Here is a 144,179-nt window from a genome sequence, read left to right as displayed (position 1 = left end):
ACTGATAATTCGAAGAGACTTGCAAAGATAACCAATCATACATAAAAGAATTCAGAGAAGATTCAAATATTATTCATAGATAGACTTGATCATAAACCCACAATTCATCGATCTCAACAAACACACCGCAAAAAGAAGATTACATCGAATAGATCTCCACGAGAGAGGAGGAGAACATTGTATTGAGATCCAAAAAGAAAGAAGAAGCCATCTAGCTACTATCTATGGACCCGTAGGTCTGAAGTAAACTACTCACAATTCATCGGAGGGGCTTGGATGATGATGTAGAAGCCCTCCGTGATCGATGCCCCTCCGGCGGAGCTCTAGAACAGGCCCCAAGATGGGATCTCATGGATACAGAAAGTTGTGGCGGTGGAATTAGGTTTTTGGCTCCGTCCCCGATCGTTTGGGGGTACGTGGATATATATACGAGGAAGTAGTACGTCGGTGGAGCTTCGTGGGGCCCACGAGGCAGGGGGCGCGCCATAGGGGGGGCGCGCCCTCCACCCTTGTGGCCGCCTCGTGGCTTTCTTGACGGAGAGTCCAAGTCTCCTGGATCTTATCTAATGAGAAAATCACGTTTTTGAAGGTTTCATTCCGTTTGGACTCCGTTTGATATTCCTTTTCTTCGAAACCCTAAAACAAGCACAAAACAGCAATTCTGGGCTAGGCCTCCGGTTAATAGGTTAGTCCCAAAAATAATATAAAGTGGAAAATAAAGCCCAATAATGTCTAAAACAGTAGATAATATAGCATGGAGCAATCAAAAATTATAGATACGTTGGAGACGTATCAAGCATCCCCAAGCTTAATTACTGCTCGTCCTCGAGTAGGTAAATGATAAAAACAGAATTTTTGATGTGGAGTGCTACTTGGCATAATTTTAATGTAATTCTTCTTAATTGTGGTATGAATATTCAGATCCGAAAGATTAAAGACAAAAGTTCATATTGACATAAAAATGATAATACTTCAATCATACTAACTAAGCAATTATGTCTTCTCAAAATAACATGGCCAAAGAAAGTTCATCCCTACAAAATCATATAGTTTAGTCATGTTTCATTTTCGTCACACAAGAATGCTCTCATCATGCACAACCCCGATGACAAGCCAAGCAATTGTTTCATACTTTAGTAATCTCAAAATTATAAACTTTCACACAATATATGAGCGCGAGCCATGGACATAGCACTATGGGTGGAATAGAATATAATGAGGGGGGTTATGTGGAGAAGACAAAAAAGGAGAAAGTCTCACATCAACGAGGCTAATCAATGGGCTATGGAGATGCCCACCGATTGATGTTAATGCAAGGAGTAGGGATTGCCATGCAACGGATGCACTAGAGCTACAAATGTATGAAAGCTCAACAAAAGAAACTAGTGGGTGTGCATCCAACTTGCTTGCTCATGAAGACCTAGGGCACTTGAGCAGGCCCATTGTTGGAATATACAAGCCAAGTTCTATAATGAAAAAATCCCACTAGTATATGAAAGTGATAACATGAGAGACTCTCTACTATGAAGATCATGGTGCTACTTTGAAGCACAAGTGTGGTAAAAAGGATAGTAACATTGTCCCTTCTCTCTTTTTCTCTCATTTTTTTATTTTTTTGGGCCTTCTCTTTTTTATGGCCTTTCTTTTTTGGGGGGCCTTCTTTTTCTTATGGCCTTTCTCTTTTTTTTATACCTCACTTGGGACAATGCTCTAATAATGATGATCATCACACTTCTATTTATTTACAACTCAATGATTACAACTCGATACTAGAACAAAGATGACTCTATATGAATGCCTCCGGCGGTGTACCGGGATATGCAATGAACCAAGAGTGACATGTATGAAAGAATTATGAACGGTGGCTTTGCCACAAATACTATGTCAACTACATGATCATGCTAAGCAATATGACAATGATGAATGTGTCATGATGAACGGAATGATGGAAAGTTGCATGGCAATATATCTCGGAATGGCTATGGAAATGCCATAATAGGTAGGTATGGTGGCAGTTTTGAGGAAGATATAAGGAGGATTATGTGTGAAAGAGCGTATCATATCACGGGGTTTGGATGCACCGGTGAAGTTTGCGCCAACTCTCAATGTGAGAAAGGGCAATGCACGGTACCGAAGAGGCTAGCAAGGATGGAAGGGTGAGAGTGCATATAATCCATGGACTCAACATTAGTCATAAAGAACTCACATACTTATTTCAAAAATCTACAAGTCATCAAAAACCTCGGCACTACGCGCATGTTCCTAGGGGGGTAGATTGGTAGGAAAAGACCATCGCTCGTCCCCGACCGCCACTCATAAGGAAGACAATCAAATAACACCTCATGTTTCAAATTTGTTGCATAACGTTTACCATACGTGCTTGCTACGGGACTTGCAAACTTCAACACAAGTATTTCTCAATTTCACAACTACTCAACTAGCATGACTTTGATATTATTACCTCCATATCTCAAAACAATCATCAAGCATCAAACTTTTCTTAGTATTCAACATACTCATACGAAAGTTTTATTATTAATCTTGCATACCAAGCATATTAGGATTTTAAGCAAATTACCATTCTATTAAGACTCTCAAAATAATCTAAGTGAAGCATGAGAGATCAATAGTTTCTATAAAACAAATCCACCACCGTGCTCTAAAAGATATAACTAAAGCACTAGAGCAAAACTATAAAGCTCAAAAGATATAAGTGAAGCACATAGAGTATTCTATCAAATTCCAAATCATGTATGGCTCTCTCAAAAGGTGTGTACAGCAAGGATGATTGTGGTAGACTAACAAGCAATGACTCAAATCATAAAAGACGCTCCAAGCAAAACACATATCATGTGGTGAATAAAAATATAGCTCCAAGTAAAGTTACCGATAGAAGTAGACGAAAGAGGGGATGCCTTCCAGGGCATCCCCAAGCTTTGGCTTTTAGGTGTCCTTAGATTATCTGGGGGTGCCATGGGCATACCCAATCTTAGGCTCTTTCCACTCCTTTTTCCATAGTCCATCAAATCTTTACCCAAAACTTGAAAACTTCACAACACAAAACTTAAAGTAGAAAACTTGTGAGCTCCGTTAGCAAAAGAAAACAAAATACCACTTCAAGGTACTGTAACGAACTCATTCTTTATTTATATTGGTGTTATACCTACTGTATTCCAACTTCTCTATGGATTATAAACTATTTTACTAGCCATAGATTCATCAAAATAAGCAAACAACACACGAAAAACAGAATCTGTCAAAAACAGAACAGTCTGTAGTAATATGTAGCTAGCGCAAGATCTGGAACCCCAAAAATTCTAAAATAAATTGATGGACGTGAGGAATTTATCTATTAATCATCTTCAAAAAGAATTAACTAAATATCACTTTCCAAATAAAAATGACAGCAGTTCTCGTGAGCGCTAAAGTTTCTGTTTTTTACAGCAAGTTCAACAAGACTTTCCCCAAGTCTTCCCAACGGTTCTACTTGGAACAAACACTAATTAAACACAAAAAACACAACCAAAACAGAGGATAAATAATTTATTTATTAATAAACAGGAGCAAAAAGCAAGTAATAAAAATAAAATTGGGTTGCCTCCCAACAAGCGCTATCGTTTAACACCCCTAGCTAGGCATAACAAGCAAGAATAGATCTAGCTATTGCCATCTTTGGTAGGCAATTCTTCAATGAGGCATCTATCTCCCTTAGGAATTTATTTCTTTCTAGTGATTATCAAACTCTTAGGCACAAGATCAAAAAATTCATTTGTAACAATTGGTTCCTTAATGATAGCAAGAAGATTGGGATGAATACTTATAGATTTAAGAACCGCAGTTTCCTTACTAGATGATTCACCCTTATTTTTAGGAACATACATAAGCTTGGCAATTTTAGTAGGAAGACTTGGAGTATTCCTTACGGAAGAAAAAGCGGTTCCCAAGTTCGTAATGATACGCTCAAGTTTATCGATTCTAGTGGAATCTAGATTTATTTTCTCATTAACTATGGGTTCTTTTTCCTTAATATTTTTCAAAGTCATTCCTACCTTAGATCCATATTGCGTAATTTGATTGTGGATCTTTTTATCTAGATTTTCAATTAATTCAATGGTAGCAACTTTATTTTTAATAATTTCAAGTCTTTGCATAACATGCTCCAAAGTTAACATAGTTCCATCAACCAAAAGAGGTGGTGAGCCAAATAAATCTAACATAGCATTATAAGAATCAAAAGTATGGCTACCCAAGAAATTCCCTACGGTAATGGTATCAAGGATATATCTATACCAAGGACTAGCACCTACATAAAAATTGCGGAGAAGAACTGAAGTAGATTGCTTCCTGGTAGATCTATTTTGAGCATTGCAAATTCTATACCAAGCATCTTTTAGATTTTCTCCCTCCCTTTGTTTAAAATTTAGAACTTCATTCTCGGGAGACAATGGAGAAGATAAGAGACTAGCCATAACGACAAGCAAGCAAACTAACACACGAGCAAACAAAAGGAAAACGGGAAAAAGAGGCAAATAGAGAGGGAGAGGGAGGATATATAGAGAGAGAGCGAATAAAACAGCAAGGGTGAAGTGGGGGAGAGGAAGAGGCAAATGGCAAATAATGTAATGCGGGAGATAGGGATTGTGATGGGTACTTGGTATGTTGACTTTTTCCCAGACTCCCCGGCAACGGCGCCAGAAATTCTTCTTGCTACCTCCTGAGCACTACGTTGGATTTCCCCGAAGAGGAAGGGATGATGTAGCAAAGTAGCGTAAGTATTTCCCTCAGTTTTTGAGAACCAAGGTATCAATCTAGTAGGAGGCTACGCTCGAGTCCCTCGTACCTACACAAAAACAATAGCTCAACGCAACCAACGCGCTTAGGGGTTGTCAATCCCTTCACGGTCACTTACGAAAGTGAGATCTGAGGGAAATGATAAATAATATTTTTGGTATTTTTGGTATAGAGGTGCAAAGTAAAAAGTAAAAGCAAAGCAATAATAAAGTGATGGAGATTGATATAATGAGAAAGAGACCCGGGGGCCATAGGTTTCACTAGTGGCTTCTCTCAAGAGCATAAGTATTCTATGGTGGGTGAACAAATTACTGTTGAGCAATTGACAGAATTGAGCATAGTTATGAGAATATCTAGGTATGATCATGTATATAGGCATCATGTCCGAGACAAGTAGACCGGAATGATTCTGCATCTACTACTATTACTCCACTCATCGACCGCTATCCAGCATGCATCTAGAGTATTAAGTTAAAAACAGAGTAACGCCTTAAGCAAGATGACATGATGTAGAGGGATAGTTTCATGCAATATGATAAAAAACCATCTTGTTATCCTCGATGGCAACGATACAATGCGTGCCTTGTTGCCCCTTCTGTCACTGGGAAAGGACACCGCAAGATCGAACCCAAAGCTAAGCACTTCTCCCATGGCAAGAACAACCAATCTAGTAGGCCAAACCAAACTGATAATTCGAAGAGACTTGCAAAGATAACCAATCATACATAAAAGAATTCAGAGAAGATTCAAATATTATTCATAGATAGACTTGATCATAAACCCACAATTCATCGTTCTCAACAAACACACCGCAAAAATAAGATTACATCGAATAGATCTCCACGAGAGAGGGGGAGAACATTGTATTGAGATCCAAAAAGAAAGAAGAAGCCATCTAGCTACTAGCTATGGACCCGTAGGTCTGAAGTAAACTACTCACAATTCATCGGAGGGGCTTGGATGATGATGTAGAAGCCCTCCGTGATCGATGCCCCCTCCGGCGGAGCTCCGGAACAGGCCCCAAGATGGGATCTCGTGGATACAGAAAGTTGCGGTGGTGGAATTAGGTTTTTGGCTCCGTCCCCGATCGTTTGGGGGTACGTGGATATATATAGGAGGAAGGAGTATGTCGGTGGAGTTTGAGGGGCCCACGAGACAGGGGGGCGCGCCCTCCACCCTCGTGGCCGCCTCGTGGCTTTCTTGACGGAGGGTCCAAGTCTCCTGGATCTTATCTGATGAGAAAATCACGTTTCCGAAGGTTTCATTCCATTTGGACTCCGTTTGATATTCCTTTTCTTCGAAACCCTAAAACAGGCAAAAACAGCAATTCTGGGCTGGGCCTCCGGTTAATAGGTTAGTCCCAAAAATAATATAAAAGTGGAAAATAAAGCCCAATAACATCTAAAACAGTAGATAATATAGCATGGAGCAATCAAAAATTATAGATACGTTGGAGACGTATCAGTAAGTCTTCAGGTGACTTCGAAACCTTCACAGACTCGGTCACTCGACGATCCACAATTCTTCTTGGATGCTCTAGACCATGACGCCTAACCATCTGGAGGATGCACAGTCCTCAAAGGTAACAAGCGTCAGTTCCACACAGGAACAATCTCTTCAGTGATGCTCGATCACTTTGGGTCTGTGGGTGTTTGGGTTTGGGTTTTCCTCACTAATGATTTTCACTCAATGTCCTCGGAGGATGGAATGCTCTCAATGACAAGTGTTAGTTTCTCTCGGAGCACCCAACCAGCTAGTGGTTGTAGGGGGCGTGTATTTATAGCCTAGGGAGCGGCCCGACATGATAAGACATAAATGCCCTTCAATAATATGACCGTTAGGTGGGTAGGATATTTTGGACAGCTGGCGCATAGCACAGCAACGGTCGGAAATTTGAGCTCTCAAATTCCTCAAGGCTATCATGTTCGTCACTTGTAGGAAATCCGCGCTAGTGAATTCCTAATTCCTCGGTCAGAACAAATTCCTCAAAGAACATAAGATCTTCATCTCTGTCACTGAAGAAATTGACTGAACTGTATGAGATTTTCAATGGCTTCACTCGAAAGGATTGGGTATGTGTAGGATTTTGAGATGAGCATCACTTGAAAAATTTTCCTTAGTTTTACCTCAACCCCCTTTAACAGTACGGTGTTTCCTATGACTCAAGAAAGAGAAAATGAAACTACAAAAACAAAAGTCTTCACGCTTCATAATCCTCGCATCATTATCGAAGTCCTCAAGGTCACACCAATTTCCACACTTTCAAAGTCTTCAAGAAAACCAAAGTCTTCAACGGAAGACATTCATTTTTAGGAGTCGACTTTCATCGTAGATATCAAACTCCTCATAGACTTATATAACATGTGTACACTCACAAACACATTAGTCCCTTAACATATATGTCTTCAATACACCAAAATCACTAAGGGGCACTAGATGCACTTATAGTTAAACCTCCCTCACCGATTTTTTCTATCCCGCCAATTTATTTAAACTGGTTTTTAGCCCAATGATCTATCTAATCCGATTTTTATCTACCAAATTTAGTAATGTTGTTATGGAAAGTTTTCATCCACTGTGATCCTTAATCAATCTTTAAAGACCAAATCTATGGAGAAAAATTAATGTTTCATAACACAAGGCACATTTATGGAAAGGAATCAATGTCAAATGCATCATGGATACATTCTTAAATTCTTCGATTAAAGAGTTTTTAGCTCTTTATATTTTATTATGGTTGTCGATATATCCATTCACATATCACTCTGAGAAACCTATTTTGTTGGGAGAAAAAAAGTAATAAAAGGAGAGCGATCTACTGGTAAAAAGGAAGTCGCCAAGGTAGTCTGGTGTACAAGAAGATTTTGAATATGTATGCAAGATACAGTTAATGTTGAATTATTAAAATATATATGCCCTCGTTGCAATGCACGAGAAATTAACTAGCATCAGTGGTAGGATACTTGAAGTGTCATTATTATGTTTTGGTACAACAGTTTTAACTGAATCTATCATTGATGTGAGATTATGTGGGATGCCCACTTGTCCCGTTAAATTATGTGGAAATATGTGGGCCTCCTACTTATATTATGCGACAGATGTGGATCTGGATCTGGATGGGGGTTGGTGTTGTTCTTCTCAATTATGGCTATCTGAGCTGAATAGTTTTCCTACTTTAGAAAATGCGACAAATTGCATTTCACTATAGATAGATTTGCAGCAAATTGCATGAGCGAGCAATTCATATTTTTCATCAAGTTAGACAATTTTTTAGTTGTGATCGAAGGCTAAATGCATTGCTTGGACACAGTGCCATGCGTGCCCAACAATGGACATCATATTTTTGTGGAATGTACGACATCCAACAGTATGTTACAACATGGCAATGGCTCGGGAGACATTGGATCTGCCTTCTTTTCTAGGGTGTATCACGGGCGACACACGCCTTCTACCCCTTGATGGGGGGTGGCAGACCGGCACGAACACGGGGGGACAGATCAAGGCGGAGAGTGGGGGGGTTGGCAGGGGACTCCTCCTTGGTTGTCCGTGGAGAAGTACGGTGTGAAGGAGAGAGGGCACCATGGTGAAGGTGAGGTGGGCATCATCCGGCTTTAAAGGAGATGGATCTAGCGAGAAATGTCCAGCTATGGCGGGAAACCGAGCGGGAAAAGGAAAGGGTGCATCATGGGATGAGGTTTTTGGGTTGGGCCCACGTGTTGGAGATAACATGATGGATAGTTTGGACAACCACATTTCCTGCAATGGGAGGGGATCAAAGTGGAGAGTGGGGCGGTGGTGACCGACACAAACACGAGGGGAGGGGATCAGGGCGGAGAGTGGGATGGTTGGTGGGGGACCCCTCCTTGGCGGTCCGTGGAGAAGTATGGTGTGAAGGAGAGAGGGCGCCATTGCAAAGACGAGGTGTGACCAACAATGGACATCATATTTTTTTGGAATACACGACATTCAACTCTATGTTACAATGTGGAAATGGCTCAACAAACATTGGGTCTGCCTTCTTGACTCGAGGGGGCGGCGTCACGGGCGGTGCACGCCTCTTACCCCCTGATGGGGGTGGCAGATAAGCATGAACACGGGGTAGGGGATCAGGGCGGAGAGCGGGGCGGTTGGTGGGGGACTCCTCCTTGGCGGTCAGTGGAGAAGTACGGTGTGAAGGAGAGAGGGTGCCATAGCGAAGGTGTGGTGGGCATCATCCGGTTATAAAGGAGAGGGCTCCAGCGAGAAATGTCCCTCTACGGCGGGAAACTGAGCGGGAAGGGGAGTGTCGGTGTCAAAACCGGCGGATCTCGGGTAGGGGGTCCCGAACTGTGCGTCTAGGCGGATGGTAACAGGAGACAAGGGACACAATGGTTTTACCCAGGTTCGGGCCCTCTCGATGGAGGTAAAACCCTACTCTTGCTTGATTAATATTGATGATATGGGTAGTACAAGAGTAGATCTACCACGAGATCAAAGAGGCTAAACCCTAGAAGCTAGCCTATGGTATGATTCTTGTTCGTCCTATGGACTAAAACCCTCCGGTTTATATAGACACCGGAGAGGGCTAGGGTTACACAGAGTCGGTTACAATGGGAGGAGATCTACATATCCGTATTGCCAAGCTTGCCTTCCACGCCAAGGAAAGTCCCATCCGGACACGGGACAAAGTCTTCAATCTTGTATCTTCATAGTCCGAGAGTCCGACCAAAGGTTATAGTCCGTAACTGAATCTATCGTTGATGTGAGATTATATGGGATGCCCACTTGTCTCGTTAAATTATGTGGAAATATGTGGGCCTCCTACTTATATTATGCGACAAATGTGGATCTGGATCTGGATGGGGGTTGGTGTTGTTCTTCTCAATTATGGCTATCTGAGCTGAATAGTTTTCCTACTTTAGAAAATGCGACAAATTGCATTTCACTATAGATAGATTTGCAGCAAATTGCATGAGCGAGCAATTCATATTTTTTTTCATCAAGTTAGACAATTTTTTAGTTGTGATCGAAGGCTAAATGCATTGCTTGGACACAGTGCCATGCGTGCCCAACAATGGACATCATATTTTTGTTGAATGTACGACATCCAACAGTATGTTACAACATGGCAATGGCTCGGGAGACATTGGATTTGCCTTCTTTGCTAGGGTGTATCATGAGCGACGCACGCCTTCTACCCCTTGATGGGGGGTGGCAGACCGGCACGAACACGGGGGGACAGATCAAGGCGGAGAGTGGGGGGGTTGGCAGGGGACTCCTCCTTGGCGGTCCGTGGAGAAGTACGGTGTGAAGGAGAGAGGGCACCATGGTGAAGGTGAGGTGGGCATCATCCGGCTTTAAAGGAGATGGATCTAGCGAGAAATGTCCAGCTATGGCGGGAAACCGAGCGGGAAAAGGAAAGGGTGCATCATGGGATGAGGTTTTTGGGTTGGGCCCACGTGTTGGAGATAACATGATGGATAGTCTAGACAACCACATTTCCTGCAATGGGAGGGGATCAAAGTGGAGAGTGGGGCGGTGGTGACCGACACAAACACGAGGGGAGGGGATCAGGGCGGAGAGTGGGTGGTTGGTGGGGGACCCCTCCTTGGCGGTCCGTGGAGAAGTATGGTGTGAAGGAGAGAGGGCGCCATTGCAAAGACGAGGTGTGCCCAATAATGGACATCATATTTTTTTGGAATACACGACATTCAACTCTATGTTACAACGTGGAAATGGCTCAACAAACATTGGGTCTGCCTTCTTGACTCGAGGGGGCGGCGTCACGGGCGGTGCACGCCTCTTACCCCCTGATGGGGGTGGCAGATAAGCATGAACATGGGGTAGGGGATCAGGGCGGAGAGCGGGGCAGTTGGTGGGGGACTCCTCCTTGGTGGTCAATGGAGAAGTACGATGTGAAGGAGAGAGGGTGCCATAGCGAAGGTGTGGTGGGCATCATCCGGTTATAAAGGAGAGGGCTCCAGCGAGAAATGTCCCTCTACGGCGGGAAACTGAGCGGGAAGGGGAGTGTCGGTGTCAAAACCGGCGGATCTCGGGTAGGGGGTCCCGAACTGTGCGTCTAGGCGGATGGTAACAGGAGACAAGGGACACAATGTTTTTACCCAGGTTCGGGCCCTCTCGATGGAGGTAAAACCCTACTCCTGCTTGATTAATATTGATGATATGGGTAGTACAAGAGTAGATCTACCACGAGATCAAAGAGGCTAAACCCTAGAAGCTAGCCTATGGTATGATTGTTGTTCGTCCTATGGACTAAAACCCTCCGGTTTATATAGACACCGGAGAGGGCTAGGGTTACACAGAGTCGGTTACAATGGGAGGAGATCTACATATCCGTATTGCCAAGCTTGCCTTCCACGCCAAGGAAAGTCCCATCCGGACACGGGACAAAGTCTTCAATCTTGTATCTTCATAGTCCGAGAGTCCGACCAAAGGTTATAGTCCGGCTATCCGGACACCCCCTAATCCAGGACTCCCTCAGGGAGGGTCCGGCAGGAAAAGGAAAGGGTGTGTCATGGGGCGGCGTTTTGTGTTGGGCCCACATGTTGGAGATAACATGACGAATTGTCTGGACAACAACATTTCCCGCGAGGGAAGGGAATCAGAGTGGAGAGCGGGAAGGGTGGCAGATCAGCGCGAACACTAGAGGAGGGGATCAGGGGGAGCGAGGCGGTTGGTGGGGGACTCCTCCTTGGCGGTCCGAGGATAAGTATGGTGTGAAGGAGAGAGAGCACCATGACGAAGATGAGGTGTGCCCAACAACGAACATAATATTTTTGTGGAATACACGGCATTCAACTGTATGTTACAATGTGGCAATGGCTCGGGGGACATTGGATCTACCCTTTTGGCTCGGATTGGGGGGGGGGGGTGTCACGGGCGGCGCACAGCTCTTACCCCTTGCTAGAGGTGGTGGATCGGCACAAACATGGGGGAGGGGATCAGGGCAGAGAGGAGGGCAATCGATGGGAGACTCCTCCTTAGCGGTCCAAGGAGAAATACGGTGTGAAGGAGAGAGGGCGTCATGACGAAGGTGAGGCGGACGTCATCCAGTTTTAAAGGAGAGGGCTCCGGCGAAAAATGTCCCTCTATGATGGGAAACCAAGCGGGGAGAGGAGGGTTCGGCAAAGAAAAGGAAAGGGTGCGTCGTGGAGTGAGGTTTTTGTGTTGATCCCACATGTTGGAGATAACATGATGAATAGTTCGGACAACCTCATTTCTCCTCCATATATGGTCTGGATATGGGAGAGCCCGTACCGTTCAGACGATTGGATTTTGGAGAGCCTGCTAGGCTCCATTTGATCCGAACACGTTCGGATGTACGAGAAACAAATTGTTTGATTCATTTGTATGCATTGTATCCTGTAGCAATACACGGGCGTTCTACTAGTTTATATCAGTTGCAATGCACAAGCAATTATCTATCTAATCAACTTAAAAGGCTAACACAAACCAACCGTCCCTCAGTCACGACCATAGGCGGCTATAAACCTCATAACTCCCCAAAAGATTTTTTTTTACGAAACAAGAAGAACAATGAAACAGAGGCGCTAAATGAGCAACTCGATAACTAAGCATTCATGGGTAGATGTTTGAAGACGGCATGACAATCTCAAATTGCGAGATCAAATAGCCCATGTGTCCTCTGCGGCCATAGAAGCCTCCACTGTTGAAGAATGAAGATCATATGATGTGAACAAGCCAAAAGAAAAAAATCATTCAGATGTCTAAATGTTACGTGTATGTATTCCAAAGTGCCTACCAAGTCGCCGTCATCCTTTTCCAAATATAATAAGTAACCCTCTCTCTCATTGCACCTAATCCACTCTAGGAACTTGCTAGGATTCCATCGCAGTACATAAAGGGCACAAGCTATATGAGGGGCCCTGGCTGGTCAAATTTTGTGGGCCCGTAGCAATCATGCAATGCTTGCCACACAAAAACACTTAACTTCAAAAGTGGACTTTTTTTTTCAGAGTTTAGCCAAATGAAGGGTTAAGGCACTATACATGGAACTTGTGGAGTACTCCCCATTCTTATTGCACGCGCACAATCATCATCTGGCTTATCAGAGAGATATCACAGAGTATCTGTATAAATTTCCCAAATAATTTGTATCCTCGCTACCAGATGATCTCTTGACTAGACATCCAACATTGCGAATTCAAATCATTACCCTTAAGGATGGCATCAGGATTAGTAAAAATAAATAAAAAGTCCAAGGAAATGAATCTTGAGATGAGTGTGACCCAAGTGTCATGCCAAAATATAACCCTCCTCCCATTGCACATATTAAACGCGACGCCCCACCTGAACATGTTTGATTTCCTGCAGAGCTAGCCTAGTGGATCTCAGTAGGACAATTAACTTTTTTCATGTTGATCTATCTCGTGCAAATGGAAGGGTACATTCTTGTTAGTACAAGAAACCAACCAGGGTAAGTTAAACGTGCATCTCCTCGGCTATGTGCGTCTAGTTTGGTCCTTGCGACGGAATACAACAGTACATTATAAGATGCATTTGTCCTAGACAATCACAGTCCGTCGTAGTCTAGGTGGTTAGGATACTCGGCTCTCACCCGAGAGACCCGGGTTCAAGTCCCGGCGACGGAAATGTTTTGCATTCTTTTACTACTTATTTTTTAGCATTTCATTGATCCATACACTCCTTTGTCAGAAAGTATGGTAGCTTTCGCCAGTTCTCTTCCAAAACCGTGGCTTTGTTTTAAACCTTTGGACAGTTGAAGCTCTCCTACATTCTCTATAGGTTCTTCAAAAGAAACTGTGGAAACAATGTATTAGTTTCCCGGCAAAAAAAAGCATTAATTTCATTCCCTTTCAGGATCAGAAACACACAAAAAAAAAATACAATTACGCAGCATACATTTTACCCAAGGACAGTTCTGAGTCTTCCAAGTCCTTTCCAGGGTTTGTCTGGGATCACAACTCAAATCTCGTTGCAGGTATGTGTTAAACATTGTCACGTATGGATATGGGCCACCGTCGGTTGGGATAGTTAGAAGAGATCTCTTTGTTTTATTTTCATATTTATCTCTTGATGTAATCCTCTCTATCTCCATGTATCTCTCTGGTGGTTTCAACTACCTCGATGTATGCCTCCTGCGAAAGCTGGCCTCGCCATATCAATATATATACGCGGGCTCCCATATTACGGGGGTTGAGACGCTTCTACAAAACCTAACATGGTAATCAGAGCCTCCCTCTTCCCTCTCGTCTAGCCTCCATCATCGATCTCCACCAACGCATCAAAACTCGTCTCGCCATGTCTTCCTCCAGCTCAACTCTCTCCTCCGCTGGCCTAAACAACACTATCTCAGAACCCCTGACTCGCACGAACTATGTTCTGTGGCGAGCTCAAGCCCGATCTCAGATTATAGGAGCGGGCCTCCTAGGATACCTAGATCAAACAATTCCAGAACCACCAGCCACCATCACCTCAAAGAACGCTGAAGGCAAAGATCAGATCGTTCCAAACCCAGCCTACTCCGCCTGGTTGATCCAGGATCAACAGCTTGTAGCCTATCTCCTTCGCAATCTCTCGAAAGAAGTTCTGGTGCAAGTCGCCTCCTTAGAAAAATCCCACGCCATCTGGACTGCTCTCGCAAATATGTGTGCTGCCCAGTCCAGGTCGCGAACCAACAACTGCCGCGCCGCCCTCTCCAATGCCCAGAAGGGTTCTCAATCCGCTGCTGCGTACTTTGGTCAGATGCGTGCACTCGCAGATGAACTTGCCATGGCTGGAAAGCCTCTTCTCGAAGGAGAGCTAATTTCCTTTCTTATTGCTGGCCTTGACATGGACTATCAACCCCTCATATCCGCTCTTGATGTTCGCACTGAGCCTCTCTCCGCCGACGATCTGTTCGGCATGGTGTCGAACTTCGATCAGAGAGTGGAGATGTTCCACGAATCTGGATCGGGCGCCTTCAAGTCCTCCGCAAACGCCACCGCTCGCGGACGCGGTGGCCCTCCCAAGGGCAACCGTGGTTTCCCCAAGAGTGGTGGCAACAATGGCAGCAGCAACGGCGGCTTCAACAACGGCGGCAACAATGGTGGCTACCGCGGCGGCGGCGGCCATGGAAACAGCGGTGGCAATGGCTACCGCGGCGGCGGTGGCGGCAACTACAACAACTACAACAACAACCATGGTGGCGGCGGCGGCTTCTACAACAACAACGGACAGCCGCGTCACTACTACAACAACAACCAAGGTCGCCACTTTGCCAGGTATGAGGAATATGAGAACAAGTGTCAGATTTGCAAAAAAAAACTAACCACATCGCAAAAGAGTGCAAATGGCGTTATGCAGAGGATAACTCCCAGAGGAAACGAGTTGCGGCGGCAGCAGATACCTCCTACGGAGTTGACTCCAACTAGTACCTTGACTCCGGCGCCAACGAGAACATTACCTCTGATCTTGAGAAGCTGACCATGCATGAAAGATATCACGGCAAGGAGCAAATCAACAAAGCAGAAAACGCTGCAGGTATGATGATAAGTCATGTTGGTCAGTCTATTGTTAAAACCCCACATTGTGATATTCATCTCAAAGATGTCTTACATGTTCCAAGTGCATCAAAAAATCTCCTTTCCGTTCATCGTATCACACTTGATAATGGAGTTTTTATTGAATTTCACCCATTTTTCTTTTTTATCAAGGACCAGGTCACGAGGAGGGTCCTCTATCGCGGTAGATGTGTGCACGACCTCTATCCGTTGATTCCCAAGTTTTCCAAGTTTAATAAGCAAGCTCATGGAGCCTTCAAAGTCTCTTCAGAATGATGGCACAATCGTTTAGGCCACCCATCTTTTTCTATTGTTTATCAAATTCTTAGTAAACATAAGCTACCTTTTGTTGGTGAGCATGATCGTGAAACTATTTGTGATGCTTGTCGGAGGGCAAAAAGTCATCAATTGCCCTATTCTATTTCTACCAGTGTGTCCACAAAACCCTTGCAACTTATTTTCTCTGATGTATGGGGCCCAGCCCCCTCCTCTGTTGGTAGACACACATATTACGTGAGCTTCATTGATGATTATAGCAAGTACACGTGGATCTATTTTCTTAAGAAACGCTCCGATGTTTTCCAAGTTTTTCACAACTTCCAATCCCTAGTTGAGAGAAAATTTGATAGCAAAATTATTGCCATGCAATCAGACTGGGGTGGTGAGTATGAAAAACTCAACTCCTTTTTTCAGAAAATAGGAATTTCTCATCATGTTTCCTGTCCTCATGCTCACCAGCAAAATGGCTCCGCAGAACGTAAACACAGACACATTGTTGATGTGGGGTTTTCACTCCTTGCCGCTGCCTCCATGCCCTTGAAGTTTTGGGATGAGGCCTTCCTCACTGCAGTTCACCTTATAAATCTACTCCCTAGTCGAGTTAACAATGAAACCCTAACTGAGCGCCTCTTTCACACCAAGCCAGATTATACTTCTCTCCGTGTTTTTGGGTGTGCGTGTTGGCCTAATCTTCGTCCTTATAACACTCACAAACTTAGCTTTAGATCAAAACAGTGTGTTTTTCTTGGCTATAGTGCCCAACACAAGGGAGTCAAATCTCTAGATGTGGCCACGGGACGTGTTTACATCTCCCGCGATGTTGTTTTCGATGAAACAAAATCCCCCTTTGCATCCCTTCATCCAAATGCTGGTGTCCTTCTTAAACAAGAAATACTTCTACTTCCACCTTCCCTATCCGGCGTTGATCACGGGGGTGAACACAATAGTACTGATCAACCTTTGACTACTCATCATGTTTTGCCTGAGTTTATTGCCACAGATTCGTCATCAGGAGAAAATTTGGATCCAAGCGGGCATCATTTTATGTGCCCCCCAGTAGGAGACACCGAACCATGAGGTGGATCCGCCTCGGGATCGCCCCTGCAGGCGGCAGACAGATCCGCTTCGGGATCCGGCGCTGCAGCGCCTGATTCTGCCTCGGTGCCCATGCTCCCCGTAGTGGACAGCGGCAGCGTCACAGGTGGGTGCATGCAACCCACCATCCAGCGCCAACCGGAGGAGGGCACATGGAGGGGACCAACCGCAGACTCGCCTGGCCCCAGCGCCAGGGCGGATCGGTCGCCCAGCCCACGGTCTCCTGTGCCAGCGACAGGATCTCCCTCGGGATTGGGATCGCCAGCATCTGACGCTGACGCAGGAGGATCTCCACCTCCTGGATCGCCTGTGCAGCAACAACTTGTGGTCTCTCCTGTGGCACAGCGCACCAGATTACAAAGGGGAGTTACTACTCGTATGAATTACAAAAACTTCTCCAAATTTGGCATGTTATGTACTACTGGTGAACCTAATAGTTTGAAAGCAGCTCTTGATGATCCCAGGTGGGAACAGGCAATGGAAGAAGAGTTCAAGGCCTTGATGAAAAACAAGACATGGCATCTTGTTCCCCCTCGGCAAGGCAGGAACGTGATTGACTGTAAATGGGTGTATCGAATCAAGAAGAAATCTGATGGCACAGTAGATCGTTATAAAGCAAGACTTGTGGCAAAGGGCTTCAAGCAAAGGTATGGCATAAACTACGAGGACACGTTTAGTCCAGCGTTAAAGCTGCAACGGTACGTCTTGTACTGTTAATTGCTGTGTCTAGGGGATGGAGTCTTCGACAGCTAGACGTACAGAACGCGTTTCTCCATGGTGTTCTGGAAGAGGGAGTGTACAGGAAACAACCTCCTGGGTTTGAAGATAAAGATGCACCTTTTCATGTGTGTAAGCTTGATAAGGCTATATATGGATTAAAACAAGCACCTAGATCATGGTACTCACGGTTAAGTATGAAACTGCAAGCACTTGGTTTTATTCCATCAAAGTCTGACACCTCCTTGTTCATCTACCATAAGCATCAAACCTTCATATTTGTCCTCATATATGTTGATGATATTATTGTCACCAGTTCTTCAAATGGAGCAGTGTCAGCTTTACTCAGAGACCTAGGGTCAAAATTTGCCCTCAAGGATTTGGGAGACTTGCATTTCTTTCTGGGTATTGAGGTAAACAAAATTAATAATGGCATTCACTTGTCACAAGCAAAATATGCAACAGAGCTGTTGAGCAGAATTGGCATGGCAAATTGCAAATCCTCACCGACACCCTTGTCTAGTTCAGAAACTTTGTCTTTAACAGAAGGAGAACCTTTGACTCAAGAGGACATTACTGGGTACAGAAGCTTGGTGGGTGGTCTTCAGTACTTAACTCTTACCAGACCAGATATCTCTTTTGCAGTTAACAAGGTGTGTCAGTTTCTCCATGCACCTACCACAGCTCACTGGACAGCAGCCAAAAGAATTTTGAGGTACATAAAGAATACTTTAGCCACAGGTCTTACGTTTCAGCAGTCATCTTCCACACTTGTAAGTGCCTTCTCAGATGCAGACTAGGCTGATTGTTTGGATGACAGAAGGTCTACAGGAGGTTTTGCTATATTTTATGGTCCTAACCTAATTTCATGGTGTGCCAGAAAACAAGCTACTGTGTCCAGGTCAAGTACAGAAGCAGAATATAAAGCATTAGCAAATGCCACAGCAAAGGTCATTTGGATTCAATCTATGCTTAAAGAACTTGGAGTACCTCAAGTTCAACCTCCCTGTTTGTGGTGTGACAATCTTGGTGCCACTTATTTGTCTGCTAACCCAGTTTTTCATGCCAGAACCAAGCACATTGAGATAGACTTTCATTTTGTGAGAGAACGAGTTGCCAATAAACAACTTGATGTTCGGTTTATTCCTTCCAAAGACCAGCTTGCAGATGGTTTCACAAAGGCCTTACCAACCAGAAGCTTTGAAGAATTCAGGCGTAATCTCAACTTAAGACAATTGTGATTAAGGGGCGTGTTAAACATTGTCACGTATGGATATGGGCCACCGTCGGTTGGGATAGTTAGAGGAGATCACTTTGTTTTATTTTCATGTTTATCTCTTGATGTAATCCTCTCTATCTCCATGTATCTCTCTGGTGGTTTCAACTACCTCGATGTATGCCTCCTGCGAGAGCTGGCCTCGCCATATCAATATATATACGCGGGCTCCCATATTACGGGGGTTGAGACGCTTCTACAAAACCTAACAGTATGAAGGACAGATTACTTCTGTCTAACGTTTCACAAAATTCAGTACACAAGTAGGTAACAGAATAGGCAATACCACAATAAAGAACGAGTGTTAGCTTTAAGTTGTTCCAGGCTTGATTAGTGGACTAACCCTAAACTCTACAACCAAGTCGGTTCTTTAAAACATCCACAAGCATTCGGTAAAATAAGACAGTCCGGAGATTAGACACACAAGGGAAAACTCAGTTGACCTGATACGAGGTGGCCTATTGTACATGTTCCTTTGACTAACCCACTCCAGCAGCACACTGAAATTTTTGAAGAAAAGCAACAGGTTGAAGAAGATTGTCACGATACCATATGGTGCGATTCTGAATATAGTAATTCATGGTACCAGCAAAATCAGACAGCCATTGAGCAATGCTGCCATGGCGTTACCTGCACACCCCTTCAACAAAATGGCCAACCAGCTCAAATGCAAAGACAGAACATGGGCTAACCACAGCTTAGTTCACTAGAAAAACAGCGCTTAGCTCAATTAAAAAAACAGTGTATGAAGTCTTGCGTTTCACTAGGACACAAGAGCAAAAGTTTTCACGGTGAATGCCATTAGATTGATGTAACAAACTGTCGCGCTGTGTGTCGCGTGTCCAGAATATTCGTGAACTTCTTCAGGAAAGAGATGTCTCGATCGTCAAAATCAGTCGCGAAGCCAACTCTGTGAGCCATGGCTTAGCACAGCTAGGTAGAGAGCAGGTGAAAACTGCAGTTTGGCTAAGAAATTTCCCTCAGGAAATTGCCATAGCTATGAACACCGATTGTATCTCTATTGCTAGCTAATATATTCACTCTTTCCTCGCAAAAAAAAAAAGACTGATGTAACAAACTAATAGCCATCATTATGATGATCATACATAAGGAAACACGTTCAATGATATTATAATTAATGGTTGTCATACCATCAACAAACCAGGTTAATGGCAATTAAGATGCTCCGTTTGTCGCCAAATTCCTACCCATTAATGTCCTCCATCTGCCTTGGGTCTTCTGCCTTTCTGCATCCAAAGACAGCGAGCCATCGACGACAAGGTTCGTGATCGCGAGGCAGGACAGCCAATCTATCTCATATGGGCAGAGGAAGTACTTCTTGGTCACATGCGCACTGTCGATCCTCCTCATCGACCTATCGCTGAGGCTGAACACAAAGAGGCCTTCCTCATCGATCCAGAGCACCACCGTCCCACTTTTGCCTCGGAACATCTCCAACCTGACCTTTGCCCTGATCCCCAATGTGGCCACCCGCTGCGGCAAGGAACTTCTCATGTCAATTCTTTCAGAAAGCACCCAGCTGCTCGAGTCAGTGCCAAGTGCATTGCTGTGCTTCCAAAGTAACATCTGAAGCCCTTGCACGATGAGCAACAAAATCCCCCCGTCTGCTGAACTCCCCAACACTGGAGCCTTGTTGCGCTTTGCTTCGGATGGGAGCTCCAGGTATGACAATTCCATATTGCCAATGTGCAGCGTGGCAACGTGAGTGAGCGACATTTGTTTCCAGCTACCACAGAGCCAATGGATGACACCACCAGAAGCAGTGGCTGAGGATGATACCAAGTAAAGGCCATGCATTAGATGAGGAACTCCTTGAGATCTCGTCCATGTTCCAGTCTTCGAGCTGTAGCATTCACAGATGAAACGATCTCCCTTTTTTATCCAAATGCCGGTCAGTTGGAAGGACTGGGACATGCATCCATAAATGTTGACATCATTGGTGACAAACAAGGCATAATGGTCAGGAGGTACATATCTGTGGCTAGGAATCTCAAAGGTTTCGCCAGTGAGAGGATTGCAGACACATAATAAATCATTCAGGGCCTGACCGTTGGGCGTGGCAACTTCTGATTGGCGGCGGAGGACCAGGAAGTTGTCCTGGGATGCAATGGGCTTATAGAAGTTAAGGCTTGCACCAAGACCTGGAATAAAGGTCTCAAGGGATAGTGGCTTGATAGCATTGCGAGCAGATTTGCTGCCAACAAAGTGCGACAATTCAGACATCCGCATGAAGCTTGGTGCCAAACAGCGGGTTTTGTCAATGTAATACTTCCAGAGGTCAGAGGAAGACCTTTTCTTGTCCTGGTAAAAGAAGCCAAGAAGGAGGGACGGGGTGAAACCGTGGTCGCGATGCCGCCTCCTAAGGCGCTCAAGGAAGGCCGGGTCCTTGATGAGATTGCGCCAGAACTTGCAGGACGAAGCGAGGCGGGCAAGGGAGGCTGGATCAGAGATGTGTGTCGGGATCTTGTATAAGATGTCCATAGGAAGATGCGGTGCTGCATCGTCGTCCTCCATTGGTCTTTCCCTGCAAAGAAAAGTGATGCCCCATGTGCGTGTTCATGTCAAGACTTAAAAAAAATGCCCCGGGGAAAATATCACAATTTTTCTTAGGACGACTTAACAGAAGAATCTGATTGCAATATCGAAACGATGCATTTCAACAAACCCCCACAAGAAGACTGCAAGTTCAGTTTAAACTTGAAAATATCCAACAGAGCTAAGGTTATTTTGGTAGAACCATGATAAAAGATGCGACGGCGGGCGATTCGTGAAGCTACAAGGTAGAAACACATCCCCCACTTTTTTCAGCAGCATTAGGGATAGTTTCTGACGAAAAATAAAAATATACAACTGTTTGAATTAGCACACGCTGTTCTGTTCATCGACGTTAGGGTTAGGCCTCCAGAAAATATCCCCAACTGTTTGAGCCTCCATTAGCCTACCACGGTCAAAATAGAACTCTACGCAGCAACCCCCGCGCACGGGATCCCTGGGGTGGGACTAGCAATCGATCGATTTTGCTGGGTCGGGAGCTGACAGTGTATGGCGGAGGCGGGGGGAGCAGACAGATGGAACTAAGACGAACTAGACTCTAAGAACAGCCGTCAAGCTTCGAAGTGGAGAGACCTACCCAGGAGTAAGAGAGATACCTGGCCGCCGACGCCGCCGCCGCCGCCTTCTCGCCACGAGCTGAGCTGCCTGTCTACTGGTGTGCCGTCGTGTGCGGGGAGAGGACGAGAGAAAGGTGACTCCGCCGTGAACAGGCACCACGTCCACGTGTACCGCTCGGTCAATACAAAAGGCCGCTGAGAGTGTTGTATGGGCTGAGCAAAAAGCCAAGAAAGGCTTTGCCCAACTCAAACAGGCCATATTGTGTGATTCATGCTCCCATTTACGGCCACGCCACGGCCCATTTATGTCCTCGATTTTTTATTAACAAAAAGGTATATTGATTAGCAGATTATAAAAAACTGTGCTGTACAAAATAATTCACGTATTCTCAAAAAACATATCATGTATAGAAGATAAAGAAAAATTCACGTATGTACAATAGAAATCATATGTCTGTAATAAAAAATGTTCATGTATGAACAACTATTCTCAAATGAATGAATGTAAATGTTTTTCTCATGCATGAACATTTTTTCATATGAGATGAATATTTATTTCCAAGAAAATAAACAATTTTATTTTTCATATGCAAAGTTTCTCCATTTTAAGATTTTCTTTTCACAATATGTCTTATTAAATAACAAAAATGGGTGGTCGAGGAGGCGGTCGCTGGTGTGCGGCGTAGAGAGGATGAGCATGAAGATGTTGGTGAAGGTGGCGAAGTAGAGGTCGAATACGGTCATGGCATGTATGATCACTAGGTGGGTGTCGTCGGTATAGGAGTGCGGATCCACCAACATGAAATCAGAAGGTTTTTGCGGTGGAGAGAAATAGGGAGGGTTTGGCCTTTCCTGGTCAACACAGCGAAATCCTTGGTGCTTTTGCAGCGAAATCGGAAGGCTTTTTCCCTCGCTTCCGATCAAAAACTCCTCAGTCACTCCCACGATCACATTTGAGAGATGCGGCGCAACTTGCAGAGGAGCCTGTCAAAACTAAGAATGGAATGGTTAGTGATATCATGATGGTGCAACTTGCGGGTGAGAAACTGTAAGTTGCTTAACAAGAGTAAATAGCATAAAACTACTAGTTTACAGGTTAGGGTTCCAAAAAACTACCAGTTTTTAATTTTTCTCAGAAAGCTACCAAACGCGCGGTCCGTTGTTTCAAAAAACCCAAACCCACGGTGACTAGCGATTTAACCGTTTTTCTGACGGATTGGGCCCATCTGTCAGCCCACGTGGCCACGCGCACTCACGCCGCGGCAGTTAACGGTCGTTAGCCGACGCGGTCCGGTCGGAACCAAAGTAGGCGGTTGGGCCACACACTCTCTCACTCCCCCTCCTCCCCCCTTCTCTCCCCCGCAATGACCTAGGTGGGCGATGGCGGCGGCGCAGCCAAATGTCGTCGGCGGCGAGCTATTGAGCCAAGGCGGCACCGGCCAGGAGGGCGGTGGACAGTCAGAGGTGGACAAATGGCTAGGCAGCTCGAGCTTCCCGGCGCAGCGGTCGCAGCAGCCATCACCGCCCGCGGCTCCTGTGGATCCGGCGAGCTCAGATCCGGAAGTCCGTGCGGCCAGGCAGTGGCGAAGCGCATCCACGCTGATCCAGCAGGCGGCCACCATTGGGCGTCGTCCTTTGGTGGAGTGAGGTAAACACTGGTCAATGTTTCTGGTCTGGGTCCTTTAGTTAAAATTTTTGGGTGCTTTAGTTCAAATTAGAACTAGAGATACTCCCTCCGTCACGGTTTAGAAGGCATACATCAGAAATCTCTGGGACAAAGGCGTTTCACGATTGGCTCTAGTTTCCTTTGCATGCGACTGAAAAATATCAGCGTAGTTAATAGCACAGCGCCTAATTGCTTGAAAAGTCAATGCGCAGTAACCCATGGCCACTAAATGAGCAGCCCTCACGCATGCATTGGTGGAGACCGATTCCAGCGGGTATTTTTCCCTTGCATGCAGAACTAGCTTTTACACACACGTTCATACCATGCATGCATCAATTACACCCCGCCGTGAGCAGCGTAAGATTCACACGGTCGCATCTCGCATGCATACAGTACTAGTAGGAGTAATTGTATTGGCGCCTTAAATCTTGTCTATTTTGGAAACATGCGTAAATCTAACTGTGCCTTCTAAACCGTGACGGAGGGAGTAGTAATTGTTTGTTCTTGGCATGCTACTGTATTTTATTGGTTAAGTGAAAGTGCGTTATATCGACTAGAGGGGGGGTGAATAGGCGATTTTTATGAAAATCTTCAAAACGTGAGAGTTATGAAGACAAACAGTGAAGATTATGCCTATTACTGTGCAGCGGAAGTTAGATTACACTAGGCCAGCCATGGTCATGTATTCAATAGAGTGAAAGCGCAATGACAAACAGCTTCAGTGTAATAAGGATCAGGTAGGAAGAAGTTATGAAGCCAAACAGATCATACATTCATGTTGTGAAGACAAAAGATAAAGCAAGCATGCAATGGCTTCACAATGAATAACTGTAAGTAAAAGGAAGTGAAGATGAAACCAGTGACACGTTGAAGACAATGATTTGTTGGACCAGTTCCAGTTGCTGTGACAACTGTACGTCTGGTTGGAGCGGCTAGGTATTTAAACCAAAGGACACACAGTCCCGGACACCCAGTCAAGGACACTTAGTCCAAGACACCCAGTCCTCACCGTTTTCTCCTTGAGCTAAGGTCACACAGACCTCGCGCAATCACTCAGGTAAGTCTTCAAGGTAGACTCCCAAACCTTCACAGACTTCGTTCACTGGCAATCCACAATTTCTCTTGGATGCTCAGAACGCGACGCCTAACCGTCTGGAGGATGCACAGTCCTCAAGTGTAATAAGTCTTCAGATCACACAGACAAGAAGACTTAAGTGATGCCCAATTTACTCTGGCTCTGGGTGGTTAGGGCTTTTCTCCTCACTAGGAATTTTTCTTTCAAAGGCTTCGAGGTGGGTTGCTCTCAAACGACAAAAGTCGTGCGCTGAAATCTGAGCAGCCAACCGTTTATGGTTGTGGGGGGTGGACTATTTATAGCCACTTGGCAACCCGACCTGATCTGTCCGAAATGACCCTGGGTCACTAAGGAACTGACACGTGTACCAACGGTCGAATTTTGAACTCACACGGCAACTTTACTTGGGCTACAAGTGAAACTGACTTGTCTGACTCTGGACAAGATTTTCTCTCAAAGTCTTCGCTTGAAGACATAGGATTTGAATTAGGCATCACTTTAGTCATTCTGACTGGTTCTCTTGGACCCCACTTAACAGTACGGTGATTCCTATGACACAACATAAATGAAATAAAACTACGAAGGATCTAAGTCTTCGAGTTCCATAAGCTTCATAGGGAGTCTTCTCATGTCATTGTCTTCAATATGAATATCTTCATAAACCACCATTGTCTTCAATGTCTTCGTACATTTTTAGGGGTCATCTCTGGTAATAAAACCGAATCAATGAGGGACTTCTACCTGTGTTTTCCTGCAATTCTCACAAACACGTTAGTCCCTCAACTAGGTTTGTCGTCAATACTCCAAAACCAACTAGGGGTGGCACTAGATGCACTTACAATCTCCCCCTTTTTGGTGATTGATGACAAACTAGTTGAAGTTTTCAACGGGGAACATAATTTGTGAGATAGTAAAGGAATTTGTCTTCATAAGTTGCAAGGGCTCCCCCTGAAGATGTGCATATAAGTAATTTGCCTTTTGAATGCAAATGCACATGGCAGGTTGTACTTGTGGAGATCCACTTCAACTTATGATGACAATCCACTATGCATGTGAAAGTATATGAAGATAATGACATGCATAATGGAAAATGGACGTCTGCAGTAAGAGATGAGTGCGGAATTTATCGTCGCACATGCGGAATTTATCTTCGCATAACGGAGTGACAAACAGGTAGCAGACGGCCATCAAGGCTAAGTGTTACAACTCAAGGAAGCAAATGTAGCAAAAACGGGAGTTGTAAGCACGAAGCAAAAATGTAGCAAAATATTAAGGCACCCGCCCAAGTGACCCGCTTGAAGACTATAAACATCATGCTTCTCCCCCTTTTGTCAGTGATGACCAAAAAGGTTTGAAGACATAGAGTTTTCTACGCGTTCCCAGGCGCAGCAGGATCGGTGGAGTTGTTTGGTGGCGGTGCAGATTCGACGTGTGTTGAAGCAGGTGGAGATGATGTCGCGTCGTCGTCTTCTTCAATAATCCGGGCAGACACGGTGGCAGCAGAAGAAGAGAATTCTGACTCTTCAAGGGATGGTGTGCTTCGCATCACAGCTCTTCTTGGAGGCGTGGAGTCAAATTGGAATCTCTCTCTGAAGCCATCCTCTTGCAGTTCAGCTTCATTGCTCATCATGGTGAGGCCTTTCCAAGTGCGGCAACAGGTCTCGTGTGCGACAAACGCATTCTTGGTTGCCAGATTTCTGATGCGATTGACGTCTTGCATGATGCGTCTCATCTGCCGTTTGAGCCAGTCGTGATGCCTATCTTGCTTTTGGTGAAGAGCCACAAGAAGCTCTCGGTCATTGAGTGCTCGAACGCGCTTCTTGGGTCTCTTGGCAGCTGTGCTGTCAGTGGCTTCAGTTGATGCAGGGGCACGTGTGGTGCCAGCCATTGGATACACTCGGGAGAGAGCTTCAACACCTTCAATATTTTGAGTGAAGCTCTGGTGTTCTGCATTTTGAAGACTTAATGGTTGCTTGCCAGGCTCTGGATATATTGCTTCAGCAGATGTGTCCACATCTGGCAAAAATATCCTATGGTTGCGGGCTGAGGGTTGATAGGAGATTGCAGAGTGAAGCTTGATCAGCCTCATAACCCAAGGAGCATAGAACTTTAATCCAAACAGTTCTGAGGCAGATGCTGCAAAGTGACGGATGAAGAGATCATGTGCATTGAAGCATTTGCCATGAAGAATGCAGAAGATGAGAGTCTTCATTGCACCATCAATTGTTGCATATCGAGAGTGTCCCTTTACAGGCCATAGAGTCCGCCTTATGATGTGATATATTGTTCTGGGCAGGTACTCTAAGTCTTCAACGAAGAACCTAGTTGGATAGGGTGCATTAGGAGGCAGTGGCTTCATTATTGAGAGCATCTGACTCATATCTGGCTCAGGACGCTGAAATATGCTCTCAATTGCTTCAGCATGGAGTTGGCACCCTTCTTCAAAGAATTCGCCAGGAGTGGGAAGGCCGGTAAGCTCAATTAGGTCGAAAGCATTGGCTTCATGATGGATATTGCCTGTCATCCACTCCAGAATCCATGTCTTCAGATCTCTGTTATAGCCTTTGATATGCAAAGTGGCATAGAACTGGAGCAGAAGCTCTTCGTTCCAGTGCTCTTCATCAGTGATAAATGGCAGCAAACCCACTTGCTTGAAGCAATCCAGTGCTTCTTCCAGACCAGGCAGACCAGCAACAGCTTCAACCTCAAGGCGCTTGTGAGGAAAGATGCGGCCTTGGTTGTATAGGATGCATGAATAATAGCTGCGCTGTTGATGGCTCCAGAACCTATCTGATACAATCCGTTCCCTTGAATAAGGGTTCTTGGAGCGGTCGAAAAACGTGTTATCTGCCCTGAAGCCGTTGATGTTGAAGGAACCAGGAGCTGATGCAGGACCTGGGAACCTTGGCAGTCGTGGGATCGGCTTCTGGACCTGGGGTCTGTACGCAATATGATAGTTGAATTGTGGTCCGGCAGCAGACTCAGGCACAGAATGTTCAGGAGCAGTAGCTTCATTGTCTTCTGAAGCTATTGTTGGGTTGGGCTCCACATTTGCTTCGGCGTTGTTTGTGGCAGCCTTAACATTTGCAGACTCAGGCACGTTCTCCTGGAGAACTGCTTCTTGTTGGTGTGGAGGAGTTGGAGCTTGTGGTATCTCTGCATGCTCTTCGGCTGATGCAGCCGGAATGTCGTCAGCAGCCTGAGCCCTTGGCCCTTTGCGAAGCCTACGAAATGTAGGCGCCGGTGGAGTTGTAGTGGGTTGGGGCTCATCTTCCTCCTGTGGGCGATCTGCCCACGATGCATCTTGTGTGATTGGCGTCAATGGACGACCAATACTGATCAGTTCGCTTGTCTCAAGCTGAGGAAGGGCTGCATCACCTTGCACATTGTCTTGGAGACCAATGTCTTCAGCAGCGTTGGGTTCGTCTGCTGGAATGTCTTCAGCGTTGGGTTCATGCACAGTCAGCTGACGATCTGCGTCAGGATAGCGGACGGAGAGGGGTTCAACTGTCAAGGGCTCTGTGGGAGCAGCCCGAGATTTCTTGGTCTTGCGCTTCTTGATGATGGGTTCAGAAGGAGAGGCTTCAGAATGTTTTCTCTTCTTAGCTTCAGCCTCTGCAGTCCGTGTCTTCTTGTGCTGTGAGGCGGTTGATCGACTCTTTGGCTTCGAGCCAGTCGTTGCAGCGGGGAAGACAATCGGAGCAGTTTCTGACCTTGGCGCTTCAGGTTCAGGCACAGCATCCTTCTTTTTTCTTCTTCGCGGCCATCCTGGGGTCAATGCCGGGACGCCCAAGTGCCTTGCGTTTCTCTGCCTCATTGTAGGCCTGCACGCAGTGATCAGCCAAAGTCTTCATGCGCTCTCGCGAGCCTTGAGCTTCAGCACGCGTCTTCAGAAAGTTCTCTTTCAGCTCGTGCAACATGATCTTGAAGTTTTTCACTTCTTGCACGCTGAGCTTGGCCACGTGCTTCTTGAACTGAGCCTTTTCATAATCAATTTTCTGCTTCAGTTCTACAATTCGCTGGGCTATTGCAAGTTCTGAAGCAATTGCACCTTGAAAGGCAAAGCTGAGGCCTATTGGTAGCTGCAGATCATCGAAGCTTATGTCTGGTGTGTCAAACCATTCATCAATGAAGCTGTGGATGACGGCGACATCAAACAGAGGCAGATTGTTGAAGATTTCAGCCTCCTCCTTGCTCTTGATGAGCTGCTCAAGTGCGTCATCTCCAAGATCCTCATCGCTTGAGAGATCAATGTTTTCACAGCGCAGAACGGCAGCAGCTGTGAGCTCTTTGCCTGTGTGTGGCTGAGGCTTCTTGGCTTCTTGGGGCTTGGACACTCGTGATAAGCCTTCTGACTGCATACTGGCTTCAGGAGGTGCAGTTGCTAAAGGCTTCACTCTTGCGATCTTGGGAGAAGCGGCTGGCTTTGAAGCTTTTGGCTTCTTCTGCTTCGGCTTTGGCGCAGCAGGGGCGTCATCTGACTCGGTATCTGCTGGAGGGTCATTCACAGCAGTCCCTTGGACTAGGATGCGAGTGATGAGGCCTGCAAGATTGGCATACGGCCCGATGGTATTGGGATCGGCGTCGCGTGTGCCATCTGCCCTTGGTGAGGAGGGACCAGGGTTGAAGTCAAGCCCAAATTTCTTCTTATTTATCTTCGCTGATTGTTATGCAAACTGAAAGTTGCGCTTGAAGAGATTATCATCGCGGCACCAGAGAAGTGATGACGGATGTGCTTCAGCTAGCTTTGGTCCTCTCACCATGCATGGATAGAAGCCTTGAGCAATAGCTTCGACTCTGGACCTGGGTACGAGATTTTTGTATAGTACGTCTCCCCACGGTCTCTTGATGGCGCACTTCTCCGCATATTCCTGAGTGATGAAGCGGTAGTGGAACCATTGCTCTGCCCAATATCTTCGAATCCATTGGATTCGTGTCTTGCGCTGACCATAGCTTTCTTCAGGATCAGTTTTGTACATCTCTGCCAATTCATCAGGTAGATCTTTGGACGTTTCACCACGTCGCTGTCTGCCTCCCTTCCTTGCTGCTGTTTCTGAAGCCATGAATAACTTGGAAGGCTTCAAGATGTTCAAAGGCTTCAAAGGCTTCCTTTTGCAAGAACTGGCTTCAGGAGAGTTGATGTGATGCTGCAAGTACTCTGCAAATGAATGCAGACTATGAGAACCAAAGGATTCTCCCACGGACATGTACCTGTGACAGCATTAAGGTGCGAGGGAAGGGGAAGAGGTCATATGCATTCTCAGAAGATTTTGAAGATAAATTGGTTTAGAAGACATAGACCTCATTGTGCGAAGACATTCACTCACAGATAAGAAGTTGGTTCCAGATTTGTACGAACCCACAGATCAGTACAAGTGAGGAATCTAACTACCTTATGAAGCACAAGTGAATATACTAGGCATGTCATGAGATGTAGCGAGATAACTAACTGATGTGAAGAGAAACTCCTTATGGCAGAAAGTGACTGAACTATGGGATCAAAAGAGGCTGTAAAAAGAGGTTTTATTTACCACACTTGGAACTACTAGACGAAGTGAGAGTTGAGGTCGAGCAGTTCGATCCTCCGTGCCCTAACTTGGCGACGGAAGACACCTACGGCGACGGCGGAGAGAGCGATGTCCGCTGTCGGCGTGAAAACGGCGTCGGAGAGGTTGCGGCAGTGAAGCGCTTCGTCGCCGGCGTCGTCGAGTGCTAGCAGTGGCGCTAGGGTTTGTGCGAGGGTGGAAGAAGGAGATAATGACCGCAGTGAATCGTGTATTTATAGGGATAGAGGCGGCACTGCGCTATTACGTAGGTACCCCTGGCGGTTCGCATTTGAGGCACGCGTGGCCAGTTAGAGGAAGATTGGGATTTGTTCCACGTCCCACGCACGCCTAAATTGTCGGGCGGTCGTTCCTGCTTCTCCGGATATTATGTGGAGGACTGAGCATTAAAAACGGACTTTTATGGTTGTCACTATGTCTTCAGCTGACAAGGACACAGTGAAGACATTTGACAGTTTCAACAGAATGCATATGACTTGGAGAGATAGAGTTTGAGATAGAAAGCATAGAGAGGTTAGGGTCCGATCACATTCACTTAGTTCAAAAGATTCAACCCAGAAGACATAGCTATAAGTGAATGCTGTAGAGGACAGAACATCAGTACATATATATCCATTTAATCAACGCAGTGAAGATAATTATGAAGACATATTGAGAATGAAGCCAAACCAAATGTGAAGACATTGAGAGGTAACGCCATGAGAGAAACACTTCAAAATGGAACGTTTGGTGGTGGCGTTACCCACCGTATAGGAAGTATTAGACCCAGACACGGCGCACAATTATCGTGGCGCTCCGAAGTCAAATTCCACATTAATGTATTCACACTTAGAATGTATGTCTTCATTGTTTGAAGATATACGCTACTTCGTGTGTTGCACATCTAAGTCATCAATATGCTTAAGTGTTAGGATGTGTGCCTGATCACAGGACATTTGAGGATTCCAAGATATTTAGCTCACACCGTAACTTGCAAAATCTCTTCTCATCCAAGGGCTTGGTGAAGATATCTGCCAATTGCTCTTCAGTGTTGACGTGTATGATATCAATGTCTTCCTTCACAACATGATCTCTGAGAAAGTGATGACGAATTTCAATGTGCTTTGTCTTCGAGTGCTGAACTGGGTTGTTGGCAATTTTGATGGCGCTTTCGTTGTCGTAGTAAAGTGGCACTTGCTTCAGATGAATGCCATAATCCTTGAGTGTTTGCTTCATCCACAGAAGCTGAGCGCAGCAAGATCCAGCAGCAATGTATTCAGATTCAGCAGTGGAGAGTGATACACAGTTCTGCTTCTTTGAAGACCAACATACAAGTGATCGTCCCAGAAAGTGACATGTGCCTGATGTAGACTTGCGATCAACCTTGTCACCAGCATAATCAGCATCCGAAAATCCAACCAAATCAAACTCTGAGCCCTTTGGATACCATAATCCTAGAGTTGGGGTGTGAGCCAAATATCGAAGAATTCGCTTCACAGCTAAGTGATGCGACTCCTTTGGTGTCGCTTGAAATCGAGCACACATGCAAACACTAAGCATGATATCTGGCCTAGATGCACATAAATAAAGCAAAGACCCAATCATGGAGCGGTATACCTTTTGATCGAACTCTTTACCATTGTCGTCGGGACCCAGATGATGCTTGGCTGGCATTGGTGTTGTGAAGCCTTTGCAGTCTTGCATACCGAACTTCTTCAGGCACTCTTTAAGATATTTCTCTTGAGATATGAAGATGCCGTTGCGTTGTTGCCGTATTTGAAGACCGAGGAAGAACTTCAGCTCCCCCATCATGGACATCTGATATTGCTCTTGCATCATGTATCCAAACTCTTCACTATACTTTTGATTGGTGCAGCCGAAGATAATGTCATCCACATATATTTGGCACACAAACAGTTCACCATCATATGTCTTCGTGAAAAGAGTGGGATCCAGGGAACCAGGTATGAAGCCTTTGCTTTTCAGAAAGTACTTGAGTGTATCATACCAGGCCCTAGGGGCTTGTTTGAGGCCATACAGTGCCTTGTTGAGCTTATATACCATATCAGGATGTTTTGGATTTTCAAAGCCAGGTGGTTGTGCAACATACACTTCTTCTTCAATCTTGCCATTGAGAAAGGCACTTTTCACATCCATCTGATAGAGAAGTATGTTATGATGATTTGCATAGGCCAGCAGTATGCGTATGGCTTCAAGCCTAGCCACAGGAGCAAATGTTTCATCGAAGTCAATGCCCTCCACTTGAGTATATCCTTGAGCAACGAGACGAGCTTTGTTTCTGACAACTTGACCATGCTCATCTTGCTTGTTGCGGTATATCCATTTGGTGCCTATTATGTTGTGCTTCCGTGGATCAGGACGCTTAACCAGTTCCCATACATTATTCAGCTCAAACTGTTGAAGCTCTTCTTGCATAGCTTGAATCCATTCAGGTTCCATGAAGGCTTCTTCAACTTTCTTGGGTTCTGATATTGAGACGAATGCGAAATGCCCACAGAAGTTTGTTAGCTGAGTTGCCCTTGCACGAGTGAGTGGACCAGGTGCATTGATGCTGTCAAGTATTTTGTCAATTTGTACTTCATTTGCAACACGAGGATGTATAGGGCGAAGACTTTGCTCTTGTTGATCTATGTTGTCATTTGGAGGTATATCTTCAGGCTGAGCATTGTCTTCATGTGGATCAGGTGCTGAGATGATAAGTTCTTCTTCAGGATGAGCTTCAGAAGGTACAATTTCTCCAGTTCCCATAAGCTTGATTGATTCATTTGCTGGAACTTCATCTAGCACATTTGGCAATTGCTCTCTTTGTGATCCATTGGTTTCATCAAATCGCACATCCACTGTTTCAACCACTTTGTAGTGAAAGAGATTGAAGACTCTATAGGAGTGCGAATCCTTTCCATATCCAAGCATGAAGCCTTCATGTGCTTTTGGTGCAAACTTTGAGGTGTGGTGTGGGTCCTTGATCCAGCATTTTGCGCCAAATACTCTGAAGTAACTGACATTTGGCTTCTTGCCAGTTAGGAGCTCATAAGATGTCTTGTTCAGAAGCTTGTGAAGATAAACACGATTGATTGTATGGCATGCAGTATCAATGGCTTCAGTCCAGAATTTTCTTGGAGTCTTGTATTCATCTAGCATTGTTCTGGCCATCTCAATGAGTGTTCTGTTCTTGCGTTCGACGACGCCATTCTGCTGTGGCGTGTATGGAGCTGAGAATTCATGTGTGATCCCCAAGGTATCCAGATATGTATCAAGGCCAGTGTTCTTGAATTCAGTGCCATTGTCACTTCTGATGTGCTTTATCTTGGCGCCAAAATTGTTCATAGCTCGATTTGCGAAGCGTCTGAAGACATCCTGCAGTTCAGTCTTGTAAAGGATTATGTGCACCCAAGTATATCTAGAATAATCATCAACAATTACGAAGCCATAGAGGCAAGCAGAAGTAGTAAAAGTTGAGTAGTGAGTGGGACCGAAAAGATCCATGTGAAGCAGTTCGAAAGGTTGAGTAGTGGTCATGATTGTCTTCGAAGGATGTTTTGCCCTTGTCATCTTCCCTGCTTCACAGGCACCGCATAAGTGATCTTTCTTGAACTTGACGCCCTCGATGCCTATGACGTGCTTTTTCTTCGCAAGGGTGTGGAGGTTCCTCATGCCAGCATGCCCAAGCCTTCGATGCCAAAGCCAGCATTCTGAAGCTTTTGCAAGAAGACATACTGCAAGTTGTGGTCCTGCTGAGAAATCTACCACATACAAATCACCTTTCCTATACCCTTCAAACACTAGAGATTTGTCAGATTCCATTAGCACCAGGCAGCGATATTTGCCAAACATTACAATCATATTCAAATCGCAAAGCATTGAGACAGACATTAAGTTGAAGCCAAGGGATTCAACAAGCATGACTTTATCCATGTGTTGATCCCTTGAGATTGCAACTCTACCTAGACCCAATACCTTACTTTTATCAGTGTCAGCAAATGTAATGTGGCTCTTGTCGGATGGACGTAAAGTTGAGTCCATGAGAAGGCTTCTTTTGCCAGTCATGTGATTTGTACACCCACTGTCAATAATCCATTCTGAAGACTTTGAAGTCACTGGTGTCGTACCCTACAGTGCAGTTAGGGGGATAGGCTTCACGAAGGGTATTGTGAAGCATAAACATTTGACGAACCAGTGGATTATGAAAACTTAGATCCAGATTAGGACTAATAGGGAGAGTAGCATGCGATTCAGGAACGAAGTGCATAATGATGCCATTTGGGCAGTTTACCTTGCGTCCCACAAGATTTTTATGGTCCCCAACAATATCATCAGAAGATTTTGTTTTTGTGCTGGAGACCTTTCCCTGCAAAAGAGAGTTAAGCTTTCTTAACCACCCACATCTTCAAGGGTGGCTTAGAAGCTATAAGTCTAAGTGCAGCATCTGAGAATTTTGGCTTTGAAGCCTTAGCAAACAGTCTAGCAGGGGGACAATAATACTCATAGGCATAGGCAGAATAATTTTTGGTCATATGAACATGACGGTTCGATGAACCGCTCTCATATTCATATGCCTGAGTATGGTTTCCCTGCAAAACATTTGCGTTAGTGTGACTCAGGTGAGTCCTCTATCTGTATGAAGCCTTTGGACCGAGGTTTGTCTTCTTCAAGTGAGGTGTCATGAAGACATTCACAGGAAGATTTTCCAGACATGTTTTCGGAACCCAGATCTTCTTTATAGGCGGTCCATTCCTGCAGTTAGTACCAATGTACCTGGCAAACACTTCACCATTCTGATTCTTAAACAGTTTATAGTTTGCATCAAAGGATTCATCAATGATAATAGGGATAGCACAAGTGAAGCCAGATAAATTGGATGGATCTGCTGAAAGTTCCTTTGCAGCAACCCATGTGGTTTTGGGGTACTGCTCAGGTTTCCAGTAAGAGCCATCTGCATTAATTTTCCTCACGAACCCAACACCCTCTTTCCTAGGGTTTCGGTTCAGAATCTGCTTCTTAAGGACATCACATAGTGTCTGATGCCCTTTCAGACTTTTGTACATTCCTGTTTCAAGCAATGTCTTCAACCTAGCATTCTCATCAGCAATAGCAGTGGTATCCTCAGGAGAGGGGTTAGTTACCACGTTAACAGTTGAAGATATTGCAACAGTAGTAGCAGTGGAACATTCAGCAACAGAATTAGCATTATCACGCTCAATGCATTTAAGACATGGTGGTTCAAATCCTTCCTGAGCGGGGCTGATCTGTTCGGAGCGAAGTGATTCATTTTCCTTTTGAAGATCTTCATGATCCGCTCTCAACTTCTCAAGATCTTGCTTCTTTTGAAGATAATCATAGGAGAGCTTTTCATGAGTAGTTGAGAGAGTCTCAAGATGATCTTCAAGTTCCTGATACTTAACGTGAAGATTTTTTATGTCTTCAATTAAGGATTCAGAACGAGTCATTTCGGCACCCAACAGATTATCGCTTCTGTCTAACAGTTTTTGAATATGTTCCATGGCTTTCTGTTGTTCAGTTGCAATTTTAGCAAGTGTTCTGTAGCTAGGTTTTGAATCACATTCAGAGTCATTGTCACTAGATGTTTCATAGTGAGTAGTGCGTGTGTTTACCTTGGCACCGCGTGCCATGAAGCAGTAGGTAGGAGTGGAGTCGTTCTTGTCATTTGCGTCGGTGTCGGTGTTGCAGTCATTGTCTTCAGTGTTGAAGATGGACTTGGCGACGTATGCTTTAGCCAGACTCGCAATGCCAGAATCAGACTCCTCCTCAGACTCCACCTCTGCCTCCTCAGATGCGGACTTCTCCTCTGAATCCATCTCCTTGCCAACAAACGCACGTGCCTTGCCAGATGAGCTCTTCTTGTGTGATGAAGACTTTGATGAAGACTTGGAAGAAGACTTTGAGTATTTCTTCTTTTTCTTGTCGTCAGAATCATATTCTTTGCTCTTCTTCCTTCTGTTCTCATTGTCCCACTGTGGACACTCAGAAATGAAGTGTCCAGTTTTCTTGCACTTGTGACATGTTTTCTTCTTGTAGTCATGAGCAGAAACTTCATCATTCCTTGAGCTTGATCGTGAAGATTTTCTGAAGCCTTTCTTCTTGGTGAATTTTTGGAACTTCTTCACTAGCATTGCAAGTTCTCTTCCAATGTCTTCAGGATTATCAGAACTGCAGTCAGATTCTTCTTCAGATGAGGAGACAGCTTTTGCCTTCAAAGCACGAGTTCGCCCATAGTTTGGACCGTAGATATCTCTTTTCTCAGAAAGCTGAAACTCATGTGTGTTGAGCCTCTCAAGTATGTCAGACGGATCGAGTGTCTTGAAATCAGGACGTTCTTGAATCATCAGGGCTAGGATGTCAAACGAACTATCAAGTGATCTCAGCAGCGTCTTGACGATTTCATGTTTGGTGATCTCAGTGGCGCCGAGGGCTTGAAGCTCATTTGTGATGTCAGTGAGCCGGTCAAATGTGTGCTGGACATTCTCATTGTCATTTCGCTTGAAGCGGTTGAAGAGGTTGCGAAGAACACTGATTCTTTGATCTCTCTGGGTTGAGATGCCTTCATTGACCTTGGAGAGCCAGTCCCAGACTAGCTTTGATGTCTTCAAGGCACTCACACGGCCATACTGTCCTTTGGTCAGATGACCAGGGATGATATTCTTGGCAGTAGAATCCAGTTGAATGAACTTCTTGACATCAGCAGCAGTGACACCTTCTCCAGCCTTGGGAACGCCGTTTTCGACGACATACCATAGGTCGACGTCAATGGCTTCAAGATGCATGCGCATCTTATTCTTCCAGTAGGGATATTCAGTTCCATCGAAGACGGGGCAAGCAGCGGAGACTTTGATTATCCCTGCAGTCGACATAGCTAAAACTCCAGGTGGTTAAACCGAATCACACAGAACAAGGGAGCACCTTGCTCTGATACCAATTGAAAGTGCGTTATATCAACTAGAGGGGGGTGAATAGGCGATTTTTATGAAAATCTTCAAAACGTGAGAGTTATGAAGACAAACAGTGAAGATTATGCCTATTACTGTGCAGCGGAAGTTAGATTACACTAGGCCAGCCATGGTCATGTATTCAATAGAGTGAAAGCGTAATGACAAACAGCTTCAGTGTAATAAGGATCAGGTAGGAAGAAGTTATGAAGCCAAACAGATCATACATTCATGTTGTGAAGACAAAAGATAAAGCAAGCATGCAATGGCTTCACAATGAATAACTGTAAGTAAAAGGAAGTGAAGATGAAACCAGTGACACGTTGAAGACAATGATTTATTGGACCAGTTCCAGTTGCTGTGACAACTGTACGTCTGGTTGGAGCGGCTAGGTATTTAAACCAAAGGACACACAGTCCCGGACACCCAGTCAAGGACACTTAGTCCAAGACACCCAGTCCTCACCGTTTTCTCCTTGAGCTAAGGTCACACAGACCTCGCGCAATCACTCAGGTAAGTCTTCAAGGTAGACTCCCAAACCTTCACAGACTTCGTTCACTGGCAATCCACAATTTCTCTTGGATGCTCAGAACGCGACGCCTAACCGTCTGGAGGATGCACAGTCCTCAAGTGTAATAAGTCTTCAGATCACACAGACAAGAAGACTTAAGTGATGCCCAATTTACTCTGGCTCTGGGTGGTTAGGGCTTTTCTCCTCACTAGGAATTTTTCTTTCAAAGGCTTCGAGGTGGGTTGCTCTCAAACGACAAAAGTCGTGCGCTGAAATCTGAGCAGCCAACCGTTTATGGTTGTGGGGGGTGGACTATTTATAGCCACTTGGCAACCCGACCTGATCTGTCCGAAATGACCCTGGGTCACTAAGGAACTGACACGTGTACCAACGGTCGAATTTTGAACTCACACGGCAACTTTACTTGGGCTACAAGTGAAGCTGACTTGTCTGACTCTGGACAAGATTTTCTCTCAAAGTCTTCGCTTGAAGACATAGGATTTGAATTAGGCATCACTTTAGTCATTCTGACTGGTTCTCTTGGACCCCACTTAACAGTACGGTGATTCCTATGACACAACATAAATGAAATAAAACTACGAAGGATCTAAGTCTTCGAGTTCCATAAGCTTCATAGGGAGTCTTCTCATGTCATTGTCTTCAATATGAATATCTTCATAAACCACCATTGTCTTCAATGTCTTCGTACATTTTTAGGGGTCATCTCTGGTAATAAAACCGAATCAATGAGGGACTTCTACATGTGTTTTCCTGCAATTCTCACAAACACGTTAGTCCCTCAACTAGGTTTGTCGTCAATACTCCAAAACCAACTAGGGGTGGCACTAGATGCACTTACATTAAGTCAGTGTAGAAGAAAGTGCATTTGGTTAGTTCATTTGGTCAGTGCATTCACTGTAATTAGAAGAAAGTTCAGTAATGTTCAGTGACTTGAAAAATGGTTGTTTGTCAATTTAATCTTACAGCTTAGATGAAGAGATTTGGGACTTGAAGCTACATTTCCAAGGAATAGATAATATGGAGAAAAAGTATTCAGTTTCCTCAGATATCAGTTATCTGACCATATTAGCATTGGTTGAGTTGGAGGGCTATGGCATGAATGCATTTCTGACATATGTAAAGGAAGAGGGAAAGGGGCTGGAGGGTGTGGAGGCCCTGGATAGTGAGGAGGCATTAGAGGAAATGCTTGACTTATTTGTTGATAATAAGGTACTGAACATCAGTGTCAGAAAAGCTACTGATCCAAGCCCAGCAGATGAGGAACAGATCCCCATTGATCATGTTGGTGATCCTGTTGTTTACAGAGTTTCACAAGAAGGTGTTCTGTACCCTGACTCTAATGCTAGTTTGCCAGCTTTAACCCCTGATGAGCCCTACATGAACACACAGCAAAGCAGCAATTTTAACAAAGGGAAAAAAGTTGTGGAAGAAGAAGATGTAGAAGAAGAAGCAGATAAAGAAGAAGAAGAAGATGTACCAGAGGAAGAAGATGAAGTTGAAGATGACAAATCATCTTCAGATTTTGAGTTCTTTAGGGGTGATTACAGAGGGGAGAAAATTTCTTACAAAGCTTGGTGTATGGGTGAAGATGAGGCTGGCACTGATACTGCAGAGCACTTTTGTGCAGCTAACTCAGAACCTTCTGAGTTTTGGGAGGAAGAACCAGTTGTTTCTGAAGATGAAGTAGTAGAGGATCCTGCTGTAACTACAAAAGCAGCCAAAAAGCTTAAGCCAGTTAGAAAACCTGGCCCAGCTAGCAAGTCTCACAGTGAGCCTGAGCACATCAAGTTTGAAGATTATGTCCCTGAAGCTGATGAGTAATGTTTTCCAGGTGATTTTGGCATAAGTGATGAAGATGATGCACCAAGGCTTCCATCTGGAAGGAAGAGTAGGAAGAAGCAGAAGAAGGAGAGGATATGGTATGATCCATCAAGGCCTGATGCACATGAGCAGTTTGCAATGCATTTATGCTTTGAAAATGTAGTTGAGTTCAGAGAAGCACTTAGAAATTTTCATGTGAGGACTCTTAGGAATTTTGAGTATCACAGAAATGAACCAACTAGGGTTATTGCTTGGTGCTCTGACAGAAAACATGGTTGTGAGTTTTACATAGTTGCCTCCAAGATAGCTCATGAGGCAACTTTCAGTATCAAGAAGATGAACCTGGATCACACTTGTGGAGCAAGTGGAGAGAACACAAAGGTGACAGTCAATTGGATTGCTAAGGTTTGTGAGGATACAGTCAGATCCAACCCTGGAGCTGGTGTTGACACAATTATGTCATACACAAAGAAGAAATTTGGTGTGCATGTGCCTAAAAGCTTGGCATATAGGGCAAGGAAGCAAGCAGTTGAGGTTGTGCAAGGAGATCACAAACTCCAGTATCACAGAATAAGGGACTACCTGCAGTGTGTGCTAGATACTAACCCTGGCAGTAGGTGCATAGTAACAACACATGAGGACCCACTTAACCCAACTCCTACCCCAAGGTTTCACTATATGTTTTACTGCTTGTTTGCATGCAAGGAGGGTTTTCTGAATGGATGCAGGCCATTTATAGGTAAGTATTCAGAAATTTATATGCTTTTTAAACATTGATGTACTTAGGCACTCATGTTATCATGTTAGCAGGTCTGGATGGTTGCTTCATCAAGCTAAGCACTGGTCAGCAGATATTGGGAGCTACAGGGAGGGATGGCAACAATAACATCTTCCCAATAGCTTTTGGTGTTGTTGATAAGGAAGAGACAGGCAGTTGGACATGGTTTCTCACACAGTTGAGAACAGTCATTGGAACTGACAATAAGTTTGGCAAATACACAATTATGTCTGACAGGCAGAAGGTATTGTTCTAAACCTAGTCTTTACATTTGCCTTTACATTTGCCATGAGTAAATTGTTATTCAGTAGATGAGTAACACTTAAGATTACCTTACATTGAACAGGGATTGTTGAATGCAATAGATGATGTATTCCCTGACTCTCCACAAAGGTTTTGTCTTAGACATATTTATGCCAATTTCCAATCTGCTGGTTTCAGAGGAGAGGAACTTAAGAAACATTTAGATCAGGCTGCCTATTCCTTTACCAAACATGAACATGATTTAGGCATGGAGAATTTGAAAAAAAGAAAGTTTAGAAGCTTGGCAGTGGTTGTCACAGATACCAGAGCATAACTGGGCTAGGTATAAAATGGACACTGTGTGCAAAACAGACCTGGTAGTAAACAACCTTAGTGAGGTTTTCAATAGAATGATATTGGATGTTAGGAACAAGCCAATCAGGACTATGTTAGAGGGCATAAGAATAAAGCTGATGATTAAGTTTTAGAAGATTAGAGAGAAGATAGAGACATGCAGATGGGAAATCACACCTACTTATTCAGAGATTTTAGAAGAGGGGAAGAAGTGGGCTAAATATTGTGAAGCATACATGGCAGGGCTAGGGATATGGCAGGTCACAAGTAGCTCTGAAAACACATATTGTGTTAATTTGAACAATGAGACCTGTGACTGTAGGAGGTGGGACATGACAGCTATCCCCTGCAGTCATGCCATTGCTGCAATGCAGAAAGTGAAGATACACCCTGAAGACTATGTTTCTGCTTTTTTCAAGAAACCCATGTATTGTGAAACATATAAGCACATAATATTCCCTGTGCCAGGTCCTGACCATTGGCCTCATACACCTGGTGATGATATTTCTCCCCTTGTGTTTAGAGAAAAGAAAGGTAAAAAACAAACTACCAGGAGGAAAGGCATGTTTGAGGTGCCAGCTAAAAAGGATACTTCTAGGATTGGTACAGTGACATGCAGCAACTGCAAGAAGCAAGGCCACAGGATCAACAATTGTGGTGTCCCTTTGAAACCTAAGTTCCAGATGAGGCTGAACAAGCACCAAGTATGTCCATTCATTCCATTGTTACATTCATTGCATTGTTACATTCATTTCATTTGTAGAAAAATAGTTCTAACTAATATTGTTGTGTAGGAAAATAGAGCAAACTACTCTGAGGCTGGTTCTTCAATGGCTGCAACTGCACAAAGGCCACCAAGGGTACCTGCTGCCTCTGCACCTGCACCAACTCCTCCTCCAACAACAACTGAGTCAACACAGACAGCTTCTAGGTCAAGGAAGAGGGCAGCACCAGCTACAACAGCACCACCACCACCTCTCAAGAAGAGCAGGACCAACACCTCTTCTGCAACACTAGTACCACATCCCAAGAAGAAGAACACAACTATTTCTGGCAATGGATCAAGGTCTTCTCCAGCAAAGAACACCAGGTCATCAAGGTCTTCTCCAGCAAAGAACACCAGGTCAGCTGCTGCCAATAGAGCTGGCACTGGATCTTTCATTGCTCCTAGACAATCTGGTACAAGTGATGTGCAGGATGGGTCAAAGAGGGTCAGGAAGCCATCTAATAGGCTGAAAGATTACTCTTATGCAAGTGGTAACTAGCTGAAGTTGTTGAACTCCAAGTGCTTGATACTGTTTGATTTGGTTTGTAATAACATTGCCTCACTAAGTACTTGATACTGCACTGTTTGATTTGGTTTGTAATATGGTACTGTATGTGGATTCTGCACTTGTTTGCAACTTCATTTCATCTGCAACTTTTATCTATATGTGGATTCAACACTTGATATACACCTTACAGATAGAAACATAGATAGAAAGATAGTCTCATAGATAGTCTCATAGATAGTCTCATAGATAGAAAGATATCTATCTGACCAAGTGCACTATATGGTACTGAGAGCACTGACCAAATGCATACATTTATTCAGAAACATCCACATGTTACATAGATAGATCTCTAGATAGATAGATAGTCTCATAGATTACATAGATAGATAGTCTCATAGATTACATCCAAATCTCACAAAAACTACCAAAACTCTCTCTTAAATTGACTTATAGATAGAAAGATAGATAGCTAGATCAGTCATAGCGCTCAAAGAAACGGACCCACTTGGCCCTAGTTGCTGGATGAGGAGCCATGACTGCCCTAATCCTTGCCCACCTAATGATCTCCATGAATGATCTTCCCCTGCCTCCAGTGAAAACCAGCTCTAGTTCTTCATCATTGCACTTCTCCAGTACCTTGTTGGAGAGTCGGCGGTTGAACTCCTCTTGCTGCTCATCCTGGGCCGCCTCTAGGGCCCTCTGCCTGCGCCTCCTCCTCCTCCTCTGTGCAGCTGCTGCTGTCCTAACCTCCACAGCCTCCCCCTCTTCCTCTGTGACATCTCCCATGTCAGGATCCATCTGTAGGGTTTCTTTTGGGTGGCGGCTGGTGGAGTCACTGGGAAAGGGTGGGGGTGGGGAGGGGTTTATATTGAGAGATGGATGGGGGGTTGGGTTTAGTAGGCCTAGGGTTGCATTTGGTCAGAGAGTAGTGGGCCACTAAGCCCAGTTACCCACAGAAATAATATATGTATGCTAACAAATAATATATAAAAGATATAAGATCAAGTTGAACACTTAATAGCATAAAAGATCCACAACTTAGTAGCATAAGAGATCCATTTCCACTACTTAATAGCATAGGTGATCCATTACAACACTTAATACCATAGGTGATCCATTACAACTTAACAACATAGCAAATAAGGTTCTTACACTAGGTTAAACTTCACATTCCCCCAAAATGTACACCCATAATCACTTGAAGTCATGCCAGGCCACATCCTTATATAAAGGCCTTTGGATGTACTTACTTCACCAACATATCACAGCAAGTTCAAGACTCAAGGATGGCCTTGATTTGCTCTAACTTCTCCTTGCTGCCATACCCTTCTTTCAGCAGCTCAGCAACAACAAGCTCAAGCTTTGCCTTCTCCTTCTTAAGAACATCTCTGTCAACTTCAACATTCTTCATAGCCTTCCTGGTGTTCCTGATGATATCAGCTTGGCTCTGCAAAATGCACCTCTGCTCTTTTGCAAGTTTGAGCTTTTCCATCTGCACCTCCAACATGGCTTTCTCCTCTAGCTCCTTCTTCTTCTTCTCAAGTTCTTCCTCCTCCACTTGTTTCTGGTACACCTGCTTGTCCACCCTACCATCCTGCCAATCAAACATCTTGGATACATCATCAACAAGCTTGGTGTACTCAATGCAAAGCTTGTCATTTTCAGTCCTAAGCTTGGCCAACTCCCTTTCATGCTCACTCTTAAGCCTGGCCAACTCCTTCTCAAACTTTTCCTTGTCATGTACCCTTCCAAAGTTCTTCTCATGGAACATCTCCCATAGCTTGCACAAACATCTCTGAAGAACAGTTGGCCAAGGCCCATCAACCCACTCTACAACACCACAATTCACACCATTTTCCTACATTTGTAAATGTGATAAGTTATTACAAAAGGACTAGTACCTTATTTCAATTCCATGATTAACTTGATAAACTTAAGATTTTCTAACTATTAATAACATAAATGAGATATGATAAGTTATTACAATGCCATGATTAAGTTTCCAAAGTGACAAAAAATACATGTGTCTGTCATATCAAACAAACTACTGCATCATATCAAACATCACTGAACATCCATAGCAGAAAACTTAATTGGCATCTAACCTGGACTGGGCAGCCATAGAAACGCCTCCCTGTTATAGGCCCTTCAAAAGCAACACGCTTAATAGGCCTCAGTTGGTGCAGAATGCACTTGGGATGAGCAAGCTCAAGTTGGCCACAGAAAAGGGGCTCCACAGTGGTGTCTGGTTCCTCCTACAACCATAATAACCAACAAACACTGGTTTCAATCTGCACTCAATACCAGAATCAACTTGCACTGTTCATTAAATCTCCAAATCAGCATGAACCCTAACACTGTACAGAGATGAACCCTAGGTTACCTCAATCCTACAATCAAACCCCACCCTCACTAATCAGAACAGTATCACACACACAACAACAACACTACACTAAGCAACATCCATGGCTGAAGCCTAAGCTACTAGCACCTAACCCTAACCCTAACCCTAGGTGGCAAAGAACTTACCATAAGTCCCATGTCCATGCTGACAACCTCGCACTCCTCCTCCGAGCTGGTTTCCTCGTCGTTACAGGAAGGCATTGCGGCAAGGAGGTCGACGGCCACCGGCCTCGAAGACGGCGCGCAGCGGCGAGCTCGTACTGGAGCAGGGGACTGGGAGCAGGGGAGTGAGCGAGCACGAGAGAGTGAGCGAGCGTGTGATCCCGACCGACCGAGCGGGTATATTTACCCCAGTTCCGACCGGGCCGGTCGGCTAACGGCCGTCAACTGCCGCGCCGTGAGCGCGCGTGGCCACGTGGGCTGACAGATGGGCCCAGGCCGTCAGAAAAACGGTTAAATCGCTAGTCACCGCGGGTTTGGGTTTTTTGAAACAGCGGACCGCGCGTTTGGTAGCTTTCTGAGAAAAATTAAAAACTAGTAGTTTTTTGAAACCTTAGCCTGTAAACTAGTAGTTTTATGTTATTTACTCGCTTAACAATGGGTACATGTCGAGCACTAGTATTCTTAAAACAAAGTGTGGCAACCAAGAACTTGGTCGCAACTTGCTTAAGATAGGTAACTTTTGTGGGTTTTGGAGCAATTAAGCAACAAACAATGGCACCAAGCGGCAAACCTGACGAGCCTCAAACAACGATATAAAAAGAAAAAGACAGTGTGTGTCGAAGGTTTTTGTCGTGTGACCGTTTTTCCTGCGCAATCAGGAGGGTATTTCCTGTGTGCATTGCCTCAACCATATGACACATCCTTTCATGCCTGAAAAACTACACCTTAGAATTTCCCTCTCCAAGGCGTGCAGTGTCAATATTGTCGAGGGCTACTTGTTGTGCTCTCAATGTTGCTCGTGGCGAAGCCTTTGGTGAGGTTGTGCTTGCTTCGACTACTCAAGTGTCATCCAAAAGCTCAAGTGCCAAAAGTGAGTGACATCAAGACTAAGGTTACATCATACCTCGTGTTAATTGTTGGGTTAATGTAACGGTTAACGATACACGCTCCTGTCAGGTCGAGCGAACACTCCATGATCTAGATTTTCCATTATCTCATTCCAGGTTGTATCTGGGACCTACTCCTTACACTGATGTTTCTTGTTGAATAGAGCGCATCATATTTTGTTTAAGAACGAGTCAAACCCATTTGTGTACACGGTGATTGTAGTCACTTTCTCTTGCTTTTATCTCTCCTCCCTTTCATACATGAAGTTTTGGCAGCGTGGATAGTGCCTGACCCTGACGCACTCACACCGTAAGACATCATTTATTCTTCCTTCACAATGGCATCATGAGCCTAGTCACGTGGGAGCGCTGAATGTACCCCAACGGATCAGTTTTTGATTCGATCGGAGTTTTCTCTTGAGAAATATCGGGTAGAAATTTGATCCTGCCTGAGGGACGAAGCCATAAGTTTCTCTGAACCCGGTAACTATGCAAGCACGGGGCCATAAATTTTCCGCTCCATTAGCGAAATATTACAAATGAAAATTAGTTGAACCACCAAAAATCCGTCGTAGTCTAGGTGGTTAGGATATTCGGCTCTCACCCGAGAGACCCGGGTTCAAGTCCCGGCGACGGGATTCATTTTTCGTGTTCCTTAGATTTTTAATGATTCATTCACATGTTCAACACTTCTTCCCAGATTTTAATGATTCATTCACATTCATCATTCTGCCTGTTTATCTTTATAAAACAGTTTCAGTTTTATCTTAACAAATTTCTGACTAGTTGCAAGCATGATGAAGACTTCTATCTAATGTCCTAGGAGATTAAATGTTCTGTGTTCTTCAGTGCCTCTTTGGGAACATTCAGTGGAGCTGCAACAAGCTGACCAACTGTACATGTTTCTTTGACTAACGAAGCAGAACCCTGAACCTTTTGAAGAAGAACAACGGGTCGAAGAAGACCGCCACAAATGCATGTTGTGATTCTGAATATATTTTTGGCATTGTACAACGGACTGGTGTCTTGAGCAAAAGCTTCCCTGATCTGGGAGAAATGTGGAAAAGGTAAGACAAGACAACCATGCTACGATGGCGTCAGTTGCACATCCCTTCAGCAGAACGGTCAACCAGCTCAGATGCAAAGAACATGGGTTAAACAGCGCCTATTTGATTAGTAATAAAATACGTAATAATGAACAGATAAGAAAGTCTTGGGTTTCACTAGGACGCAAGAGCGAAAAGCTTTCACAGTCAATGCCATCAAACTGAAGTAACAAATTGATGGTAATCATTAGGATGATCATACAAAAGGAAGCATGTTCAACGTTATAAGAAATCATGGTTGCCAACCCACCAAAAAACCAGATTCACGCTCTTTAATTTGTAGCCACTGGCGGAGGCCCCCGGTGGGCAAGATATGGCAGTCGCCATACCTTGATTTTGGGCAAAAAAATTATATGTACGCATCTATCGTCGCTATCTCGTTCCTTCGTTCGAGTGCAGCCACAAAACAGGTAAAGAGGCCGCTGGCCTGATGGGCCGACACATACATGCAAGAGTTGGCCCAGGAAGCGGTCGAGCTCGATTCCATCAAGCGCTCAGGCACATGACGCACACGCAAGTGACGAACCCTAAGAAGCTAGCGCAGCGACAGCGGCCGTTCAGGTCGCGAGGACCAGGCGGGCGACTGGCGACGGGGTAGGCTACGCTGGCGGTGAGCTGGGGGCTTAGAGCATTTCCAGCCGCGCCCCCAACAGGCCCCCAAGGCCGTTTTTAGCGCCGGCACCGAAAAATCGGCCCAGTCGCGCCCCCATGAGCCTGTTTTTCACCGGATTGGGCCGAAATTGTCGCCGGCGCACTCAACCCGAACCCGGTGCGCTGGGGGGCGACCGGGGGCGCCGACTCGAACGTTTTGGCGCGAAAGAGTGGCGGGACCGGCGCGTCAGCGAGACGAAGGCTGGTCGTTCTCATCGTCTCGGTTTTCCCGCGGGGAATCAATGCCAAGGCTGCCGCCGGTCAGCCTGCCATTGATTCACGGGCGGCGAAGTGCGGCGACGCCGCCCCGCCTTCCGCCACGTGTTCACACGCAGCCGCCCCCGAGCCGCTATAAAAGCCGCCCCTGGCCGCGCCGGTGAGGCACCAATCCTCCCCCTCCTCGCCGCCGCACTTCCTCCCTTCTCTCCGCCGTTCGAGCCCCTCTCTCTCCCCCCGGCAACCATGAGCGCGAGGTACCCCGGCGACGCGGCGGCGGCCAACGGTTTCGGCCGCCGCTCGCTGCATTAGTGGGAGGCCCACCTCCTCCACGAGGCCAACTACCCCGTGCCGCCCGACGTACGCGCTCCGTCGCGGTGGAGGCTCAGCGCCGGCGGGGTCCCTGTCCCCCTCTGCCCGTCCCCGAGGCGCCCACATATTTCCACGCCGAGATCGAGCATGCGCGGGCGTCCCTGACGGCCGCGGAGCGGGCGCTCCCGGAGTACGCCGCCGACAACCATGCGGCGTGGGCGGCGTACTTTGAACGCCGGCAGGAGGTGCGGCTCGCCTCCACCAACAACGCGCCGGTGCCGCACGGCCAGAACAACAATGAGGGCCGCCGCCTGTGGTGGGGCGTCCCGTGCCGCACGCTCAGCGGCGTCCTCGCGCACCTCGAGGGCGGCAACGACCCGCCGTTTGAGTATCCGACCACTCGGAGCGGTGGCGCGTGGCTGCCGAGGAGGATGATGGGATGGTCATCCTCCTCTTCCTCCTCCTCCTCCTCCTCCCGATCCTCCTCTCACTCCTCCGGCGCGCCGGCGTTTGTCAGCGTCAAGCCAGAGCCGTCCGAGACGCCGCTCGGTAGGCGCACCCGCGGCGCCGGCCTCGTCATCAACGATGGCGGCCGTGGCTCCTCCTCCCGGCCCCTCCTCGCCTGGTCAAGCCGAAGAGGGAGCCAGGGCTGGCGACGGTGAAGCCGGAGCTGGGACTTGCCGCCGTGAAGCCGGAGCCTGCTCTCACCGAGGAGGCCGACAAAGAAGAGGCCACCTTGCAGTGGGCGCGCGAGGACTACGCGCGCATGGAGCTGGACCGCCAGCGCCGCGCCCTGGAGGAGATCGCCGAACGCCGCCGCCGTGAAGCAGTGCGCCGGGGCGAGGGGTCGAGCAGCGGCGCTGGCCGTGTCAAGGAGGAGAAGCAGGAGGACGACGCCGGCGACGACTACGCCCTGCTCAGCACCTACTTCGGCCCGTAGTTTAGGGTTTTTTCCCGTGCATTTTATTCATGTAAAAAATTCTAAATTTCGCCGAAATATGTCGTGTTTGTTGAAATTTGGCCTAAATATGTCGTGTTTGCTGAAATTTGGCCGAAGTGTGGGAACGTCTGGGGCCCGACGGCCGGGGACGTACTCGCCCCCATGCCGAAAAACCCGCCGGCTCGCCCCCAAGAGGCGATTTTCGGCGCGTCTTGGAGGCGCAACGGCTAGAGATGCTCTTAGAGGGCGGCGGCAGCAAGCTCCAGCGACTGCAGCAAGCGTTAGTGGCGGCGGCAGCAAGCACCAGCAGCGACTCCAGGGCTCCAGTGGCGGTGGCAGAAAGCTCCAATAGTTTGGACCGTAAGATGGAAAAGGAGGGGACGGGTCAGCAACTTCAAAGGAAAGGGAGGAAGAGGTGCATTTCTCATGTCTCTGAAATTTTATAGTAATTGTTAACAGCAACTTGAATCCAATCAGATTTTAGTGACAGATTGACGCTGTGGATTGCATATTTGACAAAGTATTTTAAAGTAATTGGTAGTGGAAGCAGCTCAAAAACAAATTCAAGCACCCATGAAAGTGTTAATGTTCCGGGACATGTCACTCATCAAGATCAAGTGACTTCCATCGAAACATGTCTACATTATGGGCATGTTTTAGGTTAATGTTTCAGGACATGCCATTAACAGCTTCATTATGGGTATGTTTTAGGTTGTTTTTCTATTGAAACATGTCCACATTTTCATTGCATTTGATATTTCGTTTGTAGTGTGTATTCACTCTTTCAATTTGCATCCAAAAAATTCTTTCCTTAAGACTTCGTCACACCTTAATTTTTTTTCGTCCTCCGTCTCTGTTTGTAGCCATTAAGATGCTCCGTCCGCCGCCAAATTCATTCGCATTAATGTCCTCCATCTGTCTTGAGCCTTTTCCTTTCGACGTCCAGCGACAACGAGCCATCGACAACGAGGTTTGTGATTGCGAGGCAGGACAACCAATCAATTTCAAATGGGCAGAGGAAGTACTCCTTGGTCACACGCGCACTGTCAATCTCCCTCGTCGACTCATCACTGATAGGCTGAACAGAAAGAGGCCTTCTCCAACAACCCTGAGCACCACCACCCCACTCTTGCCTCCAAACATCTCCAACCTGACCTTTGCCCGGCTACCCAGCGTAGCCACCCGCTGAGGCAAGGAACTTCTCATGTCAATCCTTTCAGAAAGAACCCAACTGTTGCTGTCACTGCCAAGTACATTGATGTGTTTCCAGAGTGACATCTCAAGGCCTTGCATGAAGAGCAGGAGAATTCCCCCATCTGCTGAATTCGCCAACACTGTTATCTTGATGTGCTTTGCTTCGGGTGGGAGCTCCAGGTATGACAGCCCCATATTTTCAATATGCAATGTGGCAACGTGGGTGAGCGACATTTGTTCCAAAGTACCACAGAGCCAATGGATGACACCACCAGAAGCAGCGGCTGAGGATGACACCAAGTAAAGCCCAGGCATTAGCTCAGGTTCTTCTTCGGTCCTTGTCCATGTTCCAGTCTTTGAGCTATAGCACACAGAGACGAAACACTTTGCCTTTCTTAGCCAAAAAATGGCATAACTGTCGACATCATTGGTGACAAACAAGACATAATGGTTAGGAGGTACATAATATATGTGGCGAGGAATCTCAAAGGTTTCACCAGTGAGAGGATTGCAGACACATAGCACAGCCTTCGTGTCCTGACCATTGTCGACTTCTGATTGGCGGCAAAGAACCAGGATATTGTCCTGGGAATGGGATGCAAAGGGCCTATGGAAGTTGAGGCTTGCTCCAAGACCTGGAATGAAGGTCTCAAGGGATAGTGGCTCGATAGCATTGCGAGCAGATTTGCTGCCAACAAATTGTGACAATTCAGAAATCGGCACGAAGCTTGGTGCCAAACAGCGGGTTTTGTCAATGTGATGCTTCCAGAGGTCTGGGGAAGACCTTTTCTTGTCCTGGAGGAAGAAGCCGAGAAGGAGGGATGGGGTGAAGCCGTGGTCGCGGTGCTGCCTCCTAAGGCCATCAAGGAAGACCGGGTTCCTTGATGAGATCACGCCAGAACTTGCAGGATGAAGCAAGGCGGGCAAGGGAGGCTGGATCAGAGATGTGTGTTGGGATCTTGTACATGATGTCCGTTGGAAGATGTGGTGCTGCATAGTCGTCGTCCATTGGTTTTCCCTGCAAAGAAAAGCAAAGCACCATGTGTGTTTATCTCATGACTTAGACAATTGCCCCAGGAAAATTATGTCATAAACATTTTTACGATAAACTTAACAGAAGGATCTGGCAGAAATATCGAAGCAATACATTCAGAGCAACCCCACGAAAAGACTGCAGGTCCAATTTAGACCATTCTCCAGCATAATAGTAAGGCAGACTATGGTTCATGAAGCTACACGGTAAAAACCAACATCCCACATTGTTCAGCGGCATTAGGGATAATCTTTTAACAAAAATATTAAACTAACTGAGATGGCATTACATTACATAGTAAACTAATATAAGATCTTTTAGGTCTCTACTTTATATTAGTTTACAAAAGGGGGTAACATTTTTTTACTAGAAAAGAGTTCCTAACCAACTCGAAACCAACATAGTGCTGAAGGCAAACTTGAATGAAATATTAATCTAGCACACGAACAAATGATCCATGGTTTGTTAGCCTACGCGGCCACAACTAGGGTTAGGTCTCCAGGAAATATCCCCAACTGTTTGAGACTCCATCAATCTACTACGGTCAAAATAAACATACTACGAAACAACCCGCAACCACGGGATCTCAGTTAAGAAGCTAAATATTGATTCCGCTGGGCCGGGAGCAGATAGCTTATGGCGGAGGCGGGGGAGCAGACAGAGAACTAAGAGTCTAGCTTCGAAGTGGAGGGACCTACCTAGGAGTAAGAGAGGTACCTGGCCGCTGTCGCCGCCGCCGCCGCGCTTGCGCCGGCGTGCGTCAGTGTCCGGGGAGAGGACGAGAGAAAGGGGGCGATCAACAGGGGAGTCCCAACGTGACGCTGTTAATACAGAAGGCCTGACGTGTTCGGCTCGGTTAACAGCCCAGTGTTGTGTGGGCTGAGCGAAAAAGCCCAGGTGAGCTTTGGTTTCAACAAAAGGCCCAAGTCTAAAGAACCCATATATTGTGACACATATTCCTTTGTCTAAAAAAACATATTCGTTTTTATGGGAATTATCTTCCCATTTACTTTCCTTTTTTACTTGATCATCTTCTCATTTTCGACACCTCCTGTTTCAGTCGAGCAAACGACTGAAGGACCTTTGGATGGACCGGACATGATATGCCACATTTACTTCCTCTATTTTTATAAAAATATTTCAGCAAGAATCATTTTTGTGGGGGTAGAAATACGCATTTTGATTAATAGTTTTTAGAAAATGTATTTAGAAAAGGAAATAGTGTTGGGGAAAATAAATTAAAGGTCCATGTACATACACATATAGTCCATATGTATGAAATAAAATTGTCAAGAAATATTTATGTATAAAAAATTTATATTCATGTGTTAAAAAGTTCATGCATTTTTTAAAAGATTCATAGACAAAAACAATTAACAGTGAAAGCAATATATATTCATACATTTATGGAGAAAGTTTAAAGTGTAAAAGGGGAAAATAAAAACATAAATCAAGAAAAGGTTGAAAAGGGAAATAGGAAAATTGCAGAAAATGGAAGAAACAAAATTAAATAAAATTATGAAGCCCAAAATGGGAAGTCCATGATGGGAGCGCCCCACACATCGATATTTTTGATGGGTCGACTGTTAGATAGGGATCATCCAGATTTCCCCAGGAACCCTATTTACCGCTCGCAGTGACAAGTGAGGGTGGCTATGCCTTTGTCGACATTTGACAGGTTGAGCCTGAGATAGGAATCACCCAAGTTTCCCGGGGAATCCTATTTGCCCCTCATGTGACAAGGGGAGCTATGTCCTATGTCCCAAGTCCCAAGTGGGTGGCCAAGCCAAATAAGATCAGGGGATTTTCTGATTCTTTTTCTCATTTTTTTATTTTTTGTTATTGTTTTTTATTTATTGTCTATTTTGTTTTTATGGGGAAAATGCATAAACACTTTTTAAAGACCATGCACATATATTCTAACACACATGAACAACTATTTTGAGATGTATGCACTTTTTTAAAAATATATGGATATTTTTTTCCATATGTGGGTAAAAGTTTTAAAATATGAGATGAATATTACTTTTAATATATGAAAAATTATTTCTGGGTACAGAGATAGTTTTATTTTCATATGCAATTTTTTCTCTGTTGTTGAATTGTTTCTTTGACAATACATTTAAGACTTATTAAATGAAAAAATTAGGTGGCCAAGGAGAAGGTCGCTAATGTGCAACGCGGAGAGGGTGATGACTGTGTATAGGCTTTGACGGAGGCGGCGAAGTCGAGGTAGAAAGTGAGCGTCGTGGCCGCCAACGATATAGGAGTGTAGATCCACCGACATCATACTTTGCATACGGTGGAGAGAAAATGGGAAGGGTTTGGCCTTTCCAGTTGGGTTGGGTTGGGTTTGGTTCTTTTGGTGCAAAATCAGAAGGTTCTTGCAAGCACCGTCGGTCGCTACCACAGTCCCACTTGAGTTGCGGTGCAACTTACAGAGGAGTCTTGTTAAAAGAATGGTATAAATGGTGGCATCACGGTGTAACTTGCAGATATAAGAATTTTTTCTTTCACGAGAAGGGTATAAGAAATTCTAAGTTCTTTCTTGACAACAGAACTTCTATTTTTTTAACGAAGGATACATGTTGAATACCAGTACTACTCTTAAAACAAGAATTCCAATATACATCTGACTTCAGATTTTTAGCTTTAAAATTCTGACGCCCTTAGATACGTTGGATCCCAATCGAGCACATGGCAATTACTCGCCGCAACATGGTATTTTTTCTGACAACTTTTTACACTATATGACTATTATCACTTTAGAACATGGCAAATCTTACACAATAACATGACAAATTTATATGTTTTCATGTGGCAAATCTGGATGCCCGCTGGCAAACGCTAAAAAACAGGCATCATATTTTTAACATTTTGATATTTACCTAAAACAAAGGATGATGAACGGGGAAATGGTCTCAACTTGCTTAAGATGAATATTAGGACTTAGGAGGGAGTACTACACTTTTGTGGGGTTTTGAGTGATTAAGCAACCGACAACGGCACCAAGTGGCCAACCTGGTAAGCTATCTCAAGTGAACACTGAATGTACTTTAGTACGTCAGAACTGAATTTAATCAATTATCGGCATCTGCATCAAAAATTCACAAATCCGTCGTAGTCTAGGTGGTTAGGATACTCGGCTCTCACCCGAGAGACCCGGGTTCAAGTCCCGGCGACGGAACGTTTTTTATTCTTCTGTAATTTAACTTTTGATGATGATGATGATGATGTAGTTGTTCCGATCATGATTTGTGGACTACCCTAACCTTCCTGCCGACAGATCCTTTGAACTAAACCTGCAAGCACGCAGTAGATCAGACAGTCTAGGGGACATTCAGTTGATGTGAAACAAGCTGGCCTGTTGACTGAAAATGCTTCCTAACCTTCCTGCCGACAGATCCTTTGAACTAAACCTGCAAGCACGCAGTAGATCAGACAGTCTAGGGGACATTCAGTTGATGTGAAACAAGCTGGCCTGTTGACTGAAAATGCTTCTCTGACTTACCCAACACTAACCCTGAAACTTTTGAAGAAAAACAATGGGCTGAAGAAGCTTCTTATGATACCATGTTGAAATCCTGAATACTCCCTCCGTTCCTAAATATTTGTCTTTCTAGACATTTCAAATGACTACTACATACGGATGTATGTAGACATATTTTAGAGTGTAGATTCACTCATTTTGTTCCGTATGTAGTCACTTGTTGAAATGCTTAAAAAGACAAGTATTTAGGAACGGAGGAAGTATTTGTTTTGGCATGGTACAGGTAAATGAATTGCAATGTCCTATTGTACATAGAAAACTGTGGGGGGCAAAACTGACAACCATGCTACCCTGGCGTCACTTGCACATCCCTTCATGAGCAAAAAAGGCCAACCAGCTCGGATGCAAAGACAAACGCATGGGTCAAACAAAACTTATAGCTGATAAAAATAGATAAACACAGCTTCCCTTAAAAAACAGCTTAGGAAAGATAACCTTGGATTTCAACAGGACATGCCAAAGGTTTGACTGGGAATGCCATTAGACTGAAGTAACAAAGTGATAGTCACCGCTGATGATCATAGAAAAGAAAACACATCCAACAATATGTAGAATTCATGGTTGTTGTGCCACAAACAAACCGGACTGACGCTGTTCCTAGCCATTAAGTTGCTCCGTTCGTCCCCAAATCCATTGCCATTAATGTCCTCCATCTCTCTTGAGCCTTTTTACTTTCTACATCCAGCAACAACGAGCCATCAACGACGAGGTTTGTGATCGCGAGGCAGGACAACCAATCAATTTCATATGGGCAGAGGAAGTACTTCTTGGTCACACATGCACTGTCAATCTTCCTCATCGACCTATCGCCGAGGCTGAACAAAAAGAGGCCTTCTCCAACAACCCTGAGCACCACCGCCCCACTCTTGCCTCGGAACATCTCCAACCTGACCTTTGCCCTGATCCCGGCCACCTGCTGAGGCAAGGAACTTCTCAAGTCAATCCTTTCAGAAAGCACCCAGCTGCTGCTGCCACTGCCAAGAACACTGTTGTGTTTCCAGAGTGACATCTGAAGGCCTTGCACGAAGAGCAATAGAATCCCCCCATCTGCTGAATTCGCGAGCACTGGTATCTTGATGTGATTTGCTTCGGGTGGGAGCTCCAGGTATGACAGCCCCATATTTTCAATATGCAGTGTGGCAACGTGGGTGAGCGACATTTGTTCCAAAGTACCACAGAGCCAATGGATGACACTGCCAGAAACAGCGGCTGAGGATGACACCAAGTAATGGCCAGGCATTAGCTCAGGAAATTCATAAGACATCGTCCATCTTCCAGTCTTCGAGCTGCAGCACACACTGATGAAACGCTTTGCCTTTTTCATCCACAAAATGCCAGTCAGTTGAAAGGAGTGGGATATGCGTCCATCAATGTCGGCATCTTTGGTGACAAACAAGACATAATGGTCAGGAGGTACATATAAGTGGCTAGGAATCTCAAAGATTTCACCAATGAGAGGATTGCAGACACATAACTCATCATTCATGTGACCATTGGCGTCTTTCGACAGGCGGCGGAGGACCAGGAAGTTGTCCTGTGATGCAATGGGCTTATAGAAGTTGAGGCTTGCACCAAGACCTGGGATGAAGGTCTCAAGGGATAGTGGCTTGATAGCATTGCGAGCAGATTTGCTGCCAACAAATTGTGACAATTCAGATATCCGCACGAAGCTCGGTGCCAAACAGCGGCTTTTGTCGATTTGATACTTCAAGAGGTCTGGGGAAGTCCTGTCATTGTCCTGGTAGAAGAAGCCGAGAAGGAGAGATGGGGTGAAGCCATGGTCGCGGTGCCGCCTCCTAAGGCGATCAAGAAAAGTCGGGTCCTTGATGAAATCGCGCCAGAACTTGCAGGACGAAGCGAGGCGGGCAAGGGAGGCTGGATCAGATATGTGTGCAGGGATCTTGTACATGATGTCCATAGGAAGATACGGTGTTGCATAGTCATCCTCCATTGGTCTTTTCCCTGAAAAGAGAAGCAAGGCACCATGTGCGTTCATCCCATGAATTAAACAATTGCCCCAAGGAAATTTAATCATAGACTTTCTTAGGATGACTTGATAAAAGGATCTGATAGAAATATAGAACAATGCATTCAGAGCAACCCCCACTGAGAGACTGCAAGTTCTAATTTAAACCATCATCCAGCATAATAGTAAGGCAGACTTGAAGATATTCGACAAAGCTATGATTATTTTGGTAGAACCACGACAAAGCCTAAGAGGTGCGAATGTGATGGGCGATTCATGAAGCTACACAGGAAAAACAAATCCCACATAGTTCAGCAGCATTAGGGATAATTCTGACCGAAAATATCAAATTGATTGAGCCGGCATTACATTACATAGTAAGATATTCTTTTACTAGAAAATACTCCCTCCGTTCTCAAATATAAGTCTTTCTAGAGTCCAACAAATGACTACATACGAAGCAAAATGAGTGAATCTACACTCTAAAATATGTTTACATACATTCGTATGTTGTAGTTCATTTGAAATGTCTAAAAGGACTTATATTTAGAAACGGAGGGAGTAGTTTGTAACCAACACCAACATGATCCTGACCCAAAATTGAAATATTAAAAGATTATTATCATTATTCTGTCGGGACCACGAACATATGCCACGGCATGCCTAGAACACATGACCGACGATTCATGAGGCTGCGCGGTCAGTAATAATATGGCAGAACATACTGTGTTCATCGCCGCTAGGGTTAGGTCTAGGTCTCCAGGAAATATCTCCAAATATGTTGAGACTCCATTAGCCTACTATGGTCAAATAAACACTACTCAACAGGCAACAACCCCCGGACATGGGATCACTGGGGAGAAACTACCAATCGATGTCGCTGGGTCGAGACCTAACAGCTTATGCGGGGGGAGTAGACAAATCAAGAGAACTAAGACCAACCATCAACCATGAAGTATAATCCATCAGCTCCCTCATGATAATAGTCTAGCTTCGAAGTGGAGAGAGATACCTGGTCGCCGCCGCCGCGTTCGCGTCTGTGTGCCTGCTGCGCGACAGTGTTGTGTGGGCTAAGCGAAAAAGCCCAGACGAGCCCTGGTTTCAGCCCAACTCAAACAATCCACAACATTTTTTGTGTTACATCTTCCCCATTTTCGAGACCTCCTGTTTTTTATTTTAGTCGAGGAAACGACTGAAGGACCTTGTATGGCCCGGCCATGGCAAAAAATAAACATTTATTAATCATCCCATCCCATGGCCCCATGCTCGACTTTTATTAAAAAATGAAAGAAGCATTATTTTGTGAGGGTAAAAACAAACATTTCGATTAACATGTTTTATAAAATGAATTTAAAATAATAAAATAAAGAATAGGTTCATGTATGTACGCATATAGGTCATACATGTGAAATAATTAAATAACCTTTATGTACACATAAACTATATTCATGTGTTAGACAATCATGTATTTTAAAAAAATTATTAATACACATATGAATATATGTTCGTACACTCATGGATAAAGGGTTCAAAGTGTAAAAGGAAAAACTATAAACGTAGATAGAAAAACGGGTGAAAAAATAAATTTTAGGAAATTGACAAAAAATACAATAAATACAAGAACAAGCAAAAAAAAGAACCAGCCAAAACCCAAAATGTGTGCACCCCACGCGGATTATTGACATTTTAACGGGTTCAACGTCAGATATGAATCATCCAATTTTCCATGGGAATCCTATTTGCCGCTGATAATGACAATTATGAAAGCTATGCCTTTCTCCCAACTCCCAAATGGGTGGCCTGGCAACAAGGACCATTTTCTGATTCGTTTTCACACTTTTTGTCCTATGTTTATTTTCTCTCTCTTTGGTTTTGTTCTTTTTCGTTGTTTTATTTTGTTTATACGGAAAATATGTAAACACTTTTATATTTTTTTGTAGAAAATGCCTAAGGTCATCTATTAAGTTTCACATGTCTTTTCATACACATCCTTATAGAAAAAATACATCTAAATTCTTAGAGTGTCGAATTCTTCATCCTCATGCATCTATTGGCAGCACGTCACTAGCAACTATCATTGCCGCCTCTGGACCGCCTCTCGTCGGGGTAAGCTTGTCTAAACCCAAGAGGTTGTAAAAGCAGTGGTTGAAAGTCATTAATGTTGATCAGAAGACGCTGGCGACCGATCTCTCTCTAGCAAATCACCGTCTCGGAGAAGAAAACACCAAAGAGAGCCTACAAATCCTTCAAAGAAACATATATACTAACACACATGAACAACTATTTTCAAATGCATGGACTTAATAAAAATAGGAATATTTTTCTGTATGTGGTTTAAATAAATAAATATGATATGATTATTAGTTTTAATATACGGACATTTATTTCATAACATTTTTATTTTTCATATAAAAAATGTCCCAATTGTTAAACCATTTATTTTGACAATACATTTAAAACTTATTAAATAATAAATTAGGTGGCCAATGATGAGGTTGTTGATGTGCGGTGCGGAGAGGGTGGTGAGCGTAGAGGCTTTGGCAAAGGTGGCAGAGTCAAGGTAGATGGCGGGTGGCATGGGTCGTCGCCAGATGGGTGATCAGTCCACATCTTTGACGTCCGAAAACTACGAGGTTATTTGGCTTATGACTAAGTTGCCTTAGAGGAACTCCAACAGTTCATCAAAGTTAGTTTGTTGGATCTCGTAAACTTCTCCCTCAAAATTTGTGTTTATTTTTTCATTAGGGAAACTAGATAATGACATAGGGCCTGCCAGCCAGTGACATGTGTGGCGGCCTCCAGCGACGGCGGCGTGAGGCAATGTGGTGGCCGTCGGCGAGAGGCAGTGTGGTGACACGGGGCGGCGCCCTGGCGTGGCGGCCGACGACAACATGGGTGCTGGTGGCGCCACAAGCTAGCGGCAGGAGTGGCGGCGGAGTTCTGGCAGGGTGGTGATGCGGCGGGAAGTTTCAGATGGTTACCTTGCCGCCAAAAGTTCACAGGAATCAAAACTTCTCCTAAACCAAAGGGAACTTGGGTCAATTTTATAGGATTCTATATTTTTATTCCACGTTTACTGGATCTATTGGAGATATTTGTTGGCTCAAACTTGCTTGAAATGATAGTTATTTTACGGATATGGGATTCGTTGGAGTTACTCTTAGTTTGTCACATTTAAGGTTAGACAGGTTTGACCAAGAGGTGTATTTTTTGCCAAGGCCTAACTTGTAGGTTCCATTTTATTGAATTAACCTTGGACAAATTTAACAAAAAATTACGTGGCAAAATATGACATGGCAAGGCCCTAGAACCACATGCCCTACACCTTGATGTTTCCCCGTCCAACGTGACGCGGTGTCCATGTTGTCGAGACTACTTGTTGTGCTCTCAGCGGTTGCCTCTGACGAAAGACATTGGTGAGGCTGTGCTTGCTTAATTCTTCTATTTTAATCCTATATAAACCTCAACTCTCAAAAGCTAAGGACCGATCTCCCATTGGTGCAGTGTTCAGGGACACCAAGACTAAGGTGTCCAACTTTACATCTTGTTCCTTTGATCATGTTATTAATCGGTCTTCTTTTTTCTACATCACGTTAATCGGTTAGTTAAAATAACGGGAAATGGCACATGTTCACTAAATGTGCTTTAGTCCGTCAGAACTTTGTTTGATTAGAGACGCTGTTTAAAGTTTGGAACACATCTCCGTCGTAGTCTAGGTGGTTAGGATACTCGGCTCTCACCCGAGAGACCCGGGTTCAAGTCCCGGCGACGGAACTATTTTTGCTTTTTCTGCTTCCTTAATTTTGATTTACTGATGTCCTACGTTTTGTGTTCTTATTGGACTTTTGGAACAAGGCGTTTCACAGAGACCAGTTCATTTTCAGTAAACAAAAATAGGCAAGAAGTCTTTGTGTAACAGATATGCTTAGTGGACTACCTTTACTGCCACCAAGATCTTTTCAACTCAACAAACCCGCAAGCACCGAAACTGAAACAAGCAGGCCTGTTGTACATTCTTCTCTGACTAACTTTTGAAAAAACAAGGGAACAATGGGTTGAAGAAGCTTGCTACGATACCATGTTGTATTTCTGAATATTTGTTTTGGCATAGTACAGGTCAATGAACTACAATATCATGTTGTACATGGAAACTGTGGGGAAAATCAGACAACTATGGCGTTGCTTGCACACGCCTTCAGCAAAACGGTTTACCAGCTCACATGCAAAGACAAATAACACGGGTCAAACACGGCTTAGTTGATAAAAATAATAAACACAGCTTAGCAAAGATAGTCTTGGTTTTCAACAGGACATGCCAACGTTTGACAAGAGAATGCCATTAGACAGAAGCTGATAAGAAGTAATAACATTTAGTCAAATTGTCAGATGTTTGTATGTCAAAAGATCTCGGTGGACCACGTATTCAGAACCTTGTGCTAATGAACCATGCTCTGTTCTGCAAATTGTGGTGAAAAAAGTTATACTGAAAATAAGTACATAAAAATCAATGTATAGCTGGTACAAACCTAAACAGGGTAATTCCCAGTTTTGTGTGTTGCTTGCTTAAACACAGAGATCACTTTTTCTCTGTCTGCAGGTTTAGTGTGGGGAATGCTAAAAATGTGAGGTTCTTGGAGGATTGACAGATTAGAGATAAACCTTTGTAATCCAACTATCCCAGACTTTATAGCATTTGCTATGATTATACAAAGTTGCTAGAGAGGGGAGGGGGTTAAATCCCCTCATAGATTTTATGGAAGGGGCAAATGCCTTCAAGAATTAAGCTCTTTATGTGGATGGTTCTTCGAAATAGTGTTATGAATAAGAAAAAATTGATATAAAAGAGGCTGAATATAAAATAAAGCTTGTCCTTTTTGTGGTAGAGATGAATCAGTCAATCCCTTGTTTCTTCAATGTTCTATTTTTCTAGAATGCTATGGAATATACTGAAATGTGCTTTAAATTTAATGGATGTGCCTGATAATATACATGATATGCTTGATGTGTGGCTCATTTTCCTATGGGAGCACCGAAAAACATCTAATGATGATCGGTGTTCCAGCTGTGTTGTGAGTGAACGAACCGGAGATTGAAAAATAGTGTTGTATTTGTTAACAACAAGATCAATGATCCTTGTCTTCCTGTAAATATGATTGCATGATGGCTTAATGGTTGGGTTATTTTGCGGAGAAAACATGAAAACGCATAAGCTCTGGGATGGGGGTAAATATTATTTTTTTTTGAGCTGATAGCAAATTAAGTCTTCTGTGTCGTGCATGGATGGCGAGTGAGGGTAGGGAGGATCAAGGCGGCCTGAAAACATGAACTTCCTCTTCATTATGTCTAAAATCCAGCCCCTCTCCGAAATTTCATATTTTGCGTATCGTTCAAGTGTGTCGTCAATAATATATTTGTGTACTTGCCGTATCCAAGTCTTATCTAGTTTGAACTCATCATGCTTTGGCTCCAAGGGTGATGCTTCTTATGTTAACATTGTGACATGTGAATGCCCAACATGAGAATTGTGAGATCATTTCGTTTCTGTTTTTCCTGTCTCGCTTTTACTTTTGGTATATACTTGTAAGAGCATCTACATCTGGACTTGGCAAATCCGACCTCCTAAATGTCGCAGACGCACCCGGGCGTGACCTCTGGCAGCGTGGAACGGCCCCTCAAAAGTCCTGCCGAACAATCACATTATTCGTATCAAAACCTCAAATATATGCACGTCGATCGTACAAATGAATATCACATATAAATAACATTTGTTCGTAGCAAAAATATTGTTGGAACATAAATTTATTTGAAGTGCACAATTCAAACATTAAACACTTTCCACTGTGGGTCCACATATGGTCAACAAGATCATTTAGTAGTTGCACATGCAACTATTGACCTCGAAGATTCTAATGCATCTCCAAAAAAATCAGGATATGAGAACTTGCACTCCAGACTTCTCGAAATCATGGGTTCGGACTGCCCTTTCACACTTGTCCTCTCTAATTATATTGTGCAAAATGACACAACATGTCATCAGATGCCAGAAAGTCTCTGATTGCCACATCATTGCAGTTCAACGGACAATACACCAACGAGCTTGGAGCACTCAAAAAATCCACTCCACATCCTTCCTAGTTGCTTCTTGCATTGTTGAAAGTAGGCTTTGTTTGTTGTCATGGGGATCGGATATGGTCTTCACAAACGCACCCACCAACGATTGATATCATCGACAAAGGAGTATCCCATGTTGTAGTTGTGCATGTTGACGGTGTAGTTGCACGACAACGCTTGCCCATCAGAAAGTCTCTTGACATTGATGTCGTCATGAGAACTAAACGTGCCAAGGAAAGAATGTGAAATCCACAAGTCTCTTGATGTCACTGCCTCTAGTATGATGGTAGCCTCTTTGACGTGACCTAGGTACATCCCGGACAAATCTTTGAGGCAGTTCTTTCATTGCCAATGCATGCAATCAACTGAACTGAAAATATCTTGAAAACCTCTTGCCGCTTCAATAGTCATAAACCTTTATATATCTTGCACAATTGGTTCTCTCAAATACCCCACCCCAAACACCTTCACCATGACGCGAGAAAATCTCGCAGTGGCATCAAGGCTTGTGCTCTTCCCCCATCTGGACCACCTCACCGACAGCATCGGCGGCGGTACCTAATGCATGCTCGGTGCAGTCGAGCATTTCTGCAAAGGAAAGAACGAGAGTTTTCCACAACAATCATTCTTGAGCCTGAATTACGTGAATGCTATGAAGGCGAGCCAGGGCTGACTGTCATCACGTGAATGACGGGGGCATAGACCTACAATTTCTGAATTAGGGTTACACTTTCGGGATTTGTTGAAAAACTATTAAAAAATATGAAGTAGGGATCATGTGCCTTCACTCCCTCCACCATGTGCAAGACAAGGGTTTGCACATACCGAAGTGTGGACGAAAAAAATCTATTATGGGATGCCGATCCGGGCTGGGAGTAGTCCTCATAGAGAAGTGGTGCGCCAACAACCCTATCCGGTTTGCAGCTCTCCTCCCTTTGACCGAACCCTTGAAGTTCAGAATTTTCTCCACTTTCCTCTTCATTTCCTCCTGGATGGTGATGATCATCATCATCTCAATATTTTTGTCGTCCAAATCCAATGAATCGAAGAGCCCATTTTGAATTAATTCAAGCTCCTTGTGTTGATACTCCTCATTTGATAAACCCTCTAAATCCATCATTTTGCCTACAAAAGAATAAAAAACTAGACAGTTTGTCGAACACATAAAGGGCAAGGTGTAGTCCGAGAAGAGTTGGATGTACGCAGCGGCGTCTCGGGCGGCAAGACTGACAGGGAGGAGTTTTATGGCGATTGTGGTGGCGCTCAAGCGTTGGAAGGGCGACAAAGTTAGGGTGACGACACAGCTAGGGAGGGCCGACGCAGACGAGGGAGAAGAGAGGAGATGAAACGGATTGGTTCGGCTAGGTTGAAGGTGGCGGGGGGTGAGGATTTGATGAAATTTGTGATGGGTGTTGTCTGCCGGATCCGACATGGCGGACGCGCCCGAGCCTGCCTATATTCGCCCTAAATATGGGTTGTACATACGAGGTGCCAGTCAGTCTAGGCGTTCGAGGAGTCTGGCTAGGTCGCGATTTTGTGATTGATCACTGACCGGGCCATTCGCCCGGGTGTATAGGGGCATTTGAGAAACCCGGTTGTAGATGATCCAAGACACATGGTTTGAGTTGAATAAGATGTTATCTTTATATGAAAAATAAATCATGGTATTTACATCTCGTCATATTCTATGAACAATCATATTTCTCATGAAATCTTGCACAACTATCACGCCATAGCATGACCGACACATAACTATAAGACACTATTTTTCTTTCAAAAGCTTGATAGTACTTTCTTCAAAAGCTCATACTACTACTAAACACGAGCAAGTCTTGACCAAGATGAAGCGCGCGCGGGTGTAGCAAGGTTCCGTTTTCGTAGTAAAAACCATCTCCTTTTCCCGTCAAATCAAGCGAAAGCAATACTACTACTAGAACAGAAACTGGGATGTCAGCTATGGCTATGGAAGCATTTGCAGTAAGAGATGGTGTACGGCTAGCTTTTGATTTGGGGTTCAGCAGGGTAATCATTGAAACTGATGCACAAATAGTGGTGAAACAGTGGGGTTCTTTAAGTGTTGATCGCTTGGAGATAGCTACCACTCTGAATGAAATACAAGAGCTAAGCGGGAATTTTGATGATTTTCGTCTGGAATTCATATCGAGGAAGGCGAATGAATTGGCGCATTTGTGTGCAAAGCAATGTAATTCTTCTAGAAAACGTTGTTTATGGATAAATTATATTCCCACCTTTCTTATGACTTGTGTAAGGAAGGAATGTAATCCGTTGATTGATTAATAAAGCTCTTGATTCTAAAAAAAAAAGAACCATGTGCTCCAGTACGCAACAAGCGAAGTCATCGCGACAAAAACAAAATGAAGAAAAAGAACGGTGCGCTCCACCTCCCCCTCCGACCCGCCCGCCCGCAGCTCAGCTCAAGGCGCGCACACAGACACAGGCCGGAGGGGTCGTTCGGGCCGGCACGTACCCCCGCCCCACGTCCCGATCACCGGGTCGCCTCACCCTCACGGGCTCGCTCTCAACCGGTCAACGTACTGTACCGCACCGGTGCAGCCCATTTACGGCGCTGTCGCGGTGTCGCCGTCCTCCCTCCGTCCGTCCATTCCATCGGGTCCTCCCGTGGCCGTGCCGAGCCCCCACGCGGTGCCGTGACCGCGACCGTACGCGAGCCCGCCCGCCCCGTGACCACGAGCGTAAGATTACGAGGATACTACATACATGCGCGTACGGCTTACGTAGACAGAGCGAGTATACATGGCAGACTTTGGCGCGGGTGGGCGTCTCTCGGGTGGTGGGGGATGCATTTGTGGAAAGGAACAACGTTTCCGATGGGGCGAGCGGGGGCGTGACCGGTCGACCGGAACGGCACAGTGGCCCGGACAGGTACGCCTGTGGCTGCGTACCCGCCCTCGCGTGGGTCTACGTCGAATAATTGCACCCATCCCATTACACCCGGGCCCCGGCGAGCAAAACAGTACCCGGACCTAGCCTGCAACCCCCAAGCCCCCGACGCGGTACATGCACGCATACACATACACGAAAGAGAGCGGTGCACGCAGTACGTACACACCGGCAGGCGGACGCGGTACGTGCTAGGCTAGGCCAGGCTAGATTGGTCCAGCTGCCGGCTCCCGTCTCGCCAACCGGCTCGCCCCGTGCTCTCGTCGCCACGGCGCGACATGCCGTCACGTACCTGCTCCGCCTGTGGCCCTTGGCGCTTGCGCCCGGCCGGCCGCGGTCGGGTCAACACACGAGGCCTCCCAGATCGGGCGCGGCATGCATGCATGTGCCGCCGGTACGTATGTACGTATACCGGCGCGGATTAATTTAGAGTTCGATTTGATTAGAGGGAGGGAGGGGGGCGTGCGGTGCACTTGGGCAATGTAATGCGGTCCTGCGAGGAGGGATCTCATCTAACCTAGCAGCACAGGGCGTACGGCCGGGGCTTATCTTACTCTCGCTAGGTGCCTAAGATAACCAACATGAGTTGATGGTGCCGGCCGTTAACAATTCCAACCAAAAGCTAATCGTCTGGTGCACACGCAATGGTGGACACTATCATACCATGGATCATGTGGGTGGTTCTTTGTCCATGCCACTGGTTTTTCCTCTTTCGCTAGAGTTAATTAAGCGAATGGCTTTTGAATCTTGGTTTGTTCATGTCGGTCAAATCAAATCTCATGAATATGTTGTACCATTTGTCCTAGATGGAGCTGGATTAAATAATTTGGACATTTGTGGGTGCCCCTCCATACGATGTACTGGAGAGGGTTTTAAAACATTTTGTTGCTTAGCATTTGGCTAGATCGATGTGTCGATGAGCGATGTAATAACAAAATAGTGTCATGACATCTGTCACAAAGGTGCGTCGACATCCATACTTTACTCTTCGTTGCACTACAAACATATTTTATGATGTACGCTCCGTGTGATTTATATACTTGTATCTTTAGGAAGGCCTAGAGTCTTCGGTGTAAGACCTTTCTAGCTGCAGGCCTGATTCGCACAAGGTGCTACTTGGTTGTTGCATATAAAAAACGGTAATACTATAATACTCTGTCCCTCCGGGACTAAATTACTTAGCAAGTTGATATTTGTTTATATTTAACTTTGGGAACGTCCAACGTCTCCGGTGTAAGACCTTTCTAGTCGCATTCCTGATTCAAACAAGATGCTACTTGGTTGTATATAAAATGATTGGACTATAATACTCCTCTTCGCAACAATTAAATTACTCAGTAGGTGAACATTTTATATATTCAACTCTAGCATATAATACAAATTTGTTGTCGGCATAGAAATGAGTTGCAATCATTTCATAAATAGGAAGAACACATGATTTATACCAAACTAGCAGCCTAAAAAGGTTTTTTTTCTTCTTCTTTTTGAGAGGAGGCATTTAGCTTGTGGAGCAAAATGTTGAAGCGGCTGGGCGAAAAAACCCTCGGCTGATCCGCGTGAGGGCACGACACGTGGCGTCCCGGTCCACGGGGTGTGTGGCCGTAGCGATTAGCGAGGCTCCGCTGCACAAAAATAGTTTACCTCTGATGCCCTTGGCCTCCCCGACGTCCCATCTCGCTTTCTCTCTTTCTCTTTCTCCCACTGGCCTGGCCCCCTCTCCTCGTCGTCCTCCAGTCCTCATCCCCCGCCCCATGGCCACCACCACCACGGCCGCCTCCCCCCCCTCCCCCCACCACTACTTCTACTCCCCCCGCCCCGCCCTCGCAGCCCGCGGCCACCGCGCTCCCATGCCATAGACGCGACCCCACTCATCGGTCCAGGTCGGTCGCTCGGAGCCGAGCGGCGGCGGGCGGGCGAGGAGTGCGTTTTATTCGGTCCCGGCGGGCCTCGGATCGGAGATGGTGCTGGATCTCAATGTGGAGTCGCCGGCGGACTCGGGCACGTCCAGCTCCTCCGTGCTCAACTCCGCGGACGCCGGTGGCGGCGGCTTCCGGTTCGGCCTGCTCGGAAGCCCTGATGATGACGACTGCTCCGGCGAGCCGGCGCCGGTCGGGCCCGGGTTCGTCACGAGGCAGCTCTTCCCCGCGTCGCCGCCCGGGCACGCGGGCGCGCCTGGGGTGACGATGGGGCAGCAGGCCCCGGCGCCTGCGCCGATGGCGCCCGTGTGGCAGCCGCGGCGCGCCGAGGAGCTCGTCGTGGCGCAGCGGATGGCGCCCGCGAAGAAGACGCGGCGGGGCCCGAGGTCGCGCAGCTCGCAGTACAGGGGCGTCACCTTCTACCGCAGGACCGGCCGGTGGGAGTCGCACATCTGGTCAGCCCTCCTCTCGTCTCCCTACTCCTCCTCCATGACTATAGTTATTACCCAAATCACTAATCAATCGCTGGCCTTTGTCCGTCTGATTCCACCAGGGATTGCGGGAAGCAGGTCTACTTGGGTGAGCTCAAACAAATCCCAGCTCGAGCTCCGATCTCCCCGGTGTCTAATTTCGATTATCTTAGCTGTATGGGCTCGTAATTAACACTGGATAATTTCTTCAGGTGGTTTCGACACTGCGCACGCGGCCGCAAGGTGAACTAATTAATTAACCAGGCCTCGTTTGAATTCCTTTTGCCCCGATTTGTCCACGAACTGTATACTGAGATGAGACGGTGTGGCGTGGCGCAGGGCCTACGATCGCGCGGCGATCAAGTTCCGGGGGCTGGAGGCCGACATCAACTTCAATCTGAGCGACTACGAGGAGGATTTGAAGCAGGTAATCTTATCCAAGCCTAGTTGATTGCTGTACTACCAAGTAGTGCGCCGGATACATATGTATCGGTGGTTTGTCCGATGGTTGATATCTGGTGGGTGGTGGTGGTGTTTTTGCCAGATGAGGAACTGGACCAAGGAGGAGTTCGTGCACATCCTCCGCCGCCAGAGCACGGGGTTCGCCAGGGGGAGCTCCAAGTACCGCGGCGTCACGCTCCACAAGTGCGGCCGCTGGGAGGCAAGGATGGGCCAGCTGCTCGGCAAGAAGTAAGCAGGCACACACACAGCTCACGCACTAAAATTAATTCACTTCGCCCACATTATCATAGTAGTAGTTTCTTTTATCAAATGCCATTGACAAGATTCAGTTGAAATGAAATTTCACAGACTGCTCATGAACTTGACACTAATTAGTAGTAGATGTGACAGGGCAGCTGTTCATGCTGTGGACGTTTAATTAGCCTGTCGCAGGTAATCATCTTAGATTATCCCTTTTGAAACATAATCTTAGCTGGTTTAGGGTAGGGTCATCAAGTTAATCCATGTTGTTAGTTGTTGGCGCGTCCTGTGTTGGTGCTGGTGAGACGTCCACTTCCCCCGACACGACACTCGATTGCAGACATCTATTTGGAGCAACTGTTAGGCTCCACATAAGTATATGATCGAGTCGCCCAGACAAAATTAGTCTAATCCAATCCGTGCACATTATGGTCCAGACCCAGAATTGTCACCCTACACCTTCACCCCCCTATCTCCGTTGAGCTGTGGTCTCATCTCATATACCTGATACCCACATTATCATCACACGCGCAGGTACATATATCTGGGCCTCTTTGACAGCGAAGTTGAAGCTGCAAGGTACTTTGATTTGCGCTGATCATTAACATTTGGGCTCACAAAACTTCCTTAATCTTTGCTCACTCACTCTAGTGTCATGTTGGATTTGGTAGGGCGTACGACAGGGCGGCGATTCGCTTCAATGGGAGGGAAGCTGTGACTAACTTTGAGAGCAGCTCCTACAATGGGGATGCTCCACCCGACGCCGAAAATGAGGGTACTACTACAATCAGTCTCACCTGTCGAATTTCTCCAATCACACCCAAGTCTTATCTCATCGATATCGTTGTTGTTTTCTTAGCAATTGTTGATGCTGATGCTCTTGACTTGGATCTGCGGATGTCGCAACCCACCGCGCACGATCCCAAGAGGGACAACATCATCGCCGGCCTTCAGTTAACTTTTGATTCCCCTGAATCGTCAACCACAATGGTCTCTTCTCAGGTAAAGAAACAAAATTATGTTTAGCACTAGCTAATTCAGTGGTTAGATTTGCTCGAATAGAAAATTTGCTGTTGGCCCAGTTGTGTCGGTGGATGAGATATTATTGATCCAGGTCGTATGGCATATACTCTGTCCTAAACTTACGATATTTGTGCCTTTTGATATCGCTGTAGCCAATGAGCTCATCTTCGTCCCAGTGGCCTGTGCATCAACATGGCACGGCAGTAGCACCTCAGCAGCACCAGCGTTTGTACCCATCTGCTTGTCATGGCTTCTACCCGAACGTACAGGTATCATCATCACTACGAGAACGACCCCCCCCCCCCCCCCCCCCCCCCTCCTCCTCCTCTGCTTGGTGCGCTGCTCCACCAGCTTACTGAAACTGTTGCTACCACTGAATAATGTTTCTGAAGAAACTGCTAATAACATTTTCAGTTTTCGACAAGTTCGTTCCTGAAATTAAGGTTTCCATGCTTCTTTCCTAAAACTAATCACGCCTGCTCTCCTAAAACATCTACAGGTGCAAGAATTTTGGGTGTAGTGATGTGTCTGTTGACTGAGCATCTCGTCTCATGGACAGACAGAGCATGCTGTGTGGTAGTACCAGAGTACTTACTAGATGTGGGCACTACTGTTTGCCCTGTGAGCTCGCACCACCTTTCGAAAAAAACTGCAGTGCGCCCTCCGGTTCTTGCAGTTCCATCCGTCCCCCATGACACAGCTTTAGATGCAGCAGCAGCTTGCTTAGTTGTAGTACCCTGATCACATGGCGCAGCTTTATTCTTGGTAGCCACTGTGCATTCACATGAAAGCAAAGCTTTGGTGCATGCACGGCCATGACTTGACGCTCTATCTCACTGCTGGTGCTGGTGCAGGTGCAGGTGCAGGAGAGGCCCATGGAGGCAAGGCCCCCTGAGCAGCCGTCGTCCTTCCCCGGCTGGGGGTGGCAAGCGCAAGCCATGCCGCCGGGCTCCTCCCACTCGCCGTTGCTTTACGCTGCAGCATCATCAGGATTCTCTACCGCCGCCGCCGGCGCGAACCTCGCCCCGCCGCCGCCGTACCCGGACCACCACCGGTTCTACTTCCCCCGCCCGCCGGACAACTGAAGCTGGCCGTTGTGACCAGACGGCGGTGGGTGCGCGCGGTCGAGGTGTTCGCTCCTCGTCGTCGGTAACGCTTGTTGTGAAACTATAATCGGAGAGAGATGACATTGCCAGGCCATGTGTGGTGACACTACTGGCTGGTCTCTCGCCGCCTCGCCATGATCGGGATCACGCGGATCATGGCTGTTCATTAGATTCTCATGTATCCAATGTTCAAGTTTCCCAAACGGTTGAAAAAACTTTGAAATTTGTGATGGCAAATTCATGCATGGGTCGCACGGTGCGCCCTTGCACAAGAGCGGGGAAGCACTCTGTTGTTTTGCAGCAGTCCGCCATTGTTGCGTTAACCGTTGGGCCTTCTGGCCGAGGGCGAGCGGCGATTGACAGGCGGGCCCTCCCCGGACGCGACGGGTGGGCGACTAGGTGAGGTGAGGTGAGTAGGCTAGGCGGTGGGTCAGTGATTGTTCGTTGCCATCCTCCATTCTGGGAGGGGAGCAAGCTGTGATTGATGGGCCGTAAACCGCAGCAGGCATCACCTTTTTCTCCTCGCTTCCTATTCAATCCCGCACAGTGAAGTGAAAGCCTTTGTGGGTGCCCCGGCCTTGTGGCGCTAGCGATAGCTAATAAGCCAGCTACCCATCTTTGCCACCCCACCCACACACCCACCCATCCATCCACAATAGCAAAGCTACCCGTAGTACTATACCAGCGCCACTGTGCCATGCCAGTAGTACTACGCTGTAGCCTGTAGCTGAGCGTGGGGCTCGCTCTCGCTCTCGCTCTGGCTGGCCTGGCCGTGCAGAGTGCGCTAGAGCGGGCACTGGAGCGGCACAGTGCGGCCCGGCCGGAGCGGCTTCTCGTCCGCTGCGCCCAATGGCGCCGCGCCGTGTGTGCAGCGCCAGAGCATGCATGCGTCGCGCCCGCCCTCCCTCCGCGGCGCCGCTGCAGAATCCCCACCCTGTTTTGGCGATTCGTGCGCCTCGGTCGCCGCGAACTGCACTGCAGCTACCTCTGCGGCGCGCGACGTAGGTGGCGCCGGCGCTGGAGTAGATAGATAGACGGCTGGGAAGGGAAGCCCATTGGGGGCCATGGCGTTGGCATGGCACAGCTGTCCCTTTCCGGGTGGCTCCGTGGGGCGCTGTTCCAACTGCAGTCGCGGGGGACCCCCTGCTGCGTTTGACCGGACCTCTTTTTCTTTTTACTACTCCGTCCGGTGCGTGGTGGTTGGTCCGTTGGGGCTTCCTCCCTGTTTGTTTCCTTGCGACGCCCCCACTGGGCGGTGGGCTGCCACGCCCACGCACGCACGCTTGCACGGGACCGGGCTCAAATGCTCGCACTTCTTGGTGCCCGACTTTTTCATTTCTAGATGTTGGTGTTGGTGTTGAACTTGTGGTGAATGGTCCGGGGGCTAGATGATGATGATGCTGCTGCTGCGCGTTGCTCTGCCCGAAACAGCTGCTAGTACACTGTGCACCGCTCACTCCTCGCCGTGCATCTCTATCCATTGCCCAAACTTAGTTTTCGATAGTTTTGGTAAAGTTTAGCCTGTTTTGACCCTGCTTTAAAAAAACCCAAGAACTGACCTTTTTTCTACTGTCAGGGTCGATGGCGGTAGGGTATAAGAGCATCTTCAGCCGTTCGGCCTCCCAGTGCGCTAAAAAAGAGTGGTCTGGGGCGAACCTGCGCTAATTCGGCCCCTGAGGGCGATCTAGCTCCCAGTCACGCTCCCAGGACGCGAAAATTCGAACTTGGTCGTTTCCGCTCACAAAAGACGCCACAAGTCGGGCGATCGCAAGCCACAGTTCGGCGTAAAAAAAAATAGAGCGGCAGAAGTTCGTGTGCGCAACGCATCACTCGGCGGGCTCTGCCCCAGGCGTCGGCGGAGTTGGCGTGCGCGGGCTTGGCGGTGTCGGAGCTGCTTCTGCGCTGGGCGGTGTCGGCGCGGCTTCGGTGGTGCTGGGCGTCGTGGAGGCGTCATCACCTGGGCTTGGCGGCGGCGGCGATGTGTGCGTCGGCGTCGGCGGCCTTGTCAAGGGAAACTGGTTCAGGATGAGGCCGTGCTCCGCCAAGTACCACACCTTCTTGGCGATGGCCATGTTCCGCCGGTCGGCGGTGACAGCCTCCCGTCGCTGAACTTCCGCCCTCCACTCGGCGTTTGACATGCCCGATGGCTTGGTCGGCAACGCCCTCGACTTCCTCTGCTTCGGCTGGGCGACGGAGGCGGTCACGGTTGCCGCCGCGCGGGGGGCGACGTACTTCTTCGGTGGCATGGCGGCCGGCTGTTGACACACGAACACGTCACGTGTACCCTCGACGCCAGGGGTGATGCACCGCAGCTCACGTCGAAGGAGACCCGACCGACAGCGCGATACGCAAGACAGTCGACGGGCGCTTTTGCAGACCCGAAAACCCCACACCCCCGGGAGGGACCCCGTCAGGGAGTGCGGCGGCTATGGGCTGCCCTAGGTCGATTTGCTCGCCCCTAGAGCCTCGGAATTCGCAACTCTCAAACACGAAGAATAGCGAAGAACAAGAGAGAAAAACGGTGGAGATAAAACGTAGATGAAAAAGTAGTATATTGATTTGTTCGATTGTGTGTTGTTTCAATCGGCCGTCACCCCAACATATATAAGAGGCGGCTGGACTTCCCGTACAAGCAAAGGATTTATCTAGGCTTTCCTTACAAGAAAATTACATCAATTCATATCCAAAACCCTAGTCAAATTCAGATTGGTTTTATCCGAACTTTCCAAAACTGTTCGGTTTAAACTGGCTGCACCTTGCGGGTCTTTTTTGCGGTGGTAAACGATCTCGGATGAAAACAAGCCCAAAAGCAATCTTGACCGTTTCGACGAGACGAACAACTTTCATGTTGAAGGTTTTTTGATCAGAGATCATCTTGAGGGTCAGATCGGTCTCGCAACACAGGCTATTTCCTCGCGCTACCCGTCAGACATGTGTCTGGTGGGGCGCGCCACATCTTGCCTCGTGACAGGGCTGCACTCCGATTGCTCTAACTTTTGCATACGAACTCGAATTTGAATGATTTTTATATCAAAATCGATCGTTTCGACGAGGCAAAGACAACCCGTGTAGGACATTTCTCCATCCAAGATCGTCTGAATTAGCTTCTGAGCCCATCTTCAACTTCTCATCGGCTTGACTATCACAACCTCCACCCCGGCAGGCCTTCCACCCGGGTAAGCTTTCCGCACCGACAAGGTTTCACCCCGGCAAGGTTTTTACACCGGCAAGGGTTCCTCCCTAGATCGACAAGATTTCTACCCCGGCAAGAGTTCCTCCTCAGCAAGGTTTCTACCTCGGCAAGAGTTCCTCCTCGGCAAGCTTCTCCACCGGCAAGCTTTCCACGCCGGCAAGCTTCTCCGCCGGCAAGCTTTCCACGCCGGCAAGCCCTCACATCGGCAAGGTTTTACCCCGGCAAGGTTTCATTCAGCCGGCAAAGGCCGAATACTTTCTCACTCAGGGCCGGCCCGTGAAGTGTTGCCTCTAACTTTTGCATACGAACCCGGATTCGTGACCATGCCAAAATCTGATGTCAACACATGCCCCCTGTTTTTCGCAAAGCTTGTGTGCCGAAAAATAACTTGTATTGTGTTTGTTCTAAGGACGATGTCAACACTCCATCGGCCATTTATTTTCCTCAGGACGATAATCAGGTATCGGCCATGTTTGTGCTAAGGGCGATAGTCATATATCGGCCATTGCCCACTTAGGCTTCTTGCCACACACTTGGGTGGTATTTCTTCAAGTACTTACCATTGAGAGCTCGAGGTAACAGTGCTCCTTGTACGGATTCCACCAAATAAGAGTTTCCGGGAACTATTCTTGCAATTCTAAAAGGACCTTCCCAACTTGGAGACCACTTTCCGAATTTTCTGTCCCTTGAACCAATCGGGAGAATTACTTTCCAGACGAGATCGCCAACTTGAAAATTCTTCAACTTAACCTTCTTATTGTAAGCCCTTGCTACCCTCAACTTGTCCCTCTCCATGGCCTTCAAAGCAGCCAAACATTTATCGGCAACCTCATCAATATTGTCCATCATCAAGTTATAAAAGTCCACTGCCGATAAATCATTTTGTTTGGCTCTTCTCAAAGCATTCAAATTCACTTCCACCGGTAAAACAGCCTCTTGACCGTATACTAGCTCATATGGAGTCACCTTTGTAGCACCATGTCTTGAGATCCTATGTGCCCACAAAGCTTCAGACAACAACTCATGCCATCTCCTTGGATTATCCTCAATCTTCTTCTTGATGAGCTTGATTAAAATTTTATTGCTAGACTCAGCTTGTCCATTGGCTTGGGCATAATATGGAGAGGAATTGAGCAATTTTATGTTATAAGATTCGGCAAATTCTTTAACTTGGTGTGACATGAAAGAGGAGCCTTGATCTGTAGTTAACGTTTGAGGAATACTGAATCTATGAATAATGTGCTCGGTTATGAATTTAATCACCTCCATATGTGTCATGTTCTTGAGAGGTACTGCTTCAGACCATTTAGTGAAATAATCAGTTGCCACCAATACGAACCGATGCCCCTTTGAGGAAGACGGATGAATTTGTCCAATAAAGTCTAAACCCCATCCTTTGAAAGGCCACGACTTGATAATGGGATGTAACATAGCAGCAGGAGCCAACTGAATATCACCAAATTTTTGACAAGCTTCACACCCTTTGTAATATCTGAAGCAATCATTAATCATAGTCGGCCAATAAAATCCATCACGTCGTAGCAACCATTTCATCTTGGGAGCCGACTGATGAGTGCCACAAATACCTTCATGGACCTCCCCCATAGCAACTCTCGCTTGGTCCTCGTCCAAGCACTTTAGAAGAACATCATCGACTGTTCGGCGATAAAGACCGTCATCTCTCACTGTATACTTGAAAGCCATACGCCAAACAGACCTGTCCACCCTCTCACTCGGATTGCACAAGTAATCAACAATGGGCTTCCTCCAGTCGGTATTGTCACCTGCACTAGATTTTTTGTTAAGGGCCGAATCAGTGGGTTCTAGTTCGGCCTCTCCTAAATTGGCAAGACAAGACATCGGTCTTTGAGAAATATGAAACATGCCATGATCAACATGATAGCCGGATGTTTGTTGTGCCAACTCATTTGCTCTCCAATTGTCATGCCTAGATATATGAGTAATGCTAAAACAATCCAATGGAGAAATTATATCCAGACATTTATCAAGATAAACATTAAGTGATTCGTCCAAACACTGAAAGACTTTGGATACTTGCTGCACTGCTAGTAACGAATCACCGTAAGCCTCAATATGTGTAACACCTATAGCAAGTAACATCTCTAGGCCGAATAACAATGCTTCATATTCGGCTTGATTGTTTGTGCAAAAATATTCTAGGCGGCACGAGGCTTCAAAAACAGCACCATGAGGAGATATATAAACAATACCAACACCTTGGCCATTGCTATAAACTGAACCATCAAAGTATAATCTCCATGAAACAAGGTTCATATCAATATCATGCTTGTCATTAATCCGATGTTCAACAATGAAATTAGCAACAATTTGGCCTTTCATAGATTTTAGAGATTCATACGCCAAATCATATTCAATCAAAGCATAAGCCCACTTGCCAATTCTACCACTAAGAATTGGCCTATGCAACATGTATTTAATGACATCGGTCTGACAAGCTACTACGCAAGCACTCGGCACTAAATAATGTCTCAATTTTGTGCAAGCATAATATAAGCATAGACATAATTTTTCAATAAATGTATACCTTGTCTCGGCGTCCAATAAGCGCCTGCTCAAATATGTAATAGCATGCTCTTTTCTTTCGGTTTCTTGAGTCAAAACAGCACCAATAACTCCTTCTGCTGCAATGTAAAGCCTGAACGGTTCCCTATGCTTGGGTGCTTTCATCACTGGAGGAGTGCACAAATAATTCTTGATCATATTAAATGCTTCTTGCTGTTTTGCCCCCCAAGTGAAATCAACATCATTCTTTAACCGAAGGATAGGAGTAAACGCATCAACCTTCCCTGACAGATTAGCTATGAACCTCCTCAAGTAATTGACCTTGACAAGTAACTTTTGCATATCTCTCTTGCATGTTGGAGCTTCCACTTTCTGTATGGCCTCTATCTTTTTGGGATCAATCTCTATGCCATCTTCATGGATAATGAAGCCCAAAAACTTACCAGCTGACACACCGAATGCACACTTCAAAGGATTCATCTTTAGTCCATAGTTTTTCATTCTTTCAAAAGCTAAACGCAAATCGGCCAAGTGAGATTCAAAAGCGTCCGATTTGACAACAATATCATCAATATAGACTTCAAGTATGACATCGAGTAAATCATGAAAAATCAAATTCATAGCCCTTTGATATGTGGCGCCAGCATTTTTTAATCCGAATGTCATCACTGTCCACTCGAATAAACCAAGAAAACTAGGGCAACGAAAAGCTGTCTTGGACATGTCCTCTTCGGCCATAAAAATTTGATTGTATCCGGCATTACCATCTAGAAAGCTAATAACTTTATGTCCAGAAGCATCATTAATAAGCATATCGGCTACTGGCATGGGATACTCATCTTTGGGTGTAGCCCTATTCAGATCTCTGAAGTCAATGCACACCCTCAACTTGCCGGATCCTTTATTTTCCACTGGGACAATGTTAGAAATCCACTCGGCATACCTGCAAGGTCTAATAGAATTAGCTTTAAGCAAACAACCGATCTCTTCCTTGATCCGGTCATATGTTTTTGGATTAAACTTTCTGGCCGATTGTTTATATGGTCTAAAACCAGCCTTTATAGGTAACAGATGCTCCACTAGCTCTCGTCTTAAACCTGGCATCTCATGATATTCCCATGCAAAGCAACAAACATATTCTTTCAATAGCTCGATCAACTTAGCTTTATGATCGGCTCTTAAATTTGCATTTACAAATGTCGGCCTAGGAGTTGAACCATCTCCTATATCTATCTCTTCTAATGGATCGGCCGATGTAAAACCTTGTCCTAATTTATCCATATCATCTAACTCTTCTATGGACTCATACATATCGTTCTCATTGGACCGATATTCTACAAGTTGCTTTTGTAACCAATCTGAGTTAGGATCCATTTAAACATATCATACCTTGGAGCCGATTGCATTCAGTCGGCTTTAAAGAGACGGGCACGAAACCATTCTTGGTTGCGCTGAGAAAATCGAATTCCGACAAGTCACGTCCCGTCAAGCAAGTAGCATTTGGGTGTTGCCAATCCACCGATGCCTCGGCCAAAGCAACACAGGCCGAGTTATCCGCATGAATGACTTCCACTTCATCATCAACCCACTGGATCAAAAACTGGTGCATAGTGGATGGCACGCACTGGTTTGCATGAACCCAATCACGGCCTAGTATGACATTGTAGTTACCTTGCACCTCAGCGACAAAGAATGCGGTAGCCAAAGTTTTACTTACCACCGTGAGCTCCACATACATCACACCTTTGGCTTCAGTTTTCTCTTTGCCTTCAAATCCATTGAGCACCATGTTGGTCTTTATCAACTCTTCATCATGCAGCCCCAATTTTTTGAAGACCGAATACGGCATAAGATTCACCACAACACCACCATCAATAAGCATCCGAGTGAGCGGTGATCCATTGATATGACCTCTGAGATACAACGGTTTCAGATGCGTTACTGGGTCTTTTGGCTTCTCGAATATTGCATTTTTAGGGCCAAAATCCAGCTGAGCCACCTCCCCTTCCTCATTGACAGCACGAAACTCAGCAGGTAAGTAATATACCATATTGATATCCATACCTTCATGAACCGGCGTAGACTCATAGTCCAACATATCATCCTCTTCTTCAAGTGCATCTACCGATTCTCAAATTTGTCCAAGTGAAGGAGAAGTAAGAAGTGTCGCAGACGATGTAATAGCTATCGTATCGTCCTCCTTTGGTGGCGCAGGTGCTGCTGTGATAGGTGTAGAAGCAACTGCATCTTGTATTTGCTTAGGCCTCCACACTTGTTTTGTAGGCACCATGGGCCGAGTGTCATTGAACAACTTATCCCTTTGCTTCTCGGTTTCTTGTTTTGTCATCTCTTGACTCCTTAACCTTTGTAGTTTCCTCTTTTGTGTTTTTGTCAGCCCTGGAGGACACCACTTTGGCTGAGTGTATTTAGGATCTCTCATCTTTACTTGGCTGGTGTTTCCTTCAAGGTCATTAGCCGAGTACTTTGGCGCGATAGCAAGTATCGGCTCAGTCAGATCGTTATGCACAATCGGCTGTTGTATGGCAAATGTTTCGGAGCCCAAGATGAGTGAGTCGGTATCGGTTTTTTCCTTGCCTTTGCTTGACTCGACCATTGCAGCCTTTGGCGATTTAACACGCCACTCTTGCTTGCTGACCCTTTTTTGATTATCTTGCACTGGCCGATTGACACCATTGTTCAAACGGCCTTGTGTGGGATAAGAAAGTCTCTCACAAACGGGCCTCCTTGGTTTTGTCCAACCCAGATGAAAATCATAAGGGGCCATTGGGGGCTGCCTCCATCCTCCATTGAAGTCCCCCATGTAGTATGGCACATAGGGGGGTGGTGGCATCCATGGTCCTGGCGCCCACGACCCATATGGCCTTGCATGATGCTGAAATTCTTCCCAAGGAGGTGACCTTGAGCGCTTCCAATTTGATGACCGGTTAGAGCTAGAACCGGCCGCATGATTGGCATACTTGGACAACAACATATCAAAAGTTGGCTTGATTTTCTTGTGCTGCACTTTTGCATCATTCCTCTTCCACTTTCCAACTTCTGGACTCTTGGGTTTGACAAATTTAACTCGAGTATTTTCTGGCACTTGCGGTTGCCCCCCAAGTGTAGGATTCTTGATGGTGATTTTGATTGTCTCCTTGCCACAGGGTTGCTTGTCAAGCACAACCTGTCTCCCCAAGACCTTGTCGCCCTCCTTGTCCTTCCTGGGCTCACCAACAATGACATTAGCTTTATTAGCAGATTCGGCAACCTCCGGCCGAATGAGTAGCTTCTTTCCCTCCAAATCCATGGTATTCATTGGAAAAGGCTGTTTATCAACTTGCATCTCAGAAAAGTTCAATCGTCCGTCATTAATGGCCGATTGTATCTGCCGTCGAAAAACATTGCAATCATTAGTAGCATGAGAAAAAGAATTATGATACTTGCAATAAGCGCGCCGTTTCAGCTCTTCAAACGGCGGTAATGTATGAGATATTCTAATAATATTAGCTTGCGGCAAAGCGTCAAATATTCTATCACACTTAGCAATGTTAAAAGTAAACTTCATCTCCTCATCACGATTCCTATGAATCGGTTTCAGATCATTGCAAGTAAAGGGTTTGGCCTTAGATGGCCAAACAAATTCAGTAGAAAAAACATCACCCTCATCGTCCGAGTGATCACTATCATATTCCCCCATATTCATCTTTGGACGACCGGCTTTGTATCTATGCACTTCTTTGAGGTCTTTGCTTCGGCTTTCCTGAGCCAAAGCCCTTTGTAAGACTTGGTTGATATTTAAGAACTCATAGCCTTATAGCTTTTCTCTAATGGGAGTTCTCAAACCACTCAGCACTAGGTCCGCCAAGTCCCTCTCGGTTATCACCAAACTAAAACACCGGTTTTTTGTTTCTCTGAATCTCTTGACGTAATCGGAGACCGATTTATCATGCTTCTGTTTAACCGATGTTAGATGTGACAACTTGAGTTCATTTTCGCCGCTATAAAAGTGATCATGAAACTTCTGCTCTAGCTGCGACCAAACCCGAATGGAACCATGTGGTAAAGAAGAAAACCATGAAAATGTGGTACTAGTTAATGATAAAGTAAATAAACGCACTTTCAATTCATTCAATGAGCCTGCCTCACCTAATTGTGCTAAATATTGACTAACATGCTCCCATGTGGTTTTTGTGCCTTCTCCATTAAACTTAACAAAATCTGGAATTTTATATCCTGGAGGGCACTGGATGGCATCAAAGTACTCGGGGTACGGCTTTTGGTAAATCCGATTCCGAGGTAACTCAACTCCAAAATTCTCTCGAAGCATCTTAGCCATCTCTTCTCTAAGATTAGCTAGACCATCATCCATAGTGGACGATGAAGCTTGTGGCAGTGGCATAAGAGGAGTAGGGTTACTAGCTGCAGGTGGGAATTGTGGCATGTATGTCGACCCATAATTTGGTAGTGGTCGAGTGGTTGTAGCTGTAGGTAGGGTTTGGTTCGGCGTTGCCACCGAACCTGGCATGCTCATAATAGGGTTGATGGGTGCAGTCACAATCTGATTTGTTTGGGTAGGATAATAAGCCATCGGCACGGGAGGCGCCGATGCAATAGGTAAAGCCAGATTAGGGTTTTGCACACTAGCAGCTACACCATCATTACCACTAGACGATTGAGATGTATTCTTCTGAGCATTAGTATTTTCTATGAAAGTTTGGTAGACTAGATTGTTACCATCAGCAATACGACTTTCAATCTCAGCCCACTGCTCAGGAGAAAAGGCAGTACTTACAGAGGGTTTAACCTGCTCGGCTTGAAGAGGAGGGAACTTGATTTCTTCAATCGGAGTGATGTTGCCTTGGCGATCCTTCTTGAACTTTGCAAGGAACTCCTGCAAGTCCTTCTCCTCGCGCGCCTTCTTGTACTCCTCATAAACTTGGCGATGATCGGCCGATATCTCATCAAGACTGGGCTTAATGATGTTATCGGCGTCTACCTCAGATGGCTTGGGAATATCAGACATGGTGGATGATGACGATTGATCTTCGTTCCCCAGCGGAGTCGCCAAAAAGTGTGTTGACACACGAACACTTCACGTGTACCCTCGACGCCGGGGGTGATGCACCGCAGCTCACGTCGAAGGAGACCCGACTGACAGCGCGATACGCAAGACAGTCGACGGGCGCTTTTGCAGACCCGAAAACCCCACACCCCCGGGAAGGACCCCGTCAGGGAGTGCGGCAGCTATGGGCTGCCCTAGGTCGATTCGCTCGCCCCTAGAGCCTCAGAATTCGCAGCTCTCAAACACGAAGAACAGCGAAGAACGAGAGAGAAAATGGTGGAGAGATAAAACGTAGATGAAAAAGTAGTATATTGATTTGTTCGATTGTGTGTTGTTTCAATCGGCCGTCACCCCCAACATATATAAGAGGCGGCTGTACTTCCTGTACAAGCAAAGGATTTATCTAGGCTTTCCTTACAAGAAAATTACATCAATTCATATCCAAAACCCTAGTCAAATTCGGACTGGTTTTATCCGAACTTTCCAAAACTGTTCGGTTTAAACTGGCTGCACCTTGCGGGTCTTTTTTGCAGTGGTAAACGATCTCGGATGAAAACAAGCCCAAAAGCAATCTTGACCGTTTCGACGAGACGAACAACTTTCATGTTGAATTTTTTTTGATCAGAGATCATCTTGAGGGTCAGATCGGTCTCGCAACACAAGCTATTTCCTCGCGCTACCCGTCAGACATGTGTCTGGTGGGGCGCGCCACATCTCGCCTCGTGACAGGGCTGCACTCCGATTGCTCTAACTTTTGCATACGAACTCGGATTTGAACGATTTTTATATCAAAATCGATCGTTTCGACGAGGCAAAGACAACCCGTGTAGGACATTTCTCCATCCAAGATCATCTAAATTAGCTTCTGAGCCCATCTTTAACTTCTCGTCGGCTTGACTATCACAACCTCCGCCCCGACAGGCCTTCCACCCGGGTAAGCTTTCCGCACCGACAAGGTTTCACCCCGGCAAGGTTTTTGCACCGGCAAGGGTTCCTCCCTAGCTCGGCAAGGTTTCTACCCCGGCAAGAGTTCCTCCGCGGCAAGGTTTCTACCCCGGCAAGAGTTCCTCCTCGGCAAGCTTCTCCGCTGGCAAGCTTTCCACGCCGACAAGCTTCTCTGCCGGCAAGCTTTCCACGCAGGCAAGCTTCTCCGTCGGCAAGTTTTCTACGCCAGCAAGCCCTCACATCGGCAAGGTTTTACCCCGGCAAGGTTTCATTCAGCCGGCAAAGGCCGAATACTTTCTCACTCAGGGCCGGCCCGTGAAGTGTTGCCTCTAACTTTTGCATACAAACCCGGATTCATGACCATGCCAAAATCCGGTGTCAACACCGGCTGCCAGGCGAGCGGGAGGGAGATTGGCGGGAGGAAGGAAGAGTATGGGAGGGAAGTGGGGAAAAGGCGGGAAGAAACGGCGGGAAGAGGCGCTCGCCTCGCCGACAGGGCGGACCCACGCACCCTTTTCACTTGTGCCGGCGCCCCAGGCGCCCCCCAGGGCGCCGGGTTCGGCCTGGGTCCGTCGACACCAGTTTCAGCCCGAGCCGGCGAAAAACGGGCTTCTGGGGGCGTGACTGTGCTGTTTTTTCAGCGCCGGCACGGCAAAAACGCCTGGGGAGGGCCTGTTGGGGGCGCGGTTGGAGATGCTCTAACCAAGCCCCCATCTTCTCCCCTACCGCGGTCGCGCCCGCAAGAACTGAGAGCACTTGCCCTCTCTTATCACCTCCACTCCCCCCCTCCGACCTTCATCGTTTTTGCGGATCGAGATGGCTCCACGATGAGAGAAGTAACACTCTTAATCCCACCAAGTAGTTTTAGTCGAAAAGTTTTGGTTTTGATGCATTATTTGGCACAAGATGAACTTTGTTTCATCTAGTATTTATTAATTTTTGTTGATCCTAGGTTTTTTTAGTTCGATTCAATATGATGTATGTGGTTGAAGATGAACCCTAGTTCATTTGTAGTAATTAGTTTATTAATTCTATCTAGTTTGAAGATGAACCCTATTTCATGTTTATAGTTTCATTTTTGAATGGTTCATTGATGTTGGGTTATTATGATTGATGTGGTTGAATATGATTGAGGTAGGTTAAATATGATTGATGTGGTTGAATATGATGGATGTTGATTCATATGCATATAGTAGAATCGTTGAATATGATGCATGTTGGTAAATGATTCATTTGCATATTCCATTATTGTTGATTATATCTTTTATTATAGATTTATTTACAATTTTTGAATACAATATGATTGATGTTGGTTGAATGGTTTAATATGATAATATGATATGACGGATAAATATGACCGTGGAACAATTGTTTGAAAATGATTGATTATATATGTGTTATAGATTTATTTATAATCTTTGCTATGATGGATAAATATGAATGTTGATGATGCATATTGAATGTTATTGTTGATAAATAAGAATCTTTGCTATGATATGATGCTTGTTGACAACTAAGTTTGCAATTGTTTTAGGAGGGCCCCCCTTCGCCGAACATCGACAGTAAGTACACCAGTCTTGACCATGCATTCGACAACGGTCATTGCACCCGTTTTATCGAGAATGGAGTGGTAATAACTATGATCAAGTTCTTGCACCAAAATGTCGGCTTTGCGAAAGTAGGTTACTAACTATTTTCGTCTACATTTTGACAGACGATGTTACTGTTGGGGAACGTAGCAGAATTTTAAAATTTTCTACGCATCACCAAGATCAATCTATGGAGTCATCTAGAAACAAGGGAGAGAGGAGTGCATCTACATACCCTTGTAGATCGCGCGCGGAAGCGTTCAAGAGAACGGGGTTGATGGAGTCATACTCGACGTGATCCAAATCACCGATGACCTAGTGCCGAACGGACGACACCTCTGCGTTCAACACACGTACGGTTAGGAAGACGTCTCCTCCTTCTTGATCCAACAATGGGGAAGGAGAGGTTGATGAAGATCCAGCAGCACGACGGCGTGGTGGTGGATGCAGCAGGATCCCGGCAGGGCTTCGCCAAGCGCAAGCGGGAGGAGAGGTGTTACGGAGGGAGAGCGAGGCGCCAAGAGAAAGGGGTGCGGCTGCCCTCCCTCTCCCCCTCTTTATATAGGGGCCTTGGGGGGCGCCGGCCCTAGGAGATGGATCTCCAAAGGGGCGGCGGCCAAGGGGTGGCTTCCCCCCCAAGCCAAGTGGGGGGCGCCCCCACCCCTAGGGTTTCCCAACCCTAGGCGCAGGGGAGGCCCAAGGGGGGGCGCACCATCCCACTAGGGGCTGGTTCCCCTCCCAATTCAGCCCATGGGGCCCTCCGGGATGGGTGGCTCCACCCGGTGGACCCCCGGGACCCTTCCGGTGGTCCCGGTACAATACCGGCGACCCCCGAAACCTTCTCGATGGCCGAAACCAGACTTCCTATATATAAATCTTTACCTCCGGACCATTCTGGAACTCCTCGTGACATCCGGGATCTCATCCGGGACTCCGAACAACTTTCGGGTTACTGCATACTAATATCTCTACAACCCTAACGTCACCGAACCTTAAGTGTGTAGACCCTACGGGTTCGGGAGACATGCAGACATGACCGAGACGCCTCTCCGGTCAATAACCAACAGCGGGATCTGGATACCCATGTTGGCTCCCACATGCTCCACGATGATCTCATCGGATGAACCACGATGTCGAGGATTCAATCAATCCGCATACAATTCCCTTTGTCAATCGGTACGTTACTTGCCCGAGACTCGATCGTCGGTATCCCAATACCTCGTTCAATCTCGTTACCGGCAAGTCACTTTACTCGTACCGTAATGCATGATCCTGTGATCAACCACTTGGTCACATTGAGCTCATTATGATGATGCATTACCGAGTGGGCCCAGAGATACCTCTCCGTCATACGGAGTGACAAATCCCAGTCTCGATTCGTGCCAACCCAACAGACACTTTCGGAGATACCTGTAGTGTACATTTATAGTCACCCAGTTACGTTGTGATGTTTGGCACACCCAAAGCACACTCTAAGGAAATGATACTTGACATTCGGAAAAGCTACAGCAAATGAACTACATGATCTTTGAGCTATGCTTAGGATTGGGTCTTGTCCATCACATCATTCTCCTAATGATGTGATCCCGTTATCAATGACATCCAATGTCCATAGTCAGGAAACCATGACTATATTTTGATCAACGAGCTAGTCAACTAGAGGCTCACTAGGGACGTGTTGTGGTCTATGTATTCACACGTGTATTATGATTTCTGGATAACACAATTATAGCATGAACAATAGACAATTATCATGAACAAAGAAATATAATAATAACCATTTTATTATTGCCTCTAGGGCATATTTCCAACAGTCTCCCACTTGCACTAGAGTCAATATTCTAGTTACATTGTGATGAATCGAACACCCATGCAGTTCTGGTGTTGATCATGTTTCGCTCTAGGGAGAGGTTTAGTAAACGGATCTGCCACATTCAGGTCCGTATGTACTTTACAAATCTCTATGTCTCCATTTTGAACACTTTCACGAATGGAGTTGAAGCGACGCTTGATATGCCTGGTCTTCCTGTGAAACCTGGGCTCCTTGGCAAGGGCAATAGCTCTAGTGTTGTCACAGAAGAGAGTCATCGGGCCCGACGCATTGGGTATGACTCCTAGGTCGGCAATGAATTCCTTCACCCAGACTGCTTCTTGTGCTGCCTCCGAGGCTACCATGTACTCCGCTTCACATGTAGATCCCGCCACAACGCTCTGCTTGTAACTGCACCAGCTTACTGCCCCACCATTCAAAATATACACGTATCCGGTTTGTGACTTAGAGTCATCCAGATCTGTGTCGAAGCTAGCATCGACGTAACCCTTTACGACGAGCTCTTCGTCACCTCCATAAACGAGAAACATATCCTTAGTCCTTTTCAGGTACTTCAGGATATTCTTGACCGCTGTCCAGTGTTCCATGCCGGGATTACTTTGGTACCTTCCTACCAAACTTACGGCAAGGTTTACATCAGGTCTGGTACACAGCATGGCATACATGATAGACCCTATGGCCGAGGCATAGGGGACGTCACTCATCTTTTCTCTATCTTCTGTCGTGGTCGGGCATGGAGCCGTGCTCAATCTCGTACCTTGCAATACAGGCAAGAACCCCTTCTTTGACTGATCCATTTTGAACTTCTTCAATATCTTGTCAAGGTACGTACTCTGTGAAAGACCAATGAGGCGTCTCGATCTATCTCTGTAGATCTTGATGCCTAATATATAAGCAGCTTCTCTAAGATCCTTCATTGAAAAACACTTGTTCAAGTAGGCCTTTATGCTTTCCAAGAATTCTATATCATTTCCCATCAATAGAATGCCATCCACATACAATACGAGAAATGCTACAGAGCTCCCACTCACTTTCTCGTAAATGCAGGCTTCTCCATAAGTCTGCGTAAACCCAAACGCTTTGATCATCTCCATCAAAATGAATGTTCCAACTCCGAGATGCTTGCACCAGCCCATAAATCGAGCGTTGGAGCTTGCACACCTTGTCAGCATTCTTAGGATCGACAAAACCTTCCGGCTGCATCATATACAATTCTTCCTTAAGGAAACCATTAAGGAAAGCCGTTTTGACGTCCATTTGCCATATCTCATAATCATAGAATGCGGCAATTGCTAACATGATTCGGACGGACTTCAGCTTCGCTACGGGTGAGAAAGTATCATCGTAGTCAACCCCTTGAACTTGTCGATAACCCTTAGCGACAAGCCGAGCTTTATAGATGGTCACATTACCATTCGCGTCTGTCTTCTTCTTAAAGATCCATTTATTTTCTATGGATCGCCGATCATCCGGCAAGTCAGTCAAAGTCCACACTTCATTTTCATACATGGATCCTATCTCGGATTGCATGGCTTCCAACCATTTGTCGGAATCCGGGCCCGCCACCGCTTCTTCATAGTTCGAAGGTCCACCATTGTCTAACAACATGATTTCCAAGAAAGGGTTGCCATACCACTCTGGTGCGGAACGTGTCCTCGTGGACCTACGAAGTTCAGTAGCAACTTGATCTGAAGTTTCATGATCATCATCATCAACTTCCTCTCTAGTCGGTGCAGGCACCTCAGGAACATTTTCTTGAGCTGCGCCACTTACTGGTTCAAGAGGTAATAATTCATCAAGTTCTACTTTCCTCCTACTTATTTCTTTCGAGAGAAACTCTTTCTCTAGAAAGGACCCATTCTTGGCAACAAAGATCTTGCCTTCGGATCTGAGGTAGAAGGTATACCCAATAGTTTCTTTAGGGTATCCTATGAAGATGCATTTTTCCGATTTGGGTTCGAGCTTTTCAGGTTGAAGTTTCTTGACATAAGCATCGCATCCCCAAACTTTTAGAAACGACAGCTTAGGTTTCTTTCCAAACCATAATTCATACGATGTCATCTCAACGGATTTCGACGGAGCCCTATTTAAAGTGAATGCGGCAGTCTCTAAAGCATAGCCCCAAAATGACAGCGGTAAATCGGTAAGAGACATCATAGATCGCACCATATCTAATAGAGTGCGATTACAACGTTCGGACACACCATTATGCTGAGGTGTTCCAGGCGACGTGAGTTGTGAAATTATTCCACATTTTCTTAAGTGTGTGCCAAATTCGTGACTCAAGTATTCTCCTCCACGATCTGATCGCAAGAACTTGATTTTCCTGTCACGTTGATTCTCAACCTCACTCTGAAATTCCTTGAACTTTTCAAAGGTCTCAGACTTGTGTTTCATTAAGTAGACATACCCATATCTACTCAAGTCATCAGTGAGGGTGAGAACATAATGATAGCCACCACGAGCCTCAACACTCATTGGACCACACACATCAGTATGTATGATTTCCAATAAGTTGGTTGCTCGCTCCATTTGTTCCTGAGAACGGAGTCTTGGTCATTTTACCCATGAGGCATGGTTCGCACGTGTCAAATGATTCGTAATCAAGAGACTCCAAAAGTCCATCTGCATGGAGCTTCTTCATGCATTTGACACCTATGTGACCAAGGTGGCAGTGCCACAAGTATGTGGGACTATCATTATCAACCTTACATCTTTTGGTATTCACACTATGAATATGTGTAACATTACGCTCGAGATTCATTAAGAATAAACCATTCACCAGTGGAGCATGACCATAAAACATATCTCTCATATAAATAGAACAACAATTATTCTCGGATTTAAATGAGTAGCCATCTCGAATTAAACGAGATCCTGATACAATGTTCATGCTCAAAGCTGGCACTAAATAACAATTATTGAGGTTTAAAACTAATCCCGTAGGTAAATGTAGAGGCAGCGTGCCGACGGCGATCACATCGACCTTGGAACCATTCCCGACGCGCATCGTCACCTCGTCCTTCGCTAGTCTCCGTTTATTCCGCAGCTCCTGCTTTGAGTTACAAATGTGAGCAACCGCACCGGTATCAAATACCCAGGAGCTACTACGAGTACTGGTAAGGTACACATCAATTACATGTAATCACATATACCTTTAGTGTTGCCGGCCTTCTTGTCCGCTAAGTATTTGGGGCAGTTCCGCTTCCAGTGACCACTTCCCTTGCAATAAAAACACTCAGTCTCGGGCTTGGGTCCATTCTTTGGCTTCTTCCCGGTAGCTTGCTTACCGGGCGCGGCAACTCCCTTGCCGTCCTTCTTGAAGTTCTTTTTACCCTTGCCTTTCTTGAACTTAGTGGTTTTATTCACCATCAACACTTGATGTTCCTTTTTGATTTCCACCTCTGCTGATTTCAGCATTGAATACACCTCAGGAATGGTCTTTTCCATCCCCTGCATATTGAAGTTCATCACAAAGCTCTTGTAGCTCGGTGGAAGCGACTGAAGGATTCTGTCAATGACCGCGTCATCCGGGAGATTAACTCCTAGCTGAGTCAAGCGGTTATGCAACCCAGACATTTTGAGTATGTGCTCACTGACAAAACTATTTTCCTCCATCTTACAGCTGAAGAACTTGTCAGAGACTTCATATCTCTCGACCTGGGCATGAGCTTGAAAAACCATTTTCAGCTCTTCGAACATCTCATATGCTCCGTGTCTCTCAGAACACTTTTGGAGCCCCGGTTCTAAGCTGTAAAGCATGCCGCACTGAACGAGGGAGTAATCATTAGCACGTGACTGCCAAGCGTTCATAACGTCTTGGTTCTCTGGGATAGGTGCGTCACCTAGCGGTGCTTCTAGGACATAATCTTTCTTGGCAGCTATGAGGATGATCCTCAGGTTTCAGACTCAGTCCGTATAGTTGCTGCCATCGTCTTTCAGCTTGGTTTTCTCTAGGAATGCGTTGACGTTGAGGACAACGTGGGCCATTTGATCTACAAGACATATTGTAAAGATTTTAGACTAAGTTCATGATAATTAAGTTCATCTAATCAAATTATTCAATGAACTCCCACTCAGATAGACATCCCTCTAGTCATCTAAGTGAAACATGATCCGAGTCAACTAGGCCGTGTCCGATCATCACGTGAGACGGACTAGTCAACATCGGTGAACATCTTCATGTTGATCGTATCTTCTATACGACTCATGCTCGACCTTTCGGTCTTCTGTGTTCTGAGGCCATGTCTGTACATGCTAGGCTCGTCAAGTCAACCTAAGTGTATTGCGTGTGTAAATCTGGCTTACACCCGTTGTATTCGAACGTTAGAATCTATCACACCCGATCATCACGTGGTGCTTCGAAACAACGAACCTTCGCAACGGTGCACAGTTAGGGGGAACACTTTCTTGAAATTATTAGGAGGGATCATCTTATTTAAGCTACCGTCGTTCTAAGCAAATAAGATGTAAAACATGATAAACATCACATGCAATCAAAAGTGACATGATATGGCCAATATCATTTGCTCCTTTTGATCTCCATCTTCGGGGCTCCATGATCATCGTTGTCACCGGCATGACACCATGATCTCCATCATCGTGTCTTTTTAAAGTTGTCTCGTCATCTATTACTTCTACTACTATGGCTAACGCTTTAGCAATAAAGTAAAGTAATTACATGACGTTTATGTTGACACGTAGGTCATAAATAAATAAAGACAACTCCTATGGCTCCTGCCGGTTGTCATACTCATCGACATGCAAGTCGTGATTCCTATTACAAGAACATGATCATCTCATACATCACATATATCATTCATCACATCCTTTGGCCATATCACATCACAAAACACTTGCTGCAAAAACAAGTTAGACGTCCTCTAATTGTTGTTGCAAGTTTTTTACGTGGCTGCTATAGGTTTCTAGCAAGAACGTTTCTTACCTACGCGAAAACCACAACGTGAATTGCCAATTTCTATTTACCCTTCATAAGGACCCTGTTCATCGAATCCGATCCGACTAAAGTGGGAGAGACAGACACCCGCCAGCCACCTTATGAAACTAGTGCATGTCAGTCGGTGGAACCAGTCTCACGTAAGCGTGCGTGTAAGGTCGGTCCGGGCCGCTTCATCCCACAATGCCGCCGAATCAAGATAAGACTAGTAACGACAAGATAATTGACAATATCGACACCCACAACTGCTTTGTGTTCTACTCGTGCATAGAAACTACGAATAGACCTAGCTCTGATACGATTGTTGGGGAACGTAGCAGAATTTTAAAATTTTCTATGCATCACCAAGATCAATCTATGGAGTCATCTAGCAACGAGGGAGAGAGGATTGCATCTACATACCCTTGTAGATCGCGCGCGGAAGCGTTCAAGAGAACGGGGTTGATGGAGTCGTACTCGACGTGATCCAAATCACCGATGACCTAGTGCCGAACGGACGGCACCTCCGCGTTCAACACACATACGGTTAGGAAGACGTCTCCTCCTTCTTGATCCAACAACGGGGAAGGAGAGGTTGATGAAGATCCAGCAGCACGACGGCGTGGTGGTGGATGCAGCAGGATCCCGGCAGGGCTTCGCCAAGCGCAAGCGGGAGGAGAGGTGTTATGGAGGGAGAGGGAGGCGCCAAGAGCAAGGGGTGCGGCTGCCCTCCCTCCCCCCCTCTTTATATAGGGGCCTTGGGGGGGCGCCGGCCCTAGGAGATGGATCTCCAAGGGGGCGGCGGCCAAGGGGTGGCTTCCCCCCCAAGCCAAGTGGGGGGCGCCCCCACCCCTAGGGTTTCCCAACCCTAGGCGCAGGGGAGGCCCAAGGGGGGGCGCACCAGCCCACTAGGGGCTGGTTACCCTCCCAATTCAGCCCATGGGGCCCTTCGGGATGGGTGGCCCCACCCGGTGGACCCCCGGGACCCTTCTGATGGCCCCGGTACAATACCGGCGACCCCCGAAACCTTCCCGATGGCCGAAACCGGACTTCCTATATATAAATCTTTACCTCCGGACCATTCTGGAACTCCTCGTGACATCCGGGATCTCATCCGGGACTCCGAACAACTTTCGGGTTACTGCATACTAATATCTCTACAACCCTAGCGTCACCGAACCTTAAGTGTGTAGACCCTACGGGTTCGGGAGACATGCAGACATGACCGAGACGCCTCTCCGGTCAATAACCAACATCGGGATCTGGATACCCATGTTGGCTCCCACATGCTCCATGATGATCTCATCGGATGAACCATGATGTCGAGGATTCAATCAATCCGTATACAATTCCCTTTGTCAATCGGTACGTTACTTGCCCGAGACTCGATCATCGGTATCCCAATACCTCGTTCAATCTCGTTACCGGCAAGTCACTTTACTCGTACCATAATGCATGATCCTGTGATCAACCACTTGGTCACATTGAGCTCATTATGATGATGCATTACCGAGTGGGCCCAGAGATACCTCTCCGTCATACGGAGTGACAAATCCCAGTCTCGATTCGTGCCAACCCAACAGACACTTTCGGAGATACCTGTAGTGTACCTTTATAGTCACCCAGTTACGTTGTGACGTTTGGCACACCCAAAGCACTCCTACGGTATCCGGGAGTTGCACAGTCTCATGGTCTAAGGAAATGATACTTGACATTCGGAAAAGCTACAGCAAACGAACTACACGATCTTTGAGCTATGCATAGGATTGGGTCTTGTCCATCACATCATTCTCCTAATGATGTGATCCTGTTATCAATGACATCCAATGTCCATAGTCAGGAAACCATGACTATCTTTTGATCAACGAGCTAGTCAACTAGAGGCTCACTAGGGACGTGTTGTGGTCTATGTATTCACACATGTATTACGATTTCCGGATAACACAATTATAGCATGAACAATAGACAATTATCATGAACAAAGAAATATAATAATAACCATTTTATTATTGCCTCTAGGGCATATTTCCAACAGTTACCGCCATTCCGCATGAGAGGTCACACGAAGGCCGTCCAGATGCAATACGACCGCCGATATGAGCCGTATTTCAGGAGAGCAAGGTTGTTGGGTTTCGTGCTTCATTTCAAGCGTGTGCCGCCGACGCTCATCCACTCATCTCTCACAGCTTTGGTGGACCCTTGGCGGCCCAAGACGCACATTTTTCATCTCCCATGTGGTGAGATGACGGCGACCCTCGAGGACATCGGCATGATCATGACCATACCGCTCCAGGGTCGGGCTCTCACCGGGCGAGTGGAGAGGAACAACTGACGGGAGAGGGTTATTTCCCACATCGGTGATTGTGCCTGGGCATGAAGGATAACCGAACATCCGGTATACCACTCATGTGGATCCAGAACAACTTGTTCATATGTGCGGAAGAAGCCGATGCGCGGACCGCGGAGTAGTATGCGAGGGCCTACTTATGGTATCTTCTGACAGAGGTCGTGTTTCCAGACTGCTCGGGGGATACTGCCCTATGGAAGTATCTCGACTTCCTGGCCGGCTGGGATGCAGGGCATAGCTAGGGGCTAATGTCTACTACACAACCTTCTTCTTGTAGACGTTGTTGGGCCTCCAAGTGCAGAGGTTTGTAGGACAGTAGCAAATTTCCCTCAAGTGGATGACCTAAGGTTTATCAATCCGTAGGAGGCGTAGGATGAAGATGGTCTCTCTCAAGCAACCCTGCAACCAAATAACAAAGAGTCTCTTGTGTCCCCAACACACCCAATACAATGGTAAATTGTATAGGTGCACTAGTTCGGCGAAGAGATGGTGATACAAGTGGTATATGGATGGTAGATAAAGGTTTTTGTAATCTGAAAATATAAAAACAGCAAGGTAACTAATGATAAAAGTGAGCACAAACGGTATTGCAATGCGTTGAAACAAGGCCTAGGGTTCATACTTTCGCTAGTGCAAGTTCCCTCAACAATAATAACATAATTGGATCACATAACTATCCCTCAACATGCAACAAAGAGTCACTCCAAAGTCACTAATAGCGGAGAACGAACGAAGAGATTATGGTAGGGTACGAAACCACCTCAAAGTTATTCTTTCCAATCAATCCGTTGGGCTATTCCTATAAGTGTCACAAACAGCCCTAGAGTTCGTACTAGAATAACACCTTAAGACACAAATCAACCAAAACCATAATGTCACCTAGATACTCCAATGTCACCTCAAGTATCCATGGGTATGATTATACGATATGCATCACACAATCTCATATTCATCTATTCAACCAACACATAGAACCTCAAAGAGTGCCCCAAAGATCCTACCGGAGAATCATGACGAAAACGTGTGCCAACCCCTATGCATAGGTTCATGGGCGGAACCCACAAGTTGATCAACAAAACATACATCAAGTGAATCACGTGATATCCCATTGTCACCACAGATACGCACGACAAGACATACATCAAGTGTTCTCAAATCTTTAAAGACTCAATCCGATAAGATAACTTCAAAGGGGAAACTCAATCCATTACAAGAGAGTAGAGGGGGAAGAAAACATCATAAGATCCAACTATAATAGCAAAGCTCGCGATACATCAAGATCGTATCACCTCAAGAACACGAGAGAGAGAGAGATCAAACACATAGCTACTGGTACATACCCTCAGCCCCGAGGGAGAACTACTCCCTCCTCGTCATGGAGAGCACCGGGATGATGAAGCTGGCCACCGGAGGGGGATTCCCCCTCCGGCAGGGTGCCAGAACGGGTCTAGATTGGCTTTCGGTGGCTACGCAGGCTTCTGGCGGCGGAACTCCCGATCTATTGTGCTCCCCAATCGTTTTAGGGTATATGGAGATATATAGGAGGAAGAAATGCGTCAGGGGGCCACGAGGGGCCCACGAGGGTGGAGGGCGCGCCCAGGGGGGTGGGCGCGCCCCCCTGCCTCGTGGCTTCCTCGTTGATCCCCTAACGTAACAGAAACTGGCACTGGGCTCTGGGTTAATAGGTTAGTCCCAAAAATCATATAAAATAGCATATAAATGCATATAAAGCATCCAAGGTTGATAATATAATAGCATGGAACAATCAAAAAATATAGATACGTTGGAGACGTATCATGGGCTGCCGGCCTCGCGTACCTATACCGTTTGGGAAGAGAAATATCTCAAAATTCGTTTATGGACGTATGTATGTTGCTTTAATTTGTGTCATCTGATCATCAATTGATGCTTGTATCTGGAAGACGCAATACAAAGGATAGAAGCTAGTCAGGTATGTGTGGATGTGTCTGGCCCTCTCTATTTGGATGTGGGAGCGGTTGCCGGTGGGCCGTCCTAAGAAAATGAAACAACGTCCATGGACGGAGTACGGCGATGACGGCGACAATACTCGATACCCGACCGTCGTGTACGCATGGGACATGGTTAAAGTCTTCACAGGGCAAGGCCACTGCTTTGTACAAGGCCTTTACCAATGAGCTGGACAATCTGACAGCTTACCAGGTATATCAACGAGCTAGTTTTTTTATGTAGCCACTTTCACGATTGCTTATCAATCTTTCTATAGGTTAACTGGTGGCCGTATCACGACAGAGAATGGGGTTTCAAGCTCAACGTGATGTGCTCTAAGGACAAGCTTGCCTGGCGTGGTGCATTGTGCCAATGATATGTGTGTACGCCGTCGAGTGTCACTTACCGTCGCGTGGCCATGTAATTTGGTGTATTGCAACACACGCCACTGATGCATGCCGACACCAGTGGTTTCGACCTTCACTGGTGAGGGCACTGTTCTATATTACCGTGTTTTTGTTCTGTTTGATGTTCTTATGATTTTGTATGTTTTATTGTTTCTTATGCCATGCAAGAAGAGTAGGCAGCATTTTCAGTCGATATCGAACTAGGGACACGAGCAAGCGGAGCACGTGAAAGCGTGGAAAGACAGGAGGTATTGCAAAGACGGGGAGAGGAGAGGGGTTGACTGGGATGTGTACCAGCAACACATGAATTGGTATCACGATGGCATGAAGTATCGTGTGCGCCTGAGGACACAGTGGACGACAACCGATATCGCATCACTATAAGAGGATGCCTCCAAGGATGAAGCCTACAATGGCAGCATCAGAGAGCTGAAAGGTGAATTTAGGGAGTATGCACCCCTGATGAACAGAGTGGTAAGTTGTGTTCAATTGTTTTGAGCTGGCAGTTGGATGAAATCTACTTTAGTCATTGTCACTAACTTATTCATGATGCTTACATTTGCGGTCTTTGGAGCTGAATAGAAGCATTTTTTTGGCTCAGATGCACTAAGTTACTACCCCGGGACCGAGGAATCTCAAAGCAAGCTGAGGGAAGCGGTGAAGGTATGTTTGAGCCCCCTAGCCTTACCTTATGTTCGAGTAACCACAAATTTGATACATGTCATGTTCTTCTTTATTTGTGACCTTAAACTTGATCCATGCCATGTTCTTCTTTATTTGTTATTGCAGAAGATCATGAACTGTTGCCGCAAGCTAGTGGGCATGCTTGGGTGCGCTAGCTCGGCTGATGTGCATGTTCCTGGACGATCGACGCGTACCATTACTTCATCGAGCCACGTTGGCGGAGGTTCCTCTATCCATGCGGCCTCATCGTCTCGCATTTGAGGAGGACGAGGGAGAAGATTGTGAGGAGCAAGCCGAGGGAGAAGAGGAAGGAGGCAGCAAGGAGGAGTACGATGAGGAAGACAGACCTCCACCCACTCAGCCAACCCAGGACAAGAGGGGGAAACAGCCGAAGAAGCATTGGCAGAGTCCATCCCCCTTTCAGAAAGAGCGTCCTCCTCGACGCACGAAAAAGGCAGATTAAACCCGCTCAAAGAGATACGAGGAGCGTACCAGCAAGAGGGGGAGGAAGACCAAGTGATATGGTCATTTCGAACTACTCGCTTTATGTTGAACTAGTTAAACTATTTGATATTTGTGTTGAATTGTGAACTAGAACTTCTTAGCTATATGGAACTGCAAGGCATTGTCGATTTGCTACACTATTTGCTATGTTGGATATGTAAACCTATTTGATATGTTTGATATGTTGAACTATCATTTATATCGATATGTGAGATCATAATATTTTGATTTGCAAACTATATTAATGTGTGGTGAATTTTTGGAATTGAAATAATAAAGTTCTGCCCAAAGAAAAGCAAACTTTAAACGGGACAGGACCCTACAGTTACCATAAATTTTTAGAAATTTTCAGTTACAACACCCAGTCCACCTACCACCAGGCAGATTGGTCGTAGGTTTGTGCACCCTACCGCCAGGACGTTTGGTGGTAGGCTTGCACTGCCTACCGTAAAATTGTTCCCATTCCCAGACATAGTACGGATCTGGGGGGTTTGGGGGTTTACGTGCCCTCCCTACCGCTAGCGGCGGTGACGGTAGATTTTTCCTACCTATCGCCTGCCTCTCTGGTGGTATGATGTTTAGAGGATCTCCAACCGTTTGCCCCTCAGGATGCCGAAAAAAGCCGCCTGGGGTCGAACCGACGTTTGCTTGGCGTGTGGGGCGATTGCGTTCCCAGTCATCGCCCCCAGGTCGCCGCCAAAATCGCACAAACTCGGCAATATTTCATAGAAATTTGTACAAACTCGGCGATCTGGCACAAACTCGGCGCTTCTTCATTGAAATTTGTACAAAAACAAAGGAAAATACGAACTACGCCTAGCCATGCTATGTCGCGGCCCGCCTTGTACATGCCAAGGAACCTGTAGAAACGGGCGTAGTCGTCGTCGTCGCGTGCCTCGCCAGAGCCGATGCCATCCCTGCTGCACCCCTGGCCAGGGTCGCCGACGCGCAGGGGAGGGGGTTGGACGGCCCGGCCTCGTCCTCCTCATCGCTGTCGAGGACGTTGACGTCACCCTCCTCGCGTCCGCGGCGCCGGGCCTGGAGCTCCATGTATGCCCGACGCTGGCGGAGCACCTGCTCACGAACGTAGTCCTACCTCGCCCATTTGAGGGTGGCATCGTCGTCGAGAACCATCTCCGCGTGCTCCGGCTTCACGGGGAGCAGCCCCGACTCGGCCTTCGGCCGGACCAGGCGGAGGGAGCGCGGGGAGGGGAGGCCGCCCTCATTGATGATGAGGGCGCCACTGCGGGTGCGGTGTCGAAGCGGAGTCTCCTTCGGCTCCGGCTCTGGCTTGACGGGGCGGAGCGCCTGCGAGCCGGAGCCCAACCATGAGGAGGTCCCCGGCTCCATTCGTCGCGGCATTGAAAGTGCAACTATCCCTAGGTGGTTTTGGTAATTCCAAACAACATATAGCTCATTGAGCTAATGCTATTCCAAGATTAATATTTCATGAAAAGCTCAATGAATGGCATGGCATGGATGAGGAAAGTGGACCCCTCAAAATACTAAGGACAAAAAGATTGGCTCAAGCTCAAAGCTCAAGACTCTACATTTTATATTTTAGTGATCCAAGATCACATTGAGTCTATAGGAAAAGCCAATACTATCAAGGAGGGATGAGGTGCTGCTTGATGAGGTTCTTGCTTCATAGTGCTTAGTGATATGCTCCAAAACCCTCAACTACCTTCCCACATCCACATATGACCTAAACCAAAAGTCAAACTCGGCCCCACCGATTCTTTCTATCCGGCACCACTGAGTTCAGATGTCATAGCCACTACCACAAACCCTAGGCAAATCGGTCTCACCGATAGGGATCTTGGTCACACCGAGATGGGGTAGTAATCTCTCTGTTTCCCTTCGTAATGTTTCGGTCCTACAGAGATGAGCGATCGGTCCCACCGAGATTGCATTGTAAACTCTCTGTTTCCCCTTTGTAACATTTCGGTCCCACCAAAATGAGCGATCGGTCCCACCGAGTTTACCTGACCAACTCTCTGGTTAGCTTATTACCAAAATCGGTCCCACCGAGTTTGTGTAATCGGTCACACCGAGATTAAGTTATACCCTAACTCTAACCATATCGGTCCTACCGAGTTGCATCTCAGTCCCACCAAAAATCCTAACGGTCACTAGGTTTGCTAAATCGGTCCGACCGAGTTTCTCAATTCGGTCTCACCGAGATTGGTAAATTGTGTGTAACGGTTAGTTTTTGTGTGGAGGCTATATATACCCCTCCACCCACTCTTCATTTGGGGAGAAAGCCATCAGAACATACCTACACTTCCAATACACATTTTCTGAGAGAGAACCACCTACTCATGTGTTGAGACCAAGATATTCCATTCACACCATATGAATCTTGATCTCTAGCCTTCCCCAATTGCTTTCCACTCAAATCTTCTTTCTACCAAATCAATAAACTGTGAGAGAGAGTTGAGTGTTGGGGAGACTATCATTTGAAGCACAAGAGCAAGGAGTTCATCATCAACACACCATTTGTTACTTCTTGGAGAGTGGTGTCTCCTAGATTGGCTAGGTGTCACTTGGGAGCCTCCGACAAAGATTGTGGAGTTGAACTAAGGAGTTTGTAAGGGCAAGGAGATCGCCTACTTCGTGAAGATCTACCGCTAGTGAGGCAAGTCCTTCGTGGGCGATGGCCATGATGGGATAGACAAGGTTGCTTCTTTGTGGACCCTTCGTGGGTGGAGCCCTCCGTGGACTCGCGCAACCTTTACCCTTCGTGGGTTGAAGTCTCCATCAACGTGGATGTACGATAGCACCACCTATCGGAACCATGACAAAAACATCCGTGTCTCCAATTGCGTTTGAATTCTCCAAACCCTTCCCTTTACATTCTTGCAAGTTGCATGCTTTACTTTCCGCTGCTCATAGACTCTTTTCATGCTTGCTTGAATTGTGTTAAGATTGCTTGACTTGTGCTAAGATAGCTAAAATATGCCAAAGACAAAAAATTGGGAAAAGGATAGATTTTTATTTGGTCAAGTAGTCTAATCACCCCCCTCTATACATACTTTCGATCCTACAAGTGGTATCAGAGCTTTGGTCTCAATTTGCTTTGATTTTCATAGCTTTTGGTGGTCATAGCCTTGGTTTCACAACCTAGGAGAGTATGGCGTCTAGCGAGGGAAATTATCACCATAGAGGTCCTTACTTTGATGGTACTAATTTTGCTAGTTGGAAGCATAAGATGAAAATGCATATTCTTGGACATAACCCCGCCGTTTGGGCTATTGTGTGTGTTGCTTGCAAGGTGAATTCTTTGATTGGAGAGAACCGAATCGTGAAGCTACCACAGATGAGTTGAAGATGCTACAATACAATGCTCAAGCTTGTGATATCCTCTTCAACGGATTGTGCCCCGAAGAATTCAACAAAATCATCCGTCTTGAGAATGCAAAGGAAATTTGGGACACTTTGATTGATATGCACGAAGGTACCGACTCTGTCAAGGAATCCATGTTGGATGTGCTTCAAAGTCAACTTGACAAGTTCCAAATGAAGGATGGTGAAGGTGTCGTTGAAATGTACTCTAGGCTTGCTCTTATCACAAATGAGATTGCCGGCTTATGAAGTGAAGAGATGACCGACAAATTCATCATCAAGAAGATCCTAAGAGCCTTGGATGGAAAATACAATACCGTATGCACATTGATCCAAATGATGCCAAATTACAAAGATCTCAAGCCAACGGAAGTCATTGGAAGAATTGTTGCTCATGAGATGTCACTCAAGGATAAGGAGGAGCTCCATAACAAGTCAAGTGGTGCTTACAAAGCCTCATGTGAAGCCCCCACATCATCAAGTGAGAAACAAACCTTCAATGAAGAATTGAGCCTAATGGTGAAGAACTTCAACAAGTTCTACAAGAATAGAAGCAAAGAGAGAAGTTCCAAGTCAAGGTCCTACAATGACAAAAGATCTTCTAGTCGAGAGCGAAACCGCTACAATTGTGGAAGACCCGGACACTACTCAAATGAGTGTACGGCTCCCCACAAGAGAAGAGAAGATTCTCCCAAAAGAAGAAGTAGAAGAGAAGAATCACCATCAAGGGAGAGAAGGAGTAGGGATGATCGATATGAACGAAGACCCTCACGGAGAAGCAAGGATTCGGAAAGGAAGGACAAGTCATCAAGGAGCTACACAAAACGAAGACATCAAGCTCATGTTGGTGAATGGGTATCCGACTCCGACTCCGACAATGATTCCGAGAGAAGCTATCACTCCGACACCGAATATACTCAAGATGAAGGTGTTGCCGGTCTAGCACTTGTGTCAACCAACTCCTACGATATATTTGATTCACCAAATGAAGGAATTGGAAGGTGCTTCATGGCCAAAGGTCCAAAGGTATCACACCCCGAGTATGTTGATTTCAATAGTGATGAAGATGACTTGTTAGGTGATGATGATTTACTTGTTGACAACTATAGTGATGAATACTATGATGAAACGAATGACAATGATAAGGAGAAGATTGAGTCTCTAACTAGAGAACTAAACACTCTTAAGTTAGCTCATGAAATTATCTTAGGAGATGCTACGTCTTGAGCTTGCGTTGGTTTTCCCCGAAGAGGAAGGGATGATGCAGCAGAGTAGCGTAAGTATTTCCCTCAGTTTTTGAGAACCAAGGTATCAATCCAGTAGGAGGCCACGCTCAAGTCCCTCATACATGCACAAAATGATAGCTACTCGCAACCAACGCGATTAGGGGTTGTCAATCCCTTCACGGTCACTTACGAGAGTGAGATCTGATAGATATAATATTTTTGGTATAAAGATGCAAAGTAAAAAGTAAAGGCAAAGTAAAAAGGCAAAGCAAGATTAAAGTGATGGAGATTGATATGATGAGAATAGACCCGGGGCCATAGGTTTCACTAGTGGCTTCTCTCAAGAGCATAAGTATTCTACGGTGGGTGAACAAATTACTGTTGAGCAATTGACAGAATTGAGCATAGTTATGAGAATATCTAGGCATGATCATGTATATAGGCATCACGTCCGTGACAAGTAGATCGAAACGATTCTGCATCTACTACTATTACTCCACTCATCGACCGCTATCCAACATGCATCTAGAGTATTAAGTTAAAAACAGAGTAACACCTTAAGCAAGATGACATGATGTAGAGAGATAAATTCATGCAATATGAAATAAACCCCATCTTGTTATCCTCGATGGCAACGATGCAATACGTGCCTTGCTGCCCTTTCTGTCACTGGGTAAGGACACCGAAAGATCAAACCCAAAGCTAAGCACTTATCCCATGGCAAGAACTACCAATCTAGTTGGCCAAACCAAACGGATAATTCGAAGAGACTTGCAAAGATAACCAATCATACATAAAAGAATTCAGAGAAGATTCAAATATTATTCATAGATAGACTTGATCATAAACCCACAATTCATCGGTCTCAACAAACACACCGCAAAAAGAAGATTACATCGAATAGATCTCCACAAGAGAGGGGGGGAACTTTGTATTGAGATTCAAAGAGAGAGAAGAAGCCATCTAGCTACTAACTATGGACCCGAAGGTCTGAGGTAAACTACTCACACTTCATCGGAGAGACTATGATGATGTAGAAGCCCTCTGTGATGACGGCCCTCTTCCGGCGGAGCTCCGAAACAGGCCCCAAGATGGGATCTTGTGGATACAGAAAGTTGCGGCGGTGGAATTAGGTTTTTGGCTCCTGTTCTGATCGTTTGGGGGTACGTGTGTATATATAGGAGGAAGAAGTACGCCGGAGGAGCAACGAGGGGCCCACGAGGCAGGGGGCGCGCCCTAGGGGGGGCGCCCCCACCCTCGTGACCGCCTCTTTTGTTCCTTGGAGCAGGGTCCAAGTCTCCTGGATCACGTTCGGTGAGAAAATCACGTTCCCGAAGATTTTATTCCGTTTGGACTCCGTTTGATATTCCGTTTCTTTGAAACACAGAAATAGGCAAAAAACAACAATTCTGGGCTGGGCCTCCAGTTAATAGATTAGTCCCAAAAATAATATAAAAGTGGAAAGTAAAGCCCAATATAGTCCAAAACAGTAGATAATATAGCATGGAGCAATCAAAAATTATAGATACGTTGGAGACGTATCAGGAGATCATCGAGAACTTTTAAGGACTCATGAGAAATTATGTTTTGAAAAGCTCAATCTTGAGCAAGAGCATGAGTTCTTAAAGGCAATCAATGATGATCTTCGCAAGAAAAGTTCTTCTTACATTGCCAAGCGTTTACTCTTATCCACTTACATGCCTCAAGTCAAGTCTAGTAACAAGAACAAGAAGGATTCTTCGTCTAGTAGTAACAATAATCATGCTAAATCCAATGTTGTTGCTTCTAGTAGTTCTCTTGATTCCACTAACGATTCTCTTAGCCAAGTTACACTTGAGCAAGAAAATAGCTTATTGAAGGGAATTATAGAGAAAGGTGTTTACAAGAGCCTTGCCGGGAGTAAGCAATTCGAGGAAATTGTACGCAAGCAAGGAAGGCACCGGAAGAATCAAGGTGTTGGTTTTGAACGAAAATTCAATGCCAATGGAGTTGAGTGGGAAGAAGATCAATATCCTAATACGAAGTTTGTTCCTCATCAAGAGAAGTATGATCCTACTTCTTTCAAAGGGACACAAGCTCAAGATGATCTTCCACCACAAGACCACATGCAAAAAGGCAAGGACAAGCTTCAAGAGGAAATTGATGCATTTGAAGAAGCTCCTAAGGCCTTGGTCAAGTGGGTTCCCAAGACTGCATCAAGTTCCACTTCATCAAGTACAACTACAACTCCGAGGATTCCCATCAAGATGGTGTGGATCCCGAAGAAGAAGAACTAGCGAGTTCTTGAGGGTGACTCCGCCAACATACTTCACTCTTATCATTTTGGCAAGAACAAGTGCAATCAACTTCCACATCTTGCACTAGTTCAAGGAGTCACAAACCCTCTTGTTGGTAAGACAAGGGACAAGGTAACCTAAAGCTTTCATAGACACCATCTTGTGTGTGCATCACTCTATGTCTATGGATATCCTTGTTTGTTCCTTGTGGGACTAACCTGTGTAGGTATTGAAAGTGCAACTCACTCCAAAGGATAGCTCCAAATGATCTACATCAACATTGAGCATCCACATCTTCAACATCTACATGAAGTCATCATCGACAAAACCCAAGGTTAGTTCATCCCTCTTAGGGGGGATCTCACATCTAGGGGGAGCTTTACTCTAACAATTGAGTTAAAGCAACTCTAATGGTGTGAACACAACAACGCTTTATGTAAAAGTGGTAACCCCACTTGTGCTTAAGCGATGAGTATGACCTATGATCAAATGTTCTCATTTGACTCCTAAGTCAATATACTCATATATAGATGACCTAGTCATCGCCAATTGCTTGATAGATGCTAGAATTGTTTGTGCATGCTTTGCCACATATTTCATTTGCCATTTTATTGTGTGAGGATGTTGGTTGCATAATTTAATCATTCGAGGACATCCACTTGTTGTTTTGATTGTTTGATTTCCTTTTCTTTTGGCCAAGTGGATGGACAAGAATGCCTAAGAACCTTCTCTAGCTATCTATGCTTTTCTTGTCTCAAACTCTATTCATGCTGCATCACAAAATTTGATCAAGTCAGATTCGAACCACTCTATGTGAGGAGCACTCGGAGTCCCCGATTCGTCATAGACTTAAACTTCCAAAACTTCTTTGTGTGTTTCGGTCTGACCGATTCATCCATTTCAGTCATACCGAGATCACTAAGTCGATCTAGGTTTTCAACCTCGGTGCAACCGATTCGAACTTTTCGGTCACACCGAGTTTCAGTAACTGCTTGCAGTTATGAATCTCGGTGCCACCGAGTTGTTCCACTCGGTCACACCGATAGGGTCGGGCTATATATATCCACGGGTCAAATTTTGGAAAACTTTCCGAACCTCCTCGACCCGCGCTCAGCCCGCTCTGCCTCCTGGGTCTCCGGATCGTCCTCCTCGTCGCCAGCCGCCTCCTGTCGCTGGTCTCCGCCGCCATCAACGGGAATCATCCCCGCCGTTGCCGCCGTAGCGAGTTCATCGCCGAACTAGGGTATGAACTCGATCACTGTGCTATCTTTATCTGATTCCTAGCACATTGTGTTCGCCATGCATCTTGCCACGATTGAGATCATTCTATCCATCGAAAACACTCCGTAGTTTAGTCGTGAATTGAGAATTTAGGGTTAGGTTTCCGCCGAAACCATCTCGAACCCACCGAGTTGTGGAACTCGGTACCACCGATTCGGCTCAGGCCATTGCACATGTGATTCTCGGTCTGACTGAGAATTGCAAATCGGTGTGATCGAGTTCAAGACTTTGTGAAACCCTAGCAGTCTCGGTGCCACCGAACTGTGACTCGATCTGACCGAGTTCAGTAGTTTAGGTTCCAACAGCTGCTTCGGTATCACCGAGTTTACAAATCGGTTGATCCAAAATGCTTTCTGTGGAAAACTAAAACTAAGTTTTTAACTCATTCTTTTGCAAAAACCTCTGCATTTTGCGATGCTCATCCACTCTATCTCATCTATATCTATTCATAGGGTCTGCTGTCAGTGTTTGCAATATGTCTGATCAAAGTGACAGCCAGAACAGGTTAGAGGAGCAGGTTCACTTGAGTGAGGGCAGTAGTCCCTCTAGCAGCTCTGAAGAGGGTAGCAGGAGCACCCCAAGCAACTTACCCAAAGCTGCCACCAGGGCCAGAAAGAAGAAAACGTCTGAATTTGAGGATGAAGACTATGTGGCAGTTGAGGATGAGGCCACTTCCAAGAAGAAAGTGGTTAAAAGGAATATAGCACTGCTGCTGCAACTAAGCCATGTCTGAAGACCAAGAGGCCAGCAGGAAGACAACCAATGTCTAAAGCTAGAGCCTCTACTCAAGTACCTTTGGAATCTGAACACAAAGAAGCTGCTGCAGAAGGGAAGAAGAGGAAAGAGAGGGTCAAGAAGACCACTGCTAGAGTGCTTGGGAGATCCTCAATCATGAGAGATTCTGAAGAGGAAGAGGAAGAAGATGCTGCACCAGCACCCAAAGCTCAGAAGCTTATGGGTGATGCCATCAGGGCAGGGGTTGTTCCATCTAAGCCTAAGACTGCTCATAAGGCTGCTGCTCCAGCTCCAAAGACAAAACCAAAGAGGAGCACCAGGAACATCCCTGCTGAGGAGAAGAACAATGCCCCAGTGCCTGAAGCTGAAATGGAAGAAGAAGATGATGAGTCACATGTCTTGAGGAAGTTAAAGTCAAAAATTCCAGATCACAATGATGCTCATCCGGTAGCTAAGAACATGAAGATCAGGAAGGACTCAGGTCTAAGGCTATGGAGAGAGTCTGATCCATATGCCACCAGGACAAGGACTGCTGTGGACTACAGGTTCCATACAAAGGAACATCAGGACTTCTATGAGACCATCTTGCTTGACAAGAACCCAATAGTGTGTGACATGAGATGGGTCGACTAGGACTACATCAAGGAGAATGATGAACATTATCCAGGTGTGTATGACAGTTTCAAGGCTTGTGGAGTTGATGAGTTTGTGGCTCAGAAGCTCACAAAATGGAATGATGAGCTTATCATGCAGTTCTACTCCACAGCTCACTTCTACCCAGATGGAAGGATTGTCTGGATGTCTGAAGGTACGAGGTACCAGTCAACAGTTGCAGAATGGGCTAAATTGATCAATGCTCTAGAAGAGAGTGAAGATGACTTGGATGTCTATGCCAACAAGAAGAAGGATCACAACACCATGGCACACATGTACAAGGAGATCCCAGATGCTGCTCTTGAGACACATAAGTTTGGATCTGTACATTACCTTCTGTCAGGATTGCCAACTATCAACTGGATCCTCAGGCACTCTTCTGCCAAAGTCAGGTGATCACAAGATGATCAGAGGCCATGCAATAAACTTGCTTCACGTCTTTGATGTCCCACAGAAGTTCAAAGTCATGAGCCTCATAGTGGAAACTATCAAGAGGACAACTGCTGACCAGAAGAGGAGTTGTGGGTATGCCCCACAGATTCAGGAGCTGATTAACTCCAAGATGAGCACAAGCACATATCTGTTGGACAAGGAGCACCTGCCCATCTACCCAGAATTTGAGGACAACACTGTGGTGATGGATGAAAATGAACCATCTTCTGTGCACGCACAAGCTAAGAAGGATAAGGCAAAGGCTGAAAAGGCTGCAAGGATGCCAACTACTGAAGAAGCATCTCAATATCTTCTGAATATCAAGCAAGATCAGCTTGACTACTTGATTGCATCCACTCTGAGGATTGAGAAGGGACTGGCCACCCTGACTCAAAACTAGGAGAGCTTGGAAAGGATCGTAGAGCAGAAGTTCTATGACTTGGATGTGAAGGTAACTGAGATCCAGTCTGTTGTGGAGCAACTTCAGGATGATATGCAGGAGAGGAAGGGCAAGACAACCACTGATGCATTTGCCAGAGTGCCTAGAGCTCAGAGGTCTGCTGCAGTGCCAGTTCCAGACACCAGAGCCACTTCATCTGCACCAGCCATAGCTTCAGCGCCACCAGCTCCAGCACCTACTCCATCAGCTCCGTCTACATCGGCTGAAGCCTTTGTTCTTGGAGTTATCCAGATACCACCACCTGAAGACCAAGCTTGAGAGACGATTTAGTGCTATGCATTTTCTAGGAACTTTTTGGTAACTTGTTGCCAAAGGGGGAGAAAAATGTATAGATCATAGGCTTCGAGAGAGAGAGAGTGTTGCTCTTTATTCTCTCTTGCTTTGGTGGTTGAACTTCATTTGCTTGTTTGAGATACTTTCTGTCTGCGAAATACTTGGATGATCGTGTGTTTGATCATATGCTACATTAATGCTTGTTGGATGACATTATCCATTTATCCCTATATGATCATTCACTTTGCTTGGTGATGAGTGCATGTATTTAATTATTATCATTTTGAGCGCTCCACCAAGATGTATGTGACATGGAAGAGTAACCCATGAGCCTAATTCTCTGTGCATTTGCAGTCCAAAGCAAATCATAAACTATGCACAAATTTAGGGGGAGCTCTTGCTTTTCACATACTTCTCAAAGCGACAATGTTTTTCACTCTTATTATCTTTTGTCGAAACTTTGATCTATATGTTGTCATCAATTACCAAAAAGGGGAGATTGAAAGTGCAACTATCCCTAGGTGGTTTTGGTAATTCCTAACAACATATAGCTCATTGAGCTAATGCTATTCCAAGATTAATATTTCAGGAAAAGCTCAATGAATGGCATGGCATGGATGAGGAAAGTGGACCCCTCAAAATACTAAGGACAAAAAGATTGGCTCAAGCTCAAAGCTCAAGACTCTACATTTTATATTTTAGTGATCCAAGATCACATTGAGTCTATAGGAAAAGGCAATACTATCAAGGAGGGATGAGGTGTTGCTTGATGAGGTTCTTGCTTCTGTTGGGGAACGTAGTAATTTCAAAAATTTCCTACGCACACGCAAGATCATGGTGATGCATAGCAACGAGAGGGGAGAGTGTTGTCTACGTACCCTTGTAGACCGGAAGCGGAAGCGTTATGACAACGTGGTTGATGTAGTCGTACGTCTTCACGGCCCGACCGATCAAGCATTGAAACTACGGCACCTCCGAGTTCTAGCACACGTTCAGCTCGAGGACGATCCCCGGACTCCGATCCAGCAAAGTGTCGGGGAAGAGTTCCGTCAGCACGATGGCGTGGTGACGATCTTGATGTTCTACCATCGTAGGGCTTCGCCTAAGCACCGCTGCAATATTATCGAGGAGTATGGTGGAGGGGGGCACCGCACACGGCTAAGAAAACGATCACGAGGATCAACTTGTGTGTCTATGGGGTGCCCCTGCCCCCGTATATAGAGGAGTGTAGGAGGGGAGGGCCGGCCCTCTCTATGGCGCGCCCTAGGGGAGTCCTACTCCCACCGGGAGTAGGATTCCCCCTTTCCTGGTCCAACTAGGAGTCCTTCCATGTAGTAGGAGTAGGAGACAAGGAAGGGGAAGAGGGAAGAGAAGGAAGGAGGGGGCGCAGCCCCTCCCCCTAGTCCAATTCGGACTAGGCCTTGGGGGGCGCGCGGCCTGCCTCTCCCTCTCCCCTAAAGCCCAATAAGGCCCATATACTTCTTCTCCCGTATTCCCGTAACTCTCCGGTTCTCCGAAAAATACCCGAACCACTCGGAACCTTTCCGATATCCGAATATAGTCGTCCAATATATCGATCTTTACGTCTCGACCATTTCGAGACTCCTCGTCATGTCCCCGATCTCATCCGGGACTCCGAACTCCTTCGGTACATCAAAACTCATAAACTCATAATATAACTGTCATCGAAACCTTAAGCGTGCGGACCCTACGGGTTCGAGAACAATGTAGACATGACCGAGACACGTCTCCGGTCAATAACCAATAGCGGAACCTGGATGCTCATATTGGCTCCTACATATTCTACGAAGATCTTTATCGGTCAGACCGCATAACAACATACGTTGTTCCCTTTGTCATTGGTATGTTACTTGCCCGAGGTTCGATCGTCGGTATCTCAATACCTAGTTCAATCTCGTTACAGGCAAGTCTCTTTACTCGTTCCGTAATACATCATCTCGCAACTAACTCATTAGTTGCAATGCTTGCAAGGCTTATGTGATGTGCATTACCGAGAGGGCCCAGAGATACCTCTCCGACAATCGGAGTGACAAATCCTAACCTCGAAATACGCCAACCCAACATGTACCTTTGGAGACACCTGTAGAGCTCCTTTATAATCACCCAGTTACGTTTGGTAGCACAGAAAGTGTTCCTCCGGTAAACGGGAGTTGCATAATCTCATAGTCATAGGAACATGTATAAGTCATGAAGAAAGCAATAGCAACATACTAAACGTTCGAGTGCTAAGCTAACGGAATGGGTCAAGTCAATCACATCATTCTCCTAATGATGTGATCCCGTTAATCAAATAACAACTCTTTGTCTATGGTTAGGAAACATAACCATCTTTGATTAACGAGCTAGTCAAGTAGAGGCATACTAGTGACACTCTGTTTGTCTATGTATTCACACATGTATTATGTTTCCGGTTAATACAATTATAGCATGAATAATAAACATTTATCATGAAATAAGGAAATAAATAATTACTTTATTATTGCCTCTAGGGCATATTTCCTTTAGTCTCCCACTTGCACTAGAGTCAATAATCTAGTTCACATCGCCATGTGATCTAACATCAATAGTTCACATCTTTATGTGGCTAACACCCATAGTTCACATCGATATGTGACCAACACCCAAAGGGTTTACTAGAGTCAGTAATCTAGTTCACATTGGTATGTGATTAACACCCAAAGAGTACTAAGGTGTGATCATGTTTTGCCTATGAGAGAAGTTTAGTCAACGGGTCTGCCATATTCAGATCCGTAAGTATTTTGCAATTTTCTATGTCTACAATGCTCTGTACGGAGCTACTTTAGCTAATTGTTCCCACTTTCAATATGTATCCAGATGAAGACTAAGAGTCATCCGGATTAGTGCCAAAACTTGTATCGACGTAACCCTTTTACGACGAACCTTTTTTCACCTCCATAATCGAGAAACATATCCTTATTCCACTAAGGATAATTTTGACCGCTGTCCAGTGATCTACTCCTAGATCACTATTGTACTCCCTTGCCAAAATTAGTGTAGGGTATACAATAGGTCTGGTACACAGCATGGCATACTTTATAGAACCTATGGCCAAGGCATAGGGAATGACTTTTATTCTCATTCTATTTTCTGCCGTGGTCGGGCTTTGTGTCTTACTCAATTTCTCACCTTGTAACACAGGCAAGAATTCTTTCTTTGACTGTTCCATTTTGAACTACTTCAAAATCTTGTCAAGGTATGTACTCATTGAAAAAAACTTATCAAACGTCTTGATCTATCTCTATAGATCTTGATGCTCAATATGTAAGCAGCTTCACCGAGGTTTTCTTTGAAAAAAATCCTTTCAAACACTCATTTATGCTTTGCAGAATAATTCTACATTATTTCCGATCAACAATATGTCATCCACATATACTTATCAGAAATGTTGTAGTGCTCCCACTCACTTTCTTGTAAATACAGGCTTCACCACAAGTCTGTATAAAACTATATGCTTTGATCAACTTATCAAAGCGTATATTCCAACTCCGAGATGCTTGCACCAGTCCATAGATGGATCGTTGGAGCTTGCATATTTTGTTAGCACCTTTAGGATTGACAAAACCTTCTGGTTGCATCATATACAACTCTTCTTTAAATCCATTAAGGAATGTAGTTTTGTTTATCCATTTGCCAGATTTCATAAAATGCGGCAATTGCTAACATGATTTGGACAGACTTAAGCATCGCTACGAGTGAGAAAATTTCATCGTAGTCAACACCTTGAACTTTGTCAAAAACCTTTTTCGACAAGTCTAGCTTTGTAGATAGTAACACTACTATCAGCGTCTGTCTTCCTCTTGAAGATCCATTTATTTTCTATGGCTTGCCGATCATCGGGCAAATCCATCAAAGTCCATACTTTGTTCTTATACATGGATCATATCTCAGATTTCATGGCTTCAAACCATTTCGCGGAATCTGGGCTCATCATCGCTTCCTCATAATTCACAAGTTTGTCATGGTCTAGTAACATGACTTCCAGAACAGGATTACCATACCACTCTGGTGCGGATCTCACTCTGGTTTACCTACGAGATTCGGTAGTAACTTGATATGAAGTTACATGATCATCATCATTAGCTTCCTCACTAATTGGTGTAGTAGTCACAAGAACAGATTTCTGTGATGAACTACTTTCCAATAAGGGAGCAGGTACAGTTACCTCATCAAGTTCTACTTTCCTCCCACTCACTTCTTTCGAGAGAAACTCCTTCTCTAGAAAGGATCCATTCTTAGCAACGAATGTCTTGCCTTTGGATCTGTGATAGAAGGTGTACCCAACATTTTCTTTTGGGCATCCTATGAAGATGCACTTCTCCGATTTGGGTTTGAGCTTATCAGGTTGAAACTTTTTCACATAAGCATTGCAACCTCAAACTTTAAGAAACGACAGCTTAGGTTTCTTGCCAAACCATAGTTCATACGGTGTCGTCTCAACGGATTTAGATGGTGCCCTATTTAACGTGAATGCAGCTGCCTCTAATGCATAACCCCAAAACGATAGTGGTAAATCGGTAAGAGACATCATAGATCGCACCATATCTAATAAAGTACGGTTATGACGTTCGGACACACCATTACATTGTGGTGTTCCAAGTGGCGTGAGTAGTGAAACTATTTCACATTGTTTTAATTGAAGACCAAACTCATAACTCAAATATTTATCTCCGCGATCAGATTGTAGAAACCTTATTTTCTTGTCACAATGATTTTCCACTTCACCCTGAAATTATTTGAACTTTTCAAATGTTTCAGACTTATGTTTCATCAAGTAGATATACTCATATCTGCTCAAATCATCTGTGAAGGTCAGAAAATAATGATACCCGCCGCGAGCCTCAACACTCATTGGACTGCATACATCAGTATGTATTATTTCCAATCAAGATTGTTGCTCGCTCCATTGTTTCGGAGAACGGAGTCTTAGTCATCTTGCCCATGAGGCATGGTTCGCAAGTACCAAGTGATTCATAATCAAGTGGTTCCAAAATTCCATCAGTATGGAGTTTCTTCATGCGCTTTACACCGATATGACCTAAACGGCAGTGCCACAAATAAGTTGCACTATCATTATTAACTTTGCATCTTTTGGTTTCAATATTATGAATATGTGTAACACTATGATCGAGATCCAACGAACTATTTTCATTGGGTGTATGACCATCGAAGGTTTTATTCATGTAAACAGAACAACAATTATTCTCTGACTTTAATGAATAACCGTATTGCAATAAACATGATCAAATCATATTCATGCTCAACGCAAACACCAAATAACACTTATTTAGTTTCAACACTAATCCCGAAAGTATAGGGAGTGTGCGATGATGATCATATCAATCTTGGAACTACTTCCAACACACATCGTCACCTCACCCTTTACTAGTTTCTGTTTATTCTGCAACTCCCGTTTTGAGTTACTACTCTTAGCAACTGAACTAGTATCAAATTTCGAGGGGTTGCCATAAACACTAGTAAAGTACACATCAATAACACGTATATCCAATATACCTTTGTTTACCTTGCCATCCTTCTTATCCGCCAAATACTTGGGGCAGTTTCACTTCCAGTGACCAGTCCCTTTGCAGTAGAAGCACTTAGTCTCAGGCTTAGGATCAGACTTGGGCTTCTTCACTTGAGCAGCAACTTGCTTGCCGTTCTTCTTGAAGTTCCCATTCTTCCCTTTGCCCTTTTTCTTGAAACTAGTGGTCTTGTCAACCATCAACACTTGATGTTTTTCTTGATTTCTACCTTCGTTGATTTCAGCATCACGAAGAGCTTGGGAGTTGTTTCCGTTATCCCTTGCATATTATGGTTCATCACGAAGTTCTACTAACTTGGTGATGGTGACTAGAGAATTCTGTCAATCACTATCTTATCTGGAAGATTAACTCCCACTTGATTCAAGCGATTGTAGTACCCAGACAATCTGAGCACATGCTCACTAGTTGAGCTATTCTCCTCCATCTTTTAGCTATAGAACTTGTTGGAGACTTCATATCTCTCAACTCGGGTATTTGCTTGAAATATTAACTTCAACTCCTGGAACATCTCATATGGTCCATGACGTTCAAAACGTCTTTGAAGTCCCGATTCTAAGCCATTAAGCATGGTGCACTAAACTATCAAGTAGTCATCATATTGAGCTAGCCAAACGTTCATAACGTCTGCATCTGCTCCTGCAATAGGTCTGTCACCTAGCGGTGCATCAAGGACATAATTCTTCTATGCAGCAATGAGGATAAACCTCAGATCACGGATCCAATCCGCATCATTGCTACTAACATCTTTCAACACAATTTTCTCTAGGAACATATCAAAATAAACACAGGGAAACAACAACGCGAGCTATTGATCTACAACATAATTTGCAAAATACTACCAGGACTAAGTTCATGATAAATTTAAGTTCAATTAATCATATTACTTAAGAACTCCCACTTAGATAGACATCCCTCTAATCCTCTAAGTGATCACGTGATCCAAATCAACTAAACAATGTCCGATCATCACGTGAGATGTAGCAGTTTCATTGGTGAACATCACTATGTTGATCATATCTACTATATGATTCACGCTCGACCTTTCGGTCTCCGTGTTCCGAGGCCATATCTGTATATGCTTGGCTCGTCAAGTATAACCTGAGTATTCCGCGTGTGCAACTGTTTTGCACCCGTTGTATTTGAACGTAGAGCCTATCACACCCGATCATCACGTGGTGTCTCAGCACGAAGAACTTTCGCAACGGTGCATACTCAGGGAGAACACTTCTTGATAATTAGTGAGAGATCATCTTAAAATGCTACCGTCAAACTAAGCAAAAATAAGATGTATAAAAGATAAACATCATATGCAATCAAAATATGTGACATGATATGGCCATCATCATCTTGCTTCTTTGATCTCCATCTCCAAAGTACTGTCATGATCTATATCGTCACCGGCATGACACCATGATCTCCATCATCTTGATCTATATCAATGTGTCGTCACGTGGTCGTCTCGCCAACAATTGCTCTTGCAACTATTGCTATCGCATAGCGATAAAGTAAAGCAATTATTGGACGCTTGCATCTTATGCAATAGAGAGAAAACCATAAGGATTTTGCCAGTTGCTGATAACTTCGACAAAACATGATCATCTCATACAACAACTTATATCTCATCACGTCTTGACCATATCACATCACAACATGCCCTGCAAAAACAAGTTAGACGTCCTCTACTTTGTTGTTGCAAGTTTTACGTGGCTGCTACGGGCTTAGCAAGAACCGTTCTTACCTACACATCAAAAACCACAACGATAGTTTGTCAAGTTGGTGCTGTTTTAACCTTCACAAGCACCGGGCGTAGCCACACTCGGTTCAACTAAAGTTGGAGAAACTGACACCCGCCAGCCACCTATGTGCAAAGCACGTCGGTAGAACCAGTCTCGCGTAAGCGTACGCGTAATGTCGGTCCGGGCCGCTTCATCCAACAATACCGTCGAACCAAAGTGTGACATGCTGGTAAGCAGTATGACTTATATCGCCCACAACTCACTTGTGTTCTACTCGTGCATATTACATCAACGCATAAAACCTAGGCTCTGATACCACTGTTGGGGAACGTAGTAATTTCAAAAATTTCCTACGCACACGCAAGATCATGGTGATGCATAGCAACGAGAGGGGAGAGTGTTGTCTACGTACCCTTGTAGACCAGAAGCGGAAGCGTTATGACAACGCGGTTGATGTAGTCGTACGTCTTCACGGCCCGACCGATCAAGCACCGGAACTACGGCACCTCCGAGTTCTAGCACACGTTCAGCTCGATGACGATCCCTGGACTCCGATCCAGCAAAGTGTCGGGGAAGAGTTCCATCAGCACAACGGCATGGTGACGATCTTGATGTTCTACCGTCGCAGGGCTTCGCCTAAGCACCGCTACAATATTATCGAGGAGTATGGTGGAGGGGGGCACCGCACACGGCTAAGAAAACAATCACGAGGATCAACTTGTGTGTCTATGGGGTGCCCCCTGCCCCCGTATATAAAGGAGTGGAGGAGGGGAGGGCCGGCCCTCTCTATGGCACGCCCTACGGGAGTCCTACTCCCACCGGGAGTAGGATTCCCCCTTTCCTAGTCCAACTAGGAGTCCTTCCATGTAGTAGGAGACAAGGAAGGGGAAGAGGGAAGAGAAGGAAGGAGGGGGCGCAGCCCCTCCCCCTAGTCCAATTCGGACTAGGCCTTGGGGGGCGCACGGCCTGCCTCTCCTTCTCCCCTAAAGCCCAATAAGGCCCATATACTTCATCTCCCGTATTCTCGTAACTCCCCGGTACTCCGAAAAATACCCGAACCACTCGGAACCTTTCCGATGTCCGAATATAGTCGTCCTATATATCGATCTTTACGTCTCGACCATTTCGAGACTCCTCGTCATGTCCCCGATCTCATCCGGGACTCCGAACTCCTTCAGTACATCAAAACTCATAAACTCATAATATAACTGTCATTGAAACCTTAAGCGTGCGGACCCTACGGGTTCAAGAACAATGTAGACATGACCAAGACACATCTCCGGTCAATAACCAATAGCGGAACCTGGATGCTCATATTGGCTCCTACATATTCTACGAAGATCTTTATCGGTCAGACCGCATAACAACATACGTTGTTCCCTTTGTCATTGGTATGTTACTTGCCCGAGATTCGATCGTCGGTATCTCAATACCTAGTTCAATCTCCTTACTGGCAAGTCTCTTTACTCGTTCCGTAGTACATCATCTCGCAACTAACTCATTAGTTGCAATGCTTGCAAGGCTTATGTGATGTGCATTACCGAGAGGGCCCAGAGCTACCTCTCCGACAATCGGAGTGACAAATCCTAATCTCGAAATACGCCAACCCAACATGTACCTTTGGAGACACCTGTAGAGCTCCTTTATAATCACCCAGTTACGTTGTGACGTTTGGTAGCACAGAAAGTGTTCCTCCGGTAAACGGGAGTTGCATAATCTCATAGTCATAGGAACATGTATAAGTCATGAAGAAAGCAATAGCAACATACTAAACGATCGAGTGCTAAGCTAACGGAATGGGTCAAGTCAATCACATCATTCTCCTAATGATGTGATCCCGTTAATCAAATAACAACTCTTTGTCTATGGTTAGGAAACATAACCATCTTTGATTAACGAGCTAGTCAAGTAGAGGCATACTAGTGACACTCTGTTTGTCTATGTATTCACACATGTATTATGCTTCCGGTTAATACAATTCTAGCATGAATAATAAACGTTTATCATGAAATAAGGAAATAAATAATAACTTTATTATTGCCTCTAGGGCATATTTCCTTCAGCTTCATAGTGCTTAGTGATATGCTCCAAAACCCTCAACTACCTTCCCACATCCACATATGACCTAAACCAAAAGTCAAACTCGGCCCCACCGATTCTTTCTATCCAGCGCCACCAAGTTCAGATGTCATAGCCACTGCCACAAACCCTAGGCAAATCGGTCTCACCGATAGGGATCTCGGTCACACCGAGATGGGGTTGTAATCTCTCTGTTTCCCTTCGTAACGTTTCGGTCCTACCGAGATGAGCGATCGGTCCCGTCGAGATTGCAATGTAAACTCTCTGTTTCCCTTTTGTAACATTTTGGTCCCACCGAAATGAGCGATCGATCCCACCGAGTTTACCTGACCAACTCTCTGGTTAGCTTATTACCAAAATCGGTCCCACCGAGTTTGTGTAATCGGTCACACCGAGATTACGTTATGCCCTAACCCTAACCATATCAGTCCTACCGAGTTGCATCTCAGTCCCACCGAAAATCCTAACGGTCACTAGGTTTGCTAAATCGGTCCGACCGAGTTTCTCAATTTGGTCTCACCGAGATTGGTAAATTGTGTGTAACGGTTAGTTTTTGTGTGGAGGCTATATATACCCCTCCACCCACTCTTCATTTGGGGAGAAAGCCATCAGAACATACCTACACTTCCAATACACATTTTCTGAGAGAGAACCACCTACTCATGTGTTGAGACCAAGATATTCCATTCACACCATATGAATCTTGATCTCTAGCCTTCCCCAAGTTGCTTTCCATATCCATATCATGTGTGAGAGAGAGTTGAGTGTTGGGGAGACTATCATTTGAAGCACAAGAGCAAGGAGTTCATCATCAACACACCATTTGTTACTTCTTGGAGAGTGGTGTCTCCTAGATTGGCTAGGTGTCACTTGGGAGCCTCCGACAAAGATTGTGGAGTTGAACCAAGGAGTTTGTAAGGGCAATGAGATCGCCTACTTCATGAAGATCTACCACTAGTGAGGCAAGTCCTTCGTGGGCGATGGCCATGATGGGATAGACAAGGTTACTTCTTCGTGGACCCTTCGTGGGTGGAGCCCTCCGTGGACTCGCGCAACCATTACCCTTCGTGGGTTGAAGTCTCCATCAACATGGATGTACGATAGCACCACCTATCGGAACCACGACAAAAACATCCGTGTCTCCAATTGCGTTTGAATTCTCCAAACCCTTCCCTTTACATTCTTGCATGTTGCATGCTTTACTTTCCGCTGCTCATAGACTCTTTGCATGCTTGCTTGAATTGTGTTAAGATTGCTTGACTTGTGCTAAGATAGCTAAAATCTGCCAAAGACTAAAAATTGGGAAAAGGATAGATTTTTATTTGGTCAAGTAGTCTAATCACCCCCCCCCCTCTATACATACTTTCGATCCTACAGGCGTCTAGGAACTGCCACGACAGCGAGAGATGGACGGGCGCGGTGGGTACTCGAGGCGCGACGTGTTGCCGGTCTCTATGTGGTCGAGGGCAGCCTCGAGGGTGCGGCCAGGCACGCCCCACCACTCGCGCCGCCCGTCGGTGTTGAGGCGTCCGCGGGGGATGATGCCGTTGGCGGAGGCGATCCGGTCTTCGCGACGGCGCTCGAAGTACATCGTACATAGCGTGCGGCTGTCGACGGCGTACCTCGGCTCGTTCCACTGTTCCTCCGTCAGCGACGAGCGGATGCGGGTGATCTCAGCCCGCCATGCTGCCCCTTTGGGCACCCGTGGCACCGGGACGCCGCCGGTGCTCAACTTCCATGACCCCGCCACACGCATGTTCGAAGGTGCCAGATAGTCGGCCTCGTAGAGGAGGCGCGCCTCGTCCTTGTAGAGAAAGTGTCGGCCGAAGCCGTTCGCCGCCGCGGCGTAGCAGGGGTATCGATCAGCCATTGCTCGTCGGCGGGAAGAGGGGGGAGTGTTGCTTCTATGGTGAGACAAGGCGAGTTGTGCCGACTACGGCGTTCACTGGCGGGGAGGCCAGCTTTTATAGCCAGAGCGGGGCGGCAGCGGGCGGGACGCGCGTCACGATCGCCTTCACTACACTGCCCGTGAGGCATCAATGGAGGCTGACCGGCACAGCAGCCTTGGCATTCATTCCCACGGGAACCGGGGCGATGAGGACGATGAAGTGGTGTCTCGCTGACTCGGCTAGCCCATCCCCGTTCGCGCCAAAAACGCTTTCCTCGACGCCCCCAGGTGCCCCCCAGCGCGCCGGGTTCAGCCTGGGTCCGCCAGCGCCAGTTTTGGCCCAAATCGGCGAAAAACGGGCTTCTGGGGACGCGACTAGGCCATTTTTTGAGCGCCTGCGGCAAGAAAACGCCTTGGGGCCTGTTGGGGGCGTGGCTGGAGATGCTCTTAGAGCCCCAACAGGCCCTCCCCAGGTGTTTTTGCCGCGCCGGCGTCAAAAAATCGACCAGTCATGCCCTAGTAGCCCGTTTTCGCCGGCTTGGGACGAAACTGGCGCCGACGGACCCGAGCCAAACCCGGCGCACTGGGGGCGCCTGGGGGCGCCGGCACAAGTGAAAAGGGGCGTGGGGCCGCTCTGTCGGTGGGTCGAGAGCCTCTTCCCGCCGTTTCTTCCTACTTTCCCCCCACTTCCCTCTCATTCTCTCCATTCCTCCCGCCAACCGCCATCCCGCTCGCCTCCCAGCCGGTCGCCATACCGCCGAAGAAGTACGTGATCCCCCGCGTCGCGACAATTGCGACCGCCACCGTCGCCCAGCCAAAACAGAGTTAGCCGAGGGCGCCGCCGTCCAAGCCATTGGGCATGCCAAACGTCGACTGGAGGGCGGAAGTTCAGCGCCGGGAGGCTGTCACTACCGACCGGCGGAACATGGCCATCGCCAAGAAGGCTCGGGACAACGTGGCGCGTGCGGCTGCGGCCGCGGCGGATCAAGCCGAGGCCGAGGCGGCTCACGTGGGGATGATGAATCCACCCGGCGGCCACGCCCAGTACGTGCCCTAGAGCCAGCAAAGCGTAGGCTCTCCGACCGGCTTCTCGTCGTCGCCGCAACCATGGGGATGCACGCTGATACATCTCCAATGTATCTACTTTTCCAAACACTTTTGCCCTTGTTTTGGACTCTAACTTGCATGATTTGAATGGAGCTAACCCGAACTGACGCTGTTTTCAGCAGAATTACCATGGTGTTATTTATGTGCAGAAGCAAACGTTCTCAGAATGACCTGAAACTTCACGGAGCCACTTTTTAGAAAATAAGAAAAATACCTGCAAAAGATGAAGGCCAGGGGGCCCACCACCTTGCCATGAGGGTTGATACGTCTCTGTCGTATCTATAATTTTTGATTGTTCCATGCCAATATTATTCACTTTCATATACTTTTTGGCAACTTTTTATATTATTTTTGGGACTAACATATTGATCCAGTGCCCAGTGCCAGTTCCTATCTGTTGCATGTTTTATGTTTTGCAGAATATCCATATCAAACGGAATCCAAACGGAATAAAAACGGACGGAGCTTATTTTTGGAAAATATAGAAAATTCCAGAAGAAAAATCCACGCGAGACGGTGCCCGATGTGGTCACGAGGCAGGGGGCACGCCCCTCCCCCCTGGGCGCGCGCCCTACCCTCGTGAGCCCACCGTAAGGCGGTTGATGCTCTTCTTTTGCCGCGAGGAAGATAATATTCGGAAAAAAATCTGGGCGAAGGTTTCAGGCCAATCGGAGTTATGGATCTCCATATATACGCGAAACGGTGAAACAGAGCCAGAGGAGAACGCAGAAACAGAGAGATAGATCCAATCTCGGAGGGGCTCTCGCCCCTCCCAAGCCATGGGAGCCAAGGAACAGAGGGTAAACCCTTCTCCCATCTAGGGAGAGGATCAAGGAAGAAGAGGAAGGAGGGGGGCTCTCTCCCCCTCGCTTCCGGTGGCGCCAGAACGCTGCCGGGGGCCATCATCATCACCGCGATCTTCACCAACACCGCCGTCATCTTCACCAACATCTCCATCACCTTTCCCCCTCTATCTATAGCGGTCCACTCTCCCGCAACCCGCTGTACCCTCTACTTGAACATGGTGCTTTATGCTTCATATTATTTTCCAATGATGTGTTGCCATCTTATGATGTCTGAGTAGATTTTCGTTGTCCTATTGGTGGTTGATGAATTGCTATGATTGATTTAATTTGCTTGTGGTTATGTTGTTGTCCTTTGGTGCCCATCATATGAGCGCGCACGTGGATCACACCATAGGGTTAGTTGTATGTTGATAGGACTATGTATTGGAGGGCAAGAGTGACAGAAGCTTCAACCTAGCATAGAAATTGATGCATATGGGATTGAAGGGGGACTAATATATCTTAAGGCTATGGTTGGGTTTTACCTTAATGAACGTTAATAGTTGCGGACACTTGCTAATAGTTCCAATCATAAGTGCATAGAATTCCAAGTAAGGGATAACATGCTAGCAGTGGCCTCTTCCACATAATACTTGCTATCGGTCTAGTAAAGTAGTCAATTGCTTAAGGGACAATTTCGCCACACCTACCATCACTTTTCCACACTCGCTATATTTATTTTAGTTGTGTCTTTATCTAACAGCCCCTAGTTTTATTTTCGTGCTCTTTACTTTCTTGCAAGCCTACCCAAAAACACCTACAAAGTACTTATAGTTTCATACTTGTTCTAGGTAAAGTAAACATTAAGCGTGCTTAGAGTTGTATCGGTGGTCGATAGAACTTTAGGGAATATTTGTTCTACGTTTAGCTCCTTGTTGGGTTCGACACTCTTACTTATCAAAAACTGTTGCGATCCCCTATACTTGTGGGTTATCAAGACCTTTTTCTGGCGCCGTTGCCGGGGAGCAATAGCGTGGGGTGAATATTCTCGTGTGTGCTTGTTTGCTTTATCACTAAGTAATTTTTATTTGTTGTTCTTAGTTTTTTTCTATCTTTAGTTATGGGTAGGAAACGCAAAATACAAAAAAAATAGTTGTACCTTCTGCTCCAATGGTTGAAGAACCACTCAAAATCTATCACACTACTGAAGCTTTTTACTTGGATCATCTTCGATCCCTTTGTGCTCGTGCTAAAACCCCAACTAGCTTAGTTGAGGGCAAATCTTTAGATGAGCATGCTTGTTATGTGCGACACCGTATATCTGAAAAAGGGAAACTATTATGGGGTCAAATTCAACGTTTGCAATGCTATGCTTGGAATTTATGCTATTATTATGATTTTACTTGTTGTTCTAAAAACCCTAAGAAACACCTTCCCTACCAATGTGAGTTTATTGATAATGGAATCTTATCCTCGTATGCTAAGGGTGTTTATAATTACTATGATGTTCAACAAATTGAAGAATTTGTTGCTTTTAAGGGTGCTTACAAAATTGCTTCTTTGATTGAAAAGTATGGTGCTACACTTTACGAATCTGAAAATTTTGCCATACTTAAATATTGCTATGATAATTATGCTTCTAATCCTTATGTTAAACCATATATTGAGAACTACTCTGCTGTCCAAGAAGAGACTAATATTTTGCAGGAATCTATGGAAGAAGAAATTGATGAAACTATGAGCTCATTGGATGAAAAAGATGAGGAGGAGAGCGAAGAACAAAAGGAGGAAGAGTGGATTGATCACCCGTGCCCACCTTCTAATGAGAGTAACCCTCCAGCTCATACATTATTTAATTCCCCTTCATGTTTACCGAAGGATGATTACTATGATGATTGTTATGATCCCGTTGATTCTCTTGAAATATCCCTTTTTGATGATGCTTGCTATGCTTGTGGCCAAGATGCCAATATAAATTATGCTTATGGAGATGAACTTGCTATAGTTCCTTATGTTAAACATGAAATTGTTGCTATTGCACCCACGCATGATAGTCCTATTATCTTTTTGAATTCTCCCGACTACACTATATCGGAGAAGTTTGCACTTATTAAGGATTACATTGATGGGTTGCCTTTTACCGTTGCACATGATGATTTTGATAGATATAATATGCATGTGCTTGCTGCTCCTACTTGCAATTATTATGAGAGAGGAACTATATCTCCACCTCTCTATGTTTCCAATACGATAAAATTGCAAGAAACTGTTTATACTATGCATTGGCCTTTACTTTGTGTGCATGAATTGTTCTTTTATGACATGCCGATCCATAGGAAGAGAGTTAGACTTCGTCATTACATGATATATATTACTTTGTGCTCACTACTAAATTACAAATCATTGCTAATTAAAATTGGCTTTGATATACCTTGGGATCCGGGTGGATTCATTACTTGAGCACTATATGCCTAGCTTAATGGCTTTAAAGAAAGCGCTGCCAGGGAGACAACCCGGAAGTTTTAGAGAGTCATTTATTTCTGTTGAGTGCTTTCATATAGTTTAAAAACAACAAAAATAAAGAGGGGAACCCAAAACTTTTTCAAAAAGGAAAGTGAAAGTGAGAAAGACAAGCATTGTTGAAGTGGGAGAGCTCCTTGAACTTTGTTTATGCTCACGACAACTTTGTGAATCTTAATTACAGAAACTTTTCAACAAAAATAATTATCCCCTTGTACAATTCCATTGTATTATAAAAATAATGTGCCAAGGTTTGCCTTTATGATGTTTACAATGCTTGTTGGTTTGTGCGGTGCAGGACAGAAACTTTGGCTGTAGTGCGTGAATTTTAATTTTTTACTGGAATGTCAAATGGCTCTGATTCTTTTTGCACTGTCTTTCTGTACAAATTTTTTATTTTTCCTAATTTTTGCAGAATTTTTCAAGTACCAGAAGTATGGTGAATGTTCAGATTTCTACAGACTGTTCTGTTTTAGACAGATTCTGTTTTTGATGCATAGTTTGCTTGTTTTGATGAAACTATCAATTTATATCAGTGGATTAAGACATGAAAAAGTTATACTACAGTAGACACAATGCAAGAACAAAATATGAATTGGTTTGCAACAGTACTTAGAGTGGTGATTTGCTTTATTATACTAACGGATCTTACCGAGTTTTTTGTTGAAGTTTTGTGTGGATGAAGTGTTTGATTGAGAAGGTTTCGATGTGAGAAGAAGGAAGAGAGGAAAGAGCTCAAGCTTGGGGATGCCCGAGGCACCCCAAGTAAATATTCAAGGAGACTCAAGCGTCTAAGCTTGGGGATGCTGGGGAGGCATCCCCTCTTTCTTCAACAAATATCGGTATGTTTTCAGATTCGTTTCGTTCATGCGATATGTGCAAGTCTTGGAGCGTCTTTTGCAATTAGGTTTTTATTTTTCTTTTATGCACCATGCTGGTATTAGATGGTCCTTGGTTGATTTATAGAATGCTCATTACACTTCACTTATATCTTTTGAGCATGGCTTTATAGAATGCTTCATGTGCTTCACTTATATCATTTGAAGTTTGGATTGCCTGTTTCTCTTTACATATACAACCGCCATTTGTAGAATACTCTTTTGCTTCACTTATATTTGTTAGAGTTTGGGCATATCTTTTGTAGAAAGAATCAAACTCTCTTGCTTCACTTATATCTATTTAGAGAGATGACAGGAATTGGTCATTCACATGGTTAGTCATAAAATCCTACATAAACTTGTAGATCGCTGAATATGATATGTTTGATTCCTTGCAATAGTTTTGCGATATAAAGATGGTGATATTAGAGTTATGCTAGTGGGTGGTTGTGGATTGTAGAGACACTTGTGTTGAGGTTTGCAAGTCCCGTAGCATGCACGTATGGTAACCGTTGTGTGACAAATTTGAAGCATGGGGTGTTTCTTTGATGGTCTTCCTTATGAGTGGCGGTCGGGGACGAGCGATGGTCTTTTCCTACCAATCTATCCCCCTAGGGGCATGCGTAGTAGTACTTTGCTTCGAGGGCTAATAAACTTTTGCAATAAGTATATGAGTTCTTTATGACTAATGTGAGTCCATGGATTATACGCACTCTCACCCTTCCACCGTTGCTAGCCTCTCTAGTACCGCGCAACTTTCGCCGGTACCATAAACCCACCATATATCTTCCTCAAAACAGCCACCATACCTACCTATCATGGCATTTCCATATCCATTCCGAGATATATTGCCATGCAACTTCCATCATCATCATATACATGACTTGAGCATTCATTGTCATATTGCTTGCATGATCGTAAGATAGCTAGCATGATGTTTTCATGGCTTGTCCGTTTTTTGATGTCATTGCTACGCTAGATCATTGCACATCCCGGTACACCACCGGAGGCATTCATATAGAGTCATACCTTTGTTCTAGTATCGAGTTGTAATATTGAGTTGTAAGTAAATAAAAGTGTGATGATCATCATTATTAGAGCATTGCCCCAGTGAGGAAAGGATGATGGAGACTATGATTCCCCCACAAGTCGGGATGAGACTCCGGACGAAAATAAAAAAAATAAAATAAATAAAAAAAGAGAAAGGCCAAAAAAAAGAGAGAAGGCCCAAAAAAAGAAGAAAACAAAAAAATGAGAGAAAAAGAGAGAAGGGGCAATGTTACTATCCTTTTACCACACTTGTGCTTCAAAGTAGCACCATGTTCTTCATATAGAGAGTCTCTTGAGTTGTCACTTTCATATACTAGTGGGAATTTTCATTATAGAACTTGGCTTGTATATTCCAACGATGGGCTTCCTCAAATGCCCTAGGTCTTCATGAGCAAGCAAGTTGGATGCACACCCACTTAGTTTCTTTTGTTGAGCTTTCATACACTTATAGCTCTTAGTGCATCCGTTGCATGGCAATCCCTACTCCTCGCATTGACATCAATTGAGGGGCATCTCCATAGCCCGTTGATTAGCCGCGTCGATGTGAGACTTTCTCCTTTTTTGCCTTCTCCACATAACCTCCATCATTATATTCTATTCCACCTATAGTGCTATATCCATGGCTTGCGCTCATGTATTGCGTGAGGGTTGAAAAAGCTGAAGCGCGTTAAAAAGTATGAACCAATTGCTCGGCTTGTCATCGGGGTTGTGCATGATGGGGGCATTTTGTGTGACGAAAATGAAGCATGGCCAAACTGTATGATTTTGTAGGGATAAGCTTGCTTTGGCCTTGTTGTTTTGAAAAGACATGATTGCTTTATTGGTACGCTTGAAGTATTATTGTTTTTATGTCAAAGGATAGACTATTGCTTTGAATCACTCGTGTCTTAATATTCATGCCATGATTAGACATATGATCAAGATTATGCTAGGTAGCATTCCACATCAAAAATTATTCTTTTTTATCATTTACCTCCTCGAGGACGAGCAGGAATTAAGCTTGGGGATGTTGATACGTCTCCGTCGTATCTATAATTTTTGATTGTTCCATGCCAATATTATTCACTTTCATATACTTTTTGGCAACTTTTTATATTATTTTTGGGACTAACATATTGATCCAGTGCCCAGTGCCAGTTCCTGTCTGTTGCATGTTTTATGTTTCGCAGAATATCCATATCAAACGGAATCCAAACGGAATAAAAACGGACGGAGCTTATTTTTGGAAAATATGGAAAATTCCAGAAGAAAAATCCATGCGAGATGGTGCCCGATGTGGTCACGAGGCAGGGGGCGCGCCCCTCCCCCCTGGGCGCGCGCCCTACCCTCGTGAGCCCACCGTAAGGCAGTTGATGATCTTCTTTTGCCGCAAGAAAGATAATATTCGGAAAAAAAATCTGGGCAAAGGTTTCAGGCCAATCGGAGTTACGGATCTCCATATATACGCGAAACGGTGAAACAGAGCCAGAGGAGAACGCAGAAACAGAGAGATAGATCCTATCTCGGAGGGGCTCTCGCCCCTCCCAAGCCATGGGAGCCAAGGAACAGAGGGTACCCCCTTCTCCCATCTAGGTAGAGGGTCAAGGAAGAAGAAGAAGGAGGGGGGCTCTCTCCCCCTCGCTTCCGGTGGCGCCGGAACGCTGCCGGGGGCCATCATCATCACCGCGATCTTCACCAACACCACCGTCATCTTCACCAAAATATCCATAACCTTTCCCCCTCTATCTACAACGGTCCACTCTCCCGCAACCCACTATACCCTCTACTTGAACATGGTGCTTTATGCTTCATATTATTTTCCAATGATGTGTTGCCATCTTATGATGTCTGAGTAGATTTTCGTTGTCCTATTGGTGGTTGATGAATTGCTATGATTGATTTAATTTGCTTGTGGTTATGTTGCTGTCCTTTGGTGCCCATCATATGAGTGCGCGCGTGGATCACACCATAGGGTTAGTTGTATGTTGATAGGACTATGTATTGGAGGGCAAGAGTGACAGAAGCTTCAACCTAGCATTGAAATTGATGCATACGGGATTGAAGGGGGACTAATATATCTTAATGCTATGGTTGGGTTTTACCTTAATGAACGTTAGTAGTTGCGGACGCTTGCTAATAGTTCCAATCATAAGTGCATAGAATTCCAAGTAAGGGATAACATGCTAGCAGTGGCCTCTCCCACATAATACTTGCTATCGGTCTAGTAAAGTAGTCAATTGCTTAAGGGACAATTTCGCCACACCTACCATCACTTTTCCACACTCGCTATATTTATTTTAGTTGTGTCTTTATCTAACAGCCCCTAGTTTTATTTTCGTGCTCTTTACTTTCTTGCAAGCCTACCCAAAAACACCTACAAAGTACTTCTAGTTTCATACTTGTTCTAGGTAAAGTAAACATTAAGCGTGCTTAGAGTTGTATCGGTGGTCGATAGAACTTTAGGGAATATTTGTTCTACCTTTAGCTCCTCATTGGGTTCGACACTCTTACTTATCGAAAACTGTTGCGATCCCCTATACTTGTGGGTTATCAAGGGTGGGGGGCGCGCCCCATACCTCATGGGCCCCCTGTTGCGTCTCCGACTCCAACTCCATATATTGAGTTTCGGGGAAAAAATCAGAGAGAAGAAATCATCACGTTTTACGATATGGAGCCGCCGCCAAGCCCTAAAACCTCTCGGGAGGGCTGATCTGGAGTCCGTTCGGGGCTACGGAGAGGGGAATCCGTCGCCATCGTCATCATCAACCATCCTCCATCACCAATTTCATGATGCTCACCGTCGTGCGTGAGTAATTCCATCGTAGGCTTGCTGGACGGTGATGGGTTGGATGGGATCTATCATGTAATCAAGTCAGTTTTGTTAGGGTTTGATCCCTAGTGTCCACTATGTTCTGAGATTGATGTTGCTATGACTTTGCTATGCTTAATGCTTGTCACTAGGGCCCGAGTGCCATGATTTCAGATCTGAACCTATTATGTTTTCATCAATATATGAGTGTTCTTGATCCTATCTTGCAAGTCTATAGTCACCTATCATGTGTTATGATCCGTTAACCCCGAAGTGACAATAATCGGGATACTTACCGGTGATGACCGTAGTTTGAGGAGTTCATGTATTCACTATGTATTAATGCTTTGTTCCGGTTCTCTATTAAACGGAGGCCTTAATATCCCTTAGTTTCCGTAAGGACCCCGCTGCCACGGGAGGGTAGGATAAAAGATGTCATGCAAGTTCTTTTCCATAAGCACGTATGACTATATTCGGAATACATGCCTACATTATATCAATGAACTGGAGCTAGTTCTGTGTCACCCTAGGTTATGACTGTTACATGATGAACCGCATCTGGCATAATTCTCCATCACTGATCCATTGCCTACGAGCTTTCCATATATTGTTCTTTGCTTATTTACTCTCCCGTTGCTATTGCTATCATCACTACAAAATACCAAAAACATTACTTTTATTACTGTTACCTTTTGCTACCGTTACCACTACTATCATATTACTTTGCTACTAAACACTTTTCTGCAGATATTAAGTTTCGAGGTGTGGTTGAATTGACAACTCAGCTGCTAATACTTGAGAATATTCTTTGGCTCCCCTTGTGTCGAATCAATAAATTTGGGTTGAATACTTTGCCCTCGAAAACTGTTGCGATCCCCTATACTTGTGGGTTATAAAGACTATTTTCTGGCGCCGCTGCCGAGGAGCATAGCTCTATTCTTTGAGTCACTTGGGATACATATATGCTTATCATTATGAAGAACTTGAGAGATCCAAAAACCAAAATCTATCCCTCAACTATGAGGGGAGGTAAGGAACTGCCATCTAGCTCTGCACTTGATTCACCTTCTGTTATGAGTAAGTTTGCGACACCTACACCTGCTTCTGCTATTCGTTCTGATATGTCGCATGTTACTGATGATGCCACCTCTGCTATGCATGATACTTATGATGAAACTGCCTCTATGCCTGATACTATTGTGCCCCTTTGTGATTTTCTTGATGAAAAAATTGCTAGGGCTAGAGAAATTGAAAATATCGAATCTGATGATACGGATGGAAGTGATGATGAAGAATCACTTGTTATTCCTAAGGGTTATGTTTTTGATCAAGAAGCTTCTTTCGCCATTTTAGCTTGCGAAAATAGAAATGAACTAAAAAGGTTATTAGCTAAATGGAGTAAGCAATCTCTAAGTGCTAGAATGAAACCTGGCCCTGCTTTTGCTACTTCACCTATCTGTGTTACCGATAAGGATTATGAATTCTCTGTTGATCCTGATATAATTACTTTGGTTGAATCTGATCCTTTTCATGGTTATGAATCTGAAACTGTTGTGGCACATCTTACTAAATTGAATGATATATCTACCCTGTTTACTAAAGATGAGAGAACTCGTTACTTTTACATCCTTAAAATATTTCCGTTCTCATTAAAGGGTGATGCTAAGATATGGTTTAATTCTCTTGATCCTGGTTGTGTGCGTAGTCCCCAGGATATGATTTATTACTTCTCTGCTAAATATTTCCCTGCTCATAAGAAACAAGCTGCTTTAAGGGATATATATAATTTTGTGCAAATTGAAGAAGAGAGTCTCCCACAAGCTTGGGGAGGCTTCTCCAATTACTTAATGCTTTGCCTGATCATCCTCTTAAGAAAAATGAAATACTTGATATCTTTTATAATGGACTAACCGATGCCTCCAGAGATTACCTGGATAATTGTGCTGGTTCTGTTTTCAGGGAAAGAACACCGGATGAAGCTGAAATTCTATTGAATAATATGTTGACAAATGAAAATAATCGGACACCTCCGGAGCCAATTCCTGAGCCTATTCCTAAACCAACTCCGAAGAAGAGGGGTATTCTATTTCTCAGTCCTGAAGATATGCAAGAGGCAAAGAAATCTATGAAAGAAAAATGTATTAAAGCTGAAGATGTTAAGAATTTACCTCCTATTGAAGAAATACATGGTCTTAATTTACCGCCTGTTGAAGAAACATATGATCTTAATCCTTTACCTATTGAATAAACTCATGGTCTTGATAACCCGACATAGGTAGTAAAGGTAAATTCTCTCTATAGATATGATAAAGCTGAAATCCCATTTACTAAATTTGCTAGCCCATGCTTAGATGAGTTTGATAAATTTATGGCTAAGCAAGAAGATTTTAATGCTTATTTTGGTAGACAATTGAAATACAATTCAAATATGCTTGAACACTTGGGTGATTATATGGCTAATGTTAAAGGTGAACTTAAACTTATTAGTAAACATGCTTCTATGGTTACCACTCAAGTAGAACAAGTACTTAAAGCTCAAAATGATTTGCTCAATGAATTGAATAGTAAAGATAATGATAATGCTGTTAGAGTGGCTACTAGAACTGGTAGAATGACTCAGGAACCTTTGTATCCTGAAGGCCATCCTAAGAGAATTGAGCAAGATTCTCAGAGAAATAATATAGATGCACCTAGTTCTTCTAAAAGGAAGAAAAAGAAAAATGATAGAACTTTGCATGCTTCTAGTGAACCTATTACTGAAACACCTAAGAATCCAAATGATATTTCTATTTCTGATGCCGAAACTCAATCTGGTAATGAACCTAAAACTAGTGGTAATGTTAATGATAATGTTCATAATGATGCTCAACCTAGTAATGATAATGATGTAGAAATTGAACCTGCTGTTGATCTTGATAACCCACAATCAAAGACTCAACGTTATGATAAGAAAGACTTTGTTTCTAGGAAACATGGTAAAGAAAGAGAGCCTTGGGTTCAGAAACCCATGCATTTTCCTCCCAAACCATCTAAGAAAAAGGATGATGAGGATTTTGAGTGCTTTGCTGAAATGATTAGACCTATCTTTCTGCGTATGCGATTAACTGATATGCTCAAAACCAATCCTTATGCTAAGTACGTGAAAGATATCATTACAAATAAAAGAAAGATACCGGAATCTGAAATTTCCACCATGCTTGCTAATTATACCTTTAAGGTGGAATACCAAAGAAACTTGGAGATCCCGGTGTACCAACTATACCATGCTCCATTAAAAGAAATTATGTTAAAACTACTTTATGTGATCTTGGAGCCGGTGTCAGTGTTATGCCTCTCTCTTTATATCGTAGATTTGATTTGAATAAGTTGACACCTACTGAAATATCTTTGCAAATGGCTGATAAATCAACTGCTATACCTGTCGGTATTTGTGAGGATGTGCCTGTTGTAGTTGCAAACGTTACTATTTTAACGGACTTTGTTATTCTTGATATTCCCGAGGACGATAGTATGTCTATTATTCTCGGAAGACCCTTTTTGAATACTGCAGGGGCTGTTATTGATTGCACTAAAGGCAATGTCACTTTTCATGTTAATGGTAATGAGCATACGATACACTTTCCGAGGAAACAACCTCAAGTTCATAGTATCAACTCTATTGGAAAAATTCCATCAATTATATTTGGAGGTTTTGAATTTCCTCTTCCTACTATCAAGAAGAAATATGATATTCTTATTATTGGGGATGTGCATATCCCCGTTGAGGTAACATAGTGTTATTCGAAATTTCTCCAGTTCCATGTTATTCGGAATGAGTTCGTTAACAAGACTTGATCAACCTTGTTAGAGGATTCCTTTTGATGACCATGAGATGGATGAAACTAGAAGGCACAACCCTCTGTACCCCACTTTTACTTTCTGTTATTTATATAAAATAAAATAAAATAAATATTTTTCTGTCTGTTATCTGATTATCCGTGCAATATAAAAATACCTCGAAAATAAAAGTTCTCCAAATGCCATGAAATTTAAATATGATTTTTTCTAGAATATTTGAGAATATTTGGCACTGAGAACACAGCAGGGGGGCCAACCACCTTCCCACGAGGGTGGAGGGCGCGCCCTACCCCCTGGGCGCGCCCCCTGCCTCGTGGGCCCATGGTGGCCCTCCTCCACTTATCCTTTCACCCATACACTTCTTCTTCCTCCCACAAACATGAATATCCTGCTCAAGCACGAGTTCTAGCTCATCTTGCAGCCATTTTCGATCTCCTTGCTCAAAGCACCTCTCACAAAACTACTTGGGGAGATTGTTCCTTGGTATGTGACTCCTCCATTGGTCCAATTAGTTTTTGTTCTAGTGCTTTATTCATTGCAAATTTTTGCTGCTTAGGTGACCCTGTTCTTGAGCTTGCATGTCAAATTTATATGGTCAAAAGTAGTTTTGATGCATGATATAGGCCCTAGGCACTTGTAGGAGTAGTTGCTATCAATATTATTGAGTTTGGTTTACTTTTGTTTTGAAGTTACTAAAAATTTCAGAATTTTTCAGAAAATGATGAGGAGACTATTGAGGGGCTCATCGAGCCAAAGCTCGAAGGAAAAGGCACCAAAGCCGAAGTATAATCTGCCACGCACCGCGGAGGTTCGGGCGTGTGAATGGCCTTCCGATGAATGCTTGAGAGCAGCCGGTATTTATGAAGATTTTCGTGAAATGGCTAAGAATGCAGGCCTTGCCACTTTCCTCCACAACCAATGCGATCAGTATCTCTTACTCACAAATACCTTTGTGCAAAACTTTCATTTCCATTCTAGGAACTCGCCACCTACGGTGGAGTTTCATTTATATGATGAGCATAAGGAGATGTCACTTTATGATTTTTGTCGGATTTGTTTAGTCCCTTTTGAGGGCAAGACAGCAGAACCACATCGTGACGATGTGGAGGGGTTTATTGATACTATCACTGTAGGGGAAACAAGGAAGGTTTCCGATGCACGAATCACTAGCATACATTTTCCTGTTTTACGTTATTTTGCATTATTTGCTAGTCGTTGCTTAATTGGTCGTGGAAACTATGGAAACCTTAGTATCCCTGATATTATTATTCTGCTCCACGGTTTATACAGTGATAACACTTTTAGTATGGGCGGCATTATTGCTAAATGGTTAAGTCTGAACCATACCAAAGGCCCCATTTTTGGAGGCATCTAAGCTTCACGCCTAGCTGCACATTTTAACATACCTATTAGGCATTTTGAGAAGGAAGAAAAGGTGCTGCCTTGTGTTTATCTAGATTATAAAATTATGGTGGCACATGATTTTATTGTTAAGAATAGGGAAGGAGAGCTTAAATATCAATTGTTTTTTAATAAACATCATCCTGAGACTATTACCCTGCCTGCTCCTTCTTTGTTTCATTTATCTTCAGGCACGTACCTTGTTCCGTTGAAGGCTATTCATGCCTACCGGAGTCCTGCACCAGCCGAGGAGACAGAGCCGGAACCACAAATTGATCCTTCATGACAGTCTAATTACCAGTGGAATCGGGAGATGATTGTCAGCCAGTGGCAATCGGAGTCTTCCTCTTCTTCTTCCCAGTACGACCCCAACTACTATTATGGATATCCGCCAGGCCAGCCATGGCCATAGACCAACTCAGGCCAAAAGCCAAAGCTTGGGGGAGTACGTATTTCCCACCGACATTACATTTATGTTCACACACTCATTGCTAGATGACGGTGCTCATACTTTTTCATAGTATCATCCATGCTAGTTTAATTTCCTTTTTATGCTTTCTTCTTGTGTGTTTAATAAACCTTAAGAAAAACCAAAAAAATTAGTTGTAGCTTTTAATCAGTTTAATTTCCATGCTTGTAGTAGTAATTAAAAAGAAAACCCTAAAATATTTCATGTTCTTCTTTTGCTTGTTGGGAGCTTTCCCGTGTAAATAGTTTTATTTCTTTTCTTTTCTTTGGGGGTCGATAGGAGAAGACCATAATTAAATTTTTGAAGTGGCTCTTATATGCATTATTGTTGATCTGACAAAAGAGCCCATATTGCCTTGTCTTCTCCTGTTTATTGAATGCTTACAGATTCCAGCTTAGTCCAATGCACGTGCACTATTATTATTATTATTCACACTATTCGGTCGTGCAAGTGAAAGGCAATTATGATGATATATGATGGACTGGCTGAGATGAGAAAAGCTGGTATGAACTCGACCTCTTTTGTTTTTGTAAATATGATTAGTTCATTGTTCCTGATTCGGCCTATTATGAATAAACATGTTTGCAATGACAATTAGAGATCATAGTTTCTTATGCCATGCTTGATTAGTTGTGATGTGGTATGATAGGGTGGTATCCTCCTCTGAATGATTTAAGTGACTTGACTTGGCACATGTTCACGCATGTAGTTGAAACAAAATCAACATAGCCTTCATGATATTTATGTTCATGGTGGATTATATCCTACTCATGCTTGCATCCAATGTTTATTAATTTTAATGCATGTACATGACTGTTGTTGCTCTCTAGCTAGTCGCTTCCCAGTCTTTTGCTAGCCTTCACCTGTACTAAGCGAGAATACTGCTTGTGCATCCAATCCCTTAAACCCCAAAGTTATTCCAGATGAGTCCACTATACCTTCCTATATGCGGTATCTACCTGCCGTTCCAAGTAAATTTGTATGTGCCAAACTCTAAACCTTCAAATAAATATCCTGTTTTGTATGCTCGAATAGCTCATGTATCAACTAGGGATGTCTGTATCTTCCATGTTAGGCGGGTTATTCTCAAGAGGAGTGGACTCCGCTCCTCACTCACGAGATAAATGGCTGGTCACCGGGATGCCCAGTCCCATGCTTTATGTAAACTAAATCAAAATAATTGCAAACAAAACTCCCCCTGGGACTCTTGATAGTTGGAGGCACTCGTTGTTCCAAGCAAGCCATGGATTGATGCTTGTTGGTGGAAGGGGGAGTATAAACTTTACCATTCTGTTTGGGAACCGCCTATAATGTGTGTAGCATGGAAGATATCGCCATCTCTTGGTTGTTATGTTGACAATGAAAGTATACCGCTCAAAATATTATTCACCTCTGTTTCAAAACCGAGCTTTGGCACCTCTACAAATCCCTGCTTCCCTCTGCGAAGGGCCTATCTATTTACTTTTATGCTGAGTCATCATCCTCTTATTAAAAAGCACCAGTTGGAGAGCACCGCTGTCATTTGCATTCATTACTGTTAGTTTACATTGAGTATGACTTGACTGGATCTCTTTTACCATGAATTACAATATCTAGTCAGTCCTTGGTCTTTAAAGGTGCTCTGCATTTATGTTTTGCGGTCTCAGAAAGGGCTAGCGAGATATCACTTTTTATATCATATTATGATTGTTTTGAGAAAGTGTTGTCATCCGAGATTTATTATTATTGCTCGCTAGTTGATTATGCTATTGATATGAGTAAACTTGAGACCTATGTGTTATTGTGAATGTGGTTAGTGATACGTCTCCAACGTATCTATAATTTTTGATTGCTCCATGCTATGTCATCTACTGTTTTGGGCAATATTGGGCTTTATTATCCACTTTTATATTATTTTTGGGACTAACCTATTAGCCGGAGGCCCAGCCCAGAATTGCTGTTTTTTTGCCTATTTCAGTGTTTCGAAGAAAAGGAATATCAAACGGAGTCGGAACGGAACGAAATCAACTCGAGAAGTTATTTTTGGAAGGAAAGCTACCGGATGGACTTGGACCCCACATCAGGAGCCAAGGGAGGTGCTCACGAGGGTGGGGGGGCGCCCCCTGCCTCGTGGGATGTGGGGCCCCCGAAGCTCCACTGACGTACTTCCTGCACCCATATATACTCACATACCCTAAAACTTCCAGGGAGCACAATAGATCGGGAGTTCCGCCGCCAGAAGCCCCCGTAGCCACCAAAAACCAATCTAGACCCGTTCCGGCACCCTGCCGGAGGGGGCAATCCTTCTCCGGTGGCCATCTTCATCATCCCGGTGCTCTCCATGACGAGGAGGGAGTAGTTCTCCCTCGGGGCTGAGGGTATGTACCAGTAGCTATGTGTTTGATCTCTCTCTCTCTCTCTCGTGTTCTTGAGATGATACGATCTTGATGTATCGCGAGCTTTGCTATTATATTTGGATCCTATGATGTTTTCTCCCCCCTCTACTCTCTTGTAATGGATTGAGTTTCCCCTTTGAAGTTATCTTATCGGATTGAGTCTTTATAGATTTGAGAACACTTGATGTATGTCTTGCCATGCGTATCTGTGGTGACAATGGGATATCACGTGATTCACTTGATGTATGTTTTGGTGATCAACTTGCGGGTTCCGTCCATGAACCTATGCATAGGGGTTGGCACATGTTTTCGTCGTGATTCTCCGGTAGGAACTTTGGGGCACTCTTTGAGGTCCTATGTGTTGGTTGAATAGATGAATCTGAGATTGTGTGATGCATATCGTATAATCATACCCACGGATACTTGAGGTCACATTGGAGTATCTAGGTGACATTAGGGTTTAGGTTGATCTGTGTCTTAAGGTGTTATTCTAGTATGAACTCTAGGGCTGTTTGTGAAACTTATAGGAATAGCCCAACGGATTGATTGTAAAGAATAACTTTGAGGTGGTTTCGTACCCTACCATAATCTCTTCGTTCGTTCTCCGCTATTAGTGACTTTGGAGTGACTCTTTGTTGCATGTTGAGGGATAGTTATGTGATCCAATTATGTTATTATTGTTGAGGGAACTTGCACTAGAGAAAGTATGAACCCTAGGAGTTGTTTACTATCATTGCAATACCGTTTACGCTCACTTTTATCATTAGTTACCTTGCTGTTTTTATATTTTCATATTACAAAAACCTTTATCTATTATCCATATACTACTTGTATCAACATCTCTTCGCCGAACTAGTGCACCTATACAATTTACCATTGTATTGGGTGTGTTGGGAACACAAGAGACTCTTTGTTATTTGGTTGCAGGGTTGCTTGAGAGAGACCATCTTCATCCTACGCCTCCTACGGATTGATAAACCTTAGGTCATCCACTTGAGGGAAATTTGCTACTGTCCTACAAACCTCTGCACTTGGAGGCCCAACAACTACAAGAAGAAGGTTGTGTAGTAGACATCAAGCTCTTTTCTGGCGCCGTTGCCGGGGAGGTGAGTGCTTGAAGGTATATCTTTAGATCTTGCAATCGAGTCTTTTAGTTTCTTGTTTTATAACTAGTTTAGTTTATAAAAGAAAACTATATGAAAAAATGGAATTAAGTTTTCCTCATACGCTTCATCTTTTTAATATCTTTCGTGAGTATGATGGAAAGGAAATTTGTGCCAAAGTGTTAGAAGAAGAATTCATTAAAATGTTTGGCACTAAATATTTAAATGATGAGCATGATTGCAATGTTGTTAGTATGAATTCTTTGAATAGCCATGATGCTAATGATATGCAAAGCCACAAGCTTGGGGACGCTATGTTTGATGAAGATGATATTTTTTGTCCCCCAAGTTTTGATGAGCAAATTTATTATGATGAAAGCATGCCTCCTATCTATGATGATTATTTTGATGACACGTATGCTTTAAAGAATAATAATAACAATGAACCTTGTCATCTTGATCTTAATTTTCAATCACATGATAGTTATTTTGTTGAGTTTGCTCCCACTATTATTCATGAGAAGAATTTTGCTTATGTGGAGAGTAGTGAATTTTCTATGCTTGTAGATCATGAAAAGAATGATTTAGGTGCTTGTTATATTGTTGAATTCATTCATGATGCTACTAAAAATTATTATGAGGGAGGAATATATGCTTGTAGGAATTGCAATAATATCAAGTTTCCTCTCTATGTGCTTAAAGTTTTGAAGTTATGCTTGTTTTGCCCTCCTATGCTAGTTGATTATTGTTCCCACAAGTTGTTTACTCACAAAATCCCTATGCATAGGAAGTGGGTTAGACTTAAATGTGCTAGTCATATTATTCATGATGCTCTCTTTATGTTACAATTCTTATCTTTTATGTGAGCATCATTGAAATCATCATGCCTAGCTAGGGGCGTTAAACGATAGCACTTATTGGGAGGCAACACAACTTTACTTTTGTTCCTTGCTTTTTGCTCCTGTTTAGTAATAAATAATTCATCTAGCCTATGTTTAGATGTGGTTTTATGCTTTTAATTAGTGTTTGTGCCAAGTAGAACCTTTGGGAAGACTTGGTGAAAGCCTTGTTGATCATGCTGTAAAAAACAAAAACTTTAGCGCTCACGAGAATTGCCGACATTTTTATTTGGACAGTGCTATTTAGTTAATTATTTTTGCAGATGATTAACAGATAAATTTCTCAGGTCCAGAAATTTATTTGAAAATTTTATGAGTTCCATAAGTATACGTTTGATCCAAATTACTACAGACTGTTCTGTTTTTGACATATTCTGTTTTTCATGTGTTGTTTACTTATTTTGATGAATCTATGGATAGTAAAAGAGTTTATAAACCATAGAGAAGTTGGAATACAGTAGGTTTAACACCAATATAAATAAATAATGAGTTCGTTACAGTACCTTGAAGTGGTGATTTATTTTCTTATACTAACGGAGCTTACGAGTTTTCTGTTAAGTTTTGTGTTGTGAAGTTTTCAAGTTTTGGGTAAGGATTTGATGGACTATGGAATAAGGAGTGTCAAGATCCTAAGCTTGGGGATGCCCAAGGCACCCCAAGGTAATATTCAAGGATAGCCAAGAGCCTAAGCTTGGGTATGCCCCGGAAGGCATCCCCTCTTTCGTCTTCGTTCATCAGTAACTTTACTTGGAGCTATATTTTTATTCGCCACATGATATGTGTTTTGCTTGGAGCGTCAATTTATTTTGTTAGGATTTTCTTTCTGTTATTTAGAACAATTTTTTGCATCTTTTATTTCAATAAAAGTGGCATTGATAGCCTTTACTATGCCTATGTTACAAGTATACATGTTGCTGTTTGAAAACAGAAAGTTTACCGCTGTTGCAATAATTCCCTAGAAAAGTCAGAATGTGATAAAATGTTGAAACCTTTTGCATATTAAGCTCTGATAAATTTACTACAGTGATAATTTTCTTTCATAATTTTCGTAGCTAGGGAAGTATGGATATTGCAGCATTCTTTACAGACTATCCTGTTTAGGCAGATTGCTGTTATGTTTGCATATGTTTGCTTCTTTAATGATTCTATTTGAGGATAGGACTATTAAATATACAGAGGCATTTAGTATGCAATGTTGAATAATAATTTTAGTGATTTGCTACAGTAGAGTATGATAAGGTTTCGGCAATGGTTTATACTAACTTATCTCACGAGTCCTTGTTGAGTTTTGTGTGGATGAAGCTTTTGTTTTTGCTTCTTCACATGATGTTTGCTATTCTTAGATGCCATTTTATTTTGCTTTGCTTGCTGTTTGAATAAAATACCAAGATCTGAAATTATTAAATGTTAGAGAGTCTTCACATAGTTGCATAATTATTCAACTACTCATTGATCTTCACTTATATCTTTCGGAGTAGTTTGTCATTTGCTCTAGTGCTTCACTTATATCTTTTAGAGCATAGTGGTAGTTTTATTTTTAAGAAATATATGAACTCTAATGCTTCACTTAGATTATTTTTAGAGTCTTAATAGCATGGTAATTTGCTTAAAATCCTAATATGCTAGGCATACAAGATTAGTAAAAACATTCATATAGAGTATTGAATACTAAGAGAAGTTTGATGCTTGATGATTGTTTTGAGATATGGGGGTAATAATATCAAAGTCGTGCTAGTTGAGTAGTTGTGAATTTGAGAAATGCTTGTGTTGAAGTTTGCAAGTCCCGTAGCATGCACGTATGGTAAACGTTGTGTAACAAATTTGAAACATGAGGTGTTATTTGATTGTCTTCCTTATGAGTGGTGGTCGGGGACGAGCGATGGTCTTTTCCTACCAATCTATCCCCCTAGGAGCATGCGCATAGTGCCGAGGTTTTTGATGACTTGTAGATTTTTGCAATAAGTATGTGAGTTCTTTATGACTAATGTTGAGTCCATGGATTATACGCACTCTCACCCTTCCATCCTTGCTAGCCTCTTCGGTACCATGCATTGCCCTTTCTCACATTGAGAGTTGGCGCAAACTTCGCTGGTGCATCCAAACCCCGTGATATGATACGCTCTATCACACATAAACCTCCTTATATCTTCTTCAAAACAGTCACCATACCTACATATTATGGCATTTTCATAGCCATTCCGAGATATATTGTCATGCAACTTTCCACCATTCCGTTCCTCATGACACATTCATCATTGTCATATTGCTTAGCATGATCATGTAGTTGACATAGTATTTGTGGCAAAGCCACCGTTCATAATTCTTTCATACGTGTCACTCTTGGTTCATTGCATATCTCGGTACACCGTCGGAGGCATTCATATAGAGTCATCTTTGTTCTAGTATCGAGTTGTAATCATTGAGTTGTAAATAAATAGAAGTGTGATGATCATCATTATTAGAGCATTGTCCCAAGTGAGGAATAAAAAAAGAAAGGCCATAAAAAAAGAGAAGGCCCAAAAAATGAGAGAAAAAGAGAGAAGGGACAATGCTACTATCCTTTGCCACACTTGTGTTTCAAAGTAGCACCATGATCTTCATAGTAGAGATTCTCTCATGTTATCACTTTCATATACTAGTGGGATTTTTCATTATAGAACTTGGCTTGTATATTCCAACAATGGGCCTCCTCAAGTGCCCTAGGTCTTCGTGAGCAAGCAAGTTGGATGCACACCCACTAGTTTCTTTTGTTGAGTTGTCATACATTTATAGCTCTAGTGCATCCGTTGCATGGCAATCCCTACTCCTTGCATTAACATCAATCGGTGGGCATCTCCATAGCCCATTGATTAGCCTCGTTGATGTGAGACTTTCTCCTTTTTGTCTTCTCCACATAACCCCCCTCATTATATTCTATTCTACCCATAGTGCTATATCCATGGCTCGCGCTCATGTATTGCGTGAAATTTATGAGTTTGAGATTACTAAAGTATGAAACAATTGCTTGGCTTGTCATCAGGGTTGTGCATGATGGGAGCATTCTTGTGTGACGAAAATGAAACATGACTAAACTATATGATTTTGTAGGGATGAACTTTCTTTGGCCATGTTATTTTCAGAAGACATAATTGCTTAGTTAGTATGCTTGAAGTATTATCATTTTTATGTCAATATGAACTTTTGTCTTGAATCTTTCGGATCTGAATATTCATACCACAGTTAAGAAGAATTACATTGAAATTATGCCAAGTAGCACTCCGCATAAAAAATTCTGTTTTTATCATTTACCTACTCGAGGACGAGCATGAATTAAGCTTGGGGATGCTTGATACGTCTCCAACGTATCTATAATTTTTGATTGCTCCATGCTATGTTATCTACTGTTTTGGGAAATATTGGGCTTTATTATCCACTTTTATATTATTTTTGGGACTAACCTATTAACCGGAGGCCTAGCCCAGAATTGCTGTTTTTTGCCTATTTCAGTGTTTCGAAGAAAAGGAATATCAAACGGAGTCGAAACAGAACGAAATCAACTGGAGAAGTTATTTTTGGAAGGAAAGCTACCGGATGGACTTGGACCCCACGTCAGGAGCCAAGGGAGGTGCTGACGAGGGTGGGGGGCGCGCCCCCTGCCTCGTGGGGCCCCCGAAGCTCCACCGACGTACTTCCTGCACCCATATATACTCACATACCCTAAAACTTCCAGGGAGCACAATAGATCGGGAGTTCCGCCGCCAGAAGCCCCCGTAGCCACCAAACACCAATCTAGACCCGTTCCGGCACCCTGCCGGAGGGGGCAATCCTTCTCCGGTGGCCATCTTCATCATCCCGGTGCTCTCCATGACGAGGAGGGAGTAGTTCTCCCTCGGGGCTGAGGGTATGTACCAGTAGCTATGTGTTTGATCTCTCTCTCTCTCGTGTTCTTGAGATGATACGATCTTGATGTATCTCGAGCTTTGCTATTATATTTGGATCCTATGATGTTTTCTCCCCCCTCTACTCTCTTGTAATGGATTGAGTTTCCCCTTTGAAGTTATCTTATCGGATTGAGTCTTTATAGATTTGAGAACACTTGATGTATGTCTTGCCGTGCATATCTGTGGTGACAATGGGATACCACGTGATTCACTTGATGTATGTTTTGGTGATCAACTTGCGGGTTCCGCCCATGAACCTATGCATAGGGGTTGGCACATGTTTTCGTCGTGATTCTCCGGTAGGAAATTTGGGGCACTCTTTGAGGTCCTGTGTGTTGGTTGAATAGATGAATCTGAGATTGTGTGATGCATATCGTATAATCATACCCACGGATACTTGAGGTGACATTGGAGTATCTAGGTGACATTAGGGTTTTGGTTGATTTGTGTCTTAAGGTGTTATTCTAGTACGAACTCAAGGGCTGTTTGTGACACTTATAGGAATAGCCCAACGGATTGATTGGAAAGAATAACTTTGAGGTGGTTTCGTACCCTACCATAATCTCTTCGTTCGTTCTCCGCTATTAGTTACTTTGGAGTAACTCTTTGTTGCATGTTGAGGGATAGTTATGTGATCCAATTATGTTATTATTGTTGAGGGAACTTGCACTAGCGAAAGTATGAACCCTAGGCCTTGTTTACTATCATTGCAATACCGTTTACGCTCACTTTTATCATTAGTTACCTTGCTGTTTTTATATTTTCATATTACAAAAACCTTTATCTATTATCCATATATTACTTGTATCACCATCTCTTCGCCGAATTAGTGCACCTATACAATTTACCATTGTATTGGGTGTGTTGGGGACACAAGAGACTCTTTGTTATTTGGTTGCAGGGTTGCTTGAGAGAGACCATCTTCATCCTACGCCTCCTACGGATTGATAAACCTTAGGTCATCCACTTGAGGGAAATTTGCTACTGTCCTACAAACCTCTACACTTGGAGGCCCAACAACGTCTACAAGAAGAGGGTTGTGTAGTAGACATCAGTTAGTTACAATCTTTGCTGAAAACTTGAATGCTGGCTTTACATATTTACAACAACAAGAGCAAATAGAGTTTGTAAAAGTTTTTCTTTATCATTTTCAGTTTGTCAACTGAATTGCTTGAGGACAAGCAAAGGTTTAAGCTTGGGGGAGTTGATACGTCTCCAACGTATCTATTTTTCCAAACACTTTTGCCCTTGTTTTGGACTCTAACTTGCATGATTTGAATGGAACTAACTCGGACTGACGATGTTTTCAGCAGAATTACCATGGTGTTATTTATGTGCAGGATTAAACGTTCTCGGAATGACCTGAAACTTCACGGAGCCACTTTTCAGAAAATAAGAAAAATACCTGCAAAAGATGAAGGCCAGGGGGCCCACCACCTTGCCACGAGGGTGGGGGCGCCCCCACCTACCTCATGGGCCCCCTGTTGCGTCTTCGACTCCAACTCCAACTCCATATATTGAGTTTCGGGGAGAAAAAAATTAGAGAGAAGAAATCATCGCGTTTTACGATACGGAGCCGCCGCCAAGCCCTAAAACCTCTCGGGAGGGCTAATCTGGAGTCCGTTCGGGGCTCCGGAGAGGGGAATCCGTCGCCGTTGTCATCATCAACCATCCTCCATCACCAATTTTATGATGCTCACCGCCGTGCATGAGTAATTCCATCGTAGGCTTGCTGGACGGTGATGGGTTGGATGGGATCTATCATGTAATCGACACAGTTTTGTTAGGGTTTGATCCCTAGTGTCCACTATGTTCTGGGATTGATGTTGCTATGACTTTGCTATGCTTAATGCTTGTCACTAGGGCCCGAGTGCCATGATTCCACATCTGAGCCTATTATGTTTTCATCAATATATGAGTGTTCTTGATCCTATCTTGCAAGTCTATAGTCACCTATCATGTGTTATGATCCGTTAACCCCGAAGTGACAATAATCGGGATACTTACCGGTGATGACCGTAGTTTGAGGAGTTCATGTATTCACTATGTGTTAATGCTTTGCCACGGTTCTCTATTAAAAGGAGGCCTTAATATCCCTTAGTTTCCGTAAGGACCCCGCTGCCACGGGAGGGTAGGACAAAAAATGCCATGCAACTTCTTTTCCACAAGCACGTATGACTATGTTCAGAATACATGCCTACATTATATCAATGAACTGGAGCTAGTTCTGTGTCACCTTAGGTTATGACTGTTACATGATGAATCGCACCCGGCATAATTCTCCATCACTGATCCATTGCCTACGAGCTTTCCATATATTGTTCTTCGCTTATT

The 144,179-nt window shown here is 44.9% G+C and overlaps 4 protein-coding genes, 4 non-coding genes and 3 pseudogenes across 10 annotated transcripts; 7 read left to right on the top strand and 4 right to left on the bottom strand.

Annotated features, from left to right (window-relative positions):
- Positions 1–13,330: 13,330 nt before the first annotated feature.
- Positions 13,331–13,403, top strand: TRNAE-CUC (transfer RNA glutamic acid (anticodon CUC)). The gene has a single exon. It is a non-coding gene; the product is annotated as a tRNA-Glu (tRNA).
- A 6,454-nt stretch (positions 13,404–19,857) lies between these two features.
- On the bottom strand, positions 19,858–21,219 carry LOC147973510 (uncharacterized). The gene has a single exon (XM_087525026.1). It carries the CDS (start codon positions 21,214–21,216, stop codon positions 19,858–19,860), a length of 1,359 nt encoding a protein of 452 aa, XP_087381152.1. The 5' UTR covers positions 21,217–21,219.
- Positions 21,220–38,610: 17,391 nt separating this feature from the next.
- On the top strand, positions 38,611–40,769 carry LOC147973509 (uncharacterized; annotated as a pseudogene).
- Positions 40,770–41,472: 703 nt separating this feature from the next.
- On the top strand, positions 41,473–42,054 carry LOC147973508 (uncharacterized). The gene is made up of 2 exons (XM_087525025.1): positions 41,473–41,493; positions 41,584–42,054. Exons 1-2 carry the CDS (start codon positions 41,473–41,475, stop codon positions 42,052–42,054), a joined length of 492 nt encoding a protein of 163 aa, XP_087381151.1.
- Positions 42,055–43,180: 1,126 nt separating this feature from the next.
- Positions 43,181–44,667, bottom strand: LOC147973507 (uncharacterized). The gene is made up of 3 exons (XM_087525024.1): positions 44,593–44,667; positions 44,169–44,318; positions 43,181–43,921 (listed from the first exon to the last, which is right to left on the bottom strand). Exons 1-3 carry the CDS (start codon positions 44,665–44,667, stop codon positions 43,337–43,339), a joined length of 810 nt encoding a protein of 269 aa, XP_087381150.1. The 3' UTR covers positions 43,181–43,336.
- Positions 44,668–46,080: 1,413 nt separating this feature from the next.
- TRNAE-CUC (transfer RNA glutamic acid (anticodon CUC)) lies at positions 46,081–46,153 on the top strand. The gene has a single exon. It is a non-coding gene; the product is annotated as a tRNA-Glu (tRNA).
- Positions 46,154–49,551: 3,398 nt separating this feature from the next.
- On the bottom strand, positions 49,552–51,748 carry LOC147973506 (uncharacterized; annotated as a pseudogene). Its single transcript, XR_015603660.1, has 2 exons — positions 51,685–51,748; positions 49,552–50,952 (listed from the first exon to the last, which is right to left on the bottom strand). The product of XR_015603660.1 is annotated as an uncharacterized LOC147973506 (transcript).
- Positions 51,749–54,081: 2,333 nt separating this feature from the next.
- On the top strand, positions 54,082–54,154 carry TRNAE-CUC (transfer RNA glutamic acid (anticodon CUC)). The gene has a single exon. It is a non-coding gene; the product is annotated as a tRNA-Glu (tRNA).
- A 1,002-nt stretch (positions 54,155–55,156) lies between these two features.
- LOC147973505 (uncharacterized) lies at positions 55,157–56,468 on the bottom strand (annotated as a pseudogene).
- A 3,716-nt stretch (positions 56,469–60,184) lies between these two features.
- TRNAE-CUC (transfer RNA glutamic acid (anticodon CUC)) lies at positions 60,185–60,257 on the top strand. The gene has a single exon. It is a non-coding gene; the product is annotated as a tRNA-Glu (tRNA).
- A 7,030-nt stretch (positions 60,258–67,287) lies between these two features.
- On the top strand, positions 67,288–70,974 carry LOC125511141 (APETALA2-like protein 3). Of its 2 annotated transcripts, none has more exons than XM_087522093.1 (10): positions 67,288–67,887; positions 67,986–68,011; positions 68,115–68,145; positions 68,242–68,329; positions 68,447–68,592; positions 69,139–69,183; positions 69,276–69,379; positions 69,464–69,606; positions 69,780–69,896; positions 70,127–70,392. In XM_087522093.1, exons 1-10 carry the CDS (start codon positions 67,475–67,477, stop codon positions 70,145–70,147), a joined length of 1,134 nt encoding a protein of 377 aa, XP_087378219.1. In that variant the 5' UTR covers positions 67,288–67,474; the 3' UTR covers positions 70,148–70,392. The 2 variants fall into 2 exon arrangements, with proteins under 2 accessions (XP_087378219.1, XP_048532392.1); XM_048676435.2 differs by lacking the exon at positions 70,127–70,392 and adding an exon at positions 70,482–70,974 and having other exon boundaries at positions 67,289–67,887.
- The last annotated feature ends 73,205 nt before the right edge of the window (positions 70,975–144,179 follow it).

The sequence above is a fragment of the Triticum urartu genome, chromosome 5A (genome assembly GCF_056163025.1).
Source record: "Triticum urartu cultivar PI428250 chromosome 5A, HENAU_Tu73, whole genome shotgun sequence".
Taxonomy (NCBI): domain Eukaryota; kingdom Viridiplantae; phylum Streptophyta; class Magnoliopsida; order Poales; family Poaceae; genus Triticum; species Triticum urartu.
Note: the sequence above shows the minus strand (reverse complement) of the source record. Positions and strands in the feature narration are given on the sequence as shown.

Bases quoted from the DNA above. Each gene is read 5' to 3' on its own strand.
- LOC147973510 (XM_087525026.1), bottom strand. From the start codon at position 21,216: ATGGAGGACGACGATGCAGCACCGCATCTTCCTATGGACATCTTATAC.
- LOC147973508 (XM_087525025.1), top strand. From the start codon at position 41,473: ATGAGGCTGAACAAGCACCAA. The intron at 41,494-41,583 runs GTATGTCCATTC...ATTGTTGTGTAG, and splicing joins TGAGGCTGAACAAGCACCAA to GAAAATAGAGCAAACTACTC.
- LOC147973507 (XM_087525024.1), bottom strand. From the start codon at position 44,667: ATGCCTTCCTGTAACGACGAGGAAACCAGCTCGGAGGAGGAGTGCGAG. The intron at 44,319-44,592 runs GTAAGTTCTTTG...TTATGGTTGTAG, and splicing joins GCATGGACATGGGACTTATG to GAGGAACCAGACACCACTGT. The intron at 43,922-44,168 runs GTTAGATGCCAA...TTACAAATGTAG, and splicing joins TCTATGGCTGCCCAGTCCAG to GAAAATGGTGTGAATTGTGG.
- LOC125511141 (XM_048676435.2), top strand. From the start codon at position 67,475: ATGGTGCTGGATCTCAATGTGGAGTCGCCGGCGGACTCGGGCACGTCC. The intron at 68,330-68,446 runs GTAATCTTATCC...TGTTTTTGCCAG, and splicing joins ACGAGGAGGATTTGAAGCAG to ATGAGGAACTGGACCAAGGA. The intron at 68,593-69,138 runs GTAAGCAGGCAC...TCACACGCGCAG, and splicing joins GGCCAGCTGCTCGGCAAGAA to GTACATATATCTGGGCCTCT.